This window comes from Symsagittifera roscoffensis, chromosome 3, assembly GCF_963678635.1.
Source record: "Symsagittifera roscoffensis chromosome 3, txSymRosc1.1, whole genome shotgun sequence".
NCBI lineage: Eukaryota > Metazoa > Xenacoelomorpha > Acoela > Convolutidae > Symsagittifera > Symsagittifera roscoffensis.
In genome coordinates, this window is record NC_087064.1 from 11940732 (window position 1) to 12084910 (window position 144179).

Sequence of the window (144179 nt, forward strand, 5' to 3'; positions counted from 1 at the left end):
CGCCATAATCATCGCGCGATTTGCTTCAGGCTTAATAGCATGTAAAAGTACATTTGAAATGGAAAGTTTTACTTTTGGGGAAATTAGAAAAGGGCCAAATTGACTGTAGCTCTTTCCTTGAAACCCAATTGCAACTAATTTTTCCCAGATATGCAAAATTTTGTGATGTTTTTTTGTCATTTGGATCAAAACGCTAATTCGGATCATTGTAAAGTTTTAAATTTTTGATTTCTTAATAGTTGTCGAAACATGTGGATTTCTTTCTAGTGGTCGAAATGTTTTTTCTTTACAGAGCAAATGATTTTGCTACTGTTCAGGCATTGTTTAATTTTAATCCCATGTCTTTTATGTTGCTGTTCGAAACATATTGTCTCCAAATGTTGTTCACTCAACCATACTATAGTTGACCTCTTTTAGGGCCGGCCGCCTCCCCAATCACAGTGCGTGCCGGAAGAAGTTCACTGAGGGGTGTTCTTCAATCTTCGATTCGCCCAGAGAATGTACGCAATTAGCTTGCTTTTCCTTCACAGTTTTGAACTCTATTTGTACTGACCGTTAGATTCTTCTGGTTTTGGTTTTTTTTATTATGTTCTCGGATCATTCGCTTAGAGGGGCTTAATTGTGTACTTGTTTAACCTAATTAGCCAAAGATTGAGTTCAAACTTATAAACGTGGAAACACATCTGGTGGACGTCTTGGCTGTTGAAATTAAGTCAAATCACTGAAACGGAATGTGCTGAAAACTCGGTCATTCAATTTGGGTTGCAATAGTTCGGCACATTACTTTTAAGATACAACAAGAAGCTCAAATCAATTATGTTGCCTTCTACCTATCTGACTAATTAACGGTCTAGCTTGCTGCTCTTCAATCAGTTCAAAATCTAATTAGATTCCAGATAATTTATCAAATCTTACCAAATAAACCCTCTAATTTTTTTTCTCAAATATCCGTTATTCGGCTCTTTTCCATTCCCACTTTTCAAAGTTTCTATTTTTAAAGATATTTTACCTGTTATTATAGCTAAACGTGTGATGTTGCGGTGTAAAGTATGAAGAAAAAATCGTTTTTTGCTTCTGTTTTATTGTGATTGACATGAACTGTTTTTTTGTTTATTCAAATCAAATTAGATGACCGGCCAAAATGAAATTTGTAATTTATACTTGTATTGCGGGAAGTCGCTTTTACACATTTTCTCTATTGTTGAGGTTTGAAAAGACAATGCTCTCAGCAGATGGCTTCGTGTTTTTTTCTCATTTAGGAATGTCAGTATGCTGAATCCTTCCAGCAAGGTACAAGATTTTTCATTTTCCTCTCTCGTAAAATATTTAAGTTAAGTTTGAATTAACACTAGAGGTCAGCTTAGTGTATTATAACGAACCTTCTTTTTTCTAAACTAACTACTCGCAAATAAAAGTGTTCATTAAAAGTGTCCACTTAATTGGAAATTTCACTGCAGCATTGGAAATTGCATAGAATCTGTTTTCAGCTTTATTTGTGGCTGTGTTTTTTTGTGGCTGTGTTGTGGCTGTGCTTTTTTGTGGCTGTATTTGTGGCTGTTTATTGGCTGTGTTTAAGTGTAATTCTCTCCGTCCGTGACTGAGTGGTTAGAGTTGTTGACTTTTAATCACTAGGTTGCAAGTTCGAATCTCTAACAAGGCTGATTTTTTTTTTTACTAATTCGAGGCTTATTTCTAATTTTTAAAATTGAAATTTATAGAGCTGCTTTTTGTCGTGTTCTCGCTGGTGTTTTAGATACACATGCAATTAGCCAGCTTTATCAAATTGGAACATAATCTTATTTTCCACCTGGACAACTTTTAAAGCAGGTTCCGTGAAGCACTTCAAATGTATGCTTTGTTGTTGGTACAATTCCTCTCTTGTTCGGCTCAATGTAAACGACTACGACTCAGTTCAAATCCGACCAGAATCTGATTCTTTTTTCGAATCTAGGAAAAATCCACGCAGAAGAAAATAGTCGAACAATTGCTTGTTTGTTTATGTTTTGTTGCCACAGCACTGATATTTCTTCTGTTTAAAAACTTTTCACTATATTTAACATACATTCTGACAGATTTTTTTGTTTTTAATTTATCCATTTTTCTTATTTGAAATGTTTCTTTTTTAGTTTTCTTTTTGCTCAAAAGATTTGTTGAGCTGAAATGGTTTTAGCATAAAAAATAATAATTTAGTAGCTGAATTTTTAGTGACATCTATTGATGCATTTTTTACACTTGCGAAAACAACTTCTTATATCTGAAAGTGAAATTATAGTTACTTTATTAGTGAATTGTAGCATCTTCAAGACTGTACTGTAGAGTCTAGAATTTGAGTCTCAGTCGGACCTTTTATAATTTCGTGCATACTCAAAAATACAAGGTCCGACTGAGACTCAAATTCTAGACTCTACAGTACAGTCTTGAAGATGCTACAATTCACTAATAAAGTAACTATAATTTCACTTTCAGATATAAGAAGTTGTTTTCGCAAGTGTAAAAAACGCATCAATAGATGTCACTAAAAATTCAGCTACTAAATTATTATTTTTTATGCTAAAACCATTTCAGCTCAACAAATCTTTTGAGCAAAAAGAAAACTAAAAAAGAAACATTTCAAATAAGAAAAATGGATAAATTAAAAACAAAAAAAATCTGTCAGAATGTATGTTAAATATAGTGAAAAGTTTTTAAACAGAAGATATATCAGTGCTGTGGCAACAAAACATAAACAAACAAGCAATTGTTCGACTATTTTCTTCTGCGTGGATTTTTCCTAGATTCGAAAAAAGAATCAGATTCTGGTCGGATTTGAACTGAGTCGTAGTCTTTTACATTGAGCCGAACAAGAGAGGAATTGTACCAACAACAAAGCATACATTTGAAGTGCATACTCAAAAATACAAAACAAATTCCGGAGAAAATGAATTGCCGGATTTTCGTTAGTCTGGTGATGTTTTTCGGCTTAGTTGCCTCATTAGGTTTTTTTGTGCTGTCAGAAATTTTTGTTGCGTGGTTGCAAGTGTTTTTCTTGTATTTGTTAATTAATAAGGTTAATAGGCATGACTTGGTATATTTTCATTTTTTGTCCCATTGTTGCCTGCAATTTTTCGGCTTGTATTCTATTTTTTTTTGTTTCGCTTCAAAGGCAAAACAGGGCTGAAAGAGCGGCTGTTTGTGGCTCAAATAACGAGCTCTCAGTTTAGTGGCTACTCGCTTAAAAATTAAAGACTTGTTTGATGCCGTTTGTTCTGTTCCTTTTTTTTTAATTTTCCCATTTTTCTTCAGTTTTGATATTTTTTGTCTCACTTCTTACTCGCTAGCTTTCAATGCTGGGCTTGCTTCGTATAGCAAGTAATGCGAAGCTCTGCTTTGCCTCTGTGTGGATATTGATTTTGATCCTTTTGTGTTTGCCAAAATGGAAGGTTTCCAATTTCAATTGCTCAAAAGTTTCTACACACAAAAAATTTTCTTATTTATCTTCGAAAATTGTTTTTAAAATGTTTTCTCTCAAGTACCTGAGTATTGTAGGCTTCGTTGTCTCTCGATTTAAGTTCAAAGGTTGTTTGTTATGTGTTTTTTCTTAAGTTAATAATCATTCGAGACAGCTTGTGAAATTTTCGACGAGCAGTTACTTTTTTTTTCTTTTTTTTGTTAAGTTTTACTTTTGCGTCTCAATTTCCGTCCGTTTTTGCTTAAGGCTATTTCTGGAATTTGTTGTGTCTCTGAAACGCTTTAAAAAATTGATATACGCGGATAAAAATCGGTTAACTTTTTGAAAAGTTATTTAAAAAATCTGTTCCTCTACAAATCAGCATATCAAAAACTTAAAAGTTGAATAAAAAGGGAGTTATATGTAAGGATTTTGAATAGGAGAGGGTGTTAAGCAATTGAGCCGCTATCGTTTTGCAAAAACTATACTTAAATGTTGATTTCGAATGAGCCGCGGTTAGAGAAACATTAGTAATTAGAAAAAAAAGTAATAGTAGAAAGAAAGTAATTTTGCATCAATTGAATAAATCGTTAACGTTTTTTTTTGAAATTTTCAGCAATTGGATTATGGTGGATTTATAATTCGGTTTGGAGTCTTAAACACACATATAATTCTAAGTTGAATTCTTAGTATTTGCAAGTAATTGCATGTGGATACTTGATTTCGAAGGAAGACAAGACAATTCAAGCTTTGATGAAACAATCAAAAACCATGTTAAAAGGGGCGCATCTGGAATTTTTTTAAGTCAGTTCATCGAATAAATTGGTTTTCTATGCACTCCTAAATTACTTTAGAGACCTAAGTTTCGCGCCTTGTTTGAAAAGTTTCATGGAAAATTTAAGCCCCCCTCCGGTATTAGATCACTTCTCTAACCAATTTTTGGGTGGGTAAGCCGAAACTGTATGTCAATGTGGTATTGCTCAGGCAGAAACCATGATGTTAATGATATTTAAATGTGAATGTAATAAATTATCAGGTCAAGGTCACGCTAGATCTAACCTCAAAGCCAACCGCAGTTAGTATAGTTTCACCATGCTAGAGCGTGACTCAACAGCTAAATCTCTAAGAGAACAAATACACGTTCTGAGAAAGTAATATTTGAATTGGACTTTTAGTAAATTTGTTATTCCACAAACATCATGTATGTCATTGTGGTACTGCTCAAACAGTAACCCTGATGCAAGTGTTATTCAAATTTGAATGTAATAAATTATCAGGTCAAGGTCACGCTAGATCTATCCTCAAAGCCAACTATGAAACTTCAAAGTTTCGCTATGCTAGAGCGTGACTCAACAGCTAAATTTAATAAATTATCAGGTCAAGGTCACGCTAGATCTAACCTTAAAGCCAACTATGAAACCTCAAAGTTTCACTATGCTAGAGCGTGACTCAACAGCTAAATTTGTTAAATTATCAGGTCAAGGTCACGCTAGATCTAACCTTAAAGCCAACTATGAAACCTCAAAGTTTCACTATACTAGAGCGTGACTCAACAGCTAAATCTCTAAGAGAACAATTACACGTTCTGAGAAAGAACTATTTGAATTAGACTTTTAGTAATCTTGGTTTTCCACAAACATCAGAGTTCCTTAGAGTATTACATGACACAGCCAGTAGGATTTTTTACCCAAGATAATCGAACAGTCATGGGGATACCAGTGTTTTGGACGATTGCAAAACTAGAACCGCCCTGTCAATTAAATATTTGGCTAGAACAGTTTTTGATGGCGGTAACAGGCGATAGCAGTTAAAGAAAATGTCAACCTGGATTTACTACTGGAAGAACCAAAAGACGTTTTAGAGAAGCCTGCAGCAAGACCAGAAGCAGCGCGAAATGGAGAGGATGCGACTGCAATAGAAGCAAAAGAAAGCAGGAATAGACTAGCATTGGAAAACGTCTACAGGAAAATGAAGAAAAGCAAGCCAGAGGTCCAAAAGTTACCACACCATATATTACTTCAAAGTGCAAAACGATTAGTTTCACGCTTGTTCTTAGCATTGGGAATAGAAGGAAAAAAGACTCAAGCGAAAAAATCAGCATGTGGAAACTTCAAAGTTAACATTCAAAGATGTCATTAACACTGCGAAAATCAAAATTCATAAAAAAGGAGTGTCACGTATAAGATTTAAAAAATTCTTCAATAAAACTCAACAACAAGGAGAGGCTTTGCAAGCGTTCCGCGCAGCCTTGACTGCAGAAGCAGCCCGGTCAGAATTTGGTGCGATGGAGGATGAACTTGTAAAAGATCTATTCATGACACACTGACAGTGGAGACATTATCAACGGAGGAGGTGGTCAAATGAGCAATAATGTTCGAACACAGTTTAAAAAAAGTTTTCAGCATTTAAAAAAACCATTTCATTAGTTGCAGGTGCAGCATAATTGTCTATGAGCCCCAACTCCAAGATAAAACAAAAACTAAAATGGCGGTCAAAAACACGACTAAACAAGACTTCAGAGAGAAAGACCAAAACAAAAGAAACACTAACAATCGAAACGCGAGATACAAGGAGAAAAGAAACCATGCAGTAGATGTGGCAAACTTTTTGTAGATGGAATTTTGAAAAGTTGACCAGCAAGGGGAGAATCATGTAAAAAAATTTGAAAAGTAACCATTTTGCGAAATTATGCCGTTCACAACAGGTCAGTGAAGTGGCCGAGGAATCATCAGAGATATCACAAACAGATTGTAATCTTGTAGAGAATATCAAAGTCCGTAATGATTTCGAAATTATGACAATAAAGGATGAATGGAAAGCGATCAAGAAGATCGAAAACTACCTTCAGCGACGTATCGAAAACAAAAACAATCACACAGGGAAAGGAAAACAACGAATCGCAGTGAAAACAAGTAAACATCACAAAAATCCAAAATCAAACAAATAAAATTCCTTGAAAGCATTGATTAGGGTCGTTCAACAAAAAATGCATATAAAAGTGGATACAGACAGCCCAGTATCATTTTTAAATTGGGCGGCAGCAAAACAAATACTGGATATACCGTGTAGAACAAATTGAATACTTGCGGAGAAGTTTAACTTGCCGGCACAGTTTGTGGATTACAATAATTACCCCATCCCCATCCTAATAGCGATGAAGACAGACTTACGATCAGCTGGCCAGGAAATGAAAGAGGATAATTTATTGATTACCGAAAAGGAAAACACGATGCATATCGCGTTTGAATTTGCAAGGACGACTTGCAATATCTACAATGCAGAGGTCAGCACCCAGGGAGTCGTCCAGTTTTAAAGCGCTATTGAAGATTTGAAAACAAAATTCTTTAAAAAATTTAATGAATTATTTATCCGACAAGGCAAGTGAAAAAATCATGTAGTTTCATCAAAGTATTAAACTTTGTGTCCGATTCAAGAGAAAGGGAAAAGAATCCTCATACACGTTCAGGATAAAGTCTCATTGGAAACCACAATATTGCTAGACAAGGGTCGCATCCAAAAACTGGATAAATGCACAGGTGAAAATTTCATTGCCCAGTTGTAATCACGGTGAAAAAGGATGACTCAATAAAACTGGCATTGGACGCTAAACCAATAAATTGGCACTTATTCAAAACAAATACCGGATGCCTAAAACTGAAAAATTATCGGCTAGATGTGAGCTAGATTGTTACAAAACAACAAGAGGGAGCATTATACTTTTCGGTCTTGGACGTAAACACGCATATAGTCGATTGGAACTAGCTGCAGAAACATCTACATAATGCTACTTCATTATTGCAGGTGGAAACGCAACGGGTACTTGTAGATTCCAGACAGGCACTGGTAACAAGGTCCCATCGGCCTTGGATACAACTAGGTCAAACAAGACATCCCAATCTAGACTAACCGGGTGAGTTGACCGGTTATTATCGTACCAGTATACAGTTTTTCAAATCCCTGGCAGTGATTTTGGGATAGTTGACTGTTTGTCCAGAAAACCGAATGGGACTCCATGGCCTGAATCGATATTAGATGAGAAAGTGTAGTCACAGCCATAGTATCGTTCCATTTTAAACAGTAGGTTGAAAAAAAATTTCACTCTTTGAACGAAAACGTGTTGAATAATCTAGACGTTTCCAGCCGAACGAAAAGCAAAGAACGTCATCTCTCTGTTCCTATAGCAGCCAAAATGCTCAACACTAGACAAGGCTCAACCAAAACAAAAATTAATTTGCATCAAGACCGTGAAAACGTTATAAGTTTGTTACCGGATGGAGCAATTGACAACAAAAATCAGAAAAAGACGGTACAACGAGCAGCATAAACGAAGGAACTTGAAACAGCGACAAGAGATAGCTGAGAGAAGAAACAGAAGAGAGTTTGTCGGACCCGAAGTGGAACACACCGAATGAGAGAAGAAGAGAGCAGGGCGAAGCATCAGAGAAGGAAGAAGTAACAGAAACATTTCACCGGACGGATGAAAAAATTGGTCAGAGGGAGTAGGAGAAGCTATTCTTTTCCGGACGAGCACAAAACAGTTTCAAGGTTGTCGCTCTCCGAGTAAAAATGCTGGTATCAACCAAAGTTTACATACCGGAACATCAATTGATACCATTCTGGGGAAGAAATTGGAAATAAAAACGACAGAAGTTAGCGATCTAGAAGCAATCACGAGAGAAGCTCCCAAGTAGGATCAAAACAGATCGGAGAAAAATATCAAAGAGTCAAAGGACTTATCATCGAAGTAGACTTGACAATGAGTGAAGAGGGGAACACGAAGTTCAGCTAGTAGATCAAAATGGTCGGGTGAGCCACCTACCAAGAAACGACGCGCACAAACTGCATGAGCTGCTAGAAGAACAGGGAATACCACAGCTATCACGCTATTTTGATAATTATTTACCTGCAGGAGGATGTCAAGCTAGACAGAATGATGCGAATCACCGAACAAACAGACAGACAAGGCTTCGATATAGTGCGGCCATACGCCAACCCGCTGTGGAATCAGATGTCTGCAGTGGACGAATGTAATCTGGTGGAAAACAGAATAGCAGTTCCAGTCGCATTGAGACCAGCGACAATGAATTTTTTTAGAGGCATCCGGGACTGGATGCATGCTGAACGTGTCGAACTACTTGTGAAGGCCGCATATGCATAAAGACATAGTCAATCTGAAGCAAGAGTGCCGTAACTGTACATAAAACGGAAACATCGTTAAATATGTTATACCTAAAAACGCGTCAAAACCAATACCTCCACTATCACAACCAGGTCAGGAATTAAGATTATATTATGTCGGGCCCATAAAAAACTATTTGAAAAATTATATAACTCCTAGTAGCCATTGATCAATTTTCAAAGTTTCCATCAGTAAAAGTGACTAAATCAACAGGCGGAAAATCACCATTGAAACTCCTGCGATCGTGCATAGATACACACGGAATACCGAAATATATTAGAATTGCCCAATTCTCGGGTTTTAATGGAAAAGCTTTGAAACTATTTTGCGGGGAATCGAATAACGAACAAAAACTTTGCCCAGTGGGAAACCATAGGGGATGCAGTTTGATGGAAAGAACCATCCAAAAAATAAAAAGAAGACTTGGCGTAATGCTTTTGGATGAAAACACAAAATCGATAAAACATAGTCTCAGCACAATTCTCAAAGATGGGATAAACAGAAAACCACACAAAAGTCACCGTTCGAAGCTCAATTTGGCAGACTACTAAAAGACAATTTTGAAATAATTAGGCTTAAATTCTTGCTTAACTCTGATCGTTTAGATAAAGAGCAACTGGAACGATCCGCACTGACGGCCTCGAAACGGATAGATTAGTCACGGGAGTGCATAAAGAGTGTTAAAAAAAGAATGAGGAGCCGAACTCAACAATGAACTGATCTATTTGTGGGAAAACGGCTTCATAGAGAACAAGGAAGGCGATAGATGCTCGAGCTCAAATAAAACGATACATAGAAAGGGTGACAACATGGAAAAGCATTAAGAAGTCCATTGAAAGGGAAGTTGATGTCGGAATCGACCTCGACATTCAAAACAAACGGAGAGGCAATTTACAAAGAGAGCGTCATAGTAATTGCAAAAACAAAGCGGACTGGAGAGTACAAAGAAGGCGGGACAACAGAACCTTTAGGAAAGCACAAAAAGGACAAGCCACATTAAGTAAGTAGTAAAGGGACACCGACAGAGCCCAGAAGCAATCACTCGAGAATCGAAATCTCAGAAACCGAAGACAGCGAGGACGAAGAAGATCAAGATATCCAAATGCACTGGTAGCAGAAGAATAGAGAAGAGAGATGGGAAATAGAAAAAAAAAATTTCCAGGACAAGCGAGCGTACGTCACGTCGAAAAAGGCAAGGTCTGGGAAACTTCTCAATTTGGCACTGAAGCGAGCCATAAAGAACAATGGGAGACCAAAATCATTGAATCCGAAAACACAGGAACAAGTGGTTTTGAAGAAAACGGGGAAAAAAGTGACGACCCAAGAGGCGAGAAGAAATAATGCTGCGCGAGCAGCTAGGAAAGATACAACGAACTCTGAAGAGACAGTGTCTGAGAATAGTAAACGAGTGCCCGAAAGTTCAAATTTGAGCAAAAAACGGGATCCTGAAAAGGGTATGAGTAGCTCAAGTCTAAAGGAATTGTCGAAGAAAAATACGAAAAAGCTAAATCAAATCGACTCGAAAACGAGAGCGTAAGACATCCTGGATACGTTCCAGAATCATCACTTGTCACCAGATGAGCGGGACGCTTTGACAGATCAGCAATTACCAAGATGGGTTCAGAAGGCGGCGGAAAAAATGGCATAAGAAAAAACCCGGAGAAAGGGGATGAAAATTTGACCCGCCACCGGGGTCTTCCGACGAGTCAATGCAGGAGGAAGGCAACGTCAGAAGGAGTGCACGGCCAACAAATAGGAACAAAGAACCATGAAAATCGGGGACCCAGTGAAACATTCCGTTAAGGAAGTTTCCACAGAATCAGATATACTGGAGAAGCATGGAAGCCAATTAAAGGAGGCACTAACCAACTATAGGATGAATTTGGTCAATTTCTAGCACAGAGACGATCGATCAATCAGGTCAAGATTAATTTTATTTGAGCTGCTTTCATTTCGAAAGAAGTTTTGACACAGGACTCGAGAACCGGATATAAGCTGGAGCCCAAGATAGCCAATAGGGATTGAAATGAACCAAGTTGAAAACTCACCAAACTAATTGGCAAGTGACATAAAAACTGAGATAAGACTCCAATTTTTTGTTATATCATTTTATCTACTATCAGTGTTAAAAGTTTCACGTAATAAGGGGAGAGTGGTACTGCTCAGGCAGTAACCTTGATGCTAATGTTGCTTAAGTATGAATTTATTATATTATCAGGTCAGGGTCAAGCTTGATCTAACCTTACTGCCATTCGTTATTCGCAAAGCTTCACTATGCTAGGGCATGACTCAGCAACTAAATCTCTAAGAGAAGAAATACACGCTCTGAGAAATATTTGAATTAAACATTTAGTAGACTTGTTATTCTACAAACCTCAGGGCTCCTTAGAGTATCACAGTCGTAAAAAAGGGAAGGGGGACTTTGGTATAAAATCCATTACTGGCTGATCATCCTCAAAACTTTCTAAAGGCGCTTTCTGTGCCAATCAATACTAGTTTTGAAGGAGAGTGCGCGCCGAAAAATGCAATTTTTTTGGTCAAAATTTTCTAAAAAGTGCTCAAAAAAGGGCATTTGTGATTTTCTGCCAAAAGTTTGCCTGCGGTGTACAACCTTTTGTCAAAACACGTTATTCATACTGTTCTGGGAGCGCTCGGAAAATCAATTTGGTCGACCTAAATAAAATTGACAAAATAAACACCCCCTCACTCGAGAAAATCCTAGATCCGCCCTTGGAAGGTTTTTACCAAAAACATTGTTTTTTAGGCAGGCGCTCCTCCTCACATTTAAAATATTTTGGCCTTAAGAAAAGTTTTAGGGTCGTTTAACCAAAATGGATGTCTTAAAATACTTCCAAGCGGGGAACCATTCGTTGCCAGGGGTCAAATCCTTGAGGCAGAAAAGGCATCCGCATCCCCCACACATCCCCACTTAAACCGCTAATGGTTGTATGTGCCGATGGATCAAATACGGACGGATACATGCTTTTCTTATGGTTCCATACGGATGAATGGTTCAAATTCGGATGTATGATTTTTTTTCACTAATTTGTTTCGACTTCTTTCAAGAGGTGCCAAATAATCAGTCCCAACCGGAGCCAAAGCTCATTCTTGTTGCCCGTTTGTATTCGGCCTCTGCTAGAGGCGGTTTATAACTTGACGCTTTAAACAGTTTAAATATCCTGCCTTCGAAATCTTCCAATTTTTGGTCTGAATTTGTTTGTGTGTATTTAGCTGTATAAAACGCCATGTATACAGTTGTCTTTAAAGGCTTCCAAAAACCTTTTTCTTTTAATCCTTGAACCAATTCGAATTTTTTGTCCAAGATTTTTTGATTCGTGATATTGAATGATTGGTGACATATCCTATTTTTATAGTGACTCCCAAATATACTTTTATTGCGATTTAATTAAACTATACATAAGGAGTTATTGAAGCTTCTTACGTATACGGTAACAAACAGTTTTAAAAAATTTAAAAAAAAACGTTTGCTTCACAAAAATCGTTGATCCGAAACTTCCGCCTAAATGCGCAGTAACAGGCCATTGGTGTTTTGTTTTTGTTTTGCATTATAATTTCTGTATATTTTGCAAATTTATTTGCAAAACTTTCCACAGTTTTTGCTGTACTCACGACCTACTCGAAATCTAAACCTAATCATTTCTATAAAAAATACGGGTTTAAGGATACCCCCTCTCCATTCCATTCACGTGTTCTCAATCACCCTCCCTCCGCCGCGATTACTACTCACCATGACCCCCTTTCCCTGTTTACCCTCCTCCTAACCGTCTCCCCACCACGAACCCTTCCCCCTTAATATCCCCTCATAAGGGTTGTGAGGGGTTAAAGCGCGGCGAGAGGGTTGTAAAGGTGGGGGGGGGGGTGTAAGTAAACGAGAGGCATTGATGCAAACAAGGAGTTGTAAACCGATGATGTAAGCATGGAAGAAGGTGGGTGGGAGGGGAGAAGGGGCGTTGCAAACGGGGGGAAGTTTTGAGATGTAGTGGGTGTTGTGGTGTGAACATGGAATTGGGCGTGAACAGGGGGTGGTGTAGAGGGGGGGGGGGGTGGTCAACAAGTAGGTGTAAGCGGCGCGGAGAGACGTAAACTGAATCAGGGAGAGTAAACAATGATCAGTAAAAACTGAGAAAACAAAAAGCTTACGATAAGCTAAAAACAATTGTTTAGACCAAAAAGTATACTCAATTTTTTAAAGTATACTCAAAACTAAACAGTTGTTTTTGTTTTCTCAGTTTTTACTGATCATTGTTTACTCTCCCTGATTCAATTGATGTCTCTCCACACCGCTTACACCTCATCGCTGAAACCCTCCAAAAATAGAAAAATTGATTTTAATCCATTATGTAATTGATTACACCAGATTGAAATGGGTTTTATTGAAATTTATAAAGATTCACATTGAAAATCCAAAATAATTGAGTATTATTAATGAAACTCCAGTGCGGGTCGTCACGAGGGGTGGGTTGCCATTGAGCAAAACGTGACCTATAAGAATTCGAAAAAGGGTTATTCAGTCGAAGTATATTCATTAAGTGTTTCCTCATTTGAAGTAAGACGATAACTTTTTTGAACTTTTGATTATCAGGGCTTTATTGAGGGCATGCCTTTGAATTGAACCGTAGTGGAGCGAGTGAGTGAGTTTAAAGTGAATTGCAATTCAACGAGTGGAGTGTTTCTAATTCTATTATTGTTAACTGAAAGCGACTTCTGAAGAGTGCAAATCTCTTTGAAGGAACCCCCTTATGTTCGGAAATTAGAGTGAACAAAAGAAAAGGCGAATACTATTTGAAAATCTAAGGAGTCGTAAGTCCGACCAATCATGTGCAAACTAGATTTTACCTGAGCCTTTCATGCGTCTAATTTCCTTTTAAGTACCTCCGTCTAATTTGCTTATCGTCTAATTTCTCAACCCCCATCCTAAACACTCAGTTGTAATTATAGTGGCTGTTGTTACAACTCATTTGACCAGAAAATTTCAGTTTACTCATTGTCTCAGCCCTTTTATCGTATTTGCCGCCGTAAATTTTCTTTCTTTATTGCTCCGCCTTTCAAAGAAATGAGGAATTTTTTTTGTCTAATTCTGAATCTTTTTTGTGCATTGATCCTAATAACAATTTTTGAAGAATATCAAAGAGTGTAAACATATTAAAAAGTGTAAACATAGGGGGTTAAATATCGTGAGGTTAAAAAGTGGGACACCGGTTCTTATAATACCATTTTTCTTAATCACCTTGAAGATATCAGTGACCCATCCAAAGATTAAAAATTCCATCTGCGACTTTTAAAAATGTAACACCAGCGGTTGCATCAGGAAATACATTTTCAAATGGACGAGTAGAAATGTAGTATTGAAATGTAGTGTTCAAATTTTAAAAAATGTAGCATTGAACATTTGCATCGCAAATAAGTTTTTCTTGGGTCCAAGATTTTCATTACGGGAGTAAATTTATGCTAACAATCATTTTCACATTGATTAATGATTTTTTCACCTATTACCTGTCACACATATTCTGACCGAAACTCTTTCGATGAAAAATTTGCATTTTACAAAAAACCATAGACCAATTAGTATTTAAGCCATCCTTCGAGTACAGAGTTAAGATTGCTTTCAGCCTGTGTCAATCATTCTGAAGTGACGTGTAACGACATAGACTCGCCACCACACAGTTTCCAATAAGTTGTTTCAGTAAGATTATAGGAGTTGTAAGATTATGCAGTATTCTTATCTTCCTAACGACTACATGCAGATGGTCTTTATTTCGGCCTGGCGGTCATTATTGGTTAATGGATATTGGATATACCTGAAAATATGAAATATTTTAGTGTCAAAAACGTGATTTGGAAAAATTCAAATGGTTTTCACTTTAACTTGAAAATATTGGGAACTTCTGAGAAGTTTTCAGCTGCTTTTACTACGGGTATAAAAAATTGAGGATTAAGACCTCTTAGTTGTTATAAGTTTCAGAATATCAGGCTCTAATTTTTAAGATTATTTCAATCTGAAATTTTAAGGTTATTTCAATCATGGACTAATTCGGTAAAAGGTAGATTGGCGAGCGCATATTTTTATCGGGTAGATCGATACTTAAGTTGAAGCCGCATATGATGCATGATAAACATTTTACTCAGCATGATAGCGTTTTCCCCGCAAAATCAAGTACTACAATAATCTTCGGTTGATTACAATTGCGAAGCGAGTGTATAAGTATTAGCCTTCTATTTTTCCAAGCTAAGTCTCAAATATTGGTGCCACGTTCGGGGCACTTTTACAGCTTTTTCTTTTCATGTGATTTGAAATTCGAATGGTAAAAAATTAACACAGTTGTTGCATTTTAAATCATCAAATGAACCGAAAGAAGCGATTTATTTCAAACAACATATAAGTAATAAAAACTCGATTTCAGAAGTTTTCTAGTTCAATAGATTTCGCATTTTTTTGAAATGCATAATTTTTACATAAAATGGCTTTGTGCTTTGGGATTTGTTACATGCAAAGCTAATGTGTCAGTTTTTTGTAATCCAAAGTTTCACTTGCAAAATTGAGTCACTTGCTGCCACTTTGGCTGAATCACTTGACAATTTATTAGCATGTGTAGCTGCGTTATTCTTGACTAGTGTTTGTCAGTTCTTAAGCTTGCGTGGCTTATTGGATATTGCGTGAGACTCAAAATCCTTTGATTGCAAAAGGTCTCAGATTCCATTCCTACAGGAAGCCCAGATGTTGCTAGTTCGAGGTTTATTTCCACTTTTTCTTATTTCACTTGATAAAGCTGCTTTTTGGTCGTGTTCTCGCAATTGTTTACTAAGTGTAGCTTTGCATCTGTGTAATTTATATTATAGCCCATTCAGTCGGAATTCTATCTAGAACGAAAAATTTCAAAAAAGTAAAAAGTTCAGAAAACATTGGGCAAACCAAAAAAGCAAAGAGCGGTTAACTAGGCTCTGAAATTTTTTTGGCCTTATGGTAACTGAAATTTATAGAAAGAAAAACTAGTTATTGAAGCTCCAGCCAACGCTTCGCGAAATGTTTTTGAAACTTGCTTTTTGTTCTGACTTTCGTAACGAAAGTAACGGAATATTTGTGCTCGGGGTGGGTTTTTTTTCTTCAGACAATTTTCGACTTTTTAACTAGCCATTTTTGAAGGAATTGTTTTAAATCATTCGAAAGGTATTGTTGTCCTGAGCTCAAATTTGAAAAGATGTTTCATCTGTGATCATTTTTCGTAAAGTTACGGGGGTTTGAAGATTGGCATTTTGGCCAATTTGGGACAATTAAAGCGCAATATATTTCACGCTATTAGCGCGTGAGCGGAGATTTAATCCGTCTTATAAATCGTTTCAAACTGGTTCAAGGAAGCTTATATGCCATAATTGATTTGTTAATAGGAGCAAAATCTATCACTTTGTACTTAATATGACGCGTGGGGGGATGTTTTCGCAAAAAATCTCAATTTTTTCAAATTTTTTTTTTAACTTTATTTTATTACATTTAAATTTTTCATGTTATTACTGCTCCATAGACCTTAAAAGGCAGTCGGAACATTCAGGGCTTCGCCCTGATGCGAGCAGTTTTATTTATTCATTTTGCCGCCAAGATAGCTGTCTCCAAAACGTCAATGCCAGAGTTTCTAAGCTTACTTTCATTCGCTTTCCCACGGCATAATATTTAAAAAGATTAGTTTATTGTAATTGTTCTTCATCGGAAGTTACTGTTTTTACAATTTTCTGTGCTATTTGCGCCACGCCTGACTATATTTGTTTACAATTCAATTTCGACCCATTTAAAAAGACAAAACTGGCAGACTGAATTGAAAGCAATTTTTTGGTAACTAAACTCGTTATTTTGCCTTGTTCGTTTCAACAATAAGAGGTGCTGACGTGAAATAACATAATTAAGACGTGTTGGTGTAAGAATCTGGTGCTGTTGCTGGTACTAAATGTTCTAATGCATTTTGTATTATACCTGCCGCGGAAAAATAGACATCCAATTTTCCTTACGATGATGGCGGGCAATACGTCAGGAATCTCGGTAATAAGCGGTCCGGATATAATTTGTGAATTATGTATCAAAGTATGATTAAATATATGGATTAAATACCATTAGCTCCTAAAAAGTAAACTGTAATATACCTTTGACTTTGAAACAGTGTTCAATCCTGCAATTCAATTTTTTCTAATAGAGGAGACATCCATTTTCCTTTATCACTTCACTATTTTTTGCTAGCTTCAATTAAGATATAAATTTCCCTCTTTTTTTCCGTTTCAAATCGGCCAATCACTGCTTTTTGCCAATATTTTGAAGCTTTTCTCTTTTTTAAATCCTTTGTAATACTTCCCTTTAGTAATTTCTGGTATTCAGTTTTCGTGGTGGTGACAGTTTTTTGATCCAGCATTAGGAATTCAAAAGATTTAATAAATTGTGGATTTAACTTACCAGCTTTAACGTTCTTCAGTATTTGATGAAATTAGCTTTTGTGGATTCGGTGATTAAAAATTTTGAAAAAATGCACCATTTTGCTAGAGTAAATACTATGACGTAAATGAGATAATTTATGGGCTGAGTATGGAACACTTATTTGCGTGATTGTCACTTATCAAAGTTTACTTATCAGAAAAACAGAGTTCAAATTATTTCTATTTCAATAATTAAAAGCATATATAGTGCTTATGCTAAAACGACCGTTACTTTACCTAGCGTCACTTACATTGAAGTTATTCTTCATATTCAGACAGAGTAAACAGAAAGCCTTGGCCGCAGTTACAATCTAATTATTGGCTTACCACACTTTCTGGCTTTTGCAATAAAAATTGTTTGACATTTTTGTGGCTCCAAAAAGAAACCATTTGTCTTTTTATTACTTGTCATTTATTATTTATTTTGCGTCTCTTTGTAATTAGTTTACCAGTTTGTAATGTCTGGCGTTCATTATAACTCGGCCAATACGTCACACGACTGTATTAAGAATACAACAAGCCCATCCAATCCCCTCAGTTTGGCGTTCCCTGAATGTCAAGGTCACGGCAATGACGTAATCAATAACTTGACCTCAGTTGACCTTAATGATGAGCTGAGTCTGTTGTGGCTGAAGATTGTGAGTGTTTGCTTGTTGATTCTGATGACTCTGGTTGGCAACATGTTGGTTGTTGTGGCCATCTGTTCCTCTCAGAACTTGAGATCCAGTGTGACCAACTTATTTGTTGGTAAGTACAACTTATTGTTCTAAAAGCAAATAATGTCTCCGTGTTATGGGGAAGACCGTTGAACTAAAATGTGTTTTTTTGTTTTTCCGAAAAATTTAGGCACTACAAAACTGCGTGGGCACTACTAAATGGTATTAGATCGAGTGATATATCATGCTGAAGCACTTATAGTCCAGCTCCAATCGTTGCTGGAAAAATTGCAGAAAATTACTGAGGTGTAGTTGGGTTATTTCAGGCTAAAAAAATTGCCTAATATTTAATGTTTGTATCAATTTTCGATGACAGTGAGATGTTTCTAAAAATAAAAATGAATACAAATTCTATTTAAATTTGACAATCCTAAACTTATTGTAACCGAAAACGTAACCGAAAACTAATGCAGTTTAATACTTTCGCAGTTGTAACATTCATGGATCTGCTCTGAACAATCTTGTAGTATTAAGCCTTCGTGTGCCATTTTGATCAAAAAAATATTCCAAAATCGAACTATCCCGAAAACAAAACCTGAACAGACTTTTAAAACAGTCCAAAATTGAGTTCAATAACATAATTGACCCGGGTTTTGAAGAAAAAAATGGCCAAAACTTGAGCTCGGTGTGGCTTTTCGGACAGACAATTTTCGTTTTTGTTAATCCTGCGTTCAGTTTTCATTTTTTTCGTCCTGCGCTCAAAATTACACTACGAGGCCGAACAGTGCACTTAATAAGCGCACCATTTTGATGTCTAAAAGTCAATGAAGTCAAAAGACAATTTTTTATACATGTTCCAAAAAAACGTATTCCATTTTTAAAATTTTCCGTGGATTCCGCGTATTAATACCTGTAACGTAAATTTTGTTTTGTCGCGGATATAATAAGTTGTTCTGGATTCCGCAATTGTAATCAGATTCCGCAAAATAAAAGCGGTATCCTCAAATGTATGTGAAATGCGCAAAATTTGTGAGGGGGACCCGCAAATGTAAGTGGATTCAGGAAATTGTTGGCCGTTTCCGCTTTTTTGTTTTTGAAACTGAATTTAACCAGTTCTTGCGTAAAAAAAATTGAAAGCTGGAGCTAGAATTTTTATCTAGCAAATGCGGAACTTGAAATAAGGATTTATTTTTGTCAGCGGAGTTCACGACCAAATCTTGAAGCATTGGTTAACAAAATAGAGGTTGCACCCTTTAGTGTTTGGGATATAAATGTCTCAGCTTACAATTTGCGGTTTCCGCCTCTATTTGGTGGTTTTTTTCTTCAGACAAGTTTCGACTTTTAAACTAGCCAATTTAGGACAATTAACGCGCGATATAGTTCGCGCTATTAACGCGTAAGCGGAGATTTAATCCGTCATAGATATTGTTCCAGATTGGTTGAAGGAAGCTTATTTGCCATAATTGATTTAACAGAAAGAGCGAAATTTATCTCTTTATACTTAACATGGCGTGTGGCGGGATGACTTTCACAAAAAATCTCAAATTAGAAAAAAATTATAACATTTAGTTTTTCAATCTTATTACTGCTCCACAGACCGCTCTATAAATTGAGGCATGTTATTTGATAACTTTCTTTTGTTCTAAATGACTGATACTGCTAATGCGTCATAATTGGCGTGCGTCACTTAAAAAATTTTGTTGACTCAAAGTTTTACTGAATCAGTTTTTCCCAGTAGCGTTATCGGTCATATTTTTGCTTGTGTGTGCGAAGGGCAGCTTCACCTCTGTGTAAAACATTTCAATTAAGATGGAGGCAAACTATTGGGTCTTACTTGTACGTCACTAGACGCTAATTATCTCACTTTAATTTTGATTATAGCACGAAAAAGAAATTTTTAAAAAATAGTCCTGCAAAAATTTTTGTAACTTTTTTTGAGAGTTTCATCAGTTATTGAGCCAAATTTTTTTTCTTAAAGTTAAAAAAGCAGTCTGAATATTCAGGCTTTGCTCTTCTCTGATGCGAGCAGTCCTATTTTACAAGAAAAAACATTCTATACGCTGATGGAGACTAGCGACAATCGAGAATAGTAGAATTAATCATGCAGACTAGCGGCAAAATCAATGACGAAAATGACTGGCATTTCCAGACCTTCGCTACAGTAAAAAACCATCGCAACCTGTGCGACCATTTTTTGACAGGATTTAAATTTGTTTGTTTAAATAATGCAATTCATTTCTTGCAAAGTGAATTTGTTGTTTTTGGCCATCCAAACAAGATGAATTTTAATAAAACAAGCTGTAACGTATAATGTGAAATCGTTTCATAAAATGTTTTTTCTTTTCAGGAAACTCAGAGCAAATCTATTGTTGCTCTTTATAAATCAATTTTTTATAGATTATGAACATCATTGTTTTTATATTGTTTCTGTAACTCTTTATTTGAAATTATGTATAGATTTACACACTAAACATACAGCATTGCTGTTACTTTTTGTTCAGACTTTTGCAACATAATCGCCAGAACTTTGCGACCAGCACCTGATTTAGAGGATTCGAACCCACTGACCAACTGAAGTCCCCCTTTGGTTTTAATTTAATACATTGGCGACTTGAGCGCCAAAAAATAATAACTTTGATGATGGGGCGGGCGCGAAAAAAAATGCAGTTTTTGGTCGAAAGCTTCCAAAAAAGGCCTGAAAAGTAGTTTTTGGCATGTTTTTTTTTTCAAATTCGTTTTCAGTGCAGACGGTTTGATCAAAATGAGGTCACTTTAAGAGTCGATGAAAATAGTTCAGACTCTTATATATTTTTGGATAAATGATTTATTCCGTGTTTTTTATTCAGGAAAAGTCTTAAATTTGTTCACGCTCAAATTGGATTTTTTGCGGGTTTACTTTTGATTTCTTTTTAGATTTGTCTCATTTGAGATTTATCTCATTTATCTTCCAATGCAAAAAAATCCCAATCCGCTCTGAGTTTTTTAGTATAAAAGGGAGCCTAGAGTCGTGAAATACGTTTCGTGGCAAAATAGGTAAACGTAGGATAGTTTTATCATGGATCGTTTGAGTCAAAAATTGGCACAAGATCATGCTAAAAACCACGACGTTATGAAGTGGATGAACTTTTTGTTGATCCTAGCTCACACAGATGAAAAACTGCCTCAATTTTTTCCCAAATATAAACTTTATAATTATTATTTTTCAGTTTCACTTAACAGTGCTTGAAGCAAAAAAAAGTTTTGAAGAATTCCAATCACAATGTGATCAATTTTCTTTTTCTTATCAAAAAAACTACTATCATCAATGAGTTTGGTATCTAACGCACTCCTGATTTCATAAACAATCAAGTTTTTTTTACAGCCTAAATTTTTGTCCAAACAGCAAACATTGTAGCACCGCGAGTTGAAAAGAAATATAATTTGATCCGATTTAAAGATTACTATCTAAATGTTTTCTTGTCAAATTTTTTATGCGTCTGGTTTTTGCGCTGATGATAAGCAGCTAGCTTTATTTACCAAAAAAAATTTGACACATGATTAATGTTTTAAAAAATATGAAAACCCAGTTATCAGAATCAGATTTAACTGGCTCCATTGAAAACCGAAACGAACTACTTCATATGTTTAATAGCTACTTCATAAAAACTGATTCATTCGCACTGGTAAAACCATTAAATAAACAAACTGAATAATTCAACAAATATGCGAAAACAAAAAGGATCACAGGTGAAACATCTGTTGAAAATTGCACTCAAAACTTGATAGCTTTCAGATGGCATTAAAATTCAGTAAAAATGGCTATGTAAAAACTCATAAAAATTCAGTGAAATGCGTTCAGTAAAGAAGTAAAAGTTCGAAATTAGTCTGAATACGAATTAAAACCAAACAAGACTGCATGTATCAGGGCGAAGCCCTGAATGTTCCGACTGCCCATTAAAGTTTATGGAGCAGTAATATCATTGAAAAATTGAAAGTAAAAAACCAAAATGAAATTTTTTTTTCAAAAATTTGAATTTTTTAAATAAAAATCATCCCCCCACACGCCATATAAAGTATAAAAGGATAAATTTCGCTACTTGTAACAAATCAATTATGGTAAAAAAGCTTCCTTAAACCAATTTGGAACGATTTCTAAGACGGATTAACTCTCCGCTTACGCGTTAATAGCGCGAAATATATCGCGCGTTAATTGTCCCAAATTAGCCAAAATGGCAATCTTTAAACCCCCATAACTTTTTTACGGAAAATGATCACAGGTAAAATATCTTTTCAAATTTGAGCTCAAGACAACAATACTTTTCGAATGATATAAAAAAGTTTCGTCAAAAATAGCTAGTTAAAAAGTCGAAATTTGTCTGAAGAAAAAAAACCCACCCCGAGCACAAATATTCAGTCACTTTCGTATCGAAAGTCGGAACAATAATTATTGTTCCGACTTTCGATACGTTCAAAAAGAAAGAAACTTGAGTAAGTTAAGTCTGCATGGTAGATCGCCAATGGATCTGCATATTCGCTGTCAAATGTCTCTCAGCGGGAAAAAAATGTTCACAATTTTCACTAAATTGTTGGAAAAAAAATGTCCCAATACTTATTTTAAACTCTATTAAATTCATTTAAATTATTCGCAAGGATGTCTGTCGAAACAAAAGTTGGATCAAGTTAAGATCCTCCTCCCCAAAGCCGTTGGGGGGATGATAACTTGGTTCTAAGTTAGAAATTTTCAGCCAATCAGAATCGAGCATTTTTTATGCAGCACTTAGCAAATTTCATGCGAATTAAATGCTGGGGTGGAAGATCTTAACTTGGTCTATCTGGGGAGGTTGTTAACTTGATCCCAAAAGTTTTTTTTAAAAAAGACAAAAATAGAGCATTTTATAAACTCTTCCCGGCTAGTTTTTCCTTTTCTGTGAGATTAAATTCCAAAAAAGTGTGTAAAGTGTATAATTTAAACCTTGAATCAACGTCTATGTCTGGAGTCAATAAATACATGGCAAAAACGCAACGGATTTTGGATTTGACTGACTTTGCTCCCTGTTATTATAATCACCGTAATTTTTAATTCCTCTAGTAACTTGTTTTTAAACAATTCTTAGTTTAGTTAGGGCTTTTACCGTTTTACAACAATTTTTTTTAAACGAGTCTTGGTTTGAATTACACTTACCTACCACCATAGATTCGTTGTTTAACAATCTGGGTTAGTCTCATTTTTTAACACAAGGATTAAATATTTTGGGGTGTACGACAAGTATTTATCCTCATCATTGCTCGACTTGAAAACAAAAATCAAAATTCATGAGCGCATGGCTTACAGTACTAATTTAAACCATTACGTTTTGCTTCAACAATTGATTATTGCTAAAAAAAAAGAATCAACCATTTTTGTGTCTAAGTTTATGACGGTAATATCAAAGTTAAAAGTTCAAAATTGTCGAAGCATTCCCACTGTTCTGATCCAAGAAAACGTTGCCAAGATCAAGCAAAATCGTTCAAGCTCTTGCAAGATATGCGAAGCATCCAAGTTGATAATAATATTACTTGGAAACCTTAATACGACTTTTTGTTAAGAAAATCTGAACTATGCTCAAAAAGGGAGCTTAACTCACTGCCTTTGCTCGCGTACGAGACGTACAGCAAACCAGTTCACTATAGAGTTCCAAAATGGGTTTTTGTACGTAAAACAAGACACGGGACAAAACTTGAAATTCAGTTTGAAAATTACTTCACAGCATTATTTTGCTAAAAATCTTATATTTTCATGCTCAGGCAACTAAGAATTACAAAAAAATGAAGTTGCACATTTTTGTGTTTTCGATCGAATTTTTATGTCAATTTTATCAAAATTATAATCTATTATAATTCCAATATAATCAACATAAAAATAAAGTTTTTTGATGGATTTTTTTCACCATATAATCGATTATTTTACACTGCGACCACAAAATCACCAGACAATTGATTATTAAAAGAAAAATTTTAGTTCGACCACAAAATCGCCAGATGATAGATAATAAACGGAGAAACTTCGGTGCGGGTAGTTAACATCCTCCTCTCCTCCCTCCCCCTCTCCCAGATAGACCGAGTTAAGATCTTCCACCCCAGCATTTAATTCGCAATAAATTTGCTAAGCGCTGCATGTAAAATGCTCGATTCTGATTGGCTGAAAATTTCTAACTTAGAAACAAGTTAACATCCTCCCCCTCAAACAGCTTTGGGAGGAAGATGTTAACTTGGTCCGAAATTTCTAGCACAGCTCGACATATTAGGCAGGCTTGTAAGAATTGAATCTATTCAGTTTTTATACACAGCATCTGCCAATATAAAAACCTGAATACGTGCATTTATAAACTAGCTTTTTTCAGTCTCAATTGCAAAATCGTATTGAACAATTATCAGAATATTTCAGTAGCTCAATCAAAGTGAAAAAAAAGTAGTTTAGACTTTAGGATCTGTCTCTGATTGATATTTGCGTAATTATAGAAAAACTTTCTATGGTTGTTTTAGTGTATGGTCTTAGGAGCTCAGCTTTATTCTTCTTCAAAGATACTGTCGAAGTTTAATTGTAAAAGTACTATACTGAATAATCAATTGCACATAAACTGCATAGTTTTGTTCTGATACCATCATCGGAAGTAACTATGGAACGAACTATGTCGCAGGGTCATTGTTTTTTTTGTCATTTTTTACTACCTCAAAGACAACTTGTAGAAGTTTAAGTGTGATATCACATAAACCCTATTGCTCTTGTTCACCGATTTATCAACTTCATTAATCGAAGGTGATAATCGAAGGTTGACATTTATCGAAGGTTGACAAAATTGGCAAGCATGACGAAAAAACCTGAAGAGACATACGAGCAAAAAAGCTAATCCAAGAAAAACGAAACTCAGGATGGCGCGCAACCACAAAGTTCACATACTAACGTTTTACTTTCATATCTGAAACCATTGCTAAGCCCACCAGCAAACCAACATAAACAAATTTTTCGATTGAGAAGGGTTTTTTCTCGATTGCTCCAAACTAACTTATAATTTATAACTTGTACTTCCAAGAACTTACCACGTCAGTTATCCCCAGAGTTTATTTAAAAATAATATGTAATGGAGAAATCTATTCCCACTAATCAAGCTCTTGCTTCTAGTAAGTGTTATTCAAAAAAATTTCTGGTTCGAAATCAGATTTAGATATTTTAAAGCATATAGAAATCGCCAAAAACTTTTATTTTCATCATCAAAACTGACCCAAACAAGAAAAATGTTGGAAGTTTTTTTTTATTTAAACAGACGGCAGTTGTTTTTGGCCAATGATATGCTATCACTGAACGTTTTTCTGAAAAGCGTGAAACTACAATTTGTTCAGAAGAAAAATAATGATTTTTGGTTGCTTGATTTTGTACAGGATGAAACTGGGATCGCTTATCAATTCGACTCACTAATTTTGGCAATTTTTTATAGGTTAAATACTTACCCTGGAGGATATTGACAGCAGAATATATTGACCTTGTAAAATAGATTCAATATCTTTAATTCTCCTTGCTGTCGAACTAATGATGTTTTTGGTGTTTTTTTTTGTTTAATCAGATTATATCTGTACGCTCACCGAATCGCCCTTGGCTAACTGGGGCCAAAATCTGCATTAATTTTGCAAAAAATAAATTACAAAAAATACTTCGCAGTTAAAAAAACCTTCTTAACAATATTGCGAAAAAAGGAACCAACGGTAGTTTTCTGAGCCATAAGTTTTTTTTCATCGGTCAATTTGAGGGCTTTTTGTCAGATGTAACCACCAGAAGTTCCACTGATAATTTACATTTTATGCGCTTCAAGCAAGCATCTTCAAGTTTCCAATTTTAGACTTGACTTTGGTGCAGGTAATTTTTTATATTAGAATTAACTAGCAGTAAAAAAATTCTGATCACTTACACAATTAGTTTTTTCAAACAATTATCTACTTATTTTGACAAAAAAAATGTTTTTATAAATGATTCATATTAAAACTTTCGTTTCATGAACGCTTTCGTGGAAAACTTTATAGGTTTTTTTTCCTTTTAGGGAAAACGAATGCAGAAATTTCTGCTGTGAATAGTTGCTAAGTATCTGCTAGAGACTAATACACCACACTAAAAATGCCAAAATCACAAAAAATATACACAAAATATTTTGGCAGAAAGCAGTATCAAGTTCAAATTTTGCAACTGGAATGCAATGTTCCAAGAATATTGCTAAATGAACGCAGAAGTTGCATCAAACTTGCATGAGAAAAAGAAACATACCTCTTGGATGATTTGAATTATAAGAATACGAAAAAATATATAAACTTAAAAATTATAAAAAGTAGTCTAGATTTAACCAGAGCAGCCAGTTGCAGTGCAGTAAAAAATTATGCGATCATGAACTACCTAAATTGAATTAATTTGTATCGGTCATTTTACATTGGTCTGATATGCCTTTCTGGGAAAGAAAACGAATTTCTGGAAAAGAAGCAGAAAACGAAATTCCGGAAAAAAATAATTACATACTCTAAAGTTGGTTGAAAAAATCATGTCAGTGCAAAATTTTCAGAGATGTTATGAGACCAGCAATTTATGGGACCATAGAAATTGTAGGACCAAAAACTATTAAAAGTAGTCTAGGTTTAACCAGAGCAGCCAGTTGCATTGCAGTAAGCAAAAACTGATGCGACCATGAACTACCTAAATTGAATTAATTTCTATCGGTCTTTTTACATTGGTCTGATATGCCTTTCTGGGAAAGAAAACGAATTTCTGGAAAAGAAGCAGAAAACGAAATTCCGGAAAAAAATAATTACATACTCTAAAGTTGGTTGAAAAAATCATGTCAGTGCAAAATTTTCAGAGAAGTTATGAGACCAGCAATTTATGGGACCATAGAAATTGTAGGACCAAAAACCATTAAAAGTAGTCTAGGTTTAACCAGAGCAGCCAGTTGCATTGCAGTAAGCAAAAAATGATGCGACCATGAACTACCTAAATTGAATTAATTTCTATCGGTGTTTTTACATTGGTCTGATATGCCTTTCTGGGAAAGAAAACGAATTTCTGGAAAAGAAACAGAAAACGAAATTCCGGAAAAAAAATATTGACATACTCCAAAATTGGTTAAAAAAATCATGTCAGCGCAAGTTTTTTAGAGAAGTTATGGGACTAGCAACTTATGGGACCATAGAAGTTATGGGACCATAGAAGTTATAGGACCAAAAGTTATTAAAAGTAGTCTAGATTTAACCAGAGCAGCCATTTGCAGTGCAGTAAAAAAATGATGAGACCATGAACTACCTAATTTGAATTAATTTATTTCGGACTGTTTTACATTGGCCTGATATGCCTTTCTGAAAAAGAAAACAAAATTCTGGGAAAAAAAACGAAAAAAAAACTTCCGGAAAAAAATATCGACATACCCTAAAGTTGGTTAAAAATCATGTCAGCGCAAGTTTTTTAGCAAAATTATGGTACCAGCAATTTTTTTCGATGAAACAATCATTTTTTGCAAGACAAATTGAAAACAAAAATTCAAATTCAATGTTTTTTTTTAAATTCTTGTTGCGGTTTTGTGCGTGTTTTCGGTTAAAACAGTATCAATTTGATTCCGATGAATTTTGACTGTTTTGTGTTGATTTATTAATATATTTAAAAAATAGTTTGACTGTTTTGTACCTGACAGTTTTAAACTGGACTGTTTTCAACTTGCTCTGAATTTTTGGGAATGAAAACTGAATCAAATTTCTGGAAAGAAAAAATTATGGGCAGGTTATAAAATTGATTGAAAAACCGATGCCAGCATTATTTATAAGAGAAGACGTTATTGTTCTGGCTTTTCTTTCATAGTCAATCCACTCGAATCTTTGGTCATCATTGCTTGGCTGAAAAAGTAATTCAACCATTTTATAATTGTAGTTATGGACTTCCTGTTGTTGTTTTCTGACGTCAAAAGTAGTGGAATTGAACGACAGGATAGATGATTAAATCCGGATAAAGAAAATTCACGAAGAGTATAAATTAATTACAAAGAGCTCTGGGCCGTTTCTAAAATTTTGCCACACTGGAATATTTTTTATTACACGAAATGACAAAACATACAGTTCCGGCATTTTTTATTTATGGGAACATTGCCCTGCCCGGAAATAATTTAACATTTTATGCAAAACTCGCGTTATGGTAACAACTTCCTGTGTATAAGGTTGCATAGTATTGGAATTTCCGAAGACTTTCTCATTTGTAGCATCTTCAACCTAAATTTTCACAAAAATTTACTTTGAAAAATTTGTTTAAAATACGTTTAACTAAGTTATGACTAAGTTCACTTAACAAAATGATACAGGACTTGGCACAATTTCTACTCGATATGTGGCTATTTTTTTTCAACAAAGTGTAGGACTTAATACGAAATTTAGAGCCGGTTATTGCCGCGAAGCGACCTTAAACCCATCGGCGACCTTAACCCGAGAATATAAAGTTTCCAACTAGCTTTTTTTGCACGAAACAGTTGTCTTTGGGAAGCAACCGGTAATGCCATGTCATACAAAGTGTCTGTCATACAATTTCCATAATATGGAGTAATAATTCCTTGCGTCTGCAAAAGTGTTAAAACAAAACACCATCCTAAACGTTTTTCATACTAGAATATCAAGACAAACATTTTATTTAATTCGATTTGTATCTTCTGTTTCAAGGTAACACTGTTTACAAAACCAAACACAATCAACAAAAACTCTTCTCATGGATTTCGAACAACTAGAGATCAAAAACCATAAGAAAAGAAGGCATCCAAGATCTCTTGCCAACTCTTTTGAATTTTGCCTATATCTCAACAAATTTACAAACAAAGCCGCGCCCCTCCCCTCGAGAAAATCCTAAATCTGCCCCTGCACATTGATATTGCGAAATTATCCTTTATGTGAAAAAAATCTGAGGAAACTTTTCTGTAAAAATTTCGTCATTTTTTTATAAATAAAAACTATTTCAAAGATTTTATCTGAAACATTTAGCTGAAACATTGAAGCTTTCGAGCAATCTTTTTCGCTTTGATTCAAGCAGTCTTATTAAGTTTTACAGCTCTATTGAAAAAGCGTGGAAGTTCATTGTGAGATTTAAAAAAATCCGTTGAAATTATATTTTGTAGTAGTTGGCTATAACAATTATGGTATGGCGACTTTTAGTGGGTAGCATATGCGCGATAGCTAGCCCAGCTTTCACAATAACGAAAAAAACGATGAACTATTTTTCAACATTATTGCAAATCTTCTTTGAAAAACGGTAAATTTAGTAAACATGAATAACAATGGACTACTTTATGCACAGATCGTTGTTTCGCGTAGAAAATAAGATTAAAGATTTTGAAATTTTTTAGCTCCGAGTTTAGTGAAAAAAAGACCAACTTCACAAAACAAATTGCCAGCGTGGGTATCCCATCTTGGAATCTCTGGATTAACCAGAGGGTTTATATGCGCTGGCCTAATTTTGGTTGGAACCTGTAGTCGGCTCCATGATAAAAACAATTAATACGCAAATGATTTCTGCGATGAAACTTATTCTGTATTTATATTTGTTCCCAATTCAATTGAGAGGAAATCCTTGTCAATTTATTTCCTTAAAAAATTAAGCATTTTGTTTCAAAAATAGACGGTCAAAAATTAGGTTATTTTGCTCCCTCCCCACCTCGCACAAGCATCAAATTTGTAGTGTAGCAAGTGGTTTTACAAGGTTAAATATGGAGTCCAAATATCTTTGCATGGTATAATTCGTCCGTATATCAATTGTCATAATTATCGAAAATGTGAACAAATATTTTAGTTGTAAAGTTTCGTAGGTGGAATGAAAAAAGGTGAAGTCCCATTTGTACCAAGGTTCATTTGTAGCAAAATGAGAAACCGGTCCCATTTGTACGAAAACTATTCAACTCGATTTCTGATTGGTCGAATTGTGAGCCAACTAATTATTATATTAATTTTCTACTGTTCAAGCAGAAGAAAACTAAACAGCAGAATAGTGACCGCCGTAGTCACGCCAACATGCTGCGAGCTTGCCAACAGAGGGTAGGGCTCTACACAAAATTTAAAGCCGGTTATCGCCGCTAAGCGGCGACGCGCGCGTAGCGCACCCACCGGTGACTGTAAGCCAAGAGCTTAAAATAGTCTTCGGCCAATTGAATACTTTTCGTACTAACGCGACTGATTTATCATTTTGGTACTTGCGAATACCCACCGAAAAAAGTGCCGAACATTTGAAGTTTATCTCGAGATCAATTAAGGAGCTTTCACAACATTCAGGACTTTGTCCTGAGATACTGGCAGTCTCGTGTGTTTTCAGTTTTCAGTTGAGATATGTAGAAAGTTTCAGTTTTCAGGTTTTCAGTTTCAGTTCAGATTAGAAAGTTTCTATTTTTTTGTGTTGGTGAAAAGTGCTTATCATGCAACTTCCGTACAAGCAAATGTATGATAAAATTTGTTCCGTGAACATTTTAGACAGAATTGCACGATAAGCGCTAAACCGACGAGAAAAATATAACCCTACCCGTTGTGTTTCCTATATACAAACTCCGTATGTTTTTATAAGCGCGTCATTCCCTCTGATAGCGGAATAGAGAATAGAGCATCATGACAAGCTAGTTAGCTTACACAAATTTGAGATACGTCAATATCGGGAGTATTGATTACACAAACAAAACATTTTGAGCTCCGTCGAAAAAGGAAAATAGATAAAACTCGAAAAAGGAAAATAGATAAAATTCGAAAAACCTTAAAAATTGAGAAAGAATTAAGTTGAGCGCGTTACTTTTAAGCAAAAAAATATCTATATAGTCATTGTCATGTGTGTGTCCTAATTCATCTTTAATTAAGTCCGTTAGTCCGTTTATCATTAGGATTTTTGTGAAGAGAACCAAATTTAAAACCTGCCTGCTCTAATGAGATTCTCTCTCCCAATAAGAAGAAGTAATTTGCAGAAACCTTCGTTGATTAAGCTTCACACTCCACAAAATTTCTAACTACCCAGTCAGCTTTGTCTAATCAAACTCATTTGCATATTGTTAAGGTGCTTTTACTACGGTCAGTTAGTCCTTCAAAAATCGACTTCTTTGTACCAACCTGAAAACTTAAATCCCTAACCAGTCAATTCGCTCTCCTTTCTATTCTTTCCCCCATGGTAATTTCCCAATGCGTGCCTACCCCCACCCCATCCCACACTCAAATAGATATGAATCTGCAGTTGCTACACAGGGGGAGATTGTGTGAGTTCTCCATAATTTGTTGGAAGTGGTTTTCATATCTTGATTGCCAAACACTCGACTTAAAAACCCCGCATTGAGTGGGTGACAAGCCAAGAAGTACTTAGAGCGCTTCCTCTTTTTGAAAACGCTTCTCAATTGTCAACTCGTATTGAGCTGATAGCTTAAGCTTTTGGGACTCCGATAACCATTTTAAGTGGTTTGGAAGGAATTTGATGTCTCAAATGACTAAGCAGCTTTCCTTTCGCTGGATGCAAGAAAATTGTTTAGATTAAGTATGGTCTACAAAAAAGTTGATAAAAACCTCAATATTGGAGTTACTGGAAAAACCCCAACACTGGTTTTTATCAGCAATTGCATGGTGCAAAAATTGTGGAAGTTGAACAATGAATATAATGTTTATCAAAAATGAATAAAATTAAATTTTTCCTTCGCTATCAAAGGTTTTTCGATATAATTTGGCTGCTTAACTAAAAAGACGAAATTACTTATTCTCATTTGCTTGCAAAAGAATAAAAATATGCAGATGAATTATCTGAAGGTTTTTTCCTAACAGCCAGTTTACAAAAGAATTTCACTTAAAAAATCGCCGGCTGAAGTCTGAATTGATCCATCTAGTGGCAAATCCCAACCGACTATGGCGATTTGAAGCCTTCCGCACTAAATCGGTTTTTTGCACTTTATTTAAAATCTAGAAATTGAGGTACCATTGTCGTTGTTTTCAGTAATTTTTTAAATTCGAATGACGATCAGTGAAATTTAACAACCGCGTATCGAATCTGAAAATCGATTGTCAAGTTGGTAGAATTATTTGAAATCTTTCTCTTTCAGGTGCTGTCGTGCATTTGTCATGATTTTCTAACTTTCTCTGACCTGACTTTGACACCTTAATTTGTATGATCATTCCTCCAACTTAAGGTCTGATTGTAACTATTTGAAGTTCCTCTTCATATATGGTCCGCAATTTTCAAAATTTTTCAAACACAGTAATTGAATTATCTCCACTTTAAACCAAATGAAATTAAAGCTCGCGTTTTCTTTATGAACATGAATTGAAAGGAGTTCAAATTAGCAGAGAATTTCTAGAAGCAAATAAGAAAAACACGATGGTCCTTTTGGCTGTGGAAAAAACCACTCCATCAGAAAGGCTTTGACACGATTAATCGGATGAAATTGCCAAACCTCATCATGATGATCTATTAAGTGCCTCAACGCTGCTGAAATTGAAGAATAATTGTTTCGACTTTCGATACGAAAGTAACGGAATATTTGTGCTCGGGGTGGGTTTTTTTTTACTTCAGACAAAATTCGACTTTTTAACTAGCCATTTTGACGGAATTTTTTAAAATCATTCGAAAGGTATTGTTGTCATGAGCTCAAATTTGAAAAGATCTGAAGATTGCCATTTTGGCCAATTTGGGACAATTAACGCGCGATATAATTCGCGCTATTAACGCGTAAGCGGAGAGTTAATCCGTCTTAGAAATCGTTCCAAATTGGTTAAAAGAAGCTTAATTTCCATAATTGATTTGTTACAATTTGCGAAATCTATCCTTTTGTACTTATGGTGTGTGGGGGATGATTTTCATAACAAAATTTCAAATTAAAGGGGAAACAAGACTGCTCGTATCAGGGCGAAGCCCTGAATGTTCCGACTGCCTTTTAAGGTATTATGGAGCAGTAATAACATTAAAAAATAAATGTATTAAAATAAAATGAAAAATTTTTTTTCTAAAACTTGAAACTTTTTATGAAAATCATCCCCCCACACGCCATCTAAAATAGAAAAAGATAGATTTAGCTCGTTGTAACAAATCAACTATGGCAAATAAGCTTCTTTCAACCAATTTGGAACGATTTTAAGACGGATTAACTCTCCGCTTACGCGTTAATAGCGCGAAATATATCGCGCGTTAATTGTCCCAAATTGGCCAAAATGGCAATTTTTAAACCCCCGTAACTTTACGAAAAATGATCACAGGTGAAACATCTTTTCAAACTTGAGCTCAGGGCAACAATATCTTTTGTATTATATAAAAAAATTCCGTCAAAAATGGCTAGTTAAAAAGTCGAATTTTGTCTGAAGAAAAAAAAACCCACCCCGAGCACAAATATTCCGTTACTTTTGTACCGAAAGTCGGAACAAAAAATGTTCATTTTGTTTTATTATTTTTAATTTTTAAATGTTAATACTGCTCCATAAACATTAAAAGGCAGTCGGAACAATCAGGGCTCCGCCCTGATACGAGCAGTCTTGTTGTTCCGACTTTTGATACGAAAGTAACGGAATATTTGTGCTCGGGGTGGGTTTTTTTTCTTCAGACAAATTTCGACTTTTTAACTAGCCATTTTTGACGGAATTTTTTTAAATATCATTCGAAAGGTATTGTTGTCCGGAGCTCAAATTTGAAAAGATATTCCACCTGTGATTATTTTTCGTAAAGTTATCGGGGTTTAAAGATTGCCATTTTGGTCAATTTGGGACAATTAACGCGCGATATACTTCGCGCTATTAACGCGTAAGCGGAGAGTTAACCCGTCTTAGAAATAGTTCTAAATTGGTTAAAAGAAGCTTGTTTGCCATAATTAGTTTGTTACAAGGAGCATAATCTATCCTTTTGTATTTTATATGGCGTGTGGGGTGATGATTTTCATAAAAAAATTTAAATTTTAGAATTTTTTTTTTTAATTTTGTTTTGTTTCATTGAATATTTCAATGTTATCACTGCTCCATAAACCTTAAAAGGCAGTCGGAACATTCAGGGCTTCGCTCTGATACGAGCAGTCTTGTTTGTTTTGCTCATATACGGAAGAGTGCTATCATCAACCTTCTGTTGACAAAACTCAGACTTAAACAGCCGTTTGGTTTCATCCATCCGGGTTTTTCGCTTGACGTGGCAAAAATAAGGTCTTGCCAAAATATATTACTTTTTCGCGCGAATAGATCTGGCATGTAGTATTGTGCCAAGATCTTGCAAGATCTTGGCAAGATAGCTATGTTTCATGAATAATCCAAGATTAGCCATGATCTCGGCAAGATTTTCCAAGATCGAAACATTGGCTCCCCCTTCCCCTCATAATATAATATGTTTCACAGCTCAACTTTTATAAAACATGAAGTTTCAGCAAATGCGATTCCTTTTATTACGCTAGCGAGGCTGAGATACATAGCAACGAACAATTTTAGAAGGCTGCAAGAAGTATAAAACAAGACTGCTCGTATCAAGGTGAAGCCCTGAATGTTCCGACTGGCTTTTAAGATCTATGGAGCTGCAATGTAATAAAAATAAAAATAATATTTTTTTAATTTGAGATTTTTGTAAAAATCATCCCCCACACTTCATATAAAGTACAAAATGATAAGTTTGCTCATAGTAACAAATCAATTTTGGTAAGTAAGTTTCCTTCAACAAAACTGAAACTACTTCTAGGACGGATTAAATCCAAAAACTAAATCCAAAAATTATATCCGAAATTAATTTCTATGACCTTGAGTTTGCAGGTGAAGTAATTCAAACGGGCAATTGAAAACGTTGAGTTTGCAAGCTGATCAAAAAAGAAAAATACTTGCAAGTTAACTTGCAACACTGCTCAACAAATATGTTTTTAGCTTTTAAATTACAACAACCTCGTTTGGTTCGACTGAAGTGAAATCAAAAGACTATCATCACAAGTTTAAAAGGTTGTATATACTGGATAGCAGAGCCTTATTTTTTTCGGTAGTGGAGGACATGTATGCGTATACGCATGTGTGTATACAGGGGCGGATCTAGGATTTTCTCGAGGGGGGGGGGGGGATTTTCAAAAAATTTTCAAAAATTTTGACGGTTTTTTTTGGTCGACCAAATTGATTTTTTGAGCTCTCCTAAAGCAGTATAAAAACGCTGTTTTAGCCAATTTTTCTAAGCCGCAGACAAATTTTTGATAAAACAGTCAAAAAAGCCTTTTTGGGGCACTTTTTAAAAAAATTTGACAAAAAAACGTGTTTTTTTTGCCGCGCGCTCTCCCTCAAAGATAGTATATATTGGCGCCAAAGGCGTCTTTAGAGAAATTTTAGGGTCGGTCGGCCGAAAATGGATTTCTTAAAAAGTATCAAAGGGGGGACCCTTTGGGTCGGCAGGGGGTCGAATCCCTGAGGGGGGGTCAAGGGCGTCCGATCCCTCCCACCCCCCCTAAATCCGCCCTTGTGTGTATAGTATATGTTTATTCATGTTATGTTACTTTCAGTTTGGCATATTGATCCCAACATTCATTTTAAGTTTTTTGCGCGCACTTTTTATTGTTCTGTCCAGTGAACATTGGGGAAACTTTTTATTCGGCAGTGTTTTAAATTCATTTCCACATTAGGTACCGCAAAAAAAGCATCGGAAAAAGTTGAACAAGGTATCATTTTAAAGCCTTTTTAGTTTTGATTCAAACGAAATTAACAATAAATGAAAAAAATTTTCTCAGTGTCGAGAAAAACCTGTTTGAAATTTTTGATTTTTGTCCAATTTCGAGCTGAAGTAACTTTGGTCTATATTTTCCATACTTTATGAAATTTTATGACACTCATTTTTTCCATAAAAAATGCAAAAATATGAAGTTTTACGTTTCATCCGAAAACACAATAATCAATGATTTCTTTCATATGAAAACCCAGAGTGTCAGCGACAGTTATCACGCAGATAAACTGCATTTGTTGATACTAGCCATGTAGGTGAAGGTTCATATTTTCAATCGAAGTTATATGCTAAAAACGTAAATTTTGTGTATGGCTAGAAAGTTATTTTCTGAAAAACTGTGTGGTTGAGAAAAAAAGGCCTGTTTTTTTTTACAAATTTAGGTTTATACTATCGTATGAAAAATTAAAAAAATAAATGCTTATTTTGAAAAAAACACTCGCCTATTAATTTTGGGCAAAAAATTCAAGCTGGACTAATATATAGACACAAAGTATGAAGCTTTGCGTGCAAACTTTTTTGGGTAAAAAGCTCATTTGAGCACAGAAGCGAGTTTGCAATCAAAAAATAGATAAAAAATTTCAACCTCAAAATTGTATTTTTTTTGTGAAAAAAATGCATATCATAATTGTTTCAAGTATGAAATTGAATGATGACCATTTTTTTGGTCAAATTTTTTTGCGAGGCCAGAGTTGCTTTCATGCAACCAAAACTGCCACTACTTTGTATTGTTTGAGTTTTAAACCAATTTAAGTTAATTTTCGAAACAAATGTTTCGATTGAAAAACCGCTAATCATACAATTTTCTTGTATGAAAGTAAACTGTATGACAAGCATTTTTTCCATTGCCTCCATATACGTAAAAAGCATGTTTGTAACCTTGTAGTGGAGTCCAGGAAATATCTGTTTTTTTCTTCGGAATCCATCAGCCTATTTCGTAGTTTCTGTCGCTCAGCAACAGCTATAGGCTTAGTTTGAAGTACATTTGGTTACCTGACGTCAGCAGAAGCTGAAGTCAAAGATATGCTTGCAATTTAGTGTGCGAATTCTGAACAGTTGTGCTCAAACGTTAAGATGATAGACAAAAACAAGTGATGTATTATTTGAAAAACCATCCTCTGTAAGCCAGACTGAAGTAGCAGATCGATCTTGAGTATAAAACCCACAGCCCTTTAAATTTATCGTCCGACAAAAAGGGAGCTCATTCTTTGGAGCAGAAAGTGGAACCAAATTGGCCTTCATCTGTTCAGCAAAATTTCTTAGATTAAAAACCGCTAGATGTTTTGTGGTTTTCATCTCAAACGCAACATGTTCACTTTGTGAAGAGCGTTTTAAGTAATGAATGCGCATCTTCGTCACAGACCATAACCGAAAATCACGGTGTGACTTGAAAAAATTTTACTACTATTTTCAGCTAGGATGAGAGATCGATAGAAAAAATAACTGGTACTCGATCTCAAGATTTATGAAGTCAATTTTTGTTCTTTTTTTGTTGCAGCTTGCACTCCATGTGAAGTGGGATTTGACTTTTTTCATGCGGATACTTGCTGTTTACGGAATGCAAAACAAATAAGTATCAACTGTATGACTCAAAATGCCGGAAATTGTTATTGGTTCATTCACTCTCTTCTCTCAATTAGTCGACAAAAACAAGAACTTCACTCCATTTTCAGCAAACTTTCATTTCAGCTTGAATTACGACCGTTTTTTCTCTTTTTTTTCTATTGTCGGAACAGCAAAACTCAACCGTCATTAAGTTGTGACAAATTGGACCCGTGAAAAATCGTTTGCTGTATTTCAGATACATCGCTGAAATGATACAAGAAATAAGTACACTAAGTTTCTTTCTCCATAGTAGACAAACAGATTACAATTTTTGACGCTGCTCATTATAAAAGTTGAAAAACTGTGATAAAAAACCGCAAGGCTATTGCTGATTGCCTTAATTGATAAATTGAATCTAAATTGAGCTGCTAAAATTACAACAAGCTAGTATGATTTTAAAACAAAGTTAATTTGTTTTCCTGTGTGAAAACTTAAATGGTCTTGAAGTCACATAATTAATTTAACAATTTTTCCTGCGAAAGTTTTTCCTGGAAAAATTAATATAACTCGTAATAAACGTGCCTTTTAAACCTTAATATACGTTTTACTTTTTCGAAAATAGTACCGGAACGTTTGTTCTGCCTTTTTCTAGACAATTTACAGACTTTTGCGTTTTCTGAAGTTCAGTTTGTGGTTCAATAGTTTGCGGGAAGAAAAAAAGTAAGTGCGAGCGATAGAAAGCTTTCACGGCATTTAACTTTATACACATAGCATTGACATCTAAAGCTTGTACATCATTGCGAAGTCCAGAAAATTCCGACTGCCCTCTAACTGGTCTCGAATGTTTTTTTTTGGCTAAAATTTTGTAATAAAATATTTACGCTGTCAACATCAAAAGTTTAGTGTTAAAATTTCAAACCTATGGGAACTAATATGGTGCATTAGCTTGCCATAATGTTCCGACTTTTGAAGACAATGAAGATTATATATGCTTTGATGATTTTTATTCAAACCAATTTCCGAAATAACTGTTTGTGAATGAGGGATCGTTCCGTGGATCTTTGTGTTCCCAGACCGCGCTCACACCTCTATTTTACTCTGATTTTGCGCTTTTTGTGGAATCATTCTACCTAAACTGTTTGTTCAATAATTTGATGTTGAAATTTTAGCGCGAATTTTTGCAAAAAGGCAAGCTAACCGGTGCATCAAAAGCTCAATCTTCATAGGGCACATGACTTAGATCCAAACAGAATAAAACTGGCAGTTTTTAAACCCCCATAATTTTTCCGAAATTGATTTTCAGTTGATATCTTCATTTTATTTTTTGATTTTTTTGGATTTCTCGATCAACTAAATTGATCTGATTACAAAAGCCTTAAGCATACTGATTGCTTTTTTATAAGCCGTTATAAAAAACCATCACCATTCCTGAAATAAAATAAAAACTGAAATTTGTTTATTCGTTTATGTGACAATTCGAACCTTTTGTTTTTTTTTCTCAAAAAGTCCAAACCATTTTTTTGTGACTGGAGTTCAATTCTAGGTCGACGTGAGCAACTACTTTCCAGACTTTGATAGAAACTCCGATGTTAAGTTTGTGAAATTTCAGCAATTCATAGTTTAAACTTATGTAGCCACGAAATTAATTCTCGAAATATGAAGTTTTGGTCGCGATATTGTGAAAATTATTCGCATGATTATGTCTGAAAAATAACAGCAACAAACTCGAACAATTAGTCGTGATTTTCTGGAATTAGTTGCAAAAACTTAGACATAGGTTCGTGGCTTTCTGGAACGCAGAAAAATAGGCTACAAAGAATCCTAACAAAAGTCTCAGAAGCGAAAATTATTGGTCAAAGTTACTGTTTTTGAGTACTTAACAGCTCAACAATCATAATATAATTTTAAAAACGGAAAGGGCACAAAAATAATTGACTGTTTATGAGACGCATTTTTCTGTAGTGGTAGTCAGAGTTCTTAGTACTTTAGCAACAAAAGTCACTTGGCACGCAAAAGTATCACTTGAATAGAAAAAGTTATAGAAATGTTTTGAGTTTTCAAGCAAAATCAAAATGCAGCGAGCCCAAAAATGCACCGCTCGCGAAAATATTTTTTTTTCATACCATACTTTTTTAATTGATCGCGCCGATTGCGAACACATTTCAGTTTCGACACGAATTTCCAATTTCTTTTCTGAAAAGTGAAACTGTTTTATTACTATACATTTAACAAAAAAAATAGTTCGATCCATTTTACTTATTCCTCTGACCCATTGAAATTGGGTAAAATTTTATTTTCAGTTGGGCTGAACTTTCGATGCATTTTTGAGGCGTTAACATCAATTATATAATAACCCCAAGCAAGTTGTTTAAAACTAATTTCGCACAAAACTCTGGCTTTCTTGGCACAAAGTTTCCTAATTAATTTTAATGAGTTAATGCACACTAAAGTATTAAAAACAAACTTTTAAATACTTCAAATGTTCATGAGTTGAATTTATAAAAACTAGCTATAACACTCACTATTCTTTAAAAACTTGGTAGTATTTTTTGTTTCGCGTAGGTCCAAAAGAGCCAGAGAGTATTTGAATAAACTTGATAAGATGCCTTTTTGTTAACAACAACACTGAAATTTTCTAGTGTTTTAAAAATGTTTCCTTATGTACCTCAAGCTTAGATGTGAAGCTTTTCGAGATAAAAAAAAGATTAGCTTAAATTTATTGAACATTTTAAAGAAACACTTCGAATCGATGTTTTCCAGATGTTAGAGTTTCATCTAGATGCTTATTGATGTCAAAACATGCTCCGTATTCCACGCTGTATTTTTGGATAGAAAGGGTGTAATAAAAACTAACAAGACTGCTCGTATCAGGGCGAAGCCCTGAATGTTCCGACTGCCTTTTAAGGTTTATGGAGCAGCAGTAATAACATAAAAAATTAAATGAAATAAAATAAAATGAAATTTTTTTTTTCCAAAATTTGAAATTTTTTATGAAAATCATCCCCCCACACGCCATATAAAGTACAAAAAGATAGATTTCGTTCCCTGTAACAAATCAATTATGGCAAATAAGCTTCGTTCAACCAATTTGGAACGATTTATATGACGGATTAAATCTCCGCTTACGCGTTAATAGCGCGAACTTTATTGCCCGTTAATTGTCCCAAATTGGTCAAAATGGCCAAAATGGCAATCTTTAAACCCTCATAACTTACGAAAAATGATCACAGGTGAAATATCTTTTCAAATTTAGGTTCAGGACAACAATGGCTTTCGAATGATATGAAAAAATTCCGTCAAAAATGGCTAGTTAAAAAGTCGAAATTTGTCTGAAGAAAAAAAAACACACCCGAGCACAAATATTCCGTTACTTTCGTATCAAAAGTCGGAACAATTACGAAAAATACAACCAATTAGCTGGCCTCAACTCAAATTGGAACATTTTGTAAGGCTAGAAAAATCGCGTTACGCATTCAGCATCAAGTTTCAACTGCATTAAGTGCTAACTGCACAGTTTAGTTAGAATCGTTCCAGGGGGTTCGTGGAGTCAGTTTACTAATGTCATGTGCGCGCCCTCACTGCTACAACAATGATTGTGGGAGCGATTCCACACTTAGCAAATGTTTTTTAAGACTTTGGTCTGAAAAAAACCACTCCCAGCATATATATTCCTTATTTTCTTAAACAATCGGAACAAAAAGACTGCTCGCTATAAAAGCGAAGCTCTAGCCTTGAATGTTCCAACTGTAGTTAAATTCCAAGTAAGTGTTTTTGAGTGACCATTTGATTAATTAAATCACAAAAAATCTTTTTATAAAATCTTTTTTCTTTCCTCCCACCACCATGAGGGTAAATTACAAAGTTTTGCTTTTAAGCCTCAATTCAAATTGGACCAATTTAATCTGCCTCTCCAGTGTGTTATAAGAAAGCAACATATTGCGCGTTATTTGCCTATATTGACCAATTTAGCATTTTTCAAATGCCAATACCTTTGCGAAAAATGATTACAAGTGATTTGTTCAGCTCTGAAGATCAATATATTTTCACATCGTTGAACAAATTTTCCTCAAAAAACAAAAAAGCGAAAATTGAGTAGATAATAAAACCTCCCCACGCATAAATAATCAGCCTTTTCTTCGAAAGTCGGAACAATAGGATAAGCCTGTAATGGCTTGGACTGAAAAAAACTGAGGTTCAAAATAATTGTTTTGTTACCTGTTTTCATTTAGCTTTTAGATGTATATCTTTCACACTCTAGCCAGCTTTGATGCTTTTTGGTCCAGAGTTTTGGTGTTTTTTTTTATTTGACCAGAACATTCGAGCCAATTTGGGAAAACATTTAAATCATGGCTACTTTGTTTTCTTTTTCTTAAATAACAGTTTGATCTGAGAGCAGTCGGCAAGGTCATTTTTGTTTTAATCATATGTGCATCTCTCATGTTTTATGATAAAATGGTGTTGGCTTTGTAAGCTTTGGTGTTTTAAACACGAAACGGTGGGGTAATCTTTCAAATAATTTTTGCTTAAAACTAGTTTTCGGCACGACGAATGTAATAAATTGTCAACGAATGAATTGTTTCGGGTTTAAGTGACATTGGATTAAAAACCTGGGTTATGTAAAACACAGAGTTATACGATTGGGAATCAATTTATACGTCAGACGTATAAAAACCCGAAAGAATTTTCTCTCATGATTCAAAAGCGAGGGCAGCAAATTGCTCTCGTGAGCTCAAGTTTTTGTTTCAAATTTTCGTTTAGCGAGATTTAAAATTAGTTGAAGCCTAGAAAAAAGGCAAAGGTTATTTGATTTTTTTCATTGGGAAGTTTATTGTGATGACCGCTGTTGAGCATTTCAACATAAACACTTGTTCTTGTTTTCTGGGAAAAGGCGTTTTTTTAAAAAAAAAAACTGTCAATTGTTTGGTTCTTAAGACACAATACGACTGGGAAACATAGTTTTTTCACCATTCATTTTAGCTGTGCTTTTGAGTTTATTGAATCAGAAAACATTGAAGTTTCCAAATTTAGCAACGAACGTAAAGCTAATTAGAATTGTATAATTCAATTTCCGTTCAAGACAGATAGGCCTTGTTCGATAATGAGATAATACACCTGTTATGAGATATCTGTGTTGAGTTAGACATTAATTCGTCCGTATTTGCTCCATCTCTTTTCATGTAAAATCCAATATTAACAAGACTGCTTGTATCAGGGCGAAGCCCTGAATGTTCCGACTGCCTATTAAGGTTTATGGAGCAGTATTAACATTAAAAAATTAAAAGTAATAAAACAAAATGAAATTTTTTTTCTTCTAAAATTCGAAATTTTTTATGAAAATCATCCCCCCACACGCCATATAAAGTACAAAAGGATAGTTTTTGCTACTTGTAACAAATCAATTATGGCAAATAAGCTTCGTTAAACCAATTTGGAACGATTTCTAAGACGGATTAACTCTCCGCTTACGCGTTAATAGCGCGAAAATATCGCGCGTTAATTGTCCCAAATTGGCCAAAATAGCAACCTCAAACCCCCATAACTTTACACTAAATAATCACAGGTGAAATATCTTTTCAAATTTGAGCTCAGGACAACAACACCTTTCGAATGATATAAAAAAATTCCGTCAAAATGACTAGTTAAAAAGTCGAAATTTGTCTGAAGAAAAAAAAAACCCACCCCGAGCACAAATATTCCGTTACTTTCGTATCGAAAGTCGGAACAACAACGTGGCAATAACAATAAGATAAATAAAAGCTTTTGCTTCTTAAAGCCGCCCCCACCACCTCCAAGTTAATTTGAATGATACCGGGTCAAGGTTTGAGATTTATGTTTTGACCGAGGCGTGTCGAACACATGTCAGAGTTTGACAGTAAATCCATAGTCGAACGCTCTGTAGTCGAAATCAAAGCCGAAACATTAAGTCGAGTCGGTTGAGGCATAAAGTCGAATATAAAGTCAAAAATATAGTCGAACACAAAATCGAAACATGAAGTTGAACATAGCTCTCGGTTTTGAGAATTATAAAAAATGATAAATGCTTTTTTCCGTACTTTCAGCGAGACGTTGACTTGTTCACATCCTGTTTTAGTCCAGATCCGCTGCGCTTACTCTGCGCACAAAGCATCATAAAAATTGCTTATACTTATTGGGTCAATATACCGGTTTATAAAACCTATAAGAACCCAAACCAATCGTAGTTAAGAAATTTTTTGATGCTAAGTTGAGGCATGCAACCTTTATGCTGATGAAATTTCAGAAAGTTAATTTTGATAACCTAAAGTTGCTGGCCAAAATGTCCAAAAAACAGCCAATTAGACAAATTCTTCCATTTTTGCAAAAACTGGAAAAAAAGAATCGATCGTAATTCTTCATAAATTATTTCGCTCCGAACTACTAATTTGACTTTTTTATTTTCTTTTGAAGAGGAAATAATTGCGTTGTTGCCTCCTTGTTGTCATCCTAATTTGGCAATCGGTGCAAAATTATCTGATAACTTCTATTTTCCTCAAGGTAAATGAAACGACTGAGCTGATTGATAATAAGGTTTCTTGCGTTCTCATCGCGAATATTCTATGAACAGACCGAAATGACAAATCTACTAATTGCTACAAAAAACAACCAAACTTGTTCCAAAGTCTTATACTTCGTAGTCGTACCACCACTGCTTGCTAAGCTAATTATCTGGCAGCCGAAATGTTAACCGGCCTAAAACGCCAGCCGAAAAGTTACGTCATATCATTGAATTTTCAATGACTTTGTAACTGTTACAAAAACTTACATAACTGTTATTGAACACTGCCGCATTTTCAGCTAGTTTATACTTCGGTTGGTGTATATTCTACATCATCTGCTTGATGATGACGCTTGTTTCCAATTAGTACCTCTCCCATCAATCATTATACCTGTCACTTTAGATAAGCATGCAGCTTCTATGTCTCACTTCTAAAATGATAACAATATAAAAACACAACTTTTCAATTGACATGGAAGATTGAAAATTTGTCTACCACTAATTATAAGATAATATGCAAAATTGAATTTGCCGTATGTTAATCGAAGTTGCCATGTATGAAAAACTTCTAGACATACAATTCCATATAAAAAGAAAATTGTATGAAATCTCTATGATAAGCATTTTTTTATATAAAAAATTCTATGATAAGTATTTTCTTTGTAAATGATTTTTTTTGTAAATTTAATTTTTGAAAATTTTTGGATTGTGATCGTAACCGAGCGCAAGTGACAAAGACCTTGGCTCACTCAAATTTGTATTCACCAAAGGTTGGACGGTCTTGCATTTACAATGTGTAGAAAACTACCTGAATTGTCTTAGAGCTGTCTTACACAAATGATATAACAAAAAATTCAACGATAAAATTTTCAACGATGATTATTTTTAAAATTTGACTTTTTAAATTATCAAACATTGATCAAGGAAAACATAAACATGCCATGCAAAAGAAATAGTAGTTTTTAGCATTTGTGAAAAAAATTATTGATTAAAAAGGAAAAAAATTCAACCCTAGTGTTTCCAGGACTACATTATTCACACCAATCATCAAATTTTGCATGCAAAAATTTCTTGGAAAATGCTTGTTTGAGTACAAAATTCAATTCGCGGTTAAAGAAAAAAAAAGTTTGGGGCAATTTCAAAAAATTGGGTTGACGCCATCAAAAAATGAAAGTCCTTCGATTTCCATTTATGGACATTCTATGAGTAGCATTTTTTGACAAACGTTTTTTTTTATTTAATGCGATACAACGAGTCTTAAGCCAAAGCAAGAAAAAATATCTTTGAAAATTCGAAGACACCATTTTATTTTTTTTCATAGACTTAATTTATAGAATTGTATGAGTAGCGTTTTCGGTTTATCGAGGTCATCCCGGGCTAGCACTTGAATCAAATTAGATTTTTTAAAAATGGCAGTTGAGCATGACCGCTAACTATACGCATTTTTGGGTTCAATTTATATCGTAGCGACAAATCATCCTCGTCCTACAATCGGGTGCCATTCTTTCACCCTTCTAATAAAGTTTGCATAAATTTTAAACTTTAAATACGACGTGATCTCGATTGAAGCTCTCTACTCTACTGGTTGCGAATGTGGTGTCAATCATAGAAAACTGCGAGAGCTCAAACTCACACATAGCTACAAAACAAATTTAGTTTTTGGTTTGCAGTGAATAACTTTTTGCAGCTTAAACGGACGTCTGCCAAAATTTGTCTTCTCAATTTTTTCTTTTGGGCATTCTTCTAACCTAGGTCTCCAATTTTTTACGTGTTCCAGAGCTGTTTTTATAGAATTTTTTTGAATCTCCCTAACTATTTTCCCTTTCTGCAAAAGGGAGAAGATTCGCTACTTGGTACGAAAATCTGATCGACCTAACCAATGATTTAGTTCGTAATAAAGGTGGAAGTTCGTTACTAGGTATCATAGTGATGGGGACATAGTTGTATAGATCCTATTTTTCTTCGTCTGTTTTACTCTAAACAATTTTAATATTGTAATGTTCGATAACACAACGTTCGAAATTATAATGTTTGATAGCACGTTTGTAAGGAAATTTAGATTAAAAAATTGATTAAATTTTTAAGCTTTCAATCGAAAGTTTGCTTAAATTGTGACAAAAGTGCTGAAACTTAATATTGCTTAATAATGTTTGGATTGATTTCGAATTTTGCTCGAAATTTTGCAAAACAAATAATCTTAGATATCTCAGATACAAAAGATGTATTCTGTGTAATGAAATCGGGCAGAAGAAATGGAAACAAGAAAAAAGAAACACTTTGCAAAGCTATGAAAACCACCAGCAAAAATATCTTTTTTGAATTACTGAAACTAGATTTTTTTTACAGTTTTTTGATTGGAAAATTATGTTTTTCAGTTTTTGTTTTTTTTTGTTTTGATTCTCCGGTTGAGTTAATATTGATAAATTATCGCTCAACATTTTTCCCTACAGTCAAATATTGGTGCGGAATTAACAGAGCTGGAAAGTTCAAAAAAGATTAGCGATTTCCTAATTCCAAAGAAACAACAAGACTGCTCGTATGAAGGCAAAGCCTTGGAAGTTCCGATTGTTTTTTAAGGTCTATGAAATAGTGTTCGCTTAAAAAAATGATTAATTTTTCAAAAAAAACTTTTAATTTTTTCTAAATCATCCTCCACACGCCATAAAATCAAAATGATAGTTTTTGCTCCTATCAACGTAGAAATTTTGACAAATAGCTGGTTTAAACCAAATTGGAACAATTTCTACGCGGGATTAAATATATGATTACGCGTTAATTGCGCGAAGTATATCGCGCGTAAATTGTCCCAAATTGGCCATATTGCCAATACTTAAACCCTCATAATTTTATGAAAAATGATCACAGGTAAAATATTTTTTCAAAACTGATTTCATGCCAATAATACGTTTCGCCTGCTACATTTCTTAGCTAAAAAGTCGAAATTTGTCTGAAGAAAAAAAAAACAACACCGAGCACAAATATTCCGTTACTTTCGTTATGAAATTCGGAACAATTAATTGGCCAAGAACTAGCCATGCAGTTTTATAGATGAAATAGCCAAAAAATTACTTTTTTAATCCTGATAGCACGTTTCAATGTCAAAAGAACACTAAATTAGTCAAAAGAACACTAAAGAACACTAAATTTAAAAAAAATCTACAAAAAAAAAACAAATTTTTTTACAAAAAAAATTGTCATTTAGCTAAATAGCTCATTTTATATGGATGTCTAAACTTAAAAATTTTTACCATTAACTTTGAATTGAAAAAAAAATTGATTTTTTTTGGAAAAAAGGCATCAAAACTTCCCCGATAGTTTGCCGAAGGAGTTTGAATTTCGAGTTCTATGAAAAAAATTGCTTCTAATGGAGTTTTTTTGTCAGTTTCTACAAAGGTGAAAAAAATCGACAATAATCAATTAAAAATGCATTATAATATTACTACTTTTTGAGTCAATAAAATCCATATTTAATCCAATATAAACGAGTTTTTTTTTTTCACTTTTGTGAACACTGACCATGAAACTCAATTAAAATTGATTTTTTTTAAATTTTTGAGATGCGATTTTCAACGCACATTAATTTTTTTTTACGTTTAAAACAAAAGCTGGTTACTTGTTATCAGTTACAACTTTTTTCTGCGCAACTTTGATTTTTGTAACTCTTACTTTTTGTAACTGTAACTTGGATATAATCAACCAATCCCCGGTGTCCCAGCTGAACCAACCCCCCCCCCCCCCTATCACCAACCCGACCTGAACGGGGAGGGTTCTGGTTCAGGTGTGGAGGGGTTGGGTTGTTCACGTCTGGGGGGCAAGTAGGGCAAACGTTGGGATGGGGGTTGTAAGGGGGCAAACGTTGGGATGGGGGTTGTAAGGGAGCAAAGGGGCAAACGTTACAGGGAGGAGGTTAATGGAATCTTATAGCAATTTGAGTTTAGGTTTAGAAATAGATTAAGCCGTACACTCGTTTTGCAGATTTTCCGCCTTACTCATTTGATAAATGCAGAAAATCTTGCAAAACTTTGCTCGACGCGAAAAAAAAATAAAGTGGAAAAAATTAATTTTAACCTGATTTTCTACTTATTATATAATCAATTATAATGGATTTCAAATGAATTATAATGCATTATTTTCATTTTTAATTTTTTAGTCCAATTTTGTTGTCTGAGCGTAACATGGGAATTGATTATATTGTCATATTTTAGACGACGAAAATTTTTGTGATTACACGTCATCATCAATGAAATCATTGTTAAAACTGGGTTTGAGTTTTTTTCATCGATGACTATTACTGGGAACTCAACCCGTGTAGTTGAAAGTGCATCTTGCTATCTTTTGACCTACTGAAGCTGAAACACTGTCTGAAACACTGTCAGTTTTCTCTTTTTCAAAAATTTCTAGTTTGGGAGGATCAGTGCAAAAAACTTTACGTTTTCAAAAAATGAAGTTGTGCAGTGTTTCATTTGACAAATTGTACAATTAGTAACTGTTTATTTGTATTGTTGAAATTTTTTTATCGCGGTCACTTTTTCATCTGCATCAAATTCTTTGGCTATTTCTTCATAAATAACTGTCGATATAAATTTTGATGTCATTAAGCGAGCGCTGCAAAACTCTGCTACCTCGAGTTGAAACAATTTCAAGTGATGACATCATCACATAAATAATTTTTTTGCGGCATTCGTAGTTTTTTGTACAATCGTCATATGCAATATTCAGTTCACCAATCCGGCCAGTCAATTATAAAAGTTCAATCTTTCCGCCACCATCACAGCATGCATTAATGGATTCCAAGCTCTGTCCATCCATTGTGTCTAATGTCATCTCTTTGATAAAATTTATGTCGCTCATAAACCTATCGAGTAATAACTAATCGGAAGTGACAACCAACACAATCCTCTTTAGATCACTCCTGACCATTCCAATTTGATGTCAGACGGGACAATAAGCATCACATTGTCACTTAAATCCATCGCCTTAGACTCATGAAATTATAGTTGTACTAATCTAACTATTCCAACTGAACCAAACCCCCTATCACTCACCCGACCTGAACGGGGAGGGGGTGCGGTTCAGCTGTGGAGGGGTGGGTTGTTCACGTGACGCCTGAACTATTGTAAACTATGTTCACGCCCTAATCTACCTTAAATAATCACTATGACTACAGCAACCTAAATGAATTTTTTGAAATGGCAGGAAATAACTCACCCATGTTGCGCGTTTCGGCGGGTTATTAGTTAAGCCTGGTTAGCCTTTTGCCTCCCAATTCCCAATTGGAAAACAAAGTTGATTAGAATGAAAATTTCCTCCAATGGTAACAGTCAATTTTAGTAATTTTACATCCTAAAACCAATCTAATTGTTTATTTGGGTGAGACAATTGACTAACTAGAGTTAATTAATTACACGCCGAGATGGCGCTTGTGGAAATCCGCAATGCGGGCAGCTATTTCCTGTCTAAACAGACAAATTGTCCTTTTCAGACAAAATTGATAGCTGCATGAAATGTGTGATTTATTCACAAATCAGGCATCGCGCAGAACCCCCGTAGCTGAATTCCAAAACTGGTTGTGCTGCTTATGGCTAAAGTAATTTAGAAAAAAATGTATATTATTCAAATCTATCCGGACTTCGAGTTCGTATTTCCGGTTGATCTGAAAGGAAACTATAACTTATTCTGTCAAGTTTAGAAAGAGGAAAAACTATACACAAGTTGAGGTCCATACAAGAAAAATGCCTTTCATACAATTTCATATATGGATTCAGCTGACTTTTCAGTTGCGACTAATTTGGTTCAAAATAATTCAAGCTCCAGTCCAAAGCATGACATGGTACAAAATCCAAGGACACTTCAATTTAATTACATTTTTATAGGTTTATCCTTGCTGCAGTTTTGAACAAAAGGTAGAAAACGTGAATCAAGTTGATATTTGCATCAGTTAAAGTTGAAAATTTTCAATGGTGCAAAACGAGCAAATTTTCCAAACGCGGTGGAAAGATGACGGACAATTTTCACCAGATAATGATGTTTCCTGTTTTTGGAACATTTTTTATTTAATAAAAAAAAGTTTGATGCTTAACTAATGGCTATATAAGCAAATGTTTCGCGTTGCTGCGCAATTAGTAAACAATTTTCCAAGCCTGCTACTTTTTGCTCAAATATGATAATATTGCAAATACAATTCATTTTCAAACTATTTTTCGAAATAATTTGAAATTATTTGGAAATTATACTAATTTTCTATCATTTTACCAAATGGAGAAAGGGTGACTTAGTATCAGGCAGCAACAGTATTGATTTAAATTATCCGGACAAAACTATCAAAAATTGAAATTTCAAACTCCTTTTTCTCAAATTGGGTTAAGATTAGACAAAAGTAAAGAGATTATAAGTTGCTAAGAAATTCACCAGAGTTTATATGACCCAATTTTCCCCCAAAATACTTAAGTCAAACTTAACCCCCAAAATTGGACATTTTAACTTTTTTAAGTAATCAAGAATTACGCTGAAACTACCACGTTAATTGATGCAAAAGTTTATCAAAAGAAACCTCTTACACGGTCGAACAAAGTTTTAGAAATTAAATTTCCAAAAATTTGCGTTAAACGTTTGAAATTTGTTTTTAGCCGGAGAATTAGATTTTTTTTTCATGGAAAATTTGACCTATTTCGGCTATCAACCAAAAATATACTTCTCCAACAAATTTTTGGAAGTTTGTTGGGCTTTGTAAGAGGCTTCTTTTGATATAATTTTCTTATCAATTAAAGTGGTAACTGTCCGAATTATTCTTTATTAATTATAACAAACCAAATTGACTCATTGTTGGCGCAAATTTTTGGTTAAGAATATCGAAGAAATTGCTCTATATTATAGTTTTGGTGAAATTTTAAGCATTTTTCTGTCTTCATTTTTTGTCTATTCTTAACCCATTTTGAGGAAAACGCGTTTGAATCTTCAAATTTTGATAGTTTGTACAGATAAATTAAACCAGCACTGCGTTGTTAGCAAATAATGTGATCAAATCAGATTGTGAGATCGATTCTCATTCTCTTCCATGCGACACTGCTTCTCTTCGATGTTTTTCTACACTGCGACAATTTTTTTAACAAAAATTATTTCCAAAAAAGTGACACTTTGTCTGTAAAAAAACTTCAAGCGAAGATGATTGCGTTTCAGCAATTTATTTTCACTTGCTTCCCAATTATTTTTGAGTTTACCTGTGAATAAGGGAGAAAAAAACATTGAGCAATTAGGCAAGAGTACTTTTTTCACTTTAAAATTAAAAAGTGTTGTTGATTGCTTATTGTTCAAAATGAACAAAGTTGAATTTTAAAAAGGCAAGGTTTTCCCAAGAGCGTAAGTGAAACAAAATAAAAAAGATAATTCGATAAAAAAAATCCCCCACGAGAGCCCTGAAAGTCTGCTGTAACCTTTTCACAGAAACCACATAGAATTCCAAATGCTCAGAAACCACAAAAACAAGGTTTCTTCATGCATCAAAAGATTGTTGCATTATGAAACACCTTATGAAAAGTTATGAAACATGTTTTTCGCGTTTTTGAAAAATTCCGCATTGAGTCAGCTGTTATTTCAGCTTCGTTGGCGTTCGCTGACCTGCTTGTGGGCTGTCTGCTTATGCCAGCAGCTGCTTCCCGGGACATAGGACAGCAGTGGTTCTTCGGACACGTCGGCTGCTCTCTCTTCACCTCCTTCGACATCCTCGGGTGCACTGCTTCCATCCTCAATCTGTGTGTCGTCTCATATGACAGGTATTCAAACAGTAACCGACCATTTAAGACACACTTTATAATAATTCCCCTCATTTTTTGAACACGCATGGCACGCATGTTCTTTACGTGCGACGAAACAAAATTAGGCAACTTGCTCGCTATATTTGTCCCTGGGAGCCATCACAGTAACGAGGCCTGGCTAGGGAAAAATCAGGTCCAATAGTCCAGGTTTGGTCCGGAGTGCCGGGTGACTGAATTTGAAAGTTTGAAATTTGGCGAATGCCTCTATACATCGGAACCAAGTAGATTCACACAGTATGGTCTCTGTGTGTTCACAAGAGTCGGCAGCTAACTAAAAAAAAAATTGTATCCGAAGATAAAGTCTTCAACTTCCCAGTTAGATGTCAGTCAGCTGACAACAGTTAGTTACGGCAATTTATGCACGACGTAAGAGGACGAACATACGAGCTGCTCAGCCCTTTAAGGAGAAACCCTGCTGTGCCTTTGTTTGAATTATTTGCATTTTTTCTGGACTTGGGGCCTGCGCATCCGACTTTCAATTGAGAAGCTGAGAAGAAAACCACTTCTTCATCGCTTTATCGAAATAGTTTGATGAAATGAGCGAGGCAACAAAGCGTGAAATATAATTTTTTTTTTTCATTTTCTTCTGCTCGCATTTTGGTTAAATGAAAAAGAACATCAGACAATTTTTTGTTGGCTGAGTATGGTTTATCCTTTCGTTTTCTCGGTAAGGTCAATTAAGCTATAGTTCTATAAAAATCACCAGATTAAAAAAAATAACATACTTGATAAAGGCGCATTTGAGATATGTCTAGCTGTTGGACTAAAAGCAAACAACAGACAAAATAGAAAGGGTGTAATAAAAACTAACAAGACTGCTCGTATCAGGGCGAAGCCCTGAGTGTTCCGACTGCCTTTTAAGGTTTATGGAGCAGCAGTAATAACATAAAAATTAAATGAAATAAAATAAAATGAAATTTTTTTTCCAAAGTTTGAAATTTTTTATGAAAATCATCCCCCCACACGCCATACAAAGTACAAAAAGAGAGATTTCGTTTTTTGTAACAAATCAATTATGGCAAATAAGCTTCTTTCAACCAATTTGGAACGATTTCTAAGACGGATTAAATCTCCGCTTACGCGTTAATAGCGCGAATTATATCGCGCATTAATTGTCCCAAATTGGTCAAAATGGCAATCTTTAAACCCTCATAACTTTACGAAATCACAGGTTCAAATTTAAGTTCAGGACAACAATGGCTTTCGAATGATATGAAAAAAATTCCGTCAAAAATGGCTAGTTAAAAAGTCGAAATTTGTCTGAAGAAAAAAAACCCACCGCGAGCACAAATATTCCGTTACTTTCGTATCGAAAGTTGGAACAATAAATTAAAAACACCATTTTGCTCAAAAATCGGCTATTTTCTTGATTGAAACTCTGGCAATAAAGCTTGCCTACCAATAAAATAAACATGTTCAGAATTTTTCATTATTCAATAAAATAAACATGTTCAGAATTTTTCATTATTCAATTGCAGCATGCTAATTGATCAAAATTAGCATTTTTGACACACTTTTTTCCTTTGTTTTTGAGATCTAGTTGGTAAACTTATAAAATTTTGCCGTGATGCAAGCAGATAAGTGTGACTTTGAAGAAGATTCAGTGTTCTTTGGCTTTTTATCTCAATAATTTAAATCAATTTTACGCACAAAGTCGGGTACAACGTTAAGCAAAAGTTTTGGAAGCAATTAAGCATTCCTTACCAGGAACATACTAGTTAAAACATAGTCTGATGAATAAACGAATTCATTTTTTGCCTTTTGAAACTTACTGCAACTGTTATTGTATCACTTAAAAATAGGTTAGGAAATTTCATCATGAGTGAAAAAACCAGCAAAACAGCTGAAAAACTCTTTAGGGAGAATTCAAATTTCATGGTTGAACATTATATGCATTTTTTGTTATTTTTTTGGACTGGTTCATGTTGCCTTACCCTCACATTTACAATATCTACAAACTAGCAAACATAAAAAACGTAACATCACGTAGAAGAGCACGCTGAATGTTCGCTACAACATTTAACTTCTGTTTTTTTTAAAGAGTAACTTTTGGGTATTTTTGCTTATTCCTCTCAAAAATCAATAGTTTTACATCTTGAACTGAATATCTTTTGCTTCAATCTGATTGGCTAGAAATAGCCAATCAAATTTCAGCGCCATTTCAAATTTTTTTGTTCATACTTTCAAGTCGATTTATAAATTAGCCGAATTAGCCAGTTTGATAAAATAACCTGCAGAGTTTTAACCAAAATAAAAATGCTTCTAGAAAAAAATGTCAAAAAAACTGCTCAAAGTTTGCCCTTGTTAGAAGTCCGCTTAAGAATAAAGAGATTGCATTCGTGTTAACCAAATTAACCAATGTTATTACCATGTTGTTCTCAGCATTCATACATTGAATATTGCAAATTCACAAATTTAAGAAACTTGAGCGGAATAAGCAAAAAGACTCTAACTTTTTAACTAAATTGATTTGAAAACGTATAACCTGGTATAAAATATAGCAACTGATCTCTGAAAAATTCCTTCACAGTTGAACGAACAATCTTAAAAGTTCACGATTATTTTATTAGTCTTTATTTGTTATTCTACGCCTAATTTGTTATTCAAATGGGTAGAAAGAGCTGTATCACAAAACCAAAGTAGTCAAATTTTCCGCACTTACTGAATCATAAAATGAACTTCTATCAACAACTGCCCCTGTGTTATACCTACCAAGGGGCTATTCTCATGGGCGAAGGACCGAATGGGCGAAAGACTGATGGGCGAAGGATCGAAAACAAAAAGCTGAGAGTCAATTATTGAAATGAATCAATTACCGTTTAAATGATTAAGAACTAAATGAAATATAAATTTTGTTCTAATTCGCCGGCGGTCAGTGACGATTTGAAAACTTTGCATATTTCTGCCGTTTTTATATTCGGCTATTATTTATATTAAATCGCTGAAAATATTTACTTTCTTTGAGAGTTTCACTCTTTCTTTCCAAATTTTGGACTACTGAAATCTGATTGGTTGATTTTTTTTTCGCCCATTTGGTCCTCCGCCTATGAGGGATTCCACCTATCTTAAAATCGTCCGAGGGTTGCTAGTAATGTCATTAAAGGCAGAAGAAGCTTTTGGGGTTACGAATATTTTTTTATTATCTGGACCACACTGTTGGTCGTAGTTCACAATCTGTTGCAGTATTTCGTAATAGTCTCATTCAGTATCAGACAAAGCAGAACATGGCGGGGAGGAGCTTTGACAATCTGTCGTAGTAAAAAAAGGCTTTGCTTTTATTTGTTTTGTTTTTCTATGCCTGAGAACAATATTTTAGAGCAGTGCGAGAACATCTGTGTTCGATAATAGAAAAAAAAAACACATTTTTTTCTAGATTTTTAATGGAGCCCAAAATGATTTGATTGCCATGTATTGTGATTCAAAAGCTTTCACATAATCTTGACAAAAACTTTCAACAAAAAAACGCAAAATGTTTCTTTATGCTTTAAAATGACGAAAAAAAATAATTAGACCAGATAAAAAGGAAGTCGGAACAATCAGGGTGTTGCCCTCATACAGGCAGATTAGTCTTAATAGTCTCAGTCAGTAATAGGCGGAGAAGAAAAATATGGTTTCTTTCTTATTTTGAGTCGTTTTGGTAGCTTTTGAAATCAGTTAATCAGACAAATTGTCTCTTTGTTCGAGAAACTGTTTAGCAACTGAGATTTGTGGCAAAATAAATCAAATTTTTTTTCAGGTTTTTGGCGATATCGGCTCCTTTCAAGTATTCCCAGATCATGACCACCAAAGTGGTGGCTCTCCTGATTTCGATGGCCTGGCTCAGTGCTCTCATGATATCTATAGTTCCGGTCCTGCTCAAATGGCACTTGAAGGCAGGCTTCTGACACCATTCAACTTCAGATTTTTAAAAATAATAACACACAGGCTTGAAATAAAAAACTTATTTAATTTATTAAAATATTATTCAAGAAATAAAACTTTAAGAAATAATAATTTAATTTTAAAAATAATCTTAAAAAATTTTTCGAATAAACTGAAAAATAATTTAGTTATTTAATAAATAAAAAGTTTGAAAATATTTAAAGTAGACTTTAAAATCTTAAAAATAGCTTCTGTCAAAGTGTCGGAATTTGTTCGGTAAACAAACCTGAACGAAGTTAGTTAGCTTAAAACTGCTCATTATGACGTGGTAAATCAGTTTTTTTTTTTACTAATTTCAACATGAAAACTTGTCAAAAAATCTAACTAACCTAGAAAAACGGTTTATTGGCCAAATAAGTCACCAACACTATCATTTTTTGGTTTTTGGCGTTGAAGTTGAATATAAAACGAAAATCCATTCAAGTTTCAAAGTGGCTTAAAAAATTGAGCTGAACAAAAATTAGCAAAAAAAATAGCGAAGGTACCTTAATTATCAAGACTCTAACATAGTAACTGATTGTCAACTATCAAAAGTAACTGTCCCGCTGTTTCTTTGTTCGATTATTCCCTTCGTGAATTTTAAGATAGTATGCTAAGCAACCTATAGTTTGCGTGATCAATCAACTAAAATAGATAAAATAATTTAATCAGTTTGGATGAATTACCTCATAACCTTTACTAATGTATTTAAAACTTGCAATGTCAGAACCTGCCTGCCACAAGGATCCTTCGGTGCTTCCCGTAGACTGTGAACTTACCCTAAACACACCATACGCATTGATATCCAGTGCAATTTCATTCTACATACCAGCCATGATAATACTCGGAACAAATTGCCGAGTGTTCCTAATAGCGAGACTACAGCAGAAGCAAATCCGAAAAACTAACCTCCAGATGTCGGTGTCGGTAAAAACAAGTGAAACCTGTTCCGACAGCAAAAAGTCACTGCGCAAAATTAAATCGGACCCGGGCGAGGATAAAAGGGACCCCAATAAAAGGTCCTTTAGAGGGCGTCAGATTTTGTCCAAAATTGGAGTTCCAAAGCCCCATTTGAAGAAAAATCAGAAGGCGACTATCACAATCGGAATTATCATCAGGTGAGATAAGATATGACACATGTTTAAAAAATAAATCAAAGCAAACTAGATCATTTTTGATTCTATAAAGGCAATTTTTGACAATTTAAATCGGCTCATACAACAGTTTCAAGTAAATTCTAAGAAACAACCAGCACCTAACCTGAGATAAGCTTATTATTTTTTGAAATATTCTTCACCAAGTCCTTGTTTTTGACGTATCGTTGAACATTTTTATTTCTTGAGCCTTACTTGTCCTTTTTTTATGCAAAAAAAACACAATTAATGAAGTCGAGATTATTGTGTAATTGAATCATATTTGATTTGTCCATCAGTACTTTTCTGGTGTGTTGGACGCCCTTCTTTTTCTGCAATGTGCTGTTCCAATTCTGCTGTGAAAACTTCACTCTGTTCACGGTGGTCACGTGGATAGGGTACATCAACAGCTGTTTCAACCCTGTTATCCTGTACTGCTTCAACAGGGAGTACAGGTGAAAAAGAACTGACGTTATTAAAGATATTTCTTGCTATAGACTTCAGAACGGACGTTTTCGTATACAAAACCAGCAGATTCCAGGCCTATTCTCCGTTTTACCTTCTGATAAGTACAGTTATGGAAAAAATCAGCAAAAACTACTGTTTTTTAAAACACACTTCTTTTCAAGGGCTTTGCAACTTCAGTTTATATGTGAAAAAACTACTTCAAAGTTTGAGAAAAAATGATTTTTATCAACCTTCGAGGAATCATCTTCTTCATCAATCTTACGACTTTCAAATAATTTTCAAAAATTTTGTGAACACTTTTTAGGTCGACCAAATTGAATTTCTGAGTTCTTGCAAATCACTATAAAGACCTTGTTTTGGACGAATTTTCTGCGCCGCAGTCGAATTTTGGAAAAAAAACAACAAAAAGAAGCATTTTAAGCTCTGATTAAATAAAGGTCGAGATCCCGCTCAAAATTAAAATATTATGGCACCGAAAACGTTTCAAAATAATTTTCAGAGTCAGTCTACCAAAAATGGATACGAGAAACTGTTTTTTTTAGTTTTTTGTTTGATACTAGTTTCAAATTCATATTTCTTGAAATTTACGGCGCTGGATGACTTATTTTCAAAGCATTATCACAGCAGGGATCCGCCGCTGTTTAAACCTGAATCCAAATATTGATCTTTGATTGATGACAATTTGTGTTTGAACACGTTTCTATAAATATTTGAAAGTCACAGATGAAATTTAACTTAAATTTTGCGCTTTGATTGCTCGTGGCAAACAGTTTTTCTGGTTAATTGAAATTTTTTTTTTGTGTTTCTGTTCCCAATAAAATGAACAAGGGCGCATCTGAGATTTTTTAAATTTATTTGGTTTATTTTTTCGGTTTATAGGTTCATTTAAGCTGTCATAATTTTTATCCAGCTCTCCGATAGCACTATCAAATCTCTATTTTGACTCGCTTTTTCTTAAAATATTGCAGTTTTTGGGGCGCTATTTAAAAAGCGTTATTGTGGTTTTAGGTATTTCATGTTTGAATAACTGATTCTTTAAAAAATTTGAGAGCGACTAAAACTAATTCCGCTGGACGACTCATTCCGCTGCGTTTTTTTTTCCACATCGATATTTTATTCGTATATTATTTTCAAATTTTAGGACGGCCTTCCAGCGTGTGCTTCGGATTGAAAGCAAGAATGCGAACAACCGGACTATCTCTATCGAATTGGACGCTAAATGCTGATTACCTCAAATTTGTTCCCATTTGTCTGTGTATTCCGTGGTGGTGATTGAAAAAAACCTAGAAATTTGCAACAAAATTAATTTGGTAGAATCTTTTTTATGTGACTTGCCAACGTGCAGAAAGGTCAGGTCAAGTTGCCAAGTGCTTCAAGTTGCCAAAAAGTAAAGAATTCTTTTGGTTGATTAGCTATATAGTTTCAGGTGTTGAGGCATTGCCGCTCGTTAAGAATTTCACTTTAAGACTTTCACTCGCTAAGGTTGCGCATCGAAGTTTTGTCTAAATAATCGAGCGTTGAATGACTGGTCTATCGCGACTTGTTCACTCAACAAAAAAATCATTTTAAATTTTTCTTGAGTATATATTTTGACCCCTTCCCAGCAGTGGAGTAGAATTAAAACTAATGATTTTATAAAAGCTTCTTGAAAAACAGAAAATGCCAGAAAATAACGGTCAAATCAAATTTATATTTCCGAGAAAGTCAATTTAAAGGGTTACTTTTTACTAGAGGGCTTGGGAAATTCAATTGTTTCGGAGAGACTCGAATGTAGCCTATTTGTGACTAGAATTATAACACGATTAATGAAAAAAGTACAATTTAAGATCAGCGGCAGAAAAATTGTATTTTTTCTGATGATTTGACCATTATCTAATTAACTAGACTAATCGTCCCAGGCTACGATACAAAACTACCAATAACCAACCAAAAAATATGCAGATTTTTGCGGCATAACCAGAAAATCATTAACACTGATATTGTAGAAAAAATTACTAAAATCCCACATTTACGGCAACCCGATATTTCAGCACGTTGATCTTTCACCATATTTTGTTACTTGACAAGACCAAGTTACCACCCTCCCCCACCCCCATTGTTACTGGCTCTAAGTTGAGAATTTTCGGCTAATCATCAGAATCGAGCATTTTTCATGCAGCGCTTAGCAAATTTAATTCAACTCTAAATCAACGCTAGGATGGGGAATTTTAACTTGGTCAGTTTTGGGGGAGGATGATAACTTGATCCACTTGGCAAATTGAAATTTATTCAGTTGAAATGTTCAAAAATAATTTCGATTCATACCTAACTGCGCAGCAAAAATATATAGAATGTATAGAATGAAATCATGACTGAAAATGATTTAGTTTTTAGATGAATTTTGATTGTGTCATTGCCATTGAATACAGTTTCCTCATTCAAGTTTTATTATGCAGAAGCAAAAACAAGTCAACTATGCTGCAGCGCAACTACAATTTCTGTTCCGACCATTTAAAAATGGGGTGGAAATTTGTATTCGGGTGTTTTAGTTTTTTTTTTTTCTTTTCCATGCAAAATCAGGTACCACAAATAACCATCGGACTGGGTTGAGTGATTTATCATATTAAATCCCTTTCAGTCGTGATTCGAACCACTTTAAATAAATTCCCAACATTTTTTCTAGTGTCGAGAAAAATCGGTTTGAATATATGTTTCAATATCGATCCGAAAAATTAAACCATAAAAGTCAAAAACATATAAGGTTTGGACGGAAAAAGTAAAAAAAAAACTCGTTGTCTTCATAAAAAAAAATCACACGATCAGAATAACTCTGATTGTTAATTGGAGCAAAAATATTTAATTTGCTTTAACTGTTTAACTAGATCAAACTTTCTCTGCATCAAAATTGTTCATTTAAAAAGAGCAGAAACTGGTTTCGCACTAAATACAAAAGTTCAAATCCAAGTATCCAAATGGCCTAATTCCCAAGTGGCATATAAGTGAAGCTTTTCCCAAATGGCATCAGTTTCAAATTTTCATTGTAATTCAAACGATTTCTAAATAATTTCCAACTCAAAAACAAAAACATGTGAAAAAGATTCGTAACTAATTGCTTGCGAACAAAAGTGAAGCGACAATTTTTTAGTAAAAACTGACCACAAGAAGCTTATCAATATCCACAAGCTTACGCTTTTTTGCTTTTGATAAAAAATTCTGCAAACTTTCTAAGATAAAATGTCAATAAACATTTGAATTGACAGCTTGACGAATTTTCTCACATTGTTCCGACAGAGTTTTTCTCGGCTTTTTAAATGCAACTGTTGCATGTTTCATGAATTTTATGCCATTTGAGACATAATCCTTCACAGCATAGCAGCAGTGAAGTTATTTTTGTCTCACAAAGTTTTTCAAAACAAAACATGGATAAAATTATCAAAGCCAAGCCTCTAATGCTCCAACTGCTCTATCACGTCTATAAAACAATTTATGATTTATAAATTTCGATTTGTTATAGAAAAAAAATGATTTTGTTCAGACTTAAATAAAGAAATTTACTAATTTCTAATGAACAAAGTGATGAATTGGTATCTTGTTTTATATATATATTGAACCAAGCAGTGCGCCTATGATTGTTCTAAAATAATTTATAAGACGAACTAATTTCCCTAATAAGGGAACTATAATTTCTCTAAAAAAAAACACATAGCGTGAAATATTTCAAATTAGCAGGTTCAATTTCCTACTTTTATACTGAATATTTGCAAATGAACAATTAAGCTCAAAACTATCGTGTCTTTTAGGTGTTCTAGAAAATGTGGGCTTTTTCTGCTATTCGGTCTTTTCTGCAAATTCCAGAAAAGAAAATACTGAAAGGATTTTTTGTTCATCTGTTTTCAAACTTTTTTCTCCAATTTTTTCATTCAACAATAACTGAAAAAAGATATCTATTGCAATTAGAAAGGCGAATGCAAACTTTGGTCTAATTGAAAATGGATTTTTTTTGCCCGCTATGCTAAGCTTTATTAAAAAAGCAATCCAGCTTTAATTATCCCCAATGGACCAAAATGGCATTTAAAAAAATTCACACCCGCGTAATTTACAAAAAAAACAATTGCGGAAGAATTTCCTATCTAGTTTTGTACACAAAATAACCTTTCCAGATAGCATAAGCAAATTCGCCGTAAAATGTGAATTAAAAACGTGGACTGGGTTTTAATAGAAAGACTGACACAAGCATAATTAAGCTGAAACTAGTAAGTGAGCTCTTCAAATTAATTTTACACTAACATGTTATAGTTTGAACTTTTATAAGCAAATAAACAAGAGCAGTATACACCATCATAGCGAAAAAAAAAGATCGTAGACCGGAGTGGCAGCAGGCAACATCTCATAATGGAGATAATTCAAGAGAAAAACGTTATTTTTCTGACTATTGAAAATGGGAAGAATTTTTTCTTTTCGGGAATGTTTATTTCTTCTTTTTTTTCGCGCAAAACAAGTTACGACAAAAATTATTGATGAAGGAGATAAAACCCTCTCTGTCGTGATTCAAACGAAATTGAAAAACCATCATAAATTCTTCACAGTGACGAGAAAAACCATAAACAAATTCTCAGTCTAAGTATTACTCCTTGAATAATTATAAAAAAGCAGGCATGGGTGCCCAGGGGCGGATCTAGGATTTTCTCGAGGGGGGGTCGGCGGATTTTCAAAAATTTTTGAAATTTTTGTCGACCTTTTTTTTTAGGTCGACCGAATTGATTTTTCGAGCTCTCCCTAAGCACGGTTTAGTCTCCCTAAGCACGGTTTAGTAAAAAAAAACAGTCCGAAAAACGCGTTTTTAGGCGCTTTTTGGAAAATTTTGACCAAAAAATCGCGTTTTTTCGGCGCGCGCTCCCCTCAAAATTAATATATTGGCGCCTAGGGCGCCTTTAGAAAAATTTTAGGGTCGGTCGACCAAAAATGGATTTCTTAAAAAGTACCAAAGGGGGACCCTTTGGGTCGGCAGGGGGTCGAATCCCTGAGGGGGAGGGGGAGGGGGAGAGAAAAGCGTCCGCCCCCCCCGCCCTCCCACCCTAAATTCGCCCCTGGGGGTGCCTCAGTTCAAAGGAAAAATAGTTTGGTCGCCAACATGGATGCCTCGTTGCAATATACACAAAAACACAAAAGTTATTCAAGAATAACCATATTCATGTATTTGTGCCAAGTGTAATTTTTCAGAGAACAGTTTGATCACAACTGGATCACGAGGCACTTCTAATCGTAAGATTAACATCACGAGGGAAGGTAAGAGAGATGAGACTGTCGTCTTTTTAAACCCGCGAACATTTTCAAATCGATTTTTAATTTTCAAAGCGGGTTATGTAGCATTTAGCAGACATAAAAAAGCTGTTTATAAGAGCAATAAAGGCCGATCTTCAACCAGTTTAAGGAATAAGAAAGATGGATTAGCTTTTTGTCTACTAGCTGGTTGTGAATACTCTTTTTTGAACTGTTTTTCATGCTGAAAAAACGGAAGAAATTGCATTAGTTCCAATTTGACAAAATTTGTATTGGCATTAACATTGCATGTGACGTTTTTTAGCCCGACATTTTAAGGAATTTTGAACCAAAAGATCCGAGCTGAAGTGTCAAAATCAAATATCTGACGAGCTATTTAGATATTTCATCAACCAATCTTTGTCATGTTTTAGGTACTCTTAGATGTCAAAAATGAGATCAATATGTCAAATGCAGAAACGAATTGGATTTCTTTAACTATTCCCGCCTTTGAAAAAGGAGAGGAGATTATTTACTAAGTACAAAATTGGCACATGCTGAATCGTTGAATTATTTCATTACAGGGGTAGCAATTCGTTACTAGATGCCAGGGGGGGGGTGGAATAGTTAAAGAGATCCATCCAACGAATAAAATCACTTGAGCTTGTTTTTTTAAACCACTTGAAACGTTTTTTTAAATTATCTCAGGTAGAGGTTACGTTTTTGTGTGCTTTGAGCGGTTGTTTACTCACTTATACGCTGAAAACAGTGAAACACTACTTGAGTTTAAAAAAAGCTCAAAACTTCTCAGATTTGAGTAAGAAGCGCTCAAACCGCTCAAATCCTTACCAGTCTGTTGGAATTTATCTCAATCTGCAGTCGGTAATTTTTGAAAGGAAAATATAATCAACTTTAAATCCGATTTTCATTGATAACCAAAAAAGTAAAATATAGCTCATTAATGCAATTGATTCTTCTAGTATCCAAAAGATAACTGTCATTGCTGAGCATGTTCTAATGAACTGAATTCAAAAACCGCTTCAATTTTTAGAAAAAAAGCTTATTGCCGCTCAATCAATTTTGAACAAGATTTTGAGCGTAAACAGTTGCGAAAAAACTCTGCTTACGCCCATCACTAGATTCATCTCAGTCTCTACATGACAGTTGTCAACTGCACAAAAAACGTTTGATTTTTTTTTCGAAAACCTTCTGCAAGCATACGGATGGAAAACAAGTTAGCTAGCAGAGAAAACAAAACTGCTCGTATGAGGGCGAAGCCCTGAATGTTCCGGCTGCCTTTTAAGGTTTATGGAGCAGCAGTAAAAACATAAAAAAACTTAAATGAAATAAAATTTGAAATTTTTAATGAAAATCATCACCCCACACGCCATATAAAGTACAAAAAGAGAGATTTCGTTCCTTGTAACAAATCAATTATGGCAAATAAGCTTCGTTCAACCAATTTGGAACGATTTATAAGACGGATTAAATCTCCGCTTACGCGTTAATAGCGCGAATGATATCGCGCGTTAACTGTCCCAAATTGGTCAAAATGGCCATCTTTAAACCCTCATAACTTTACGAAAAATAATCACAGGTGAAATATCTTTTAAAATTTAAGCTCAGGACAACAATACCTTTTGAGTGATATAAAAAAATTCCGTCAGAAATAGCTAGTTAAAAAGTCGAAATTTGTCGGAAGAAAAAAAACCCACCCCGAGCACAAATATTCCGTTACTTTCGTATCGAAAATCGGAACAATAACGAATTAAATCTCCGCTTATGCGTTATTAGCACGAAACATATCGCGTGTTAATTGTCCCAAATTGGCTAAATTGGCAACCTATAAAACCATAATTTTTTACAAAACTGGTAACAGATGAAAAAATTTTTTAATTGGAGCTCTAAGCAACAGAACTTTTTGCTTGCTAAAAAATGATTGTCAAAAATTGCTAGTTAAAATGTCGAAAATTGCCTGGAGAACAAAAAAACCCCTGAGCACAAATATTCCGTAACTTTCTTCGAAAGTCGGAACAACAAAAATCTTGCTTCAAAAATCTCTCTGAAACGCCGACAGTTAATCCACGTCAACTCTCCAATCGTTGGAAAAGACAACTCGTATCCGTCCAAGTAAGGATTTGATATAATATAACAACCAGAATATAAAATAATGCGGTTCGTTGTTCTAAGTTTTTTCTGCTGCACGAAAAATATACACATAATAGCAATCGATAAATCAATTTTCTTAAAATATTTTTTTACTCCTTGGAGTCCTAAATGATCAAGTTAGGTTATTTTGATGGGGCAAATTGTGAAAATAATTTCATGAGAAAATACCCAAGTCACCCAATAGCGGTATTAATCAATCATTATCCTATCCAGGCTAAAAACAGTCATACAGACTCGAACCTGTGAAAAATAATTTCATGAGAAAATACCTAAGTCACCCAATAGCGGTATCAATCAATCATTATCCTATCCAGGCTAAGAACAGTCATACAGACTCGAACCTGTGAAAAAGATTTCTCAGTCATTGGCTTCTTCAGTGTAATAGAATTGAAACATAAATACGGATTCATCTTTCAAAAATGCAAAAATTTACCAAACAAACTGCTATTTTTTATCAATTCAAAGTTTCTCTGCTAGCAACCGTATCGTCAAAATTACCACTCAACTGTGATGCTTACTGATTGTTATGAATCAGGAAGACCAAAAGAAATCAGATCTCTAAGAACCAAGATCTGCATATGTTTGCTCCGCCTCGGGCTTGGCTGTATTTGCAACAAAGATTCGTTGGGATGTTCGTCAGGTTTCGATTTCATGATTCTCCACTTTCGGTAACCCGAAGTTTGCCATAGCATTCCACTTTTATCTTTGCCCAATAGGTCTCACAAATAGTATCAAATGTTCTGGAATCAGCAGATTGTGGACAACCATAGACAGTTTGCACAAAAACTTCTCGTGTAAGAAACGCTGCAGATATTTAGTGGTATCACCAAATTCATCTCAGTCTCTCCATGGCAGTCGGAAACTGATTGAAAAACTTATTCAAAAAAACTTTTGAACACTTTCTTCTGCCATTTGATCGGAAATGAATTAGCTAGCAGAGTAAACAAGTCTTAGAAAAGAAAGCTGGTTACCGCTCAAACCAATCAGTGTTGAGAACAGTTTTGAGCGTTTATTAATGAAAAAAGTCTTAATTTAATCAAATCTTGCTTCAAAAACTCTCTGGAACACCGAGAGCTAATCCATGTCAAATTTCCAATCGTTGGACAAGACAACTCGTATCCGTGCAAGGAAGATTTGACATAAATTAACAAACAATTCCGAAATGATATGGTTCTCAGTTCAAACTTTTTTTGGAAGTAGGGAAATTAAACTACAAATACATAACGATAAATCAATCTTCTCAAGTTTTTTTTTCTTGGAGCCCTGAATGATCAACTTAGGAGATTTTTTTGCTGCAAAAAGAAAAAATAATTCCAAGAGAAACTGCTACAAAAAACTCGAACCCACTAAATAGGAGTTTTTTTGTAGCAAACTGAGAAACGCTGTAAAAATTTAGTAGTATGACCAGATTCATCGCAGTCTCTCCGTGACAGTCGGCAACTGATTGAAAAACGTTTGAAAAAACATTTGTTTGAGCAGTTTTTCTGTCATATTGATCGGAAATGTGTTAACTAGCTAGCTGATATAGCAGAAAGCAAGAAAATAGTTTCAATGTAAATTACTTTTTGACAACAAATTAATCATTTCAAAAAATCAATAATAAAAAAATTGTGTGGATATTTGAAAAGGAACTACTGCTAGAAAAAATAAAATCAGATGGAAAAAATCTCAAATTGATCTGAATCATTCAAGATATAAGAATGATTGGACAGCCAAACTTATGTCAAACTAAGTCTCAGAGTTTTAAACTTGTTGATATTTTGCAAAAAACCTTAATTTTGATCTCATTTAGAAAATTTTGATAACACTGTTCTGTTTTCGCCAACTTTACCTCCATTTGTAACAAAAAAAAACATTTCATGTTGACAATCTTGTTGAGAAAACTTAGAAGAAAACTTGGAAGTATTTACTGATCAACATTCTCGCTTGAAGATTTAGGTCACAATAAAAAATTTTAAAGTACAAACGAACGTATACATTCTCGAAGTTCGTTTTTTGAGATGAACGTGTGTATTTTTGAAATATCGCTTTGGCTAAATCCATTACACCATTTTGATACAAATCCATAGAAAATTCTGACTGAAGCTGAAGTATCAAAATAAGTGTCGTTTTAAAGGTTTTGTACCGAGATCTCAAAGGTTTGCACTATGTTTCAGCTAATATCTATGATTGTCAATAAGATAACACCGCCAAACTTTTTCGCATTTTGCAAGTTTTCTTACCGGATTTTTGCGGTTCGAGAATTCAATTACTGCAATATCTAAAACAAGATTTTACAGGTTTTACAATAGAGAGTTTTGGAAAAATGAAAAGGTAAAACTTGAATATAAGTTTCTTTTACACAGTTGTAAGGAGTATTTGGGAGCTTCAGCTAGGTTTAAAATATTTCCAGACGTTTGCAGTGGTATAAAAGCGATACTTATTTCAAAAAATGTTGCCCCCTGAAATACTACTATATTGGTTTTGGTTGTAGCAACGAGTAAAAGCATGATTTTTGGCATTTTCAGCTGTAAGGAATTTGCTGCAGTTCCTATTTTCAATTTTTGTCGCTTGTGGCAGTTAATGGACTTCAATTACAGTTTTCAAGCCAGGTTTTTTAGTACATTTCAACCAATTGAGAAAAATAAACAGCTTCCCAATGAACAGCAGTTGTTCTGTTGAAAAAATTAAAAAGAATTTTTGATCTATTTTAACTTTCCTGTTTTTGTGACCCTTTTGTCTAAATCCCTATTGACAAAAAATGGCTGCCTCGTGAATCTATTTTCTGAACGTTGAAAAAACGTTGAGCGTTGAAAAAACCCTGAAAATAGAAAAAAAACGAAGCGTAGAAGAGCATAAAGCTAAATGATGTTTTTATTAATTAATTTTGGTTATAAAATTATTTGTATGTTTGCTTCTTTTTATTGTGTGTTACCACTGATTGGTATGTACGTTTTACCAACACCCAACTTCCCCATTACTTTTTAAGGAGAGTCCTAAATAATCTTATGTATTCAGTGACTGATGAAACATTTTTTTATTCATGTTTTTAATCATAATGTACACTTGTTCAATCCCCAATCAGTTTTGTAGCTGCAAAAACTGATGCAACAATAAAGTGTTTTCTCTCTCTCTCTCTCTCTCAAAATCTCGAGAGACACTTCAATGCAAAAAATGGTTCAGATTCTACCTAGAAGTGATATATGGAGATGGCTATTTCTATAGTTTAAAGATAGAAATTTTACTAAGTAATGAAGACCAAGTCGAATGAGCTTCTTTTCTCTGTCCTTTTGCGTTTCGCTTTTTTAACCTACTAACGTTTTTGGTTGGGATGTTTGTGTTGATTTTGGACTTTTTTCACGATCTGTCTTTTTTGTCCTTGTTTTCAATCCATTTATGTGAATTTTTTTCTACTCTTGATAATGAAGTTAACAGTAGTCTAAGAAGTTGAAAACGAGTTATAAGCAGATGCAAAACGAATGCAGTATGAACTTACCGTGTGAGATCACAAATCCTCGAACAAATTTTGGTCACTGTTCTTTATGATTAAACAGCTTTTTCCCGGTTAAAATTAAAACCAAGCGTTTACAATCTTGTTATTTTCGTATATTTACCTTAGAGCTTAGAAAAAAAACTAGATATTATTAGAACTAACTATAAAAAAACTCAATTCTTGCTGCATCCAACTTAGCCCCCAAAAAACTCAAAAGCAAATACTCTCAATTCAGACTTCCATCTCTGGGTTGAACCTTAACCTCACTACGAAAAAACGTTCCATAATTTTTTCAAGAATCAATCTGAGCGAATTTTGTGGCACGACTATGTCAACAATAGGATGGTTCTGCGGCATAGCAATGGAATCAAACCGCGTATAACAGACAAGTTTTATTATTAGTACTGGGCAATTTGATAGTCATCGTATCTAAGCGATAATCTACGACAAGCGTACAAACTTTTGTGACTATCCCTGTGAAGAATCGTCTATTATCAAGTACGACGAAGAAGAACCAATACCTAAAGGAGACTTTAGTGTATAAGAGTGGCCTCAATGAAGCAGCCTGAGAGAACACGTGCCACCTAAAAGTAAAACCAAACGCAAAAGGGCTGAGTGAGTGAAACCAATTAATTGTTAACTTCCCGCACTCAGTAAAAAGAGAATTTAATAGATTATAAAAGATTTTTATTGTCAGTCTTCATAAATTTCAGGAAGACTCTATCATAACTGATTTAAAATGGACTATAATGCTACTATTTTTCGGAAACAAAAAAAAAACATTATAATTGATTATAATCGATTATTTAAAAGAAAATTTCTCAAATTTTATTAAAATATAATCCATTTTAACCAATTATAATGCATTTTAATCGATTATAATCCATTATTTTTTAACAAACGTCATCATTTCATTTTGTTTTGAATTAATGTGGGCTATGTAGTTTTAGTTGGTATCATTTTTTTCAATTTATTTTTTTAAACAATTTTCAGAAATAAAACCTTCAAATAGTGCGACCTCACTCGTGCCCCTGTGAGTGTCTGAAATTGTGTCCCTATGTGTGCCCCTATAAATGTCGGAGGGTGAGTGTGTTTCTGGAGTTCTGTTTTTTAGGTAGGAGGGATGATGTGTTTGATAGTTTTTTTAGATAATTTTTTCGTTTTTTTGTTTTCATTTTGCTTCTTCTGTTCATGTCTTAACCACCTGAAGGTGCATCCTACATACAGCGAACTGTCACCTGAAGATGCATCCTGCCTACGCCCACTTGTCACCTGGAAGTGCATACTACCTACACCCACCTGTCACCTGAAGGTGCATCCTACATGACACGAACAGTAATCGTTTCAAGTCGGCCGACTCGCTGAAAGTGCATGATTAAGGGAACTGATGAACTAAAAGAACTGTATTTTTGTGCTCACATCTTAAACTTCTAAATTTGGATTTTACTGTGTTTTCATGCAGATTATCTAACTTATAACAACTTATAACCCATTAAAATTGATTTTTTATGAGGTAATATTTTGATTGAAAAATGGATTATAATATATTATAATAGTTTATAAAAAAATAAAAGAGACTGTAAGAGATTAAAACAGATTAAAAGAGATGATTCATTTGAATATATTGACGACAAGCTAAGCTAATGTCTCGAAATTTTCTGTGGTGTTGCATGTATAGCTAGTTACAGGATCAAGTCAACTTACTTGTGTCATCTTCAAATTATTTAGTGATGCGTTTCTTCTTACCGAAAGTGAATGAAGTTATTGCGATAGACAGCGAGGATTTGTGTCCAAAAAGAGAAGCGGCCTTGAAAGATCAAAGGAAAATCTCAACCACATCTTGAACAACATCTACAATTTTGTCGCAGGCCTCGAGCAACGGTTGAAGACAAAAACCAAAGTGCAAAAAAATATTAGAATTTAGCCGAACATCAAATCCAATTTCAAACTTTTGAAGAAATTGCAATGGAGACTTCGGTACAAAAAAAAGTGAGAAAAAAATGAGGGCGAAAAAAATGAAAATCTACAAGTTACATGAAAGTAATCATCAAGATGGACAGGTATGAAAGGAAGAAGACAAAAATTTGGTTTCAAACCTCCTAGCGGCATGGATCATAATAAACCGATACACATGGTTTGAATTGAAAAATATTGGTTTGGAGAAAAAAGAGGACCAAGCAAAACACAGGCCATTACAGGAGATCAAAAGGGATGCAAGCGAAACCATTAACAAATATGTATACTCAGGGAGGCTGTTGACACTATAAGAAATCTGCTTGTGAGTCCAGAAAGGAGACTCAAAAAAGGAGGAAGAAAAATCAGTAGGTTAAAAATTTAGGTTACTGAGAATTCCCGTAGGTTACTGAGAATTCCCAGTAGGTTACTGAGAATTCAGTAGGTTAAAGGGCAAAAACTTAGACGTTATTTAACAAACAAGAAAATAACTTGCATCTTTGGCAGGGCCGGATCTAGGATTTTTTTGAGGGGGGTCAAAAATTTTGACGACCTTTTTTTAGGTTGACCAAATTGATTTTCCGAGCTCTCCTAAAGCACTAAAAAGACGCTGTTTTTGCCCAATTTTCTGCGCGGCAGGCAAATTTTTTTAAAAACAGGTCAAAAAAGCCGTTTTTTGGGCATTTTATGGAAAATTGTTGACGAAAATTGCGCTTTTTTTGGCGCGCGCTCCTCCTCAAAGTTAGTAGTTATTGGCGCCGAAGGCAGCTTTAGAAAAAATTTAAGTTGGGTCGGCAAAAAATGGATTTCTTAAAAAGTACCAAAGGGGTCGGCAGGGGGTCGAATCCCTGCCCCCCGTCCCTTCCCCCCTAAATTTGCCCCTGATCTTTGGGGTATGCAAACCATCAGAATGAGGAAAAAACCTAGACATTCAATTAAGCTTATGGCACACAATTATTGGTTCCTTGACCCAGGACAAACTATGAGAACTCATTAACCGAGTTGATCTAGTAATAACTAAACCAGACATAATTGCTTTGAAAGCAAATCGAAAAAATCGCGCACTGACTGGAGTCCAATATTGCCCAAAAACAATTATTTCAGCTTAGACTCTTTATATATGAATCTATCTGAGCTTGGAAAAGGCATAAATCTGCAACAAGGACAAAAAATTTAAAAATAGGAGCAAATATCATCTGACGTGATGTCCAATCTAAAAAACCTACAGTTACGTGCGCCAAAAAAACCACTATAAGAGAAAGAATTCTTGAAAGGAAAAACTGATGGTACACTAATCGATACGGAAGGCAAATAGTTGGAAAAATTTTCATTTTTCGATCCTTGTTTTTTTTCACAGGGCCTTCAGGAGAGTTCCAAATAAAAACGGCATCATCCAGAACTCCAACGGAAGAAAACCTGGGACTACAATATTGGAGCCAATCAGGCAAATTGTCCTCAACTCATGGGAAACATAAACACTGCACGTAGATTGAATTTCAACCAACGTGGCTGCCATATTTAAAAAAGGCCAAATATTTTTTTAGTGAATAACTGCAAGCCATTAAACTCAACTTCTGTTAATTGCAACATTTTCGAAAAAATAATCCAAAAGTATTTGAGGGATCATTTGACTAATCATGGAACAATCACTAATTCTCATTATCAGTTTTGCCCAAAAAGGATGGTCAGCTTACAGCTGCCGAAGCGTGAAACTATCGATGTGATTTCAAAAAAGCATTTGCCTCTGCCCCCCTGAACAGATTACGCAACACAGTTCGGATATTGAAAAAACGTTGTCTTTAATATCAGATTTTCTTCATTGGTGCAAACAGAGGTTTCGACAAACTTCAAAAATTCTTCAGGGCGGCCAGTTAGAACCGGGAATCCTCAGGGATGTCTTGGGCCAACTTCGTTTTTAAAATAAAAGACTCAATGCCAGAGAAAATAGAACGGAAAATCTTCTAATTAGCAGACAAAGCTAAATTGTCCCAACGAAATGTGGATAATTTTGATTTACCTAAATCGCAAAAAGACCTACAGGTAATCGAAAGTTGTTCAACACCAAACTTGCTTTGGTTCAAACTAGATAACTAATACGTACAGTTGGCAAAAGGCAAAGTTAATGTTTATGTGGAAAAAACTTATGAAGGTAGCGGTGAAAAATTCACGTTAGTTGAAATTAAAAACTACTTTTGTTTTTATTTGGACAACAGAAATGAAATTTGAAAAACCTATTTAAAAATGTTTCAAATTAAATTCCATGATTGCAATTGTCGAAAAAACTTTCCCGAAACTTTTGAAACAACTATTGTTGAATACCTACAGAGATTTGCTCAACCACATTTGGAGTTTGCCAGTTTTATATAGTACCCGCGACTAGAAAAATTCGTCCTAGAGTATTGTGGTACCGCAACTGCTACTGCATTTGCAGTAACCATGTTGTGGCCTTGACTCAGTTGGTCATATTGTTATCTATAAATTATATTATCTTTTTATGTAAATCAAGGTCAATAATGTGTGACCTTTTTTGAGAGAAAAGAAGAGAGATTGACTCTCAGATCTGTGTCTCGGTGCACAGTTGAACATAGATAAGAAAACTATTAGAAAAACAACACGGTTTCAATCATTAAATTAACTCTTCGAAACCAAGTCTATTTTCATTATAAACCTCAGAGGTTTTGTCAGTTATCACATGGCGCAGCCAGCAGGATCCGGTTTTACAGCTCAAGACAATAGGCCAGATATGGGAATCCCAGTATTCTGGGCATCTGCAAATTCAGATCCTCCCTGGATTTTCGAAACATGGTTCGATCAGTTTCTATTAGCTTTTACGGTCAAAGAGAACGTGGATCCAGAAGTAATGTTAGAAGAACCCAAAATTGTCCTAGAAGAACCTCTACCAGTTCCGGAACCACCAGTACAGAATGAGGATGCGCCTGCAGTAGCAGAGAGAGAAGCCCGGAACAGATTGGCACGGGACAGAGTGGCTCTAGAAAATGAAGAGCGAGTTTCGAGAGGACCTAAAGTGGGACACAACGTATTTTATCATGAAGTTGGAAGACGTTTGACATCAAGATTATTTCTCGCTTTGGGCGCAGAAGGGAAGAAAAAGTTTATCCAAAAGAATCCTCACACAGAGATATTCAAACTGAATTTTCGCGACATAGTGCGTTTAGCAAAAATCTCATTTGAAAAGACGAAATGTATTACTTATGAGAGATACAAATTGTTTACACGATCTCATGAAACGAATGAAACTCTCCTTTCATGCGGCATTGACTGCACAAGCAGCAAAGGCGGAGTTGGGAGGACTGGAAGAAGAGTTGGTGAGAGATCTATTTATTTCCCGGATGAGAAATGTCGTTCAACAAGACACATTAGCTTTTGAAACATTTTCTTCCGAAGAAGTTCTAAAGCGTGCACTAAAATTCGAACAAAGCAAACAAACTCTCCAAGCATTTCAAAAGTCGTCGGCGAGTACTAACAACTCAGGATTGGTCTCAAATTCACAAATGAAAATTAAACAAGAACCGGTTATGGCAATTGGAAACAAGGGGTATAACCCTAAACGACAAGGTCAACATCAGAATAGAAGAAAGCAGTATGAAAACAAGAATACTCAAAGATCTAAAGGAGATCAAAAACAATGCACGAGATGTGGTAGAGTGTTTGGAGAAGGCCATTTAAAAAATTGCCCGGCAATGGGTAAATCGTGTAATAACTGTAACAAACCCAATCACTTTGCTAAAATGTGCAGATCACAGCAAGTTAACGAAATCGCAAATGAAGATTCTAGTTCAGAAGCGGAATGCAATTTAATACAAAATTTCGGTTCTTGTGACGAATTTGAGATAATGGCCTTGGAGGAAGATTTTACTTCCATCGAAAATGTTAGAAAATACATCAACAAACGGTTATCAGCGAATGTATTAGCGAATGTGTCCGAAGAGAAAAACAATGAAATGAAAGTGCCAATGGAGGAATTTGACAATATTGAGAAAATCGAGAGTCGTAGAAATCCAAAATCTCATCAAGTTAAAGCACTGAAGGCTTTAGTAAAAATTGATAGTCATATCTTGAATATGACTATAGACACCGGTAGTCCAGTATCACTTCTGAATTGGGCGACAACAAAACAAATTCTGGAAGGCCTTAAGAATTCAAAATTTATTCCAGTAGAGAAGCTGAACCTGTCCGCGCAATTTGTAGATTACAATAAACGACCTATTTTGATATTAGGAGCGTTAAAAGCGAATCTGCGTTCAGCGGACTGGGAGGTGCTAGGGGCGATGCTACTAGTCACAGAAAGACGCATGCGATGCATACTGGGTCTGAATTTTCAAAGTAAACTGGGAATTCAGACCACTCAAAAAGCAGCCCCGACACGAAAATCCAGGTTCGACGTGCTACTGTGCGAGCAGTCAGAAGGTTGGAAACAAAAATTCTATAAAGAATTTAAAAATCTCTTTGATAGACAAGGGGAGTCAAAAAATCATACGGTGTATACAAAATTCAAATATCCTTTATGTCCGATCCAAGAAAAAGGTAAGAGAATTCCTATACATATTCAGGATAAAGTACAAACTGAATTAGATAAACTACTTTCGGAAGGACACATCGAAAAATTGGATAAATGCACAAGCGATTGTTTTATTGCTCCAAATGTTATCACAGTTAAGAAAGACAACTCTATTAAGTTAGCTTTGGACGCAAAACCTATCAATAGACAACTGTATAAAAATAAATATCAGATGCCAAATGTGGACGAACTGATAGATGGTGTTAGCCAAATAATCACGGCAACATCAGAAGGCTCACTGTATTTCACCGTGTTGGATTTGAAGTATGCCTACAGTCAAATAAGACTAATTGCGGAAACAGCAAAACAATGCAATTTTAACATCGTAGGGGGCCAAGCAACGGGAACATATAGGTTTTTGACAGGTTTCTACGGGCTGGCAGACATGCCCGCCGAACTCCAGAAAGCAATGGATAGAACATTGAACCAGTTCAAAAATACGTTTTGTTTCCTGGATGATATTTTAATCGTCTCCAAGGGGAAAGCTACGGATCATGAGAAATTGGTCCGCGACGTGTTGCAAAAATTGAATGACGAAAATGTCGCATTAAAAATTACAAAATGTGAATTTTTTCAGCCCTCAGTAAATTGGTTAGGCCATAATTTGTCGGCTGAAGGTATAATACCAAAAATTACGAAAACTGAAGCTATTTCAAATCTACAACCCCCCAAGTCATTGAAACAATTTAGATCGTTCATGGGTAGTATTAATCATTTATTCAAATTCATCCCAAACGCGGCTAGTTTAACGGATAAACTTCGACCACTACTGAAAGAAGAAAATGAAAAAAAAATGAAGAATGTGCGACTGCCAGTGAAAAAATTTGAGTGGGAAGACCAACACTCTGTAGTCTTCGAGGAAATCAAAAAGGCAGTAGCCAACATCGCTTTATTAAACTATTACGATCCATCTAAACAAACCCGAGTAAAGTGCGATGCAAGTCACAGCGGACTAGGGGCTACTCTTGATCAATGGTCTGATCACAATGAATGGGTACCGATTGCATTCGCATCACGGTATTTAAATTCCCAGGAGATAAAATCTTCTACTAACGAATTCGAACTGCTAGCAGTAGTTTGGGCTGTAGATCGCTTCAAACATTATTTATTGGGAAAAGAATTTGTTATAGCAACAGATCACAAAGCCTTAACGTCTGCCTTGGGGGAGCACAGATCGAATAAAACTTACCAATCCCGATTAACTAGGTGGGTGGACCGATTACTACCGTACCAATTTAAAGTTATTCATATTCCGGGAAGGGATATGGGCATCATTGATTATCTATTGAGAGAGCCCAATGGAAAACCATGGCCAGAATCGGAATTAGATGAGAGATTTGTAGTGACTTCTATTGAAAGTTTTCACAAACCACTCGACTGTTTGAGCAGTCGGCTGAGTGAAACAAACCAAAAAATTGACATCACTGTTCTAGAACATTCTGGTTTAAAACGAGAAATTAACCACTGTAAAGACAGCTCATCACACGGTTGCTATGGTAACCAGTTTGTTCAAAACTGGACAAAGCTCGACCGGAACAAAAACGGTCAAAGCTCACGATTTCAAAAAGAACACAGTCAGAAAAACACATTGTTCAAGATAGCTCACAAGAAACATTCGGTCGAAAACTTAAAATTTACTACAAACCTAAATGATAAAAATTGCATTCAAATTTTCAAACATCCGGCGGAACTTAATAAAGCAGCGTTTATGAAAGAAATGGAGAACAACAAATCAGGAAAGTCGAAGAAGATAACAAACAAACAGAACGAAGCTCGGAGGGGGGACGAATTGACAGAACAGGTGACAGAAACTACTTTTTCCCGAACACGCATGGTGAAAAGAGGAGCAGCGTGCAGCAGGCAGGACTCAGATACGTCAGATTCGGATGTGCCTCAGGTTGAGTGGAGGACAGTAAAAAAATCATTCAAACCCAAAGAAATAACAGCGGGCAAAGTAGCAGAGACAAATCTAATGTCATTCTGGGATCTCATGGGGGCCGAAAAATCAGATAACCCAAAAAGTCTACTAGAACTTGAAGCAAGGACAATTCTGGAAAGCAGGAACAGAAGTGAACAGGAATTGGAGACAAATGCCAAACCATCAATCATAGAAGTGGATCTTACCGTCAAAAGCCCGTCCGAAAGTCCAGAAGTCAGCGTGATCAAAAAGGAGAAAACGAATCACAAATCCAGAAAAGACGATCCTCGCCAAGGAGAATTAAGCACGGAAAACAGTCTGGACAACCTCACCAAATTGTTCGATAGGAGTCTGCTAGCAGAGTTGGCTTCGGAAGATGCTTGGATGGATAGACTTCGACGTGTGATCGAAAGAAACGATCGTCATAGTTTCGAGTTGATGGGCCCGTACACAAATCCTCTCTGGCATCAACTTTCTGTAGTGGATGACTGCATACTGGTGGACAACAGGCTAGCTGTTCCGGGGCAATTGCGCCAAGCAGTATTAAAGAGAATTCATCGCGGTCACCCAGGCCAGGAAGCTATGCTAGACGTTTCGAAATACCTGTGGTGGCCGCACATGCACAAGGACATAGTCAACCTTGCGGAGGAATGCAGAAGCTGCACTCGCTATGGTAAGAATGCAAAGTACATCATTCCGAAAAACGCTACCAAACCTCTTCCACTGCTTACGCAGCCGGGTCAGGAGGTCCAATTAGATTACGCTGGTCCAATCGAAGACTATAAAGGAAAAAATATATACTTGCTGGTGGCAGTAGATAGGTATTCTAAGTTTCCATCTGTAAAAATCACTAAATCAACAGGGGGAAAATCGTCGACGAAATTTCTTCGCTCATACATTGATATCCATGGTATACCCGAATCAATTCGAACCGATCAATTTTCCGGGTTTAAAGGCAAAACTATGCGAAAGTATTGTTCTGACAATAACATTGAACAAAAATTCTGTCCAGTTGGAGACCATCGCGGATGCGGTTTAGTTGAACGTACTATACAAACAATTAAAAGAAGATTGGGAGTCATGTTACTAGATGAAAATGTAACATCAATAAAATTATGTCCTAGCACAATACTTCGTGATCTCCGGTGGAGTAAACAGAAAATAAAACAAATGTCGCCCTTTGAAGCCCATTTTGGTAGACTGCCAAAAACCGAATTCAAAATTCAAAGTGATAGGTTTTTAGGTAATTCTGATCGCTTAGATAAAGAACACCTGGAACGTTCTGTGCTAACCGCCTCGCAACTCAAAAGGCGTATTGACCAGTCTCGCGATAGCCTAAAAATTGTCCAAAAAGGACAAAACAGCAGAGAGGTGAGTCCTCTTTTTAAACAACAGGTTGAGTCGGCTGAGGATCGAGCGAGAGCGCGGGCACTGATGGAACTTCTGGAAGCTAACGCCAGGTGGAATCAAACCAGACGAGATACATCTGCGAACGACCTCCGACGTACGGTGGAGGAGACAAGTACAATTAACCCCGAGCTACGAAAAGAGATGTTGTACTCGTGGAAATGTGGTTTTGTCGAGGACAAACCGGATGATATAGACAACCAACGTCAATCTTCACCTATCTTACTCAGAAAAGATGAGGGGCGGAAAAGCGGTAAAGCTCTCACAAAGCCGCTGAAAGGAAAAATAGTGACAGAAACACCTTCTACATCAGCGGGGTCCATATACCGGAAGAGTGACATTGCCAAGGCTAAGGTTGCTGTGCAGGACAAAAACAACCATAGACGCTCCCCAACAGCAGAAGAACCTAAAAAGAAGCAACAAAACAGTCGCAACGGCAGTCCGATGATCAGGAGGATGATGAGAACAGCGGGTCTGAGGATGATCTACTGCTAGAGCAGCGAAGCATAGATCCAGTAGAAGCGCAGCTAAAATTCCAGGACAGCCCAACAGTGGTCACGTCAAAAGATATTCTACAAGGCGGTGGTTTGAATCTAGCGGTGAAGAGGGCCAAACCCAATATGGCCGGACCGTTCAATAAAACATCGAAATCAAAAGGATGTACAAGCGAGAAAACTAAACCAACCATATTACAGAGTAAATGTGCTGCCACGGCAGTCGAAGAAGAACCTCAGGCGTGCTCATCAAACTCAGCGGGAGCACCAAAGTCGACTTTTACTCCTCACATTAGTACAAAGAGTAGGAAAGAAATATCACGCAATACATCCCCAAAGACAATCCTGGACACGTTTAACAGCAAAGATTTAACAGCAGCGGACTGGAACCGTTTGGCTGATCAGGTGCGGGAGAGAGGAGTACAGCGCACGGTGGCGGATATCTTGCACTCTAAAGAAATTGTAGAAGAGGGGGACGAATGTAATAATCCTCCGGGGTTTTCGGACGAACCCGAAGTAGAAGAAACATCGGTTGGAAAAAGCGGGAGGTCGAAGAGAGGTCCGACTAGATACGGTAATCCGATTAAACATTCGGTAAGATCAATTTAGTGTCATAACGATCTCCTAGATTTAAATCAGGCCGCACTTGAAGCATACCGAATAAATTTAGCAAATTTCAAACCAGATGCGTCGAATTCGGTGGAAACGAAATTTGGACTACTAGAAAAACATCTCTTCAGAAGGAAGTTCGGCAGCAAGGCCCTCGACATTAATCAATCTTGGAACGCTGAGTGGCGGGTTCCTCTACAATTTGATTAGGAACACGAAGAAAAAGACGGAAAATGAATTAGGAATTCAAATGCAACAAGAAAACAAACTCCTTAAACTGAGTATCAAAACTCCTATTCAATATTATTAAAATTTGATAAAGTATTATAAAATTTTCTTGGCTGAGCGGAATATGTGGTACCGCAACTGCTACTGCATTTGCAGTAACCAAGTTGTGGCCTTGACTCAGTTGGTCATATTGTTATCTATAAATTATATTATCTTATTATGTAAATCAAGGTCAATAATGTGTGACCTTTATTGAGAGAAAAGAAGAGAGATTGACTCTCAGATCTGTGACTCGGTGCACAGTTGAACATAGATATGAAAACTATTAGAAAAACAACACGGTTTCAATCATTAAATTAACTCTTCGAAACCAAGTCTATTTTCCTTATAAAACTCAGAGGTTTTGTCAGTTATCACAAGTATAGCCAGAAAAGAAGGACACGACTTGTTGAAGGACTCCAAAAGTTTTCATTTTACCATGCCTTCAAAGGTCTTGAACTCATATCGCATAAAAAAATGAGGTACGAAAATAAACTTGTAAAAATTTTGATATGTGTTCAATGATAGGTATGCCACTGTCGGTCTATTTGAGCAGAAAAAAGAGACTCAAGTGGAAACGACAGCAAAGTAAAAGCAGAGAAAGAGAACTTGTATATCAGGAAAAAATATCACAACTAGAGCATCACACCACTGGAATTGTCTACGACAGAAAATAGTTCACTGTAAGACTATGAACGAATTCAAAAAGAGTTTGGACAGGCATTGGAAAACTACCGTAATTAACAGGATCTAAGCGGGGAAGCAAAACTTTCAGAAAAGACTATAAGATTACTTGACTTGTTCGAAAGATGCATGGTATCATTTTTCGTGGACGAGGTTTTATGACAATTCATTTCAGCATTCAATAAATCTGTTTGTAATCTCGCGTGCAGCCAGCATTTTTAAATCAAATAATATATTAATATCTTGTTTAAGATTAAAATATTGTTTAACAAAGTCACTTGAACCGGTTACGGAGCAAAAAGAGACAGTCATGAAGCAGACAAAATTTTGAGCCACTTGGAATTGTGATGCGAAAAAAAACGTACAAAAACTTTTCTTTTTTGGATTCTGAGTGGCTCAGAGCTTTTTCTTCTTCGTGACTATTTTTTTTTCCTGACCGCAACAGCTTGAGTTAAAAACAGCATGTACGCTATTGTAAGTTACCATCACGCTATGTTCCAGTAGATATGCCACTGCATATTTGAGCAGAATGGAGGAGACTCAAAGGGAAATTACTGCAAGTTAGTAGCAGAGAAAGCAAATTTGGACATCTGAAAAACTTTTAGCATTCAAAGCAGCAAACAACCGGACCATTTTACCAAGAAACGGATCAAAATAAGGCGATCAACGAATACAAAATGAGATGGGACAAGCATTGGAAAGTTATCGGAATTGACAGGATCTAACAGGGTAACGAAGACACTACAAACTGACTTTAAGAGGCAATTTATGACTTGTTGATTTGTTCGAAATGTGCGTTGTATAATTTTTCTGTGTTGGCAACGTTTTTTTTGACAATCACTTCAGCATCCAAAAATGTGTTAGCTCGCGTTCAAAAAATGTTTCTGACTCGAAAAATAGATTTCCTTAACGAGGTTTTTTGAATTGGTTAATGTGCAAACAAGAGACCGTCATGAAGCAGATAAAATTGTAAGCTAACTGGAAACGAGATGAGAAAATAAATGTTTAAAACCTTTTTTTTCTGGATTCTGATTGGTTCTGAGCTTTTTTTGACCGCAACAACTTTAATTTAAAACATCAGGCAATGTGCCAGTTGGTCATAATGTAGAAGTTTTCGATTTGATATAATTTTTCAACACTTCGAATAGGCCAAGTCATGCACAGTTTTCTCGCTCTAACTGAAAATCAGAAGTCAAAAATTACAACGACCGACTTCTCAAGTTTGGGTATTAAGCGCGAAAAATCAATTTCGAGTTCAATTGCTAATCCTCGTTGGCATAAACAAATTACTTGAGTTGAGTTGTCGTTGTTCCGAAAATGAATGAAGAAGAGCAGGAAATTCAAGTAGACACTTGTTCTGCTTGACTAGAAAGGCTTACCAATCAACTTACCCTTCTTGAGCATTACTTATTGACTTAGCCTATTTCAATTGCATTGCTGGAGTTAATTAAAGACTTGATTTAATTATGGCTTATGCTATTAAACTTTCGTACTTTTCTGATTCTGTTGAAACAACGTGAATTTTAGAGGTACTCTAGTGTAGAAAGTTAAGCGCAAGTTCAGTATTTTACTTCTCAAAAAATCTGCTATCAACGTCCATTTTGGAGAAAATTTCCTTCGATTTTAATTAAAGCTTTTGGGTAGACCAAGACCAAATGATCAGAGTTCCCCCACATGAAATTATCAGAATGTTGTTTCAAAAACATATCATTTTTTCTTGGACTGAATTTGCCAGTATTCCTCATTTGCAATAAGATTTTTAGTTCGCGTAAAACAGTGAGAAACGCCCGAGTTTACTAAAGTTTTTTCACACTGATTGTTTCTGTTTTCTCCCTGAAATTATTTTACGTCGCAAAAACCAAAATTTTACTCCGATTAATTGATGCTGAATTAAGTGCAGAAGAGGAAAGAAAACTGGCATTTTCAGACCCAGAAAAAATTCGTAAGTCTTTGAAACCAAAATTTATTAATTTCATAAAGGTAGCTTTAATCAAATGAACTGTTTCTTTGCAAAAAATATTGATTATCGAAGAAAATCTTTCCCAAAATGGACATTGAAAACTGGCATTTTAGAAAGTAAAATCCTGAATTGGCGCTAAATTTTGTCCAATAGTTTAAAATGGGGGCGCACTGAATTTTTGTAGTAGAGTGGAGGTATTTTGGTAGTAGATTTAAGGCTGTAACGAGTTTGAAGTTCCATGTCCTAAGCAAACCTCGAGTTGGCTCCGAACGATAGAGGAGTAAAAGCACAAGAGATAGTGTCGCTGCACCTTGAGCCAATGGCTATTGAGCCTATCGTTCTCAATCTCATATGTCTTTTGAGTGAACGGAAGTTACATTAAAATTCGAAAGCTATAACAAAAGTTACATCATAAAGAAAACGACGGAGGCCGACTATAACGACAACCAGACAAAAAGTGTTAATGCTCAAAAAACCCAGAGTTTATGATGTCCTGTAACCTATTTTGGAGCGAAAGATGCAGCAGCTGAACTCTCGAGGGTTGAAGATCTCTGTATTTATTGATGAGAAACAGTTTAAAAAAGCAATCATGTACATTAAACTCAATTTTTACATAGGATATGTTGTACCTGTACAAAGATATGCCTCAACGTTGTGGTGAACTTCAAAAACCAATTTTAAAAAGATCAAACAAAAAATCTGAAAAAAGCGACTTCATGGATATGTAACGACTGCGCCGACTACAAGGAAAGACTATTCCGTACGAAAACCGTGCCTTATTTATGTACATGGACTGCATGATATCTTGTACTAATTTTTTGTGCTACACGGAAACTACGCATCTGATACTGTACCTGCAGTGTTTAGTTTTGGAGGTTCAACACTACAGCAAACTGAGTACTACAAGTCTCAAACCTGCTACGAAAAGAAAAAGCCACGAAAATTTTTGGATCAGAGCGGCCAAGCAACTGGACATTCTACAGAGGAGTGTAAATACAGATGGCGTTATTGACAAAATTACAATCATCAGGCTGTATCAGATGTTTTTCCAGGAAAAATTCAACGAAACTATTTCATAAAAATTGCGACAGCTATGCACTCGTGGCATCCGCAACACCCTGATAACACTCAACTTCATGGCAGATGAAACCTGAGAGGTGCGCACAGGAAGATAAAGCTGGAGATAAATTGATGTGAAGAGTCTATACACGAATGTTCAGGTGGTTGAAGCTATCGGAATGGCTTGTGACTGGCTATTTTACAGCTCCGACACTCATCTGGACATTGACATGGCCCCGTGCTAAGGGCTGATGAGTACTTCGCGATAACTGAAAAGCGACTGTATTGTATGAAAATTGAATTAATGATGATTTAGTTACTCTAAACTGCGGGTAATTGAAATGAATAAACAATGGGAAAAATAACATGCAGTTTTAATTGGTTTTCAAGTGAACAAAATATTTTGCCATTTGAAAAATGCCCCCGGTTGATATTTAACCAATCTTTTTAAAACTTATGATGGAGATGAATTGCGGAGGCAGTACAAAAAGGCAGGAGTGAAGTTGTCAGGATTGATTGCGGGGAAGGTGGAAGTTGTGGAGAAAGTGGCGAAGGTAAATTGGGAGTGTCTGGTGGTCCTCAGGCGGCTGGGGTTGGTTGATGAAGCCCTTGAGCCTGTGGTGAAAAAAGGATTAGAAAATATTGATATAGAAAATGTCGGAAGGATGCGTTTGGGAGAAGGATGAGAAAGAGGAGTTGAATGACTGACCATTGTTTTTGAATTTTGTTTTTGTTTTTGATCCGTTTTTTTTGTAGAATTTACCGTTTTATCTCCTATCGTCTTTCATCGGCAAGTTCCCCAATCCTAAAATCGGTCGTGTACTAAGCTTACCATTCTTTGTTTATACTTGCACTACCCTCATTAGAATATCGTTTCCGGCATATACCTTTTTCATGATTCCAAGTGGCCACGATAAGGGGTTACCATCATCAGTTATGTGTACTAGATCTCCTTTTTTAAGTTTTGTTTCTCTACACGGCTCTTATTGCGTTGTTGCATAGCGGTTAGATATTCAAAAGTCCATTTTTTTCCAGATTTTTGCAATCAGTTTGTGGAAGTAGTTGAATCGATTTATCGAGCATCTTCAGTAAGCTCATCAATAGTAGGATCAGCAACAATGGGCAAGTGACTTGACTTGGAGCCATTTAGCAGTCTTGACGGAGTGAGTGGCTCAGTGTCTTTGACATCATCTGCGATCGATGTGATCGGCCTTGAATTGAATACAGCTTCTATCTGACGAAGCACTGTGTGCATCTCATCAGGATTAAGTTTTCCTCCATTGCCTAATGTTTTGTGATAGAGTAGTTTCATTGCCTTAACAGCAGCTTCCCATAGACCTCCGATATAGAGCTCATCAATAGTAGGATCAGCAACAATGGGCAAGTGACTTGACTTGGAGCCATTTAGCAGTCTTGACGGAGTGAGTGGCTCAGTGTCTTTGACATCATCTGCGATCGATGTGATCGGCCTTGAATTGAATACAGCTTCTATCTGACGAAGCACTGTGTGCATCTCATCAGGATTAAGTTTTCCTCCATTGCCTAATGTTTTGTGATAGAGTAGTTTCATTGCCTTAACAGCAGCTTCCCATAGACCTCCGAAACTTGAACCCCTGGCGGTTATAGTAGTCCAATTGATACCTAAGTCTCGAACATGATCAGGGAGGCTGTTCTTCTTGTGTGTATCCTGTAGAAGTCTCTTCACTTGAATTAGCTCGTTTAGTGCTCCGATGAAGTTGATTCCAATATCGGATAAGGTCTGCTTGGAGCATCCTCGTCGAGCAATGAACTTTCTGATAACCTTCAAGCATTCTTCAGTCCAAGGGTTTCGAAATATCCAAGTAAATTGCTTTAGTAGAAAAGCAAATGAAAATTACTATGTAACACTTGAGTAGTTGATCGGCTTCCTTATAGTACATTGGTCCGGCTAAGTCGATACCAACATAAGAGAATGGTGGTGAGGGGTTGACTCTCTCACTGTGGTAATCTCTCATCAGCTGATTCATTGCTCTACTATCGAACCTGAAGCAAATGACGCAGTTGCCTATCATTGCTCGCGCCATCCAGAGCTGCTGTCGATTGTGAGCAACAATTGCATTTATTCCACAAAGTAGCTGAACAATGTGACTGTGGTGGATCACATTTCTCGAAAAATGAGTGTTCGGAGGCAAGATCATCTGAAGTTTTGTTTTCTTGTTTGGGCAATCAGCAGCTGCAAGTAATGCACCAATTTTTAGCAATCCATCCTCGAATGGATATAGCTGAATGACGTTGGATTTCCGGCTAATGTTTTGTCCGTTTGTGATTGCTCTAATTTCTTTGTCAAAACGCTGCTCCTGAACGTCTCGTACAAGAAGGTTTAGTCCTAACTTTCGAAGCTGATTAGGATTGTCGGTGTTCTTCTTCAGAAGTTTCAGGGGGAAATTTGGGACTAAAACTCCATCGTGTAGAGCTTTACCAAAAGATCACTATAGTTACAAATTGAAAAACTTTCCGCTCTTTTTGCCTGTCCGACGTTTAGTTCTTGTTACTTGTGCTGCTTGCATGGTTTCCTTCCCGCCAGCTGCCCGAGTGAGCAGGATGGTTCCGTCGAATGACCGTTTGAACTCGCTCTTCTCTTCATTTGCTTCGAGAATTGTTGGTTGTGATGGAATACAAACTTCATTTGTCTGCAACTAAGAGGGCCATGACCACTAAAGCAGTAAGTTTTGTAGTTCAGCTACTGCTTCTGGTCGCTTTGTATGATCGGCTGGGTTTTGATGAGTCGGAATGTGTTTCCACTTGTCGGCTGGTAGCATCTGTTGATTTTTGGCAAAATAGTTGGCCAGAAAATAGAATACTTATTTAGAGTTGATCTGTTCCAAGAAAATGCTATTGTTGAGTTACTCCAGGCGCTGACATCTACCAACAATTGCAAAATCTGGACTGACTTCAGGCTACGTTTCAGGAGTTTACATCTCAGAACTATTGAACAAAGCTCATGTCTTGGAATGCAAACTGTCTTCCTTGGTGCAAGTCGTGACTTGGCGGCTAGGAATGAAGTGTGGATTCCTGCGTCTGAAGTTGTTCTGGCATAGATAGCTGCTCCATAAGCCATCTCCGATGCATCGCTGAAAAGATGAAGATCAACTTGTTGAAAGCTGTCCCTGGCCAAGTAACGAGGTACTGCCAGGGAAGACAAAAATCCTAAAATATCCATCCAGTGTTGGAACTGGTTCGCTATATGTGCTCCAACATCATCATCCCAATTCAAATTCCCATCCCATTGTTTTGGGGTAGAATTTTCTGCACTATCGTTACAGGGGTCACTAGTCAAAAATTGCTTCCTATCATCCGGCGATTAGTTTCAGGTGTTCGAATGCTTTCGGGCCAAGCTAATAATGAGCTGCTTTCAATCATTCTAGATGGATTTTTGTGTGTCTTTCTCGCCTTTAGCGCGGTTTAGCTGACCAGAGGATGTTGGCTGGAGTCCTGTTTGTGTTTACTGTGATTTGAACAACTTTGGGTAAACTCTTGATGTTTAATGCTCGGAATTTTTTTGGGGCAGGGCTGAAACGCGTCTTTGCCCTTTTTGGGGGGTTGAATTTTGAATCTTTCTCTTTGAAGGTTTCCGTCGAAGTTGACCACATTATGGCTCCTGTGAGTTCGGCTTGATTTTTGCAAAAAAAAATTTGTAGGAGGCATCTGGATGATTCCTGTCAGTGGGCAAGCTATTGAAGTGTGCTGATTGTTTCGGTCGGAACATTTCGTCCAAAATTTGCCGTTTTTTTGGTCAAATCAACCCTGAATCTTGAAAACTTACTTTTTGACTCAAATTCATGTAGTCGTGCTGAGGCAATGATGGTGAATGCGACTATCAAGGTTTGTTTGCTCTTGGTTTTCTTTTTCAGCTAAATTCAAGCGTCCCATATTTACCAGAGTGTGATTTGGGACCTCGTAAAATCTGACTTCTAAAAACTTCGATCAATGGCAAAAATTTAGACAATTAATTGTGCATCTGCTGGGGTCCGAATGCATCAGGTCCTGATTTCCAAAAATTCCACTTTCTATGTCATCTGGGGTGCTGAACTTGGCCAGATTTTTGACTTTTTCGGCAAAAATTGGAATTGCTTCAAAATCAACGCTCGAGACTTTTGCGGGCTTGATAATGTTTGCGGTGCCTTGAGGCATGCCTATAGGCTTCACTGAGTTAAATTCGTCCAAACACCCGTACTGGAAACAATCAGAAACTGGATGCCAAATGAGCCCAAGGTTTTGGCTCTTTGATCATTTTCTGCTTCGAATAACTCTTTGTTTTCATGCAATTTGTAGGGTATATCGTTCATGAAATTTTTGCTGTTGCGTGCCCACTTCAAAATAGGCAGGTTTTGTTTTTAGTGTCCGTGAGGCTTGTTCTGATGGCTTGTTCCTCAGTAATTGCACCACCAATAGAATCGTCAACGTAGAAGGTCTCGCGAATTGCTACCTTTGTCAGTTCATCGTCCGTTGCGTCTCGTATGGCGTGATATCTACATGAAGCTTTAACGTAGATGGCACGAGCCATCTGGTACTTCTCAACTGATTCCTATTCTTCTCTTTTCCAATAGAGCTGATGTCTTTTGGATGTAGTTCTTTTTGTCTGTACATGTTGGTGATTTCATCAGATAGTGCAATTTTGTAGAATCGGAACCGGACAAGGATGATGAAGAGGTCTGGTTGTTGCATGGGACTAACCAGTAGACAATCGTTCAACGAATTTCCATTTGAAATTGGAGCTGATCCGTTGAAAACATTTCTGCACTTTGTTGATGTTCAGTCCGACTTCCAAACTATGATGAGGCAAGATGAAGTACTTCCCGACCGGCAGAAATTGATCTGACGCAGGTACCTTCTCGATATGGCCAGTGTCAATCATTTCATGGAAGAAGTCGTTGTTTTGGTCATTGGCTTCAAGGTTCTGTCGTAGCTTCCTTTCATTAGAAATGAATTGCCGGAAAGCTTTGCGAACTGAACGACGAATATTGGACAACCATTAATTTCATCATATATCCCCTGTGATTTGTTGATTGGCAATCTCCGCATAGCTCGTCCGCCTGGGCCATACGTTGTAGTCTGATCGAAATGTCGGAGGCGCTCAAGCTCGTTGGATGAGTGCTGGGTTTCTGGAGATGAGGGAGTATCTTCAACTTTTCAGAATCTGTCAAATAAGGTGGACTTGTTGTAAAGGTAATTGCTTCCATATTGTGGCGAGTGTCTTCATTTTGTGACCGTCTGATCCCTATCAGCGACATCTGAGACTGTCCAACCGAGGATCGTGTCGGTTAGCAGTTTAGTTCCTTCCTTGACATTCGGTGACTTCACAATGTGTGTGAAGACGGATTGTCAAAGCCGGAGATCAATTGTGTTGGGCTTGTCGAAAGCTGGATCCGCTAAGTTGTATTTGCTGACTTTTCGTGGGAGTGTGGCTACAATTTGTGTGTTTGGATGCCCGTGATCCGTGATGTTTTCCAAAACCACACAAGAATCTTTGAAATTGTTACTAGACTTTGGTAGAATTGTGAGATTCATTCGACCATGCTAGAAACAGTGCCCTTCTGGTTCAGTCCAATTATGCGATTTGAAGCTTCCGATGGATCAATGGCAAGCCGATGCATTACCTGTAAGGTGATGACGTTCGTCTAAGCACAATTGTCAACGAGCGCCCTCAAGTGACGAGTTCGAACGTTCTGAGATCGAACTTTGACGTTTGCCGTTGGAAGTACTGTGATAGTACCAGTTCGGTTGATTTGAAGAGCATCTAATGTCGCTACGAGGTGAGGACTGAGCTTACTAGAACTGCCTTGAAAAGTTGTATGATGCTTCCTTTGACAAGTCTTGCACAGTGATGTTGAAGGACATTGCTGAATGCTGTGGCTGGCAGACAATTAATTGAAGCACCTCCTATTGCTGGTCATGAGAACTTTACTCTCAGATGTTATCATTGATCTGTATTTCGCACACTGCTCTACTGGATGTGGCTCTTGGCAGGTTTGAACTTTACACTGTGGTTAAGAGAAGCCATTCTTGTGAGATCGGACTTTTTCTGTCAAGAACATCTGCTCACACTCTGGCTTATAGGGTCTGGAATGAGATCCTTCAAACACCTCTAGAAACCTGATTTTTTTGTCTAAGAACACAATGAGTCGGTAGAAGTCAAGATCTTCAGTCCCATCTTTTGCATTTCCCATTCCTTTTCAGATTCAGGACCGAGATTCAGGACCGAGACTCAGGACCGAGTGCCACAAATCCTTTTGTACTGACCTTTCGAGTGCCTTGATGGACTGCGGATTCTGATTGAAGACTGAGTGTAACTGACGAAGTTGAGACTCATTCTTCGTTCAAACTGCAGTGAGTCCGTGAATTCGTGACAAAAATTTTCTAAGGATGGCTCGATCCTTTTTGTATCTCTGCTCTTGCATTGAAGCGCTACTTCGTAGTTGCTTTCTGTCATCTCCAAGTTCATGATGAGATCAGAAGCATGGCTTGTTAAGCAATTCTTGAGATACATCAATTTTTGAACCGGTGACAGCTTGTCATTGTCATGGGCAGTTGATGGAAATTGATTAATGAAGTTTAGCCAGACAGTGAAATCGCCACTGAAGCAAGGCAGATTAATCTGCGGCAATTTTGATGTGCTCCTGGTAGATTCAATCTGCATAGTTGCAACATGGTTGAAAGGCAGACTTGACGCGGCTATCCTTCTCTTCGCGGCTTGTATAATTTGGCAAGCAGCCTTCTGTGTGATCGGACCTTGATCGAATACTTGATCGTGTACTGCATAATCGGTGATAGCGTCGAGCAGCTCGTGTTCAGTAGGTGAGGACTGAGCCAAGAAAGGCTCAAGCACAATTTGTTCAACGCTCAACGCGTCTCGGTTACAATTGAAGTTATCACAAAGGTCGCCGACTTGAGAAATTTGCTGTTTCAGAACTCGCAGACAGTTTCTTTGAGCTCTTTTAAGCTGCTCCATAGCTGATGAAGTTTGGCTTTCTGTATTAGGCTCAGCCAATGTGCTTAGTTTTCTGAGGTTATGAGGCGGACCAGAATGAAATCTTCGAGATAGCTGGAAAGCGACTGTAATGTAGGAAAAGTGAATTAATGATGATTTAGTTACAATAAACTGCGGGTAAATTACCAATGTTATAAATTGCGGGTAAATGAAATGAATAAATAATGGGAAAATTAAAATGCGTTTTTAATTGAGTTTACATGTGAACAAATTATCTTGCCATCTAGAACACGTTTGTTTGCTCCAACAGCTCATGCATCTGGCGGCAAGATACGCGAGCTTCATCTGTGGTGGTAAGTGGCATTGTAACATTCGCCCAAATACTACACAGCGACGGAGCGTAGGAAAAGTACCTATTTACGACTGGCAGGCGTCAGTTACCTTAATCCTACTCGTTTTTCACCATCTCGACCTTGCCAGTTGATTTTCTGGTCTGTTTAGGGCAAAGTAAAAAGTTACCATTTTTAGGCCATCAGTCAAACGACTTTTGATCAGCTTTCGTTTACATGCGAACACAACCACATAGCTATCCTCAGACTACGTGATTGTCATTAAAAACACGGCTCAAACAACCTATTTTAACATGTTTTTGTGTGACAGTTCTATATTAAATCCATTGGAGATGGATTGACCCTTTCCTCTTTCTTGCTACTCATACTCTGAAATATTAAACAATAATGGTGTTAATTAAGATCTATGACAATACAGCAGCTATAAAGTTGGTTTACACAGTCCCTTCACATAGAACAGTCTCGGGGGGACAAAGCCTCCGCTCCCGTAATATTCCTGAGATAACGCTCTTATCTCTTATAATTCGTGTCCCGGGAGGGTTCCGTGGTGTATTTCTTCCCCCACTCAAGCCTCCTTCTCCACCAATATCTGTTAACAAGTGTCTTATCGTGCGTTGTTGCCACGATAAGAGGCTTCGTGTTTTCCGTCTCTGGTACGACTGTTTTTCACAATATCTGTCGTTGTTCTCTTTTTGTCACTTTTTCAGTCAAAATGGCCGTCTTTTTCTATTTCTCAGAAATGTTCACTCTTCAATCGAAATTTTAAAAATAAAAATTCCAGAACATTCTGACCCTCCTTCGCAATACTTTTTCGTCAACAAGGCCTTTAGTCGTTCTTTTTTTACGTCGCCGGAAGGTTGTGCTGTGCCATCTGGCAGAATGGCACATACTCCCCGGACAAGTCTCCATCAATGTCCCTATTGATCGCATAACACCGGGTTATCGTCATGTAGTTATCCAGTTTTCTGTAATCAATCTTACAAATCGCATTAGAAAATGAAATTTATCTACCCCACTTCAACTCACTACGTGTTCACAAATGGCATCGTACTACATCTCACTGCCTTTCAACATTTTCACAAAATTTGCACCATGAGGAGTGTCCTAGATAAAATTTCTTTTCTGACTACTTACGTCGTCTTGCCATAAAACTTCTTTTCGCTCTTTGTGATTAAAAAGTGGGACGTGGCACGGCCACGCACCCGTTAAAATTAACTTAACCTCACTCACCAAGTATAATCAATCATCTATGCGGTCCTTTCAATATTAAAACTAAGAAACTCTGTGGCGTGGAAAGTTCTTGAGTTACCCACCCTTCCAGAGCGAGTTTACTCAAGCTTACCATGTCGCCACACAGTGAATTTGTGTCTTACACAGGTTAAAAACTTCAGTCGTGAATAAATAGGTAAATATACTCACCTAGGTTCCTCATATACATACATAAATAGCCATAACTAAAATCAACAATTTCAACAATTTTAACAATTGCAACATTACAGTTTGGTCTGACCAAACTAGATCAAAACAAAAAGTTTCACAAGTTCAATAATCAAAACTTGGTTGATTGGTTCAAGTTTTAGCGCACAAATACAATCAAGTTTTCTCTCCTTCTCTTCTCTTCTTTGGTCATCTTCACTCCATCACTTCTCCATCCTGATCTTCGCTGTCTTCCAACACTTTCTCCAGCATGTCCATGGAGTTGCGGGCCGTGCCCCAACTCTCCTGTTCCAACAGCCTCGGTTTGCAGCAAGGTAGCAAGTCCACATTCACCTTCTGCTCCCGGTTCCTGCAAAAGCTGTTGTGAAGACATAGGCTCACGTTTCGTTCTAGGTCAGCTCTTAAGACCTCTTTCTTCTCATCTTCAGTAACGCAAGGCGTTCCAGCTACCCGCTTCACCGCTGTGTTGACCGCGTTTCTGTGCGTCAAGAAAGCTCTCTTATAGGCTCCTGGTCCTATATCTAGCTGGAAAGATTGATAGGCTTCCGTGTTCCTCGACATGTGACGCTTCGCGCGTTCATACATCCATGATGTCATCACTGCACGGAACCAAGGCATCAATCTTTGCCTTGACCATATTCTTTCAATGGCTTTAGGTATTCTCAGAACCTTGCAGGTGGTTCTGAAAAGATCCAATTCACGACTCATCTTCACGTTGCTCAGCTGCTCAGGAGTCGGCACGGCCGTCTCCTGCTGACTTGTGTCCGCGTTAGCCTCCAGCCATCTCACTGCTAGCATGGCGCTAACCACCACGATTGACACTTGTTGATTCTGATCGGGCAACCCCGTAGAGTACAACTCCTCCACGTCCCATACTAGCATCAGATTCCCGCGTTTGGGGTACCACAACGTCTGCGCCAAGCAGTGGCAAGGATACTCCCCATGGGTTCTCACTATGTTCCTTCGGGTCCGATATCCTGAGGCTCCCAGCAACGGTTCCACCTCCATCAGAATTCTATGTAAGTCGTCTTTTTCTTCTATTGTGGGGAATTCAGTGGGTAAGGCTCCACTCGCTTTCTGTTTCTGGAACTCACTCACATTGCCTTCGTTCAGTCTCATGAACTCTTCACCCACAACGTCTTGCAACTCGCTTTCGGATCTCTTCGGGACTACCCGAAAGATCTTTGCCAACAAGTCATATGACCTTTCCGACATTCTGGCCAACCTCACACACTTTGGCACAGAGAAAAGTTGGTCAACCAACACTTGTTGCGTCCTCGCATCCATTACCACCATGTGCGTAGGATACTTGCTATTACAGTATGGCGCGGAGCTTGAACCCACCATATATTTTGAACCAGTAGGTCTGTGATAGGCTTCACTATCCTTCAGATTCATTTCATTTTCTAGAGCTTCTCGCCAGCCCCCAATCTCCTGCTCTGTCTGTAACGCTCCAGGGAATACCTCCACGCTGAGGGACGTCACTAGCTCATGGGCACGCTCTAGGCGCTCAAGCGATTCTATCGAACTCGTCATGCTACAAAATCCCAAGGCTGTGATCAAGTTTACGTCTGTCACCCCATGGCAGTCTGCGACCAACTCCATGGCACTCTTATCTGACATGCTCAATCTTCCGTACAATCGTGCCAGTTGTCGATGCTGCTCGCTCAGCGTAATCAGGCAGTGTCCCAAGTTGCAAACATGCCCTTCCATCCTACTTTGTTGAGCCAAGCATGTGCCTTGCTTCAACCAATCGCTCGATGGACTTTCCTCAGACAGCTCCGTGGATGGATTGCTCTTCTGTTTCGTCAACTTCATGGCCAGTAGATGGTGTATCATGGCCAGATCATGTAGACTCGCGTCATCATCCCTGTCTAACATGACATCCGCTGTCATGTCCCAGATTAAGCCGGCGTTAGGATGAGGACACCACGAAGGCTTCATGAGTTCCCACATCGTCACTAGACTGGTTTTCAAGGGACCGTCCCAAGAACCACAATCAAAACTCACTTGCCCCTTTAGCTCGGGAAGCGAGGGTTCGACCACTCGTTCTTCCAAAATAATTCCCAGCTTGGGTTGTTCCACCATCAGCATTCCAGTTTCTTTAATACGTTCGACCCAAAAATTGAGTACTATGACTTGCTCATAGTCGAAGTACGCTTCCCTGGCTTCTTCATTCACGAAGGGATTATACGCCATCCCCGGTATGCCAGACACATATTGGAACGACTTCAGTTTCCCTAGTGTTGCAAACTCTTTTTGTCCTCTGACCGCTTCAATCAACTCTCGGCTCACTTTCAATTCTTTGTTGGAATATCTTCTCACCTCTTCCAACTTGCGATAGCTTTCCATATCACTCGACTCCTTGCTTGGCACAGTCAATGGCATGTCCTGGTATAGTTCCAGGAGTGCCCTAAGGAAGTTCCTTTCACAGTCAACTCCCTTTTGCCGAATGATCTTTATGTATTCTCCCAAAACAGGAGTGAGGATACGATCCACCACGAACCTGACAAAGCAAAGGGCATCCTTGCGCTTAGCCCATGCTATCGCAGAATCGTCTTTCGAAATCAACGCTCGCAGAGCTTCCATCAACTCCAGTTCCTGTTCCCGTGATTTCGAATCATTACTGGCTTCATACTCCGCTCTCTTGATGACCATCAAGCACCAAGCCAACCGTACTTGCAGATCAGTTCTCACGCAAGGATGAGCCAGGTATGCCGCCACCGTAGCAGGTGCATGCATCGCCTCGTCGAGGTATCTCTGGAGGGCCGCCCTCCAGGAGATTTCTAGCAATTTTTCCAATCCGACTTCGTTCGCTTCAGAGGACATTACCGTTCCGTATTCTTTTCGATTTAAGTTCGAATTCTCCGTGAGCTCTTTCAGATATTCCTGCATGACTCGCTTCTCGCTCCAAGCCATCAGGTGCCCTCTCGCGGAGTTCCTCGCTTTCAACATCTCCACATAACCCCCTGCCGGATCTCCCATGTGGACCGATTCCGGCACAGTTATTCGACTGTACTCGACCACGTCGAGTTGTCCTTCCAGTTTCAACTTGGCCATGTTGATTCGCGAGGGTCTATAATCTTCAAGTCCTCCAGATCCACATTGACTGATGATTTCCATTTCTAACTTAGTGTCTGCCGTCTTCTTTGCGCCGTCTTCTTCGCGCCGTCTTCTTCGACCTCGTGGCGGTTATGGTCAGACCTGCCAAGAGCATAGGGGGTATCAGGTTTTCTTTTTCTCCCGCGACTGGTGTCGCGCCATCTCCTTGCCCGCTCTCGCCTGAACGACCCGCACTAATCAGAGAGGTCACCACTGTCCTGGCTTTTGACTTCACCACCCTCTGGTTCACGACTCGACTCCCTGACTTTCCTTTCAGTCTCTTCAGCCCTTTTTTGGCTCGTCTAACAAGTAATCTCTTTGTGCCCTGCTGATCATCGGCACTGTCTTCTGTAACTGACTCGGTCAGAACATCCGACTCCATGGAGTTCACCATTTTCTCCAAGACCTCACGCGTGATGGGTTGATTAAATCCCACCTTCATTATGGACTGTCCCCATATCGTCGTATCACGTCCCATGATTTTTCCATGAAGTTCACTCGGCTCCAGGTTGCTCCTGTCTTGCCTTCCAGCTCCATCTGATATCTTTCCCATTCCTTTTCTGGTAACGTACTGAGGAATGATATCTTCATTGACTCCTCGATTTTCCTCCTCCTCGGTGATTCATGAAGCAGTCTCTGCGGATCCCTGCTTCGGCACTCTCTAGCCTGGCTTATTGGGTCCATCGGAGATAGATCGGCCGACGCTTCCTTTGTAGGGGACATGAAAGACGATGGCGTCATTAGCAATAGACTCCCATCGACCTCCCCATCGTCGTCTTCACTAAACCGGTATTCTAGCAAGTCTCTCTCCAACGCTCCTAGATCGGTCTCTCCCGGTTTTTCCGTCTTACTTCCGGTCTCGTCATCGTTATCGTCCTGATCAATCAATTCATCGTCGTCCGCATCAGGTTTCGGCCTGGGTCCTGAAGATCCTTGTCGTGAGTCAGTGCCCGAGTCCGGCCGAGCCGGGACGGTCATGTCTCCTGCATGATAAAACAACTCATCATTCACCAGGAATTCTACAGATTCCTCGCCATGTGGTGCTAGGTCCTCTATCGTTATATATGAGCCCCCTCTGCTCTCCTTTGCTACTTCCATCATCACTACTTTCACTTCTCCTGACCACTTCAGTCTTGATAAATCATCCGTGGGAGAATACACTTCGTTCCACATTTCAGCCGAGACCTCTGGTCTCCTGGAGGGTAGTGCCTTGGTCTTTTTCCTGCTCCAAGCATCAGGGAATGAGAAGTCAAACGTGTGCGCGGCGGCAGCGTTCCAGCTGATGAAGCGCGGCTCCATCCCTTCACTCCACTTCAACATTCTCTTTTCTGCATCACGAGCTGCTACGATGCGAGGGGCAATGATGGGAGATGTGACTCCCAACAACATCCTCCTTATCGGTGGATATCGAGGGCATTGGCCGGCAGCGGCCTGGACCCAGGAAGCCATGTTTGCTGATTCTCTTTCGCGTGTGTGTAGGCTCCTGGCAATTGAGGTACTCTCACAGCCTCTCCGGTATCTTTCACCACTGGTCTCAAATTCCAAAGTTTTGCGTTAAACTGGATGTGGGACAGATCCTCACGGCCCATTCGGCACTTGAAGTGGTTGTTGAAGTCCATCAACACCCAGCCTGACTCTGCTATCCTTCCGAACAGCCTATCGTCGCTAGCCAGCCTTCTCAGTTCACTCTGCTCTACCCAATTCAGCACGGAACAATCCACGACTGAGACCAGGTTGACATATAACACCGAATTCCTGTATGCCTTTACTTGTACGTCCGGGAACGCGAAAGTTATCACCGGTCCATACACCACTGTGACGAATTCCCGCAGTCCGTGGACCAGAGCCAACGGATCGATCCGCATCATGACAGCCAAGTCTGTTAGTAAAGGCATGCCATAATACTGCTTACATTCGCCTGCGTTCGTCGCCACCTTGTCTTCTCCCGTGACGCTTCTGTTCTGTTGCAAGAGGTATTGAAGCAGGAGAGTCCTCCAATCCTTCATCTTCTTGAGCGAGGCGGTTTCCAACTACGCATTGAACTCGCGACTTGTTCCCAGGAGTTGTTCAGGGTAACGCAACAGCACAAGCAAGTCACCCAGTCGACCGTAGGTCATGGCAATCAGAGTCAGGAGTCCATCCAATCTCAAATCTGCCAACGCTTGGGTAAAGAGGTTTGCCGGTCCTTTCACAAAGTTTTCATGACCAAATGTCACGTATAAGGCTAGCACCAGGCCAATCGACAACTTCCTGATGTCCTTGACGAAACTCGCGATCAGGTTCCTAGATGCCTTCGGATAGCACGTCGATAGAAAAGATGGCGTCCATCCCACTCCCATTCCACCCAAGATAGCATCTGATCGTTCATACTGTGCCTTAGTGGCCAGCACGTCAGCTTGGAACTTGTCCAGCGACATCGTGTTAACGTCCTGCATCAGTTTCAACATCTTGCCTCCAGCTAACTCCCGGGCATCAAATAGATTCTTTAGATACGCGTGTATCTCTTTAATTATTGCCGGCGCATGCTCGAACGCGTCCTCACCCAAGGTGCACAGCCTCGGTGACAAATACAACCATACGTTGTTGTGCGGCTTCGTACGCAAAGCCATTGCCATGAGGTCCTCCTCCGCTGACGCCATGTTCTTTCTGATCATCCTTCCCTGCTCATTCTCTGCATGATCCATCTGTCTGAACCAGAGATCATCAGCCACCTGTTGTACTAACAGATGATTGTCATCTACCCCTGGTCTTAACTTCAGCAATCTGGCGAAGTTGGACAGCTCCAACCCCAGAACCTCATCTAGCACCAACCGAGTTGTGCTACAATCTCTGAGCCCCTGTATGGCATTCGAAATGTCAGCCCAAACGGCGGGAAGCTCAGATCGGGACGGGTAGTAATTGTCTGGGTCCACTACTCTGTTTGGGGCAGGAATTATCACATTGAACCTCCCCTCTGCTATTGTTGTGACCATTGTATATACAAATTGGAGGGGTTCTGGTAATGCAGCGTACCCTGGTGACAATACAAAGATCACCTTCACCACATTCATGGTGAAGCGTTGTCTTGCTGCTGCCTCTACCTCAGCCATCGCCGAGAGCAGTGTCATTATCGCCTCCCCTATAACCTCGTTACTCGGGATCGACCCATCCGTCAGACGTGACAATAAGCCCCTGCTTTGCAGATGATCATTTGAGCCTGCAACCACTATTACCTGCGGCTCCATACTGACCACCCTTCGCACACTTATCATCATGCCGATTGCTTGTCCCCAGTCCAATTTAGGTGCCGTCAAGAAAATCACATCGGGCCAAAAGAGAGAACGGGGAGTGTAGAGATAATCGGAGCCGGCCACAATCAGATACTTGGCAGCCTTCATGTCCAAGGGATCATAAGCTGCAAAAAGGACATCGCCTATTGGGGCCTTCAGTTTCCCATATCTCTTATCGTCTCCAACCACTGTTGTCGCTCGGGGGTAGTCCCTCGAATACTCGCCAGGCGTCTGACCGGGTGGTTTAGCGAACTGCCTGTACATCTTGTGATGCTTGTTGTTGGGCTTGTTCTCTGTCTGGAATTTGCCCTTGCGAGCAGGTGGTGTCCTTTCCCGGGTCCTATCTCGAACATCGGTGAGCGACCGGGTGTTCAAAGGTCCAAAGGTATTGTCATGAGGCAATCCATTCAAATCCACATGTCGGAGTGAGGTCGAGGAGCTGAATTTCTCCTGCTCTGCTAACAGCCAATCCACGCCCGGTATCCGATAAAGTCGCGATACTGTGGGACTTTCTCCGCCAGTCATTCTCATTGCGTCCTCCCGACACGTCAAGGTATTCATGTTCAATTTCGCCAACATCTCCGTCTTATACTGACCCCAATGACTAGGATCTGATCTATTCCAAAGCAGCCCGCTGCCTGATTCGATTCCCTCCGCTGGCACGGTACTTGTAGACGGTCCTGCTATCGAAGCAGGATTTGTCTTGGCAGGCGGATCGTTCCTCCTAGACGCGGTCTGGGAGTTATTCCTGTTGTTCTGCTCCACTGATCTCCCGAGTCGGCTTCCAATCGATTGCGGCCTGGGAGGAGGAGCAGTCCCTAGCCTGTCTCTCACGTTTGAGCTCGGAGCAACGGTTGCGGCTGCAACCGCCTCTGTTGCCAAGGGCCCCAGACGGTTGACGAGGGATTCGGGCACGGTTGTCCTTATTCTACTTCCTCCGGTCGAACTGGTCCGAGCCAGAGGACCGGTCGCCCTCGACTCTTGCTCCGCTTCCCTCAATTGCGTCTGAAACACATCATTAATCCAATGCCTCCCTCGTTGGGTATTGAAGTGTACTCCATCTCTAGTGAGCGCGATGTGATCAATCATGCGCAGCATGTTCTCGAGATCCAGGAGTCGCAACTCGCCAGGGTTGTTTCTCACCAGACTGCGGGTCATTTCATTCCACCGCGTCACGTTGCCATTCATGAAATCTCAACTATGGTGCCCACCAAAGGATTTGGTGGTATCGTGCACAAGATCACAAGCTTGGGTCTGTACTTTTCTTTCAATTCGTTCAAGAGACACAACAATAGAGGCTCCCACTTGCTCTCCGAAGTCACGGGGGCTCTCGAGACGTCATTGGTCCCCAGCATTATTATTAATGTATCCAGGTGATCCTCGCTCTGGAACTCCATCATTTTGATGACCTGAGCCACTGAGGCTCCTCCAAAGGACAGAATGGTAGTCTGACCATTGACGAAGATCTCATTCAGATCTCTCACCAAACTGTCTCCAATGATCAAATGGCGACTCCCTGGGGGAATTGCCTGGTCGTTCGTGGCGGGGTTCCAGCTCATGTCATTCAGGCAGGCTCGAGGATGCTCGGCTGGCACTTGCATGAACCGATGACGTGCCATCAGATTCATCCTAATGTCTACTACGCGAGACTTGTGAAAGACTCCACCAGGCGCTGACCTCGAGGACGCTATCGTGTGGGGTGCTCGCTCCGAGCTATTTGATGACTGATCACGACGCTGGGAAGGAACGATCCTACCCAATGTCCGTCCAGTGGTCCGGTTGATCTCCTCCATTGTCGCTCGGGCCACTTGGTTGAATGATTCTTGGAACTGAGGGGCGAGGTAAGTGTCAGAAGGGTCTGGTATCGTGAACCTTTGACTAGAAGCAGACGGTCGTGTCTGCTGAGGAGCCTCGGGCTCTCTCGATGCACGCAAATCCAGAACCTCGGTTCCTCTCGATACACACAGCTCCTGAGTTGTTGTCCCGGGGCGTGTGTCGTTGGATCCCTCCGAGGATCTCATGCTCGCCAGGACCTCCGGTGACACTTGGCTCACCTTGGCCATATACAGCTCCTTCAGGTGCTTTATTTCATCCTCCTTATAAGCCACCTGTAGGTCTTCGTATTTCTTCTTCCATTCGTCCCTTTCTCGAGCTATTGCCCTATACTCCTGGAGTTTGGCACACAGCTCGCTCTGATCTTTCTCCTTCTTTTCCAGCGTCTCGATCGTCTCCGACGTCTGGATCTCTATCTCACTCGCCCTCACTTTCTTCAAAGGAGGAGCGGCTGTAGGAGAGTCGACCGAATGTGACGGGCCTGGCCCATCACGTTGTCTCTTTGCTCCGATGAGTGGCTGCTCCGGTTGGACTGGTAAGGGCATCTCACCTAGCCGGTGGTCCCTCTGTTCAACCAGTCCTGGCTCACGAGCCAGGTCGTGGCCAGACATTTCTCCACGCCGCCATCTCATCAGTCGGTTTCGACCTCTCTCGGCGGTCCCGGACTCACCGTAGGCCAACATCAACACGACTTCTGTAGGGCGATTCCCTCGACCCTCTCGTCCTAGTGCATTGAGGAGTGCGACCACAAACATCGCCAACCCCGGGTCTTCTCGTGTGAAATCACAATCGATCAGCCGCTGATAGATCTCGTCTAGAGTCGCTCCTAGACTCGCTGAGAGGAATTCCATGAGTTCGTTCGTGTCACCCATTTCTTATCGTCTTGATTCTTGTTGTCGTGTCGTGTAATTTCTTCGTTTGATTCAATGAATTCAATAAACAATTTCTGATCAATCAAGATCTAAAAAAACAATTTGCGACTTAAAACTATCATTTTTAGATTGAACATCAATCAACTCTTTAAAACTCTTCATTGGAATTATCTTTTTCAATTCTGATTTAAAAATTTAGCACCAGGGTGGATCGTCCACCTTTACCTTTGTCAGAGTAGCACGAAAGTGCGCTGTCACCTTGATGACATGGAGTACCCCAGGTGTTTTATGACACAAAACATAAAACATATCATAACAATAATATAACATAAACACATAAACATCACACACCTACACTATCACATAAAAACATAATCCCTAATACTGTACCTAAAACCTAACCTAACCTAAAACTTGACTCTAATTCTTATCGAGTAACTTAATAAAAACCACTTATCGCCGAGCGCAATTCTTAGCATATGCTCAGATAGTATTTTTTATGTAAGTAAACTTCTATGTCAGTCTCTGAAAATATCACATGTACAAGTGCGTACAACTCTCTCGGATGTAGGTTTCCCCTATTAGGATCGTATACTGGCAACGAGAGAGAGGTCACTCCTCTCTCAACCAAAAAATCCCTAAGTCGAGTCAAGGCCAATACCAAGCTCTTTGGATCTACGTGTTGCCTATCAGTGGACTTGGTAACCAGGAAACACAAGTATTTCTCTGGTATCTGTGATGCAACAGGGGGAAGCGCTATCATCCCTCCCACACCAGGCCTCTGTTTCCACAAAAACTCGATATTTTTATACTCTCTTTTGAAGTCAGCCGCTAGTGCTGTTTTGAAGCTTACGTCCGCGGTTATCGCTATGGCGCACGTGCGTTCCGTGAGTATGAAATCGCTGTCCGTTATGACGATATTGTTCGAATAATGGTTCGGTAGATCAAAATACGATTCAAAGATTCGTCCAAAAGGTGGTTTTTTAGCATTCTCGCCCTCTGTCTCTAGTTCTCCGGTTTCTCTTGCCGATTTCAATTTTTTTATTATCAGATTTTTGGTGTGGGTGAGTCCTACCCCCACTCCCCGGACAAAAATATCCATCGACGTCCCCGTCGATCGCCCAGAGTCTAGGAGATCGAGGTTGGATTGTGGAACACGTAGAGGACCATCTGGGGCGACCCAGTTGGACTCGGTATTGTCATGACTGATGTATTTGACGCCGTCTTTATCGACGTCCTGAATCGTCAGGATCTTCTCTTTTGGATCTGTCGGCAGATCATGGAGCCATTCGAGCACGCGCAAATTTGTTAGTTCCTGCTCATGAGTCTGTTCCGCTTCTGGTTCGAACTCCACTTCCGGTTCTGATCGATTGTCGATCCAATCTTGATCCATATCGTTCACAAGGTCGATTTCTTCTAGCATCGCCACTTCGTCCAGTCCCACCAGCGAGTCTATGACATCACTTACTACTATCCTGTCTTCAATGAAGTCCTCGCCGTAAGGATTGTACTTCTTCTGGTTTTTTCCTCTCTTGCTTTGGCGTGTTTTCATAGTGAGAGGAAAGTCAGGCTGTATTCCTTTGTCAATTTTGGTTTGTTCAGGGCAGTCCCAGTCTTCTTCGGCATAAGGTAGAGTTTCATCGTCCACCTCTACTCGCTCGGTCAACTCGAGATCCAGTGGTAGATCGCAATCGTCCACCACCTCATTCCCGTCGTTCTTGTCGCGAGTACCCCTTTCATTCACTTCACAAGCAGGATCCACTATCAAATAGTCTCCATCTTGCATGTCCGCTGGGATGCACCAATCCTCTGACGAGGCATTGTGTGGTTTGATATTCTCGTAATGAGCTGCTCTTCCAGTGCTCAATCGATAAAAACGACCTCCTTGGTGCACCTCTGTTATCTGAAATGGACCACGCCATTTCTTTAATAATTTCTTGGTTCCTTTTGGTGGAACCACTTCCTGGAACACCCAGACGTAGTCGCCAACTGAGTAGGCCTTCGCATCAGCTGTCCTTTTGTCAAACCTCCTTTTTTGTCTAATCTGCGCCTGTTGCGTATTCCTCCTGCATAAGTCATTGAGGTCCTGCTGTCTTCTAATAACATCCCGCACGTACGTTTGCGGTGCTGTCCTCTTCCCCTCATATTCAGGGTAGAAAAACGTCAACGGGAGCGCTTTTTCATGACCCGTTAACATCATGTGCGGACTTATTCCCGTGGTGGAGTGCTCCTCCGTGCTGTTGTAAGCACCCATCACTTGCGGCAAGTGCTTGTCCCAGTCATCCATGTAACGCGAGCAATAGACTCTCAGCATGGATACCAGTGTGCGATTTTGCCTCTCGACTAGGCCATTCGTTTGCGGGTGATAAGTGGTCGAGTGGGCCTGCGCTACCTGCCACCTTTTCATCAACTCCTTTGTGAGATCACCCACGAATGCTTTGCCATTGTCCGATTGGAACGTGATGGGGCAGCCATGCCTCGCTATCCACACATTTATCAAATGATCGCATGTTTCTTCCGCCGATGCTGTAATGCAGGGTGCTGCCTCCGCATACTTCGTAAAATAGTCGATCATTACCAGCACCTGATTATAGCCCGTTGCTGTCATACAGATTTTCTGATGATCAATTTGCACCACTTCGTTGAAACCTGACGACTCTATTGACTGTAGGGGGAACCTCAGCTTCCTGGGATCCTTCGCCTGCTGACATGACAGGCATGCTGCGATCCACTTCTCACAAGCCTTCTTCAATCCCGGCCATTCGAATCGTTTCTGTATCATGTTATACACTTTGTCCACGCCTTGATGGCCCATCTGATCATGTGAGCGAAAGAGCAATTCGGTCTGGTACAACAGTGGTAACACTATTGAATTGTATTAATAGAGGACCTTGTCCTCCTCTTTCCGTTTGCAGGCTACGATTCCGTCCTTGTTCAGGTACAACAAGTCGTTTCGCTTCAGGTAGAATTGCTTCACGATTTTGTAGCTGTCTTCTTCCAAATCTCCCTTATCAGGTTCTCCATTCTCGATCCATCTCTTCAGACTGCTCGTCATTCTATCATTTCGTTGAGCCCTTAGGAGATCCGACAGCCTGTACCTGGCTTTCAAATACGTCTTCACCACGTTCATTTGCCCACTCATTATCTCCGGAGCATGAGCATCGTCCATCAACTTGACACACCATATCTTTTTCAAAGGCGTCGCTTCCTGCACAGATGGTTCCAGATTGGTACGGACGACCGTACCATGTGGCAGCAATCTGGTTGGGCGTTTCGAAACTGCTATCAGCTCGAGCTCGTCTGCGGCATTATCTACCACAGTGCCCTCTTCATCTGAGGTGTATCTGTCCCTGTCTAGATCCTGATGTGTTTCTCGGTCCAGCCCACGCTGCTTCCAGTCTACCAATAAGGAGTGGATTGCGATCTCTGATATATCGGAATTGGAAGTTGTTTCAGACGTGTTGTCCCAGGACTGGGGTCCCGAGTCAACACTTGAGTCGACTGATTCTCCAACATCATACTCCAAGTTGCCTGAGATGTTTCTCGACTCCCCAGACAAAACTCTGTCCATCGGTCGCTTTGAATCCGACTCCCCGGACAAAATTCTGCCCCTAGGTGGTCTAGTCAACCTCTCCCCGGACAAGTCGTCCTGCACGGGCTCAAAGGTGTCCGACTCCTCAGACGAGTCGTCCTTGACTGGCTCGAAGGTATCAGACTCCCCGGACATTGCCTCGTCCACGGACGAACAATCTGGGCTCGGCTCGTATTCCTCTTTTGCATCCGTGAAGTGCACTCTCCTCGTGAAGCTAGATTTCGACCTGATCCTGACTTCCTCAGTAGTTTGGTTCTGATTCAGTGTTCCATATTCAGTGAACGAAGTTCTCAACAAGACCTCCTTCGGCATCGAGCTCATCAGCTGGTTGACAATCGACCTGCAATCCCGTTCAACGCCTCGGCTGCGAATGGACACTGGCCTCTTCTCTGTTCTCTCGGTGACAGTCAACCGCTGCATGGTCTCCATCCATTCACGATCATGCCTATCCACTTCCCTGTCCAACAAGTCACGGAGTTTTCCCATGACGTCCGGCGCCACGTTCACCGTCCTGTTCAATAGAGCCATGCTGTTTATACCCAGCCTGGTTAGTTCTTGCTGTACCAAGTTGGATCGGACTAGCAGATCCAACGGAACGGGCTCGCCTCTAGCTAAAAGCTTTATCTCCGCGGCCGTCTCCACTGGAAGGTCAGGGTGTCCAGGTATAGGATGTCCTGACTTGTCTAACCACCTAGTAAGTGGCAGCTTGTCGTAGGTTTCTTTGTCCAGAAAGGAAAACCCGTCTTTGATCTCTGATTGGTTAGCCTGTCTCTCCTCGAGGCGCTCATAAAATTCTGTCTTTTTACTGAGGCTATCTGCGTTCTGGTGTTTGTCACGAGTACGGTGCTCTATGATCATGTGGTATCCATCCAGGCGCACGATCCAACGACCAATATAGCTTTGGTCCATCGAATAGGTTTTCAGCCAGGCAAGGGCACGGTTATCCACACGTAACTTGAAGGGAGCACTCCCCAAGTAGGCCCTGTATTTTTCCAAGAAAGTGATCACCGCAAACATCTCCGCTTTTGGTGCGCCGTACTTCATTTTAGTATCACTCAGGACTTTACTCCCGTAGGCTATCGGACGAAGAACCGTTCTCCCGTTCCACTCCTGCTCCTGGTGAAGTATGCCCGATATCGCAACCACTGATGCATCCGTGTCCAGCACGAACATCCCCTTCTCTGTTGGCATGCCGAGGACCGGTGCCTCGCAAAGTTCACGTTTGATGTTTTCAAATGAAACTTGTGCCTCATCAGTCCAGGTGAACTTTTTGCCCTTGTTTCTCATCAACCTCTGCATGGGGTATATTTTGTCAGCATACCCCTTGATGAACTCTCGATAATAATTTGCGAATCCCAGAAAACTCATCAACTGTGTATCTGTTTTAGGTGCCTTCCATGTCAGCACCGCTTCAACCGCTTCGGGATCTGGTCTCACTCCATGTTTGTCAACCAGGCGGCCCAGATATTTTATGGAACCCCTGAGGATTTCACACTTAGAGGGTTTGCATTTCAGACCCGCCTGCTTCATGCAAGACAACACCTCCTCCAACCTCTCTATGTGGTCTTCTAAGGTAGGTGTTGCAATCACGACATCATCGACATAACACATGATGAGATTCCCGTATTTCTTAGTGACGCTCGTGAGTGCCTGGGCCATCAGTCGCTGGAATGTGGCCGTCGCGTTGCACAATCCGAATGGCATCCTCTTCCACTGAAACAGTCCCAGCTCACACGCGAAGCCTGTTTTCTCTCGATCTTGCTTTCTGAGTGGCACTTGCCAGAATGCAGAGCCCAAATCCAACGTCGTGAAGAACTTCGCGTCTCCCAGCTTGGATAGGCTCTCATCGATGCGGGGAATCGGGTATGCGTCTTTTATAGTCACTGCGTTCAGATAACGGAAATCACAACAAAATCTGAGTTGTCCCCCTTTCTTTTTCGCCATGACCACACCACAAGCCCATGGGGACTTCGACGGCTCGATCATGTCGTACTCCATTAACATCTCGATTTCCTTCCTACACGCTTCTGACTTGTTTGGGGTCATTCTTCTCGCCCCTTCCCTATGAGGTACCGAGCCCTCTTCTATCTCAATCTTGTGCTCTACAAAATTGCAACAACCTATGTCAGCCTTATGTTTCGAAAAAACGTCTGCGTTCCGATTTAGCACCGCCCTGAGCGAATCTAGTTCCTTGTCTGATATTTTACCCTTCAGATGTTCTATTTCAGGTAGGACAGGTTTATTCACTGCTAACTCTGCCTCCGTCGGTCTCTCAGGGAAGTTGGAACAACTAGACAGCCCATCGTCTGTTTCCGACTTCATTGAAAACAATTTCCTAGAAGATTTCAATTCATTCACTCTTTTCATTATACATTCTTGGTTCGCATGTAATGGACATTTAGTAACATCAAACTTTTTCAAGTTCTCCACACTCTGAAAGTCTGTGTTCAGAGGCAAAGCGTAGCCAAGTTTCTTTCCCCACTGTATTGTCACTGTTGTTGCTTCTGTGTTCAATAACAGACTCACACACACTCCGCTCTGAGTGAGTGAGAAGCTTCTTCCTAAAATAGCCGAGCTTTTACTGTTTGGATTTGGTACCAGACACACCTGTCTGTCATTGCTGAGTTCATTCAAGTTCCTCATCCTGAACGTCGCTACTACGGCTTGGTTTGGTTTTAATCTAACTTTTCGATCCAGAAAAATCGGCACCTTGGCCTGATTAATTAAGATCTTATTAAGAGGTCTTTTCTCATACTTTCTCTCAGGATCCTTGATCCTAATCAATCCGTCATTGAGATCGATCGTGACGTCAAAGTTGCGAACGAAATCCCTTCCTAGGATGAACTGGTCGGATTCGTCCAAATTCTCTACTACTAGGAAGCTCATCCAAAGATGTCTTCCTCCGAGCTGCAGTGAATTGATCGGGGTTCGTCCGGTGACATAGATCGCTCCCTGATTGGCAGCTGCCAACCTGATGTTTGTCGGTATGAGATCCGACCTTTCGAAACCCATGTCAGTCCAAGTTTTGACTGGCATGACACTAACCACTGCTCCCGTGTCTAGCAGTCCCTTTACTGAAAGTTGTCTGCCTTGCACGTCCAGAACGTGTGCGGCCAGATCGGCCTCACAACCAATATGCACCGCATCTTGTTCGAGCATCGCGTTGTGTCCGATTCGTCTAACCTTCAGCTCCCCTTGACCAATGTATATCCGGCCAATCTGATCGTTCGCATCAGTTATGTGAGCTTTCGTGTAGATATTGATGCCATCCACATTCATCAGGATCGGGTAAGGGCCATGGACATCGATGTAATGTCCGTCCACTTTCATCAGTCTCGGACCTCCCGTTGTGAGCAGCGCTCGCACTGCCCTGGAGTCCAGTTTGGGATCCTTCTCCTTCAGGTAGTCGGCATAGATGTCCAGGTGGACTAGTGTAATCTCGGATGGTTCACTCAAGTTTTTGACCACCTGGTGCCCTGCGACTGAGATGATGGACATTATTTTGGTCCCCGCCTTCGTCATGCCGAAAGTCTTACCAGATATAACGTTCAGTTTTAGTCACTGTTTCTTGGGTTCCTCTTTGTCTTCTGCTTTTGTCGTTTTACCCAGGACATTAAAACTTTCCCGAAGATCTGTGCTCTCCAGCTCCGACCTTACCCATTGCTCCACTTCTTTCGTGGCTAGGTCTTGTTTGACATTCTGCAGCGCTGTCCTTGCCGCCAGGCCGTAATCCACCTTGAGTGGGCTAGACAACTCTGCTTCGAGGTTCGAGGCTACCACCTCGTCAGGCCATGTCCTAACCTTTTTGGTTGTGAAGATGCTTGGTGTCGTCTCCTTTCTCCGAGATTCAGCCTCGTTCATCAGACGTGCTCGACTGGCCTTGACACCCGAAAGCGCCTCTTCATGGCGGGGATGTTTCGCGTCCGCTACTGCATCCCAAAATTGAGTACAATCCGACTTGAAGTGTCCCTCCAAATTACAGAAGAAACACCTCGGACCATATTTCATGATGAGCCCTCTGACGTACTCTTCATGATCCTCGTCGGTCGCGTCGGCTTCCTCGAGAAAGTAGCCTATGGCCTTCATGTTCTGTTTGTATGCAGAACACGCGGAAACATGATGGTCCATCGAACCACAATTCGCACACGACCTCCTCTTATCCATGTCATCGCCAGGTTTGTACCAACTGGAATTCGCACCAGTGTTTGTCCCGCTATAGTTGCCATAATTGCTGTAACGGTTTTGCGCCCTCGGTTTTATGAGTAAATACTCGCGTGACTTCATAGGCAAGTCGTCAGGCGTGGGTACCTGGTTAAGCGACAGGGTGAAGTGAGTGGCCAACATCGTCTTCAACTCCTCACTCCTTACTCCATCCATGAACTTCGAAGCAATCGCCAAGTTTCGCTCGGATATTCTCTCATCCGGGTTGCTTCTCCTCCTGAGCAATTCAAGGTCGTCCAAGAATTTATCTATTGATTCTTCATCTCTCTGACGCCTCTTCTCGAACTTCACCATAGCCTGGTGCCCTTGTACTCCAGAGCCGAAACGATTCAGCAGGATGTCGAATATCTTGCGAGCGCTGTCTCTCTCATTGGCTCTTTTCGCCATTACACAACTTAATGCAGTACCCTCCAGGTTGCTCGTCAGCGCGCTGCACTCTTGTTTCTTGGAGAGATTCTCTTCCTCAAAGTGTAACTTCATCACCTCTATCCAAGTATCAATGCAGCCGTCTGACTCGTCTTTAAATGACTTCGGCTTTTTCAGTGTTCTTCTTGACCTCTCTCCTCTCTCGGTTGACTTCGAGAGCTTGGTGATGAATGTTTCAAGAGATCTGTTTAGAGGCTCAAACATCGAGGCATACATCGTTGTGTCTTGTGAGACTGTAGTCAGATCTGGTACTGAACTGACTTGTGGCACGGTTGGCAATCTTGTCTCCGGGGTGGCATCTGCCTCCGGCGGGACTGGATTCGTCCAGCCAGGCCTCTGCGGGGCTGCCCCTGGCCGCTCCTTGTTTCTATGTTCGTAGTTCGTTCTCGAGCCTTGCTGGGCTCTGGCACTGTTGCCCGTTCCATCTCCAACATTCGCATGGCGTGAGCGCTCCCTTGAGTTGGAATTCTCCTGCCAACTACTCCCATTCAGGATCGCGTCAAGCTTCCGCATCATCAAGTCAGATTTGGCGTCCAACCTCTTTTCCAGGCCAGTCATCGTTTGGGCGTAGGTATTATCATGATCATTCAATAATCGCTCGATCTCTCTTGTCATCCTAGCCTCTCTTTCCTCTGACTCTTTGTTTGCCTGTGCCAGGCTCTCAGCCAGGCATTGATCGGTGTTACGAATCAATTGAGCCTGATCAAACCTCGCCTGCGACTTCACGTGCGTTAGCTCATCTTTCAAACTCTCTCGACCATGGTGAGCTCTCTCGTCAACTTGATCTATCCTCTTAGTCATGTCCGCCTCAATTCATCCAGGCCATTCATCACACCAGCGAACATGTCACTTATGTCACCAGCTGCCTCCAATGGCGGGGTTAGCCCCAGAGAAGACGAGGTCAACTGCGGCTGTAGCTTAGTACTCGATGACGCACCACCCTTTTGCTTGTGCATTGACGTCATCAGTCTGTCAAACGTTGATGATGCTCCCATCGTTATCCCATCTGACATAGGCCTGGTCGGCGAGGCAGAAGACGCCTCCCTGCTCATGTCGTTCCTTGGGCATGGTGTGAAGTTCACATCCGGATGGGTTATTTCCGGTTGGTCGTAACTAGAGGATAGACCTCCGGCTTGTAGCGACGTCACGCGCTCATCGTACAAAGACTTCCAACTTTTCTTTGCCTTCGAAAACGTCTGCTCTTCACCCGGACTTATACTCGACATTATCGCGTTGTTGCTCTGCTTGGTCAAAGATGAGTGTGTACTTGTCGGATGTGAAGGTTCCTTTCTCCATTTATAGCTCTTAGTCTCTGATTTGGACATTCCCCTGTACACCACTTCCTCCCGAGGTTCGACCTCGGGACGCTCTCCGAGGTCTCCTCTGTCCTCTCGACTTCCTCCCGTTCGAGGACCTCGTCTGGCTCAAAGTCGGGTCGAATGAGCGTTCGCTCCCCTTCGTCAAAGGGATCCACCAGCGTTTCGCTCGCAGGCCCGGCCTCGGCGCTCCGCCCTTGATTGCCATCGAGGTTTTTCTCGCTCCTTAGTTTCATTTCGCTCACTGAAAGATCAGGTTGACCTTTAGTCGATTTGTCTTCAGCAAACGCGTCGGAAGCGCTGCTAAACGAGGTTTGGCTACGCCTAGTTTTAAATTTCCGCGTGCTTCCCTTGCTTAGCCTGGGAATTTTAGTAGTCGATCCTAGCGAGTTCCTGCGCTGCATAGTTTTTAACAAAATGAAAATATTCGTAATTTGATGGCAATGCAAACGTACCACAAACAAGATCTAGTTAAATCACTTAACGCTGCCTACTCGATTCCGTCAGTATCAAAATGTCTCTTAGATCTCTCACGACTAAACTAGTGACTCAGCTAAAGATACACACAGGGTCTACCCAGTATTGATATAATGCTAACTCAACCTTGTTGTATAGTATAACAGTATCACTAAGTTTCCACAAGATATAATCGACACACAAAACACAATAGATAATCAGATAAGAATATCCTACAGGTGACAGCGACCTTTTGTCAGTATCAATTTATCGCCACACAATTTATCAAGTCACTGCTTTGTTAAAACTAAACATTCTTTGATAAAAAGCAGTGATGACTCAGAAACAGATCAATAAAACTTAGTCTTAAAGAAAAAGACTTCCCTCAATCGGAACGATCCGAAAGAACAAAGCCCAGGACACAGTCTTCTCAAGTGGGTGTGTATTTGCCTAATACACCCACCGAGGTCTTCTTTTAGGTGCCCTGCGATTGCCCGAGCTGTCCTATTAAGTAGTTCAAGGCAACCTCTGATCGAAAATTCCTAAAGTCTATGAAAAAGCTCTCCCACACTCGGAACGCTCCAAGTGCACGAGAGCAGGGAACAACTTTTCCTCTCAAGTGAGTGTGTATTTGCCTAATACACTCACCGAGGTCTTCTTTTATTTGTTCCCGGATTGCCCGAACTTTCCTATTAAGTAGCTCAAGGCAACCACACAACCAAAATCACAATCAAAAAAAATATATTTCTTTGTTCGGGTACTTCTGATACACCCAATGTAGAATCCAAAGTTGATCACGAATTTCCGGGTCAGAATGGGTTCTTATGATCCTGATAAGCACGCCTAATATCCTAATATGATCCTAATTAAATGGATATTTTCCGTTTCCCAAATTGCCACAGAAGGTTTACTCAAGTCTCTAACAAGGAAGATCGTTAGAAGGTTTGAGACACTCCGGAGGGTTACCTCGGAGGGTAGCTTGATCACCCAAGTTACTTCGGAGGGTACCTTAATCACCCAAGTTACTTCGGAGGGTCCCCCTAAATTTACTAAGGAGGGTCAATAAGATGCTTAATATGCTCCGGAGGGTTACTTCGGAGGGTTACCTCCAAAATTTTCAAATTTTTTGATCTCGCTTAGAAGGTTCTCCCACTAGCTTCAAAAAGCGTCAAAACAAGCTAGGAGCTCTAAGGGGAGCTGTTTTAACTTCTTTGGGTGATCTCGTGGAAATTTTCCACTAAGGAGGGTTGCTAAGGGGTTTAGCTGACTCCGGAGGGTCACTTCGGAGGGTTCCCCCAAAATCAAGAAAAAGGGTTATACCACCGCAACAAAGTCTCCAAAAGCGGTCTACCTGACTTAAAACTAGGTTGGCTGACTCGGTCAACCTTCCCAGTTGAATAAAAAGATGTTTTGATAAAATTTTCTGCTGCTCGGAGGGTTACCTGTAATTTGGACCCTCCGAACCAACAAATTCTAAAAAATTTTCCTTTTCCGAGATCGTCAATCCCAAAAGCGGTTGCGATTCGGAAAAGTGGTCAAAAACGTCGACTTATGGTACCATAATTATCCCGATCGGATAACTAGTCTTTGAGAAATCGCCAAAAACGCGTTCGTCAAAATGGCCTTTTTCACCACCTGTATAGGATCTGAAAGACTTTTTTCGCAATTCCGTTCGAAAGTGCTTAAAAATACTTGAAATGAGCGTAGTATTCCTGTACGGCACTGGAATAATACAAAAAACCGGACCAAAATTGGTTTAGAAACAAAAATTTGGCCAAAAACTATCAAATTTGGACCCTCCGATTCCTTCCTTTTCCAAACCTTAAGTCGTTAGCTCTATCCACGGAGCTACTCGGAGGGTTACCCAAAAATTTCTCTAGTAACCGAGCACGTTATGCTAGCACGCTCCTAACGCAAAAAATTTTATTGCTCTAACTCTAAAAACTCAAAAACTCGATCCCCAAAACAGATTGACAAAATTCAAAAAATTATCGAAATTTTGACCGAAAAATTTTGGTTTTTTCCAACTTCTACTGAGTCTTCTCTCACGCGGTTTCTTTAGTTAGGGGGATCGAACTACGTAGCTACCCCCTATATAAAAGCTTTTTGTTGTTCGGAAAAGCTCGGATATCCAAAAATTTGGGGGTCTACAGTTTGATCGAAAATCGATGATTTTCGACAAAATTGGGTGTTTTTTTTGGGTCTAATTGAGGAGATAAGTAATATGTAATAAGGATAATAACCTATTAGTAGTCGTTATTGAATAGTACTATACCCTCCTTTGCACCAAAATACCCGAATTAAGACCCTTAACTCGGAAATTTGTAATCGATTGAGGGTACAATCGGACCGCGCCAATCGTGCCCCCCACCACTTAAGTTTTAATGAAATAGTACCCGAACGATACTAAAATTGCTTCAACGATACCCAACAGTCGTTGCGGATGTTGTCCCTGATGTCCCTGTTGAGTGTGGAACACGTTGATCAGCTTGCCACTCTACCCTCCGGTCACCGGCAAAATCACCATTAACGTGCTTAAACACTCAAATTACACTCGAGGGAGGGTATCCAACCCTTCACCAAAACACACAATCTTTCTATCAGAAACGATATAAATCAATCTGAAACAACAACAAATAGGAAGGTCAAATCACATCTTGTCCGGAAACAACATATAAACTGTCACTTTATGTTTTTTACTGTTTTTGGTCTTTTTTGGATTATTTTTTTATTTTATTTTTCTTTTTTGTTTTCAAATAAATTTATTTTTGGCTTTTTCTTGGTTATACACAATTTTTGTTTGGTTTTACGCTTTCTCTTTAATTGTTTTTGGTCCTGGGACCTCAGGACAAGCGGGCTCTAGATTTCCCACCTAACCCTCCGGCCCCCGGAATTTTCGGTGTTAACTAAGTTAAAAAGCTAAATTGTACTAGACGGAGGGTACGCACCTTCCCCCTAGTACAACAACGGTCATTAAGGCCTCTAACTCGGGCATACGCCCGGAGCGGAGGGTACGTCGCTGAAACGCTTGCTGATCATGATGGTTTCATGCCTTTAACAGGCCCACCCAGGAGCGCCATAAAAACGTCTATGTAACATTCGCCCAAATACTACACAGCGACGGAGCGTAGGAAAAGTACCTATTTACGACTGGCAGGCGTCAGTTACCTTAATCCTTCTCGTTTTTCACCGTCTCGACCTTGCCAGTTGATTTTCTGGTCTGTTTAGGGCAAAGTAAAAAGTTACCATTTTTAGGCCATCAGTCAAACGACTTTTGACCAGCTTTCGTTTACATGCGAACACAACCACATAGCTGAGTCTCGGATCCCCAGACTACGTGATTGTCATTAGAAATACGGCTCAAACAACCTATTTTAACATGTTTCACATAGAACAGTCTCTGGGGGACCAAGCCTCCGCTCCCGTAATATTCCTGAGGTAACGCTCTTATCTCTTATAATTCGTGTCCCGGGAGGGTTCCGTGTTGTATTTCTTCCCACACTCAAGCCTCCTTCTCCACCAATATCTGTTAACAAGTGTCTTATCGTGCGTTGTTGCCACGATAAGAGGCTTCGTGTTTTCCGTCTCTGGTACGACTGTTTTTCACAATATCTGTCGTTGTTCTCTTTTCGTCACTTTTTCAGTCAAAATGGCCGTCTTTTTCTATTTCTCAGAAATGTTCACTCTTCAATCGAAATTTTAAAAATAAAAATTCCAGAACATTCTGACCCTCCTTCGCAATACTTTTTCGTCAACAAGGCCTTTAGTCGTTCTTTTTTTACGTCGCCGGAAGGTTGTGCTGTGCCATCTGGCAGAATGGCACACATATCCAGAGCGATGATGTGCAGATGGGAGCCGCAATGCTGTTCTTTCTGGTGAATGTCTGGCTGGAGCAGCTTGAGGTAAACGCACCGGATTATCAGCAGGATGTCACCAGCGAGCAGCACATGAAAACGACTGAAAAGAGCATGTGTCTGACTTGTACCAAGAAGGTGACTCAGAGTGGTTTTTCCATACAGTGTGAGAAGTGACCAAAAACAAACGAAGACTAGAGTTTTTCAGCGAAATTGCCTGGATTTTTTTCTGATTTTTTTTTGCATCGAAGAGAATTTATCAATCTCAGCTATCAAATTTTTGATAAGTTTTCCGAACGTTGAATATGGGTAGGAGTTTTTTAATCGGGTGTTTTATAGTTTTTTAACTGTATTTTGTATTTTCTGTTTTCCACGCAAAATCAGGTGCCACAAGAAAATGGTCGGATTGGGTTGAGCGATACATCATAATAATGTCCTTTCAGTCGTGATTCGAACGACATTGAACATTCTGAAAACAAAAATTTGAGTGTCCAGAAAAACTCGTTTGAAGTTTTAATTTTCGATGTAATGTTAAGCAAATAAGGTGAGCGAGCAGGCTTTTCTTGGTTTTCAACCAAAATTATTTAACTCGAAAAATTATCTGAATGAGATGATATCATTAATTAAAGTCTTTTCAGTCGTGATTCGAACCTTAAAAAATTTCAAAAAGTCGAGAAAAAATGGCTCTAATGTTTGAGTTCAATCTAATTTTTCGCGTGTTAAGCAAGCAAGCAGGCAGGCTTATTATAGAAAGATAAGACATGAAGCTTGCGTATCACTCCAGTAAAACTATTGTTAGACAGTGTTAGTGCCGAAAATACAAAACAGTGTCTGCAAAAAAGTTAAAAAATTGAAAGTTTTTTTGATTGTTATTTTTTTTGTTTTTGTTTAGTTCATTTTCGACTAAAAGTCCGTTCTGCCTATTTTACTGTGAAAAAACAGCACTAATCTAAAAAAAACGACTTGAAAAAGGTATCCTTGTTTTTTGAAACTGGCAGAAAACAGTTTTGATACAACAGTAAACGGCAGCATTTCTGCTTTTTAAACTAGCTAGTTGAGAAGAGCTTGAGTTTTTAGATTTAAATATGGCTATTCCGTTGATTTTCAAGCAATGTTTCTTTAGGAAAAAATAAAATAGCCTAAACCTGCAAAAGAAAACAATTTTTCAGCGTTGAACTTCACGTAAAATGCAATCGAGTTCAGAATTTGCTATTGGAGTAGTTTTTGTTATATGAGTGTTGACGATAAAATGTTAGTGTCTGCATAAATTTTTCTGTTCTCTGTGCTAAGTTTTCTGAAAAAATTTTTTGCATTCCTTCAGCGTTTTTTTTACATCGGAAATTTAATTTTTTTTCTTATTCAATCCTGGCGTTCAATTTTTTTCCGTTTCTTTGCTTGCTGGCCTTGTATTTTTGCTTGCGTTTAAGTTGTCTTAACACAATGTCGGACGATTTTTTGAACGGCGTTTTTTGTTTTGTAATTTGTTATTATCATAAAATCAACATATCAATCTTCAATTGTGCAGGTTTAAAGAGTTTTACTTAATTTGATACTATGATCTTCATTACTCTTGCGGTGAGAAAGGGTATTGCAATCCGGTACTTGACTTTTTTTTTCACGTAAACAACTTTGTTCACAGGACACATAAATTCCTGGTGTTACCTTGATAAGGAATTCAAATTCCCTACTGTCTCCTGGATTTAGCATGGAGATAACGTATGCGCATTGGGAGGCAAAGGTACTGGGTTTGAATCTGACCAGGACCGGTTTTTTTTTCAAACTATAAAAGTTTCGGTGAAAAAAAAAAATGTCGGTATATTATTTGTCTGCTCATGCCTTGTCGGCTTAGTTGCCAGATCTAAGAATCTTTTTTTTTCGTGCAAACAAAATTCACTGTAGTTGCTTAGTCTCTTAGCTTTTTAAGATACAGGTCAAATCGAAATTTGCTTTCCACATTGGTTGTAATTTTATTTTTTATTTTACTGTTTTTTCATTTTTTGTCTTCTTTTTTCGACTCAGTGGGTTCCGGATTGTTTTATATCTACTTAGTGAACCCTTATTGCATCTTTGATGGCCGAGAAAAGTTATTTTGTGTGCGTCTGTGTTCTGAGGGAAAGGAGACCCATTAAGTTTTTTTTATTAAGAATTTTTTTTCGGCATGAAGAGCTTCTGAGTTTTTTTCTGTTTTGTAACTATTTTCATCTATCTATCTATTCTATGTTTAAATGCTAGTGACAGCTATCTCCCATGTTTAAGCTTAATAATTTTGCATGTTTAGCAAAAGATTTTTTTCCATGTTTAAGCTATATCATATATTGCAATGCTTAAGAAAATTTTTCAATTAGTTTTCCTCAAGGTCCTTGTTTTTTCAGTTTTTTTTTCACGGCCAAATTAAGTCTGTCTGTCTGAATACCTGCTTTTTAAAATTGATTTGATTTTCTGTCTATCCGTCTCCTAATTTTTAAACTTTGAATGTGGTTTCGACGATTTAGTTGAAGTAGTACTACTGTCAAATGGTTGTCTCCAATCTCTTTTAATCTTTATCTGCGTTTCTATCTTTTTTTTTGGATTTTCTTTCTTTTTCTATCTTTTTTCTATCTGTTTTTTTTTTTCGATCCTTTTTTCTATCTGTTTTTTCTATCCATTTTTTCTATCTTTTTTTTTCTACAGATTTTCTTTTCTTTTTCTATCTTTTTTCTATTTTTTTCAATCTTTAATTTTTTTCTATCTTTCGTTTTCTATCTTTTTTTGTCAGTTTGATTTCAGAGGTTATTCCACCGAGTTTTAAAACAGCAGTTCAATAGTGGGATGCTGTCAGGGCTCACAAAATGGTTGCGAATTTGGCCTCCAATTACGAAAGCTCAAATTTTTCCGATAACTCAAATTACAAAACAATTTTTAAAACTTGAAAATCCTAAACCTGTATTTGGGTGCTGTCAGAGTACTCTCAAAGATTGCGTATCTTTATCCATATGAGACAACTCAAATCCTTTTAGTTTTCGAGATATCCTTTTTTTTGTGATTTTTTTAAAAAAGTTTTCAGAAAACTTCACGTAATTTTTTTCTTCAAAGTTTAAATTCCCAACCCTGTAGTTAAGGGCTATCAGAATACTCTCAGGGGGTTGCGAATCTAGCCTCCATTTATGGCTGCTAAAATTCTTGTAGTTTTTGAGATATGACATTTTTTGTGATTTTTCAAAAAATTCCAGAAAATTTAACGAAATTTTTTTCTTCATAGTTTGAAATTCCCAACCCTGTAGTTAAGGGTTATCAGAGTACTCTCAGGGGTTTGCAAACCTTGCCTCCAATATGACTGCTGAATTTCTTATAGTTTTTGAGATATGAAGTTTTTCCTATCTCATCCAATCATGACTGCTCAAATCTTTGTGGTTTTCCAGATAAGACGTTTTTGTGATTTTGTCAAAGTTTTTCAGAAAACGAAACTTTTATTTTTTCAAATTTGAAATTTCTAACCCTGTAACCCATCCATTTATGACTTTACAAATCTTTGTGGTTTTCCAGATATGACGTTTTTGTGATTTTGTCTAAGTTTTTCAGAAAACGAAATTTTGATTTTTTTAAATTTGAAATTTCTAACCCAGTAGTTGGGTGATGTCTAGGTACTCATAGGGTTTGCAAATCTAGCCTCCAAACATGACTGATTAAATCCTTGTAGTTTTCGAGATATGAGGATTTTTTTTCTACGATTTTTCCAAAATTTTCAATTAACTTAGGTTTAGAAAAATTCTCAAAATTTAAATATCCCAACCCTGTAATTGGGTGCTGCCAGGGTACTCTTAGAAAATTGGAATTGGAAAAATTTAGAAAATATCAAATTACCAGCCATTTAATTGGGTGCTGTTAGAGTACACTAAAAGCCTGCAGATGTGGTTTCCAATGTATGCGGTTTGTCATGAGTTGTCAAAAGTTCGAAGCACCGGAGGTGCGTTACACGCTAGTACTAGATTTAAATGCGAGTGACAGCTATCTCCAATGTTTAAGCATAAAAATTTTGCATGTTTAACGAAAGAATTTTATCATGTTTAAGCTATATCATATATTGCAATGCTTAAAAAAATTTTTCATTTAGTTTTTCGCAAGTTCATTAGTTTTTTTCGAGGCCAAATTAAGTCTGTCTATCTGTATACTTGTTTTTTTTAATATAATTTGATAATGTCTGTCTACCCGTCGCCTAATTTTTTAACTTTCATCTATTGTCTATTATTAATTTAAATGCGGGCTTCACTTTCTCGCTATGTTTAAGCTTTTTCAACGGATTATTTTTGCATGTTTAACAAAAGAATTTTTCCACGTTTAAGCTATATCGTATATTGCAATGGTTAAGTTTTTTTTTCGATTTTCCAGTTTAAATTCAGTGTTTATTTCATCAAGTTTGAAATTAGCAACCCAATAGTAGGATTTTGTCAGAGTTTTCCCAGATTTTGCGATTCTGGCTTCCAGCTATGAATAACCAAATCCTTTTAGTTTACGAGATAGGCAATTTTCGAGATTTTTCAAAAGTTTCTAGAAAATTTAATTTTGAACATTCTCACCCTGTAGTTGGGTGCTGTCAGGGTATTCTCAGGGGTTGCGAATTTTGCCTCCAATTCTCACTTCTCAAATCTGTGTAGTTTTCGAGATATGACAATTTTTATGATTTTTTAAGTTAGATTTTAAAAATTTCTAAAACGTTGAAGGTATCAATCCTTCTGTTGGATATTGTGAGGGTAATCTCAAGGGTTGCGAGTCTTGTCTCTGAATATGGCTGCTCGAATTCTTGTAATTTTCGAGATATGACGTTTTTCTACGTTTTTTTTTCAAAATTTTTCAGAAAATTTAGGTATAAAAAGTTTCGCAATTTTCATCTCTGTAGTGAGGCTTCTTCAGGGTACTCTCAGGATTTGGCAGTTTTGCCTCCTAATTTTCCTGCTCAAGTCATTGTAGTCTTCCAGATATGACGTTTTTTGTAACTTTTTCAAAAAAATTTTCATGAAAATTAAATTAAGTTTGAATTTCCTAACCTGTAGTTGGGGGGCTGTCAGTAATCTCAGGGGTTGGAAATTTGGCCTCCAATTAAGAATGCCCAAATCAGTTTTTAGAGATACGACAATTTTTGTGATTTTTTTGGAAATTTTCAGAAAACTAAATTGCAAAGTAATTCGTTCAAGTGAAATTCCCAACCCTGTAGTTGTGTACTTTCAAAGATTGCGAATATTGCTATCAAAAAAGACTTCTCAAATTTTGTAGTTTTCGAGATATTAATACCTTTTTTTTAGACAACTTAAGGTGAAGTTTCTCAAAATTTGAATTTCCCAGCGTTGTAGTTGGGTACTGTAAGAGTACTCTCACGAGTTGCAAATCTTGCGTCCAAATGCGACTGCTCAATTGCTTTCAGTTTCCCAGATGTGACGTTTCTAGTTCATTTTAAATTTTTTGAAGAACTTATATTAAAAAACTTTGCAAAATTTGTAATTACGAACCCTATAATTGGGTGCTGTCAGAGTACACTCAAAGAAAGTTTTTTGAGTTGTTGAAAATTTGAAGCACCGGAGGTGCGTTACACGCTAGTTCTTTTTGATAGATTGGTTGAATGTATAGTTATAAAACATCGGTATTCCTGTTTGCTGATGATTTTTCGGCTTTCGATTTAGCTCTCGGTTTAGTTTCCGAATTGTGTATACCACCTTGATTTCAATGTCTATATGGCTTCGTGGATACTATTTGTACAGTACATGTAATTTTTCCATTAAGTTTTTGCCGAACATTTTTGGGTTGGTTTTCAGCTAGTTGGCTGTCAGTTTTAATTCTGTCGGCTTGCCTAATATTTTGTTTCCTACAAATTTCCGAGATGATTTATTAGATCATTAAGACTTTGGCTCGAAATTTAATGTTTCGAATGCTCGAGTTCAAATCCTGTTGGATTCTTAAAAAATGATAATAAATTTAAACAGAGAAAAATTGAGAGCTGTTTTTAGTCATTTCTTATACGCTTACAATTTTCGAAGTCCTCTTTGCTAGTTCTTGAGTGTCTTGCTGTTATCATCCTATACTTGTTGAATTGCAAGTGAAGCGAAGCTCAGTTATGCCTCTGTGTACATATTAAATTTAGATGTATTAAGAATATTTTTTAATTTTTTGTTGTACCTTCGATTCTCGGTGCCTAAATGAGTTTTGCCTCTGATAAATTCCCCAATTATTTTAATGAATTTGTTGACGGTTTATGACAAAAGCTATTGATCTACAAGTGACATTCGAGAGGCCTAAAATTCCTTGTTTCACTATTCTCTTGAAAGAATTCCCTTTTTGTATCCCTTTAAACATTACGTAACCGAAGAATAGTTTTGATTATACTATCGCGTTATGGTCAAAATGGTCTCTGCAACTTAAAGATAGAGTCAATGATAGTAATTTTATTCAGAACCAACTTGTATAAATAATCAAAACATTGAAAATATGGGAGCCTTTCTGATATACAGCGGAAAATTATCAAAACTTTGAGTAGACTAATATATTATAAATCAGGCTTCAGATTGTGAAGCGAGATTTTTATTTAATCTAATAGCTGAGTTAGTGTTTCGATAATTTTGGGCCGTATAACAGAAAAGACCCAAAATAGGTACTGCAACCACTGATAAACTTCTAGAATTAGCAATCAAAGCTCATTTTTGACCGCATGAGTTAATTTTTGGTTCTCTCTGAGTTTGCAATGCCCTTTAAAAAGCTATAAAAGAGCAGTAGAAATAATATTTAGTGTCTGGTTACAATTATGGTCTGGAATTGTGTTGCGTGCCAAAAACTTTGCGAAGTGTTTTCTTGTTCACGCATTTGTTTCAATAGTTTTTATTTTTCGTAGTTCATGTCGAAGAGCAACCAAACTATGTTTTTTACTTGAATCATAAATATAAGGGAGTGAAAAAGAAAAAAATGCGTATTTTGGCTTCAATCATTGATGAATCACACTGTAAAAGAACCACGTTGATTGGATAGGTTGTTTGTTAACCTCAGAGCTCCTCGTCTTCCTTTGACTCGACCTGATCAGCCGGAGCGTAGATTCTAGCGGCCGAATTTCCTTCGCATGTTTCAGTCAACTTCAGTTTGCCGTCTTCTATTAACTCCCTTGTAATGACCATTGTCGGGATCTCGTTTTTCTCATGCACCATCGTTTGTTCTAGAATGTTGTCTCCTGTGAGTTTCAAGGTCGCTTTGAATTGGTTCCCGTCTCGCCTCGAGATGGTGCACTCCTCGTCTAGCTTCATAGGTCCATCGCAGTTTCGGAACGACGTCAGACCGCTTCTGGCGCTCCTGCTGATTATGAAGTACTGTGTCGCGTCTTTGCTGGATTGTTTGATTCGGAAAAGAGGAGTGCTGGCTGCCATGATTCCCTTGCGCGCGAAGAAATTTAGACCCCAAGATTTATACACTTTCTCCAGTTCTCCTTTGTCGGTGTCGAAACTGGAGAATTCGAAAGTTTTGCAGAAGGCTTCCATTTTAGAAATAATGGTATAGTATTGTATGTGGGTTCAAATTGAGTGTAATGTATGTTGGTTGAAATTGAGGTATTAGCTATTTCAGCAGTGGAGGCTGTAGCACAGGATAAAATGTGGACTTAGTCTATAGCTAAGGACTAGAGCTGAGGCTGACAAGAAATTTATGACTGAAAAGTAGGCTTGCTGTTGGTATTGAGGAGAACACATTGAATTGGCTTTCCGCTCTATACGTCCTGACTCACATGTTTAGCCTTTGAAATTTGAATTTGTTCTATTGGTAATGCACTCTTCTTATCGCTCCAGTTCCTGCGTCTTAACACATGTATATATTTGCGCTCTATTGCTTGCAGAAGCTGCAAATGCTGCTTGCTTTTATCTCCCCTTTCCTATTTTATGTGCCAAGTTTTCATCAATCGAGGTTAAGAGAGCGAAGTATGCACAAGTTCTGTATGTAGAAGGATCTGTATAAGTAATCTAAAGTTTGTTGCATGAACCATTTCAGTGATTAATTGGTGCGTTGGCCTCAACATATGTTATCACAAGTTGCGTAAAATCATATGAAAATCTAGGAATAACTGGTTGCTGTGAAAGTAGCACAGAAGGTTTCGATTACAGTCAATTTACAAAATACTTAATTTTTGTTTGATTTCTTTACTTTTTGTGCGGTAAGAGGTGGGACTAAAAACGCTTTCATTAAAAAAAAAATAAGCTAATTTGAAGCAAAAAAAGAATTCACATGAACAGTGGGGTTGACGAACCAATTTTTTCGATTCAGCAAATTTGTTGGACTTTTATTTCACTTTCAATCGAATCATGACTGAAAGGATCTTAATCCGAAAAATCACTTGACCTCAAAATTCAAAATTTCGGCTGAGTTTGTGGTCGCATCAAAATTTATGGTATGAAATATGAAGCAACCAAGAATGGACTCTAGTAAAAGGGAAGGGACTTTTGGATGCATTTTCAGGGAAAAAAGTGAATTGGCGGTTTGTTCTATCAAATGAATAAAGTTTTTGACAAGAAACAGCTGATTATATATATAAAGCATTTGTGCAACCTATTTTTCAATATGGAGTTTGAATATATGGTACTTCAAACAAAATTGTCGTCAATTAACTGAATAATGACCCGAGGAGATTATAATTAATAAATTTCATGAAGCGTATTTTTGACTCAGTGAGATTAGAACAGGAAACACGCAAATTGTATACGTCTGCTGAACTTCAGATTTATGATATTTTTAAACGGTTGAATAAAATTTTACGGACAAATTGTTCCTTAACTACTTAACGCAACGTAATAAGTGACGAGGACCTAAGCAAAGTATCAAAAGAAAGAAGAAACTCAAAATTTTTTTAAAAAAATTGGTGTAAATGATAAGATAAGAAACTCACCGCTTATAAGACTAAGAAAATTGCTCAGTTGCGTTTTCACATACGGAATAAAATGGGAGGAGTGTACCCAGAAAATGTCCAAAATAACCTCAAACAAATTGAACCAGCTAAGAAATTTATTCAGCCAGGAATCCTTCAGAATTAATCTATGAATTTCCTCGTACTTAAAAAACTCGTACTTTTTATGGTTTGACTTTCGCTCAGCACCAATAAAACTAGGAGTTTAGAAGTTTGGAAAATAAATAAATTGTTGCGACCAGAGAAGTGAAAACAGATGGTGGCATGGCTATCTCTCAGGCTAAAGTTTAATAGTTCTTAATGCGATTTATGAACAATCATTATTGGTATGTTAACCTGAAAACATTTTTTCATTATTTTTTCCGAATCAAAATAACTGCGACCCTGAAATTGTTGTTTAAATAATTGAACATGTCAAAGTGAATTGATATGAAGAACTTTAGTCCGTTTTCATCCTTTGCCGTTATTTAAAAAGTGAGAAGTCGCTGAACTTTGGTAAACACATATTGGTGTTGCCTGATAAAGATGGTTCACGCTGTATCGCGTTGGGATGTGAAAAGATTATGGTGTGAAAATATGAGCTAGTGTTACGAAGGAGCATCTTAATTGACTTCGTGTAACCAATTTGTGACAAAGATGTTGGCAGAAACATTTAAGAATCGGTTGATTGCTGGTGTTGATATTTTAGGTAGGGAATGAATTTAATTCGAATATAAACTGATGTAGTTAGAGCCAGAAAGCGAGAACTGAGAAGAAGAGAAGAAGCTACTGCTGAAGGGAAGAAGGGATGGCTCAGATCGAATATGACGAGGAGGGCGGCATCTCGCTCTACTTCTTCGCCGCCTTCTGGGGCCTCCTGCTCATACCTCTCACCTATTTCTACTGGCCCAGAGGTCAGTTGTTGATAAACTGCTCCGAGGAGAAATAGATCACTTGCAAAATGAAGTCACACATTGTTTAATATTTTGTAAGGTCATCACTTGAGAGAACGTCAGGTCTAATTACACTTACACGTCACGATTACTGCTTCAAAAACAGTTCATTACTAAAGTAGACGCTACCATGAAAAAAAAGTTTCCACTGGGTATGGAACACCAACCTTGAAAATGACAGCATAACAACGAGTGTTGACTATTCACAATACTTGAAAAACTTACTTTTTCTACTGAAACCATCTATTGCAATGGATCGACGGTAAATGAGGATGTAACAAGCATCAGTTCTTTAAATTTATTAGAAGGTTAATGCGAGTCTATTGTTCAGTACGACGCGTAAAACTTTCAATTTGTCATTTTAAGACGGTTGTTTTAAAATGTGAAATTCACTTGATTAAAGCGTTATTAAAAAAAGAGGGAAAATGTTATTAATATCTTGGATTTTTGTAGGTCAGAAAAAAGTATCCAGCACAGTACCATGCAAGTGCAAACAATGTGCTCTCAAAAACGAACTTTTATCTCGCAAGAACCCAACCTCTACCTTGGGCAACTGGATCAAGAGACTTCTATTCCTGGTAGGCTGGGTAATTCTGGTGCTTCTAATCATGCAGGCGTCTAAGGTGGAGAAAGATTACGTAGATTACGATCCATTCCTGATCTTAAACGTTGACAGAGGCGCGACTAAAAGTGAGATCAAAAAAGCTTATCGAGAGTTGAGTTTAAAGTATCATCCAGACAAAGAAGGCGGGGACGACGTTAAATTTATGCAGATAAGTAAAGCGCATGCTGCTTTGACTGACGAAGAAGCGAAAGAAAACTGGGAAAAGTATGGAAATCCCGACGGACCGAAAGCAGCAACATTTGGCATCGCACTTCCATCGTGGATTGTGGACAAGAACAATTCCATATATGTGCTGGGAATTTATGTGGCATGTTTCATGGTGATTCTTCCGATTGTAGTTAGTATGTGGTGGGCCAAGAGCAACAAGACGGCGGGAGAGAAGATCCACGTGCTTACTAATCAACTATATCACGACTATATTCACAGGTATCAAATAACTGGCCGAAAAATCTACATAAAAGCTGAAATTTCGAGAATTTATCGAACACTTGAATCAATTTTTGTAGAGCAGGGTGTAGGGGGAACGCTACACTCCCCCACAGGGATTCGAACCCCTCAACACCACCCACAGGCTACTCCTTTTGGTATTATTTTATGACATTCATTTTCGGCCAACCAATCCTCACTTTTCTAAAGCGACCTCGGCTTCATTATTAAATACTATCTTTAAAGGGGAGCGCGCGCCGAATATAACGCAATTTATTGGTCACAACTCTCCACAAAGTGCCTAAAACGGCATTTTGACCTGTTTTTTTTTCAAAAGAAAGGGTTAACAAAATCTGCCCCCTGGAGAAAATTAAATTCGCTTCTGATCTATTGTATTTCAGTTTTTATTTTGATTGTGCAGCTATTCAATTAATCCGAAAACGAAGAAGAAATTAAAATTCTTACGCGTGCGAAAATAATTTTATTCTAATCTAGACTTTTAGACACTAGACTTCTTCCCGTTTAAAACTTTGTTCTCAGAAATCATCTCCTAGTGACCTTTTTAAATCTGTTGGAAGCTGACTGTAACGTATTTTGAGCGTGCAGGCGTTTAAGAAACCATTTTATGCGAAATTTGTTTTTAAGAGGCATGAACGTGGCGAGTATTCTTTTATAGGTGGTGGTGATTTTTTTCTTTCGGGAAAAAGTCTAAAATTTGTTCGTTAAAATTTGATTTTTCGCGGTTTGACTTTTGATTTGTTTACCCTGCGATAAGCAAGGGTATTGCAATCGGGTACTAGACTTTTTTCCCGTAAAAAAACTTTGTTCAAAGAATGCTCAAATTTTGTAGGAATGGTAATATTCAAGACATGTTCATTTTCTTAAAATTTCAAAAACAACCTGTTTTTAGGTAGTTAGTAAGTGTAGTCCGTTTCCGGGGTTAATTAAAAAAAAATTCTCGAAAAAAGTGTTGAATTATAATTTTTTCGGGCTCGTGGTTTTCGACTTAGTTTCCGCCGGTTTTTAAAGTGATTTTAATTCATCTGGTACTGTTTGTTTACGGCTTTTTTTGTAAAGCTTGGATTTTATTTTGATTTAAGAATTTTTTACTAAAATTGAAAAGTCTGTAATTTATTATTTTTATAATTTTTTTGTTAATGTCTGATCTTTAATATTTTTTTAATAAATTTTTATCTCGGGTAAACTGTTTTGGTGTATGTTCTATTGCATAATCATTTTCTGTTGCGTAGTTTCGAGGGCAAAAATTTTCTGTTCATTGGAATCAGATATTATTTAATGTTTTTTTTTGTTTTCATGATTTTTTTGAGACACTTTTGCAAATTTTTTCACGCTGAAGTTTTGAATTTTCCCGACAACTTCTTCACTGTTTTTCAAAAAATTTAGCACCAATGAAAGACCAGCTATTACTTTGTTTGTCTGCATACTTCTGAATATCGATAAGCTTTGCTCAGCCTTCAAATGCTTTCGAAAATTGAACCGTGGGGATTGTTCGACTCATTTTCTTGGATGTTTTTTCGTAGACTACCGTGACAAATCTGAGATAAAGACTTTAAATTGCAAGAACAGTTACTGGAGATCTCTTCTACGTAAACGGCTGACTTTTTTTAATAGTAAAATATTGAGGCCTCAAAAAAGGTCATTTTTTGACAGTTTGGTCATTTTTTGAAATTTTTCTTAAAATTTTCCCCCCTCATATCTTGAATTAAGGTTTCAATCGAAAAATCAGGCTGTGGTAGTCCTCCCGGCGTAAGCGACTAAGCTCCATTTATTGTAGAAAATCAGCTTACTCACCGGAAAGGTCAAATTTACTTGTGTTTTTGATCGTTGTTCGGAAACTTTGTTACTAAATCGAAAAAATTTGCACTGCTAAATTCAATATTAATGGTTCAATAAGAATTACAGATTTCGGAATTCTTTGCTGGATAAGCTGGTACGCATTTATTTATGTAGAAAATAGTACAGTCTTCGGAAAAATCAAGATTGTTTTTTTTTTACCGTTTTTTTTTTTGAAATTTCATGAATTTTCTTACAAACTACCTTGCCAAATCTGAGATTGAGAGTTCAGTCGAAGAAACTGGTGGCGAGAATTTTCGTTCAGATTATTCGGTTTTTTCGACAGCGGCTTTTTTATTGTATTGCAAGTGGTGCGAAGCTCAGTTTCGCCTCTGTATTCTAAGTTCAATTATTTAGTTTGTTGAAAGAAAGGCAAACTCCACTATCGAACAGCAAAAGAGTAAAGGTCGCAAAAACCGTGATCAACTTCTAGTTTCGAAAGTAAAATTTAGTTTGCAGATTTCCCTGCTGAAAAAAAATTATTACCTGTTGTTAAACACCAATCATAAAGTCAGTTTTTTTCTGCTTTCGTGCGTTCATTGCTCTTTTCCATCTGTCAGTTGGCTATGTTTTTCTCCTTGGTTTAAAATAATCATTTTTCAGTATTATTTTTTTTGCTTAAAAGCTGTCGGTTTTTGTTATATCGGCGTAGTTGCCTCAAATTGCATTGTTTGAATGGTGGTAATGGTTTCTTACCTGACAGGCTACTTTAGAGTGGAAGGCGATCGACTACTATTCTGTTTTAGCTCGAAATTTTGTTGATTTTTTTGTACCGGCTCAATGGGCGTCGACTTCTGTTTTGCCACTTTAATTACCGCTCGTTAAGCTTGTTTCGATTTTCATTTCACGCCAGCACTCATTCAAAATGAACTCCATTCGTGACAAAAATTGAAAATTTTAGTCTTGTCTGTTCGATATTTTATTCGAGTTTCGGGCCTTCGTCTCATTTTTCACTGAAAGCTTGACACTCTATGTTTAAGTGTCAACCCGAAGTGTGATTTTTTCTTAAGTTTTTTTTCATAAAAATTGTTAAAGCTTAAAATTTTTCGCGGTTTGACTACTAATTTCATTTCATGTTGAAAAAGAATCCCACTCTTCAAAAAAAACGATCAAAATGTGCGACAAATGTTAATGACTTCTAGGTACAAAAGCGGATTGTAGTTTATAGAATTCCCTGCGGAATAAAAAATTTATCAATTCATTCTCAAATTCGGTTTTCTCAAGTTTTCTCAAATTCGGTTTTTACCCGAGCCAAAAAGCGCCAATAATAAATTTTTCTGCAAATTTAAGGAGCCTAAATATGTTTTTCCCTGTAAACTCGATAGTTGATTTTTTTGCGATCTCATTGTTGAAATTTTATCAGCGGTACAGAGAAATACCCAATATCTGTATCCCAAATTGTCTGCCTCAAATCTCAGTAACAACATATAAGATAGCTCGTCCAGTAAGCTTTTGTGTTTTGTGCAAATCTATCTACTGTTATTCGTACTGTTATTCAAATCTACGTACTGTTATTCAGGACTCCTGGGATGAGTCTGAAGATGGTGCTGAAGGTGCTGAGCACTTCGTTTGAATTCGACAAGAAGAGCAACCCCGAGATGATATTCAGACCCACCGACGAACAGGACGTCAAAAAGGTGCAGAGGGAACTGCCAACTGCTCAAGAGGACAAAAAGACTGCCGCCGCCACCAAGGTAACGAATAGGCACCGGGTTCAATTTTCCTGGTGCTGTAGATAAATTTTCATTTGGCCGATCGAAAAAGCGGCTAAAGAGCCAACAAAGACGCGTGATGTGCTGAAAATGAAGTAAAATGGGACGCTAACTGAGCTTCTAGAAAATTAGGCTGGTATAGATAAGCTGTCATAATGTTCTATCAATTGTGATTCATTGAGTTTTCCCAAATGTTAAACTATTCTCACAGGATAAATCTTGATTGCTTTTAGGTGTTCTCCTACCCACATTCCGTTAAAGCACGTACAGTGCTGAACGCACACATGTTGCGAGTAGCTCTACCTGCCAATACGCTAGAAATTGACCGACAGTACATTGTGAGCAAAACTCCGATGTTAATGCAAGAGATGGTCAACATATTTGTCAAATTGCTCTTTTTGCATTTGCAAGGCAGAGTACCAAATAAGGTCAAGCTAGTGTCTCTGGAAAGCATGATCAGACTCCATCAGTATCTGGTCCAAGCTGTGGGGGAGGGGAAGTCGCCCCTTTTGCAGTTACCCCACCTGCATGAAAGTCAACTGAAGCAGTTGAGTGTACGTAAAAGGGAGGTCAAGTCTCTGGAGCATCTAGCGAGGTTGTCAAACAAAGAACGGGAGAGCATTTTGAATTTCATGGAACAGCAGGAGTATCAAGACCTAATGAATGTTCTGGGACTGTTGCCTGTTGTGTATCTAGATGTTGAAACGCAAGTTATTGACGACGAAGATCGTCAGGAAATCACAGCGCATTCAATCGTGACGGTGAAATGTAGGCTAAGAAGAGAGTCGTTTAAAAATGTCTACTTCAGTCAAAATGAGAAATCAGATCAAAATGGGACACCCAGTAAATCGAACGGGTACGCAGTACAATCGCAAGAAAACAATAACAACAATCATCAGAAACATAATAAACCGAAAAAGGGAATGGGTAGAAAGCAAGTGCGAGGCGGCAAAAAGTTAAACAAAAATCAAAACAATGCCGATAGTAAACCAGTTACCGAGAATGGCAAAGGCGACGAACCGAGTGAAAATGCAGAAGAAGATGAAAACGGAGTCGTTGTAGCCGATGGAACGAACGAGTCGGCCGAGAAGGAGTCAGAACAAGCTACGACAACCAACAACGACGACAGTTCAGACGGGGAACTCTGGGACCCCGAAGAAGATCCAGCTAAGAAATTGCGTGAGCTCCTGGACTCGAAGCCCAAGACAAGCGTGGAAGTACACTGCCCTTATTATCCAGAAATCAGACAAGAGGGTTGGTGGGTTTACATGTGTGAAGCGAAGACCCAGATGTTGAAATCACCTGTCGAGAAAGTGTGTGGTCTGAAAGATATGGAAACAGTAGAGTTGAAGTTCACAGCGCCTGAGAAAGGTCACTACACGTATAATGTGCATGTGCGAAGTGATTGTTATGTTGGACTGGATGTGGAAAAAGAGCTGAAGTTGCACGTGTTGCCAGCCAAGGTTTTTATATTACAATTTATGTTCATTGGTCGCTGTAGTCGCAAGAAATCCACAAAGAATTTCTAATCTCTTGTCGTTTCTCGAATGAAAGTTTCGCTTTATGAATCCCACCTCAAATTCTTTTCATTTTGATCACGTGTCGATCCATAGAATAAATATTTGCGGTTCAGATGTGAGTAAAAGAATGACTTTCTTTTTTTTATATACTGTAATATTGAGGTAATATTGATTCCGACGATCCAAAATGGAGTCGTTGAATCGGATTCTTCATACGAACAGTGTTTATTTCAGGTAATCGAGGATACGAAGCAGTGGCATTTCTCAGACGACGAAGAGAAGGAAGATGAAGGCAAAAGTGGCAGTGGGGAGGAGACTGTAACGGATGACGACGAGGACGATGATTCAGGCGAAGGAAAGGGAGGAGCGAAGGGCAAAGGCTAGTTATTATTTAAATGACATTTGTTTTGTAGAGAAGTCTCATACTATGTTCCAAGTGCAATGCAAAAATTTCTCAATCTAAGTACAACCCTAAATTGGCTCTAAGTCTCGAAAAGAAAAATGGTTCTGGAAAGGTGGCACGGCATGGTCATGAAGAGAAGCGGGGGTAAGTTATTAAGTAGGATATCCTAAGGCAAAATTTTCTGATGGCGTATTGAATAAATGCACACATTGCCCACTATTGTAGATTATAAGTTGGCCAATTGGCGAATATTTGAATTCAAAGCAAATGTGTTTAAACCTTTTTATTACAATAGCAAATTTTTGTGAGCATTCGTGTTATGGTACGACTATTTTTATTTTTCTAGCCTAAGTCGCAAATATTGGTGCCACTTTTGGTGGTACCGTTACGGCTTATTTCGAACAACATAACAATAATAAAACTCGATTTCAGAAATTTTCTTACTCAATATATTTTGCAATTTTCTGAAATGCATAATTCAGAAATGCACAATGTGGCTGTATCATTGTGGCCAATTAATTATATGCTAAGTTATTGTGGTTGCCGTCAGTTTGTTATATTCCAAATTATTACTTGCAAATTTTGTCATTTGTGTTTGGTGCGACTTTTATTGCATCGGATTGGCAATTTACTGGAATATGTAGCTGTTTTATATTTGACTAGTGTTTGCCGATTATTAAGCGTTCGTGGCCGAGAGGGCAGGGCTTGAGAGTCTAATTCTCGAGGTCGCAGGTTCAAAGCCAACGCGTAGAAAAGTTCTACTAATTCGAGGCTTATTTCTATGTTTTCTTATTCACTTTATAAAGCTGTTTTTTTTTTGTGTTGTGGCTAGTGTTTGCGAAGCGCAGCCTCGGCGCTGTGTTAATTATCTTGACGAATTTTCAAGCGTTTTTTTTCCAATATCAGATCTTTCATGCGTTAATTATGATTTATTGGTTTTTTCCTGATGCGAAATCAAATTATATGATGGGTAGTTAGTTACACTTTGATTGTATTTCTTTGTGGCCACTCGCGAAGTTGGCAGGGTTTTTGATGGCCGTTTTTTATATATCAAGTTGCGCGGAAATTTTTTAAGTTAAATTTTATTTAACTGGAGCGAGCTTGCAAACGTGGTTTTATGCTCTCAGTCTACTTTTTTCCAGCAAAGTTTTCGCATTTTTTTTGTAAGAATTTAAAAGCAGAGCGCCATTTAATAACTTATTTAATAAAACAGCGAGAGCAAGTGTCTTGTAATCAAAACTAGGGTTTTCCGTTAAATCAAAATCTATAAGAAGTTGAACGTTTTTTTATTAATGAACCTTAACAACTTCGAGGTTTATTTTCACTTGGTCTAGAGGTCCTAAGGTCTGGAGTACAAGTCCAGGCCGGACGATATTATTTTCGTTTGACTGCTCAAGTTTTTTTTCGGCTTAGTTGCCACATCATGGATTTTTCTGTAAGCAACTTCATTTGCAGTTGCAAGTGTTTTTCAATGTAGTTCAAAGGGGAACTTAGTTTTTTTTTTAAATTTCCTAAATAAAGTTCAGCCTGCTCAAAGATTGTCGGCTAATTTAATATTCAAACGTTTTGCTTGAAATTTTTGCCTAAAACGAATGTTCATCGAGACATGCGAAAATTTTGATAGTGTATGATTTTAATTAAAATTATCTAGAAGTGCATGCAAAGATTTTGATAAAGCTTTAAAAAAACTAACTTTTTTAGTTTGAAAAATTAGTTATGGATCAATTAGCTCTTTCCCGTGGCCTTTTGCAATTGCTCTTGTTGCCGTTTTGTCGCTTTTGTTTGAGAAATGAAGCTTCGCCCCTGGGTATGAAATGTAAGCTAATGATTCCCCTAGTGATATGATTTTTGAAACGTACTTTTTCAGGATAAATCGCTTGAATCATTGGGTCAATTCTGCCATTTAGTCAGCATGTCTAAATTTAAACAAAATTTCTATTAAAAATTTGTTTTATTTTTAGCTGTGAATTTAGCCGGTTTGGATTTTAATGACAATTGATCGGCTAAGCCTGTGTATGTTTGGGGGACTTAGAATTTTGAGCTTCATCATGTTTGCTAGCTTAGTGTTTTTGACAACTATTTTTGTACCTCAATTTTTAAATATTGTTGGGTTAGGTACCGAAGAGTTTTAGTTGATGCTACATCAGCACTTGCAGTTGTGTTTTTGGCATGTTATCCTCAAAGTGAATTTATGTAAATCGCGACGAACGTATGAAAGTGTGCGGTCCTTTTGTCTATATGATCTAAGTTTTTAAAAAAGTAGACGAATAGATTTTGCTCATGGAGATGCCACCCGACAGGCTGATGCCTTTTTGGTGTTCTCCCAAGCCGAACTAAAAATGTTAACGTACAATTTCATTTAAGGTATGCTTATAAGTTTTAGCTTGAAAACAAAATTATTTTAAGTGTTGGTTATCTTTTCGACATTTCAAAACTTTTTATACTTTGTTTGGCTTTCGTCTCATTTTCTCTCAGCTAGCTTGTCCTGCTATGCTGCATTGTCTTGCAAGTGGTGCGATGCCCTGCTTCGCCTCCGTTTTTCTGCATTGTTTCAGCAATTTTTCCGAGAACATTCTCTTGTTCGATTTTGCAGTGGAAAACATTTTGTATGGGTAAATTCCATTTGAGCTTATTTTTCCAGGTAAAGAGAATGACGAAGACGACGATGGATACACCGACATCAGCGACGACGAAGAAGATGACGATAGTGATAATTCAGAGTAGAACCTCTGCGAGTCGTGTTAACGCCTTTCTCTTATACAGTAACCACCTAATAGATAAACGAAATGGTGTCAAAACATTAGTTGAATAGACAGACAACCATTAGTTTCAAATCATTCGCTCTGATCTTGCTGGATCATTCTAACTCATTTGTATCATCGCGAAGATCTGAAGACTCTTGTAGAACATACGAAGAACGTACGTAAAGAGATCTGTGTACCGTAGTAAATTTGAAGCGCTTTCGTCAATTAGTATTTTGAAGAATTGGCGATATAGTTAATGAACTAATATGATGAATCTCAATTCATGAATTTTGCGGGTTAAGATTTCCTACAGTAAAACTGGCTAGATGGTTCTTTAGGCGCTTCGAAAAAGTGGGAAATAATGAAACGGAGTTGAGAAATATCTGCTATTCATTTTCAGTTATTAGAGTCGCTTGCTGTTTCATTTCATCTTAGAACTATTTCTTCCGTTGTTGCTAAAGCATCAACCTCTGCTCCAGGGGTTTATTTGAAGTTTATTTACTGAACTGAATAAAATAAAGTTTGATAGAAAAGTCAGGTGAACTTGAATTTTTGGTCTTAAGATTGGGGTGCTCTGAACAGTTTCTTGATTATTTTGATCGTAACTGTAAAAAAGGCTTGCTCACCCATTGTGTGAGCGCAATATGTAATCTTTGTGAAGTGGGCTGTTAATAAGGCGAACATAAAGGTCAAATTTTGACCGCTCCTTCAATTCGTAGCTTATTCAATTGATCAATGTTTTTATTTCAAATTATTATAGTAGTCCATATGCATATTTGAAGTGTTATGTTTGGTAATTTCCTATAAACGCTATTGTTGTTTTCGCTAAAAAAATAAATATATGTTTCAGGTTTATTTTCAATTCTGAAGAGTCGCAAAAACTACTGGGTTAAGTTAGTGCTGCAGGTTTGTTTTGGATATAGAAAGTCACTTCATTATTATAATCCATTTGCCGCAGGTAAACATCAGTTTGGGATGACCAAAATTTGCTAGGTGAGGAGAGAAAAGAGCTCTCACGTTTTGGTCCGGCCATTGAAATTGGGGAGGAACTTTGTGTTCGGGTGTGTTATAGTTTTTTTTTATTTTCCACTCAAAATCAGGTACCACAAATAATCGTCGGAATGGGTCGAGTGATATATCATGCTGAAGCTCTTTCAGTCGTGATTCGAACGATGTTGAATAAATTTCCCAGTATTGATATAAACTTTAAAGCAAAGGTCCTTGGTGTGAATCTGACCAGGACCTATTTTTTTTTCAAACGGAAAATATTATTCCGTTTCAAAAATTTGTCTTCTTTTTACTTGTCTGCTCATGTTTTTTCGGCTTAGTTGCCACATCTTAGATTTTTTTTGCTGTATGCAGTTTTTATTGTAGTTGCTTTTTATGTTTTCATTTACTCCTGCAGCTTGTAATTCTACTAGCTTCAACTTCGTATAATTTCCTTTTTAAATTTTTTTTGCTTGAAAAGAATTTCGGCTTAAATATATTCGGCTTATAATTTATCGGCTTACTAAGCTAACTTTCGGTTATTCCAGGGAACCATAATTTGTATGCTTTCTTCCCGATCGGACAAAACGTTAAAAATCGCAGAATAGAATTTATAGTTCGAACAGCAATTTGTTTTCGCTTAAAAATGTTTCTTTTAAACGCCGACAAATGCGTTTCTGGACGTGTTTAAGGCAAATCGAACATCATGTCAAGCAACATTCTGAAGCTTTTTAGGTGAGGTTTCTTCGAAAAGCTTTCCAATTTCTTTGAAATCTTCTTACCTTTCCTGTCTGCTAGCTTGCAATGCTCTTTTTGTGGTATCGCAAGTGATTCGAAGCTCCGCTTCGCCTCTGTGTTAATGTTCATATCAAGCAATTATATGAGCTCCCATTTAAGACTTTTGTACTAAAAGTGGTTAGTATGTGGTGATCTGAAGTTTAGGTACTCGAACACTTCTTCTAAACTGAATTTTCTGATTTTTTTTCCGGAGGGGCTGCCTACTCACTCGTAATTTTCATACTTGAACTCTTTGCTAAGAGTCGATGAACGAAGTTCAGATTCCTATGTAGGTGATGAATTTTTTCAGGAACTTCCCTTTTTTGCGGTTTGGATTTTGATTTATCTTTAAATTCAGTTCATTTCCTTTGTTTCAAGGAAGGTAAACTCCACTATCGAACAGCGAGGTTGGAAAGGTAACGAAAAACGTGATTAACTTCTAAATTCGAAAACGAAATTTAGTTATCAGATTTGACAGCGAAATGAAAATTTTACCTATTAATTCAGTTTTCTCAAATTGGGTTTATTTTATCACAAAATTCTCAATCCTGAATTGTTTTAGAAATTCATAGAGCTTCAAGTCTACCGTTTTTTTTTCTTGGAAGTTCGAAACTTGAGATTTTTCAAAAAGTAAGTCTGTTTTTTTTTGTTTACTTGCGTTCATTCACTCTTTTCTAACTGTCTGTTGTTTATGTTTTTATTTCAAAAAAAATGAATACTTTGATTTGTGTCGTAATTAAATTAATATTGTACAAAAAGTTTTCGTCATGAATTAAAAAATTTAATCCTCTAATACTCCAATAATTTATAGCTCGGTGAATCGCATTCGAACTTTGTGTTTTGTTGATGCTTTGCATGTGAATCCCTCAATCTTTTGAGTTCTATGAATTTCTGAGTTGCGAGATCATGGTCGTCTTTTTTGATTTGGACTAAATCGTCTTCCGTTGTCATATCTGTTTTTCGGGGACTGAACATACTTTTTGGGTCTTCTGAAGAGATGTTCGGACTGGAATGACTCATCCAGGGTAGCTTATTCCCGGAAGCGACTGCTGGTTTTCGTCTATTTTGATCTCTTTCCCTGCTCATCTAAAGCGAAATTTTTTTAATTTAAACTAAATACATATTTTGTTTTCTGTCTTTTTGTGGTTCAATATTGTTTGTTTTGCGATTCTGCGAGGAGGTTATTGGCTAATTAAAAAGTTGAAATCTATACATATAGAAAAGAAAGAAGATTGTGCGTGTTTTCAGTTTCATTAGATGTTTAGAATTGAACTTGATTTGGACGTGAATTTTTTTTTGAATAATATGATTCAATTTCAATTTGATTCAATTTCAATCTTACTCCAACCATTTTTCTTATAACCGGTACATGTATTTTTTTTCTTCGTTTTTTGCTAATAGCATTGAAATTGAGATGAATGTTGAACTTCAATAGCAGCATTTCTTTCCTACGCAGGTAATCGTTTTTGGCCATTGTGGGATGTTTTTTTGTTTTTTTTTGGTGGCCAAAGGTTTTTCAGTTTTGTTGGTTAAGAATGTGTAGAATGTCCTCGGTACAGCTTTCCCCACTTTAGACTAATGTGAGTTTCGATTTCCTATGAGTAATGGTAAGAGTAGATAGAACATTTTTTGTCAAAGCTAGAAAACAAGACCGCAAAGCCCTGATTGCCCCCCCCCCCCTCCTTAATTGCTTTCGAATAGCTGTTAGTAAAGAAAAGAAAATAATATGAAACCTTATTTTTCAGACATTATCAGGCATCAAGTGGGAAAATCTGTACGAAATTAATTCGACCGATAAGCTGGAGGCAATTATGACTACCGTATTGAAATTGGAAGCTTCAGTTTTCGCACGTTTAGCTTGATGACTAATTTGTGTTCAGAGTACCGGATTAAAGCGGAGTAAAAAGGGTTAAGTATTCAGATTTAAAGAAATTAGATATAACTGTGAGCTGTTCGCATAGGTTTCCTCAATCTAGGTGTGTTAGTTACCTCTGGGTCGGGGCTCTTTCGGGATGACATTCGTCTGTGTAGTTTGCGTAGGATCTCGCAACGGAGTTCTGGAAGAGTCAGCTTGTCCTGGTCCTCAATTGATTCCAGAATGGGACCCTGAAATAGTTTCAAGTGTCAACGACCGGCGAAAGTTTTTTAATGCTCAATAAGCAAAAACTCGTCCTGTTTCTTAAGTCCGAAATTTTTCTTTTTGTTATCCTTTAAAATGTCAAAATCCAGCAATACTTTACGTCCTGAATTTGATAAGCTGTTCTCATTTCAAAACTTTTGAAAGTATATATATTTAAATTTCTTCTTTGAGTTGAAATATTTTTTGTTACCAAGTGGAGGTTTTCCGTCGCCTGTTTGCTGAATGAAAAGTTGTTATTCTCTTTGATCCCTGGAAGTTTCGTGGGCGTCTTAGCCTGATGATTAGTCATTCGTAGCGAGTCATCAGCCTCGACCATAGCCTCTATCCTTTGTAGGTTGGGAGGCATCCTCAAAGCTGTTCGCATTGCGCTAAGGTCAGGCAGTGACATGTTGGCCTACAAATATGAAATATAAATTTTTGGGAAGCGAATGAAAAATAGCTGGCTCGTTGTTTTGCTTCTTTTTAAACCAGCGAGCTTGTTAGTTATTGGATATTTCATTGCCGACTGGAACAGGACAAAGTTTTAATGAATTCGATTTTGACAGAATGATCACCGTTTATTTATTATTGAGATTTATAGTCTTTGGGATTTATTTACCATATGTTGTTATCCATGAAATAAGTTGTTAATACCTGTGCAGGAGCCGTTTCCAGACCAATTGCACCCTGTGTTTGAGCTGCATTGTTGTTCTCGAAAGACTTCCTACGTGAAAGGACTGGAATCTTAGATTTCCGTCTTCGAAGTTGGCTTGAAGGACTTGAGCCGTTCTTATTACTATAGTGCGGACTAGATGACTGAAAATTGGCCAGCTGAGCGCCATATTTTTCAGGGAGTTTTTTGGCCGTTTGGCTTTCATGTTGGGATATTTTATGTTGAACTGTTGCAGCGCTTTCTTTGGTTTCAACTTTTACAAGGTGTGATGTTTTGGATAGGTGCTCGGAAGGATTTGTTGCCAAAGAAGTCTGAATTTTTGCTTTTGATTCCAAATCTGTGTCTGAGCATGGATAAAACTCACGGTTATAATACTCAGTGCAGTTTATAAGTTCACTTGTGGGACTTTCTCGACCTGAATGTAAAACTGATTCGTTGTAGTTTGAGAGCGCAGAAGAAACAGCAGAGGTACAGTTTGAATTCGAGTCCCCGTCTTCTGAAATCGGAATGAGAGTTGGTCGGAATTTTTTCCGCTTTCGAAGCCTTATTTTCATCTCGGATTCTGTTTTATTTGAGTAATCATGATCGGTTCACTAGCTAAATAATTTTCCAGGAGCGCTTACAGGTTGTATAACTGTATAACTGGAGCAACGTTGTTTTGAAGAATAATTTTGTTCGTACGATTTTGATTCAATCAGTTTGGCTTCAGTAGTTAAATCATTAGCTTGAAGACTTTTGAGGATGTGTTTCGTTTGTTTTGACATGTAGATTGGGACAATGGGGCATGGCATGTGGCTGGTGTTGTTTGGTGATGCGAAACACAACCAAATTACGGCGCTTTCATTAATTGTGACACCGATTGAAAAGAAGGATGGTATTTAATCTAGTTCAGTTTTATGTTTTTTTTTGCTATGGTGTCCATTTCATATCGAAGCTGTGGCAGAAAAGAGCTTTCTTAAATGCACATAAAGGTTGTTCAGAATGTCATAATGGCTCCAGGTTTCTGGAAATAAAGGTGCATAAATTGTGTAAGCAATACGTATAGTATAATGTGTGCCATTTTAATGTTCTGATTAATGGTACAGATAATTTTGCGGATTTTTTTTCCTTTAGTTTACTGACTTGATTGTGTGCGTGGTAAAGATTGGCGTGGTAAGTGCAGTGAGTTTATCTCCACGCGTGGTCTCGTTTTGCACCTGTCCTTTTTCCGCTACCTTTTTTCCCCATTTAATAATTCATTGCACGCATCACTCTCTCTAGACTAATTCTAATTTTGATAGAAATGCCCCACGACAGTCAGAATAAATAATATAAATATTAATAAATTCGTTCACGAATCAAGCACATTACAGAAATTATTTATTATAGATGTAAAGTTTTGGTAGCGCCGATTCGAATGGTCACCGTAAGGCTACAAGACTGTTTACAGGTGCCATTTGAGAGCAATTTGGTGGATCAGAATCAAGTTTTGTTTTAATCCGATTGAAATCCGACTGTTTTGTTTTAATCCGACTGTTTTTATTGATGTTCGAAATCGTAAAAACTGACGAGAATTTTTTGAATCAAATGAGCAAATTTTGCAATGAGGCTATTGCTGGTTTAAGTACAAAATGATCAGTTTTTTTTTTCAGAGAATTTCTTTGCTGCGTAGAACAAGTAAAATCGAAGATTCGTAAGAATCTGAATCCTAAAAATTCTGAAGGTTCCAGTTTTCATTTAAACGGCAACTTGTTTGATAAGTAATTTATGGGCTAATATGCGAGGCACAATAATAGATTTTCTGCTTGGTTGTGATAATGAAAATAGAATTTAGTTTTTGAATTTGGTGGTTGTGTAATTACAAGCATATTTCTGTTAACTTTGATCGTGAATGAAAGCAATTTAATTATGACCTGTGATAGTGTACACCATAGTAGCTTGTGTTAACAGCAAATTATTTATAAGCTTTTAATGGTCAGCCACTAAAATCAAGCTTCATGTGAAATTTGTGATTTACTCTAAAAGCTGAAATGTTTTATTTAGTTGTTCCGACCACGTCACGAAGCAATTGGAAGGGTGATTATTGAACTATAGATTGGGGTGATTTTTTTGCTGAAGGATCGTAAGGGGGACTGTTAAGTATGGTATCACACTAACCCCTTTTTGCTCTTGGTTTGGATTTTGATAAATAAAAAAATAGTTTCAGTGTCGAGAAAAATAGGTGTTTTAGGCTAATCAAAAACAAATAGTGAAGAGCGAATACAGTGCTGATTCAAATTATCCCGAGAAAACGTATAAAACTTCAAATTTAAAACGCGTTATAGTTGAATTTACGACAAAAAAGATAAAGGGAAAATTGCTCCCTTCTTTACACTAGCCTCAGCTTAGTGTATTATTGCGAACCTTCTTTTTTCTAACCTAAGTCGCAAATACTGGTGCCACTTTTGGGGCACCTTTACAGCTTCGTTATAGCATGTACTTGACATTCGAATGGTAATAAGTTAACACAGTTGATGCATTTTTAACGCCTCAAATGAAGCGAAAAAAGCTATTTGTTTCAAACAACATAACAATCATAAAAACTCTATTTCAGAAATTTTCTTTATCACTATATCTCGCCAGTTTTTGAAATGCATAATTTATACATAATGTGGCTTTATGCCGTGCGATTTGTTACATGCAATGTTTGTGTGGATGCCTTCAGTTTGTCACATTCCAAATTATTACTTGCAAAACTATATCTATTTGTTTTTGGTGCCACTGGTGCTGAATTGCATTGGCAATTTATTAGCATATGTAGCTCTTTATTCGTGACTAGTTTTTGTGACTGTTTAAGTGTGCGTGGCTGAGTGGTTAGTGCGTGAGACTCAAAATCTCTAGATTGCAGTAGGTCGCTGATCGAATCCTAGACCTAGCCGACTTTTTACTAATTCGAAGCTTATTTCTATTTTTTCTTAATCCACTTTCTAGAGCTGCTTTTTGTCGCGGCGGAACAAAGTTCTAAGAAAATGAGCCTTTGAAGTTTTGATTGACCAGAAATGATCCCTTTTGTGGTTATCCCTGAGATAGCAAGGGTTTTGCAATCGGGTACTATACTTTTTTTTTTGCCGTAAACAACTGTCCAAAGAATTCAGCATGTATGCAGTTGACGACGCGCATGAAGTATGCGCGTATACTTGCGCTCATTGGTCTATCGTTTTCACTGGGCATTCTTTTTAATGTTTTACCTATAAATTCGCAGTTCAAATTTTTTTAACGATATTTCTTTGGTTTTTTTTTTGAATTCTCGACTTCGTCGCTTTCGGTTTACTTCTTATCGGCTAATTTTTCGCTGTGTTTTTACCATCCAACTAAACCATTTATTTTGAATTAAGTTTTTTTTTACTTTATAGTTGCTTTAAGTGTTCTGATCTATCTCTGCTGTTTGTTTTTAATTTAGTTTTAACCTTGACATCGTCAGTATTTCTTTTTTTTTCGATTAAAAACTTCTGCCCAAATGATTTCGGCCTATATTTTATCGGCTTAGTGACCTAATTTCGAGTTGCTCAATGGAATTATTTTTTTTTGCTCATTTCTGGAATTCATAAAATGCTAAACTTTTAATTGAATTTATAATTCAAAACTTTTATTGCCTTTTTTTGGGCATGATAGGTTTCGGCATTATAGGTTTCGGGCTCATCGGCATTCTATTGTGTCCTTCGACAAGCGAAAAAATGTTTGTGTGCGTTTCTGTGCTTTGAGGGCGAGGGGGCTTTATAACTTATTATAACTTTTTTTTTCAATTTTTCTAATGATTTTTTTGGGCTTAATAGGTTTCGGGCTATATTATGTTGGCTTAACTGTCTTATATTGTTTCATTCCACGAGCAACTAATGTTTTTTGATTGTTTTGAGTTCGAGGGGGACATCATAAATCTCAAATCTTAATTTTTTTTCGGCTAAAAAGTTTTCTGCCAAGGTATTTGTTACCGCTTGGTAAATTATCTTACGCTGCTAATTTCACATTCATTGTCTGGGCATGTTGTTTTTTGTTTCAAAGCTAGACTGTTTAATTATTATAGATCTAGTTTTTTGACATTTGTGATTTTTTTTTCGATTTTTCTCTTGTGTTGTATCGCGAGTGGTGCGAAGCTCAGCTTCGCCTCAATGTAAATTTTTGTGCCCGAATTTTGCAAAGTAAATCAACCAAATTAACCGGCTAAAAATCTAAGCAAATTTTGATTTGATCTTTTCTCACCTAAAAGCAACACAATTTGAGAAAAACGCGTTTTAAAGTTCAAGTTTTATGCGTTTTGTCCGGATAAATTAAATCAGCACTGTAGTTTGCAAAGATTATTCATTTGTAAGGAAACATTTTATAAAAGTTTGTTCTTGTTTCGTCTTTTGGTGTGTTTAATTTCTTTTTAATTTTCAAACGCAAAATCAGGTACCACAAATAATTAACCTTCGAGTGATAGATTATATTGAAGACCTCTCAATTCTGATCCGAACGACATTTAAAATTAAAAGAACACACCGTGAAAATCCTGTTTGATTAAAAAAACAGGTATTATGAAAATGTCATTGGGATCGGGGTTTTTTTAAAAAAATTTTTTGAGACGCTTTGGAAAATTCTCGTTTTCCTCAAAAACTACTATCGATTTTCAAAAAAGTGGCACCAATGGGAATTCCGCCCACTACCCTATGTGTTTGAATATTTTCCTAGACTGTTTTAACCTTACCCCACTTCCTACAGAAAAAGTGAGAGGGGGGAATTTTTGACCCAAATTTTTGGAAAAAGTGAGAAGGGGGGAATTTTTGACCCAAATTTTTGGATTTTTCTAAAAATTGTTCAATCCAAATTTGAGATTTTGGGTTCAACGGATAGAAAAGATTGCTGGTAAGCTCTTCTGCATAAGCGGCTACGCGCAAAAGTTTTCACAAAAAGTTATGGCCCTCAGAAAAGTCGAGTTTTCGATTTTTTGACCGTTTTTTGAAACTTTTCAACTTTCTCAAAAACTGCCCTCACAAATATAAAATTTTTAGAACGGGTTGTGGGAAGCTCCCCTGCATAAATGGTTACGCCCTATTTTTTTGCACAATAAGTTTTAACCCTCAGAAAAGTCAAATTTTCGATTTTTTGACTTTTTTTTGAAACTTGACTTTTCTCAAAAACTGCCCTCCCAAATCTGAGGTTTTGGTTTCAATGGGTAAAACGATTTATGCAAAACTCCCCTGCATAAAAAATTATGCCCAAAATTTTTTTACACTAAGTTATTACCCTCGGAAAAGTCTATTTTTAGAATTTTTGACCGTTTTTGAAAATTTTTGGTTTTCTCGAAAACAACTCAATCTGGTATCAAGGGTTTAATCGAGGCAACAAGTTGTGCGAAGCCTCGGTGCATAAAATGCTACTTCTTAAAAACTGTTCAAAAAATTTTATTTCTCTCGGAAAATCACAAAATGTTCACTCATATTTTAATAGAGCAACAACTAAAGTTTTGGGAGAAACCCAATTATTAAATTACCTATTTCATTCCGCATCAGTACATTAAAATCTAAAATTATCAAACAGGTATTTCCAGCTTTAGCTGGGCCTCTAGTTTGTTTTTCTTTTTTGTAGCGCTTTCTTGGGAATAAAAATTATATTTTATTTGTCGAATCTGCTATAATTATGCAAACATGCAAAGTCCAGGATTTCGTTCAGATACTTTCATCTCTCCACGGACGGACAATGACTGACCCAGTTCAGTTAAAGAAACTGTTTTTTTATCAGCTCAGTAAAAGTTCAGTAAAAACTGTTTCTGAGCTTTTTAAAAGTGCGGTCTTAACTTTCTGTGCAACCGGTTATCCTTGTAGTTTTTTTAGTTTTCCCGCAAAATCAGGTGCCTCAGATAGTCATCAGAATGAGTCGAATGATATACAACTAAAAACTATTCTCAGTCGTAATTTGAACAACATTAGAAGTTCAGTCTGAAAAAAAAACAGTTTTTTTTTCAGTGTAGTTTCGAGAGATTAAAGCAAGCTAGTAACGTTTGTGAAATTAAACTTTTTTTTGCCTCAAGAAAATAATTTGATAAAGATTCGTGTAGTGCTTCTATGGCACTTGAAAATTTAAAAATTTAAAATAGATAATATTAATTAAAGCAGATTCGACAAGTGCTATTGAAGGTTGTGTTTTTTCAGTGCTTTTTTATTGAAGTGTTTCTGACTCTTATAGATTTTTCGCGGTCGGACTCTTGATTTATTTTTAAATGCAGTT

At 37.7% G+C, this 144179-nt stretch overlaps 4 protein-coding genes across 5 annotated transcripts; 2 read left to right on the forward strand and 2 right to left on the reverse strand.

The window, feature by feature from the left end:
• Nucleotides 1–449: 449 nt before the first annotated feature.
• Nucleotides 450–58306, forward strand: LOC134842626 (D(1) dopamine receptor-like). 2 transcript variants are annotated; one of them, XM_063859052.1, is made up of 7 exons: nucleotides 450–500; nucleotides 17094–17825; nucleotides 51068–51242; nucleotides 55021–55156; nucleotides 55929–56302; nucleotides 56617–56772; nucleotides 57927–58306. In XM_063859052.1, exons 2-7 carry the CDS (start codon nucleotides 17537–17539, stop codon nucleotides 58009–58011), a joined length of 1215 nt encoding a protein of 404 aa, XP_063715122.1. In that variant the 5' UTR covers nucleotides 450–500; nucleotides 17094–17536; the 3' UTR covers nucleotides 58012–58306. The 2 variants fall into 2 exon arrangements, with proteins under 2 accessions (XP_063715122.1, XP_063715121.1); XM_063859051.1 differs by lacking the exon at nucleotides 450–500 and having other exon boundaries at nucleotides 16897–17825.
• Nucleotides 58307–121290: 62984 nt separating this feature from the next.
• On the reverse strand, nucleotides 121291–121776 carry LOC134841570 (uncharacterized). Its single transcript, XM_063857601.1, has one exon. The coding sequence runs from the start codon at nucleotides 121774–121776 to the stop codon at nucleotides 121291–121293; it is 486 nt and encodes a 161-aa protein (XP_063713671.1).
• A 2103-nt stretch (nucleotides 121777–123879) lies between these two features.
• Nucleotides 123880–134259, forward strand: LOC134842083 (translocation protein SEC63 homolog). The gene is made up of 6 exons (XM_063858244.1): nucleotides 123880–124081; nucleotides 124574–125171; nucleotides 128545–128719; nucleotides 128971–130200; nucleotides 130492–130636; nucleotides 133302–134259. The coding sequence occupies exons 1-6, from the start codon at nucleotides 123976–123978 to the stop codon at nucleotides 133382–133384; spliced, it is 2337 nt and encodes a 778-aa protein (XP_063714314.1). The 5' UTR covers nucleotides 123880–123975; the 3' UTR covers nucleotides 133385–134259.
• A 1677-nt stretch (nucleotides 134260–135936) lies between these two features.
• Nucleotides 135937–139143, reverse strand: LOC134842134 (uncharacterized). The gene is made up of 4 exons (XM_063858337.1): nucleotides 137942–139143; nucleotides 137499–137702; nucleotides 137158–137274; nucleotides 135937–136254 (listed from the first exon to the last, which is right to left on the reverse strand). The coding sequence occupies exons 1-4, from the start codon at nucleotides 138512–138514 to the stop codon at nucleotides 135958–135960; spliced, it is 1191 nt and encodes a 396-aa protein (XP_063714407.1). The 5' UTR covers nucleotides 138515–139143; the 3' UTR covers nucleotides 135937–135957.
• Nucleotides 139144–144179: the final 5036 nt, after the last annotated feature.

What these genes read in the sequence shown, in the direction of transcription:
- LOC134842626 (XM_063859052.1), top strand. Translation starts at nt 17,537, where the DNA reads ATGTCTGGCGTTCATTATAACTCGGCCAATACGTCACACGACTGTATT. An exon ending in TGTGTCGTCTCATATGACAG is followed by an intron (nt 51,243 to 55,020) that starts GTATTCAAACAG and finishes ATTTTTTTTCAG; the next exon opens with GTTTTTGGCGATATCGGCTC. An exon ending in TGCTCAAATGGCACTTGAAG is followed by an intron (nt 55,157 to 55,928) that starts GCAGGCTTCTGA and finishes GCCTGCCACAAG; the next exon opens with GATCCTTCGGTGCTTCCCGT.
- LOC134841570 (XM_063857601.1), bottom strand. Translation starts at nt 121,776, where the DNA reads ATGGAAGCCTTCTGCAAAACTTTCGAATTCTCCAGTTTCGACACCGAC.
- LOC134842083 (XM_063858244.1), top strand. Translation starts at nt 123,976, where the DNA reads ATGGCTCAGATCGAATATGACGAGGAGGGCGGCATCTCGCTCTACTTC. An exon ending in CTATTTCTACTGGCCCAGAG is followed by an intron (nt 124,082 to 124,573) that starts GTCAGTTGTTGA and finishes GGATTTTTGTAG; the next exon opens with GTCAGAAAAAAGTATCCAGC. An exon ending in GGGAGGAGCGAAGGGCAAAG is followed by an intron (nt 130,637 to 133,301) that starts GCTAGTTATTAT and finishes TTATTTTTCCAG; the next exon opens with GTAAAGAGAATGACGAAGAC.
- LOC134842134 (XM_063858337.1), bottom strand. Translation starts at nt 138,514, where the DNA reads ATGAAAATAAGGCTTCGAAAGCGGAAAAAATTCCGACCAACTCTCATT. An exon ending in TGGAAACGGCTCCTGCACAG is followed by an intron (nt 137,703 to 137,941) that starts GTATTAACAACT and finishes TCATATTTGTAG; the next exon opens with GCCAACATGTCACTGCCTGA. An exon ending in GAAAGAGCCCCGACCCAGAG is followed by an intron (nt 136,255 to 137,157) that starts GTAACTAACACA and finishes ATTTCGCTTTAG; the next exon opens with ATGAGCAGGGAAAGAGATCA.